The 141,630-nt window shown below is 37.6% G+C and overlaps 11 protein-coding genes and 1 long non-coding RNA gene across 17 annotated transcripts in view; 5 read left to right on the forward strand and 7 right to left on the reverse strand.

Moving 5' to 3' along the window:
- The first annotated feature begins 16,284 nt into the window (after nt 1-16,284).
- LOC107836581 (uncharacterized) lies at nt 16,285-29,720 on the forward strand. The gene is made up of 3 exons (XR_001662496.1): nt 16,285-16,295; nt 18,387-18,390; nt 29,559-29,720. It is a non-coding gene; the product is annotated as an uncharacterized LOC107836581 (long non-coding RNA).
- On the forward strand, nt 18,770-23,954 carry gpr101 (G protein-coupled receptor 101). Its single transcript, XM_007555132.2, has one exon. It carries the CDS (start codon nt 19,510-19,512, stop codon nt 20,851-20,853), a length of 1,344 nt encoding a protein of 447 aa, XP_007555194.1. The 5' UTR covers nt 18,770-19,509; the 3' UTR covers nt 20,854-23,954.
- On the reverse strand, nt 24,367-36,737 carry tm9sf5 (transmembrane 9 superfamily protein member 5). Of its 2 annotated transcripts, XM_007555133.2 has the most exons (18): nt 36,442-36,737; nt 35,984-36,051; nt 35,803-35,896; nt 35,534-35,661; nt 35,295-35,424; nt 34,505-34,632; nt 33,769-33,883; nt 33,577-33,656; nt 33,375-33,480; nt 31,370-31,420; nt 30,908-31,040; nt 29,733-29,852; nt 29,445-29,502; nt 29,152-29,311; nt 28,894-29,045; nt 28,697-28,808; nt 28,435-28,606; nt 24,367-25,339 (listed from the first exon to the last, which is right to left on the reverse strand). In XM_007555133.2, the coding sequence occupies exons 1-18, from the start codon at nt 36,565-36,567 to the stop codon at nt 25,272-25,274; spliced, it is 2,001 nt and encodes a 666-aa protein (XP_007555195.1). In that variant the 5' UTR covers nt 36,568-36,737; the 3' UTR covers nt 24,367-25,271. The 2 variants fall into 2 exon arrangements, with proteins under 2 accessions (XP_007555195.1, XP_007555197.1); XM_007555135.2 differs by lacking the exon at nt 31,370-31,420.
- Nucleotides 36,738-38,774: 2,037 nt separating this feature from the next.
- On the forward strand, nt 38,775-45,251 carry rbmx (RNA binding motif protein X-linked). 2 transcript variants are annotated; one of them, XM_016672983.1, is made up of 11 exons: nt 38,775-38,899; nt 38,978-39,077; nt 39,187-39,296; nt 40,432-40,538; nt 40,623-40,776; nt 40,957-41,094; nt 41,193-41,304; nt 41,499-41,624; nt 42,366-42,457; nt 43,198-44,767; nt 45,113-45,250. In XM_016672983.1, exons 3-10 carry the CDS (start codon nt 39,188-39,190, stop codon nt 43,509-43,511), a joined length of 1,152 nt encoding a protein of 383 aa, XP_016528469.1. In that variant the 5' UTR covers nt 38,775-38,899; nt 38,978-39,077; nt 39,187; the 3' UTR covers nt 43,512-44,767; nt 45,113-45,250. The 2 variants fall into 2 exon arrangements, with proteins under 2 accessions (XP_016528469.1, XP_016528470.1); XM_016672984.1 differs by having other exon boundaries at nt 38,776-39,077; nt 44,677-44,767; nt 45,113-45,251.
- Nucleotides 45,252-46,471: 1,220 nt separating this feature from the next.
- Nucleotides 46,472-87,359, forward strand: arhgef6 (Rac/Cdc42 guanine nucleotide exchange factor (GEF) 6). 2 transcript variants are annotated; one of them, XM_007555140.2, is made up of 22 exons: nt 46,472-46,760; nt 49,036-49,119; nt 52,686-52,770; nt 55,940-56,058; nt 57,905-58,109; nt 58,402-58,454; nt 59,377-59,471; nt 61,027-61,122; nt 61,727-61,849; nt 71,367-71,505; nt 72,156-72,215; nt 73,242-73,388; nt 75,258-75,344; nt 76,042-76,123; nt 76,600-76,715; nt 76,863-77,042; nt 81,419-81,439; nt 83,611-83,707; nt 84,487-84,573; nt 84,672-84,771; nt 84,994-85,048; nt 86,917-87,359. In XM_007555140.2, the coding sequence occupies exons 1-22, from the start codon at nt 46,596-46,598 to the stop codon at nt 87,037-87,039; spliced, it is 2,319 nt and encodes a 772-aa protein (XP_007555202.1). In that variant the 5' UTR covers nt 46,472-46,595; the 3' UTR covers nt 87,040-87,359. The 2 variants fall into 2 exon arrangements, with proteins under 2 accessions (XP_007555202.1, XP_007555203.1); XM_007555141.2 differs by lacking the exon at nt 81,419-81,439.
- LOC103140152 (sodium/potassium-transporting ATPase subunit beta-233-like) lies at nt 62,805-64,483 on the forward strand. The gene has a single exon (XM_007555139.2). The coding sequence runs from the start codon at nt 63,029-63,031 to the stop codon at nt 63,929-63,931; it is 903 nt and encodes a 300-aa protein (XP_007555201.1). The 5' UTR covers nt 62,805-63,028; the 3' UTR covers nt 63,932-64,483.
- Nucleotides 67,545-69,314, reverse strand: LOC103140151 (sodium/potassium-transporting ATPase subunit beta-1-like). Its single transcript, XM_007555137.2, has one exon. The coding sequence runs from the start codon at nt 69,080-69,082 to the stop codon at nt 68,180-68,182; it is 903 nt and encodes a 300-aa protein (XP_007555199.1). The 5' UTR covers nt 69,083-69,314; the 3' UTR covers nt 67,545-68,179.
- Nucleotides 87,360-88,587: 1,228 nt separating the features above from the next.
- cd40lg (CD40 ligand) lies at nt 88,588-93,417 on the reverse strand. Its single transcript, XM_007555142.2, has 4 exons — nt 91,667-93,417; nt 91,331-91,358; nt 91,139-91,231; nt 88,588-91,050 (listed from the first exon to the last, which is right to left on the reverse strand). The coding sequence occupies exons 1-4, from the start codon at nt 91,886-91,888 to the stop codon at nt 90,680-90,682; spliced, it is 714 nt and encodes a 237-aa protein (XP_007555204.1). The 5' UTR covers nt 91,889-93,417; the 3' UTR covers nt 88,588-90,679.
- Nucleotides 93,418-93,426: 9 nt separating this feature from the next.
- tmtops3a (teleost multiple tissue opsin 3a) lies at nt 93,427-106,297 on the reverse strand. The gene is made up of 4 exons (XM_007555144.2): nt 105,622-106,297; nt 102,114-102,433; nt 96,919-97,152; nt 93,427-94,941 (listed from the first exon to the last, which is right to left on the reverse strand). The coding sequence occupies exons 1-4, from the start codon at nt 105,992-105,994 to the stop codon at nt 94,720-94,722; spliced, it is 1,149 nt and encodes a 382-aa protein (XP_007555206.1). The 5' UTR covers nt 105,995-106,297; the 3' UTR covers nt 93,427-94,719.
- A 5,952-nt stretch (nt 106,298-112,249) lies between these two features.
- On the reverse strand, nt 112,250-117,716 carry vgll1 (vestigial like family member 1). 3 transcript variants are annotated; one of them, XM_007555146.2, is made up of 4 exons: nt 117,525-117,716; nt 116,278-116,477; nt 114,826-115,179; nt 112,250-114,263 (listed from the first exon to the last, which is right to left on the reverse strand). In XM_007555146.2, the coding sequence occupies exons 2-4, from the start codon at nt 116,465-116,467 to the stop codon at nt 114,226-114,228; spliced, it is 582 nt and encodes a 193-aa protein (XP_007555208.1). In that variant the 5' UTR covers nt 116,468-116,477; nt 117,525-117,716; the 3' UTR covers nt 112,250-114,225. The 3 variants fall into 3 exon arrangements, with proteins under 3 accessions (XP_007555208.1, XP_007555207.1, XP_016528419.1); XM_007555145.2 differs by having other exon boundaries at nt 116,278-116,480; XM_016672933.1 differs by having other exon boundaries at nt 116,278-116,480; nt 117,516-117,716.
- Nucleotides 117,717-118,979: 1,263 nt separating this feature from the next.
- Nucleotides 118,980-128,786, reverse strand: LOC103140168 (G-protein coupled receptor 126). The gene is made up of 19 exons (XM_007555170.2): nt 128,706-128,786; nt 128,561-128,631; nt 128,441-128,468; nt 128,308-128,330; nt 128,067-128,209; nt 127,692-127,821; nt 126,969-127,075; nt 126,665-126,881; nt 126,418-126,580; nt 124,990-125,142; nt 123,913-124,050; nt 123,791-123,824; nt 123,502-123,605; nt 122,530-122,651; nt 121,859-122,127; nt 120,346-120,451; nt 119,958-120,238; nt 119,768-119,869; nt 118,980-119,681 (listed from the first exon to the last, which is right to left on the reverse strand). The coding sequence occupies exons 2-19, from the start codon at nt 128,599-128,601 to the stop codon at nt 119,533-119,535; spliced, it is 2,310 nt and encodes a 769-aa protein (XP_007555232.1). The 5' UTR covers nt 128,602-128,631; nt 128,706-128,786; the 3' UTR covers nt 118,980-119,532.
- Nucleotides 128,787-131,967: 3,181 nt separating this feature from the next.
- Nucleotides 131,968-141,630, reverse strand: part of LOC103140169 (adhesion G-protein coupled receptor G4-like) — a 20,067-nt gene continuing 10,404 nt past the window's right edge. The window contains exons 12-29 of the mRNA XM_007555171.2: nt 141,548-141,618; nt 141,428-141,455; nt 141,295-141,317; nt 141,054-141,196; nt 140,679-140,808; nt 139,957-140,063; nt 139,653-139,869; nt 139,406-139,568; nt 137,978-138,130; nt 136,901-137,038; nt 136,779-136,812; nt 136,490-136,593; nt 135,518-135,639; nt 134,847-135,115; nt 133,334-133,439; nt 132,946-133,226; nt 132,756-132,857; nt 131,968-132,669 (exon numbers count right to left, since the gene is read on the reverse strand). Coding sequence (XP_007555233.2) covers nt 132,521-132,669; nt 132,756-132,857; nt 132,946-133,226; nt 133,334-133,439; nt 134,847-135,115; nt 135,518-135,639; nt 136,490-136,593; nt 136,779-136,812; nt 136,901-137,038; nt 137,978-138,130; nt 139,406-139,568; nt 139,653-139,869; nt 139,957-140,063; nt 140,679-140,808; nt 141,054-141,196; nt 141,295-141,317; nt 141,428-141,455; nt 141,548-141,618 — 2,340 coding nt within the window. The 3' untranslated portion in view covers nt 131,968-132,520. The remainder of the gene's footprint in view (nt 132,670-132,755; nt 132,858-132,945; nt 133,227-133,333; nt 133,440-134,846; nt 135,116-135,517; nt 135,640-136,489; nt 136,594-136,778; nt 136,813-136,900; nt 137,039-137,977; nt 138,131-139,405; nt 139,569-139,652; nt 139,870-139,956; nt 140,064-140,678; nt 140,809-141,053; nt 141,197-141,294; nt 141,318-141,427; nt 141,456-141,547; nt 141,619-141,630) is intronic.

Raw genomic sequence — 141,630 nt, forward strand, 5'->3', positions numbered from 1 at the left:
TTTCTACACACACTGTAAAAAAACATTCTTACAATTTACAGTAAAATACCAGCAGCAGTGGTTGCCTGAAGTTTACCATATTTTACCACAGCTGCCTCACTGTAAATTAGAAACTTTTTTTTTAACAGTGCACCATGTTAATTTGATACTAACCTAGATGATTTTTGATATTAGGGATTAGATGCTAGCATTTGAAAACCTTGTTACACACAGAGCCAGCACATACTTGCAGACTCAAATGTGTACATACACTATCTAATGAGAAACATAATATATTTCTTGAACTTTGGAACAATTTTTTGTAGGACTTCGAAGAATTGAAGTCCTACAAAGACTTCAATTTTGGGGGGAAATGTTTCCTGTGTGTTTAGTGTGGCGTCTCTCCAGGTACGTCTGTCTACAATGTAAAAACTTACATGTTAGGTCAACTGATGACTCTAAAATTGTACGTCATCCCACCCTGTGAGTGTTGCTGCAGGAGGGAGTGGTGCTCCTCATTAAATAGATGCCATCAACATGAAATAATATAGTGTGGAAACATTAAGGCAAAATCTAATGACATAAGCAGAAACCTAAAGTTTGGGCACAAAATAGAGAGTAAACTCGGCCATCATGCCAAATTACTCTCACCAAAAGTTGAAGTTTTGGAGTGGCCATCTCAAAGCCTGATCTTAGTCCAGTACTAAATGAGTTGGCAAAGCAAAACCAAAGTTTGTCACAAAGATTTTGTGGTTGGGATTCAGTTTGCTAAGAGCCAGGAAACCATATAATTATAAAACATGAAGCGTTTTCACCCTTTGTAAATTCTTGTTGTTGATCCTGTTGGTTATATAATAAATGGAGCCTGGGAAGCAAACAGCTCAGTTAAAGTGCCAAAATCAACATGTTACATTCACGCCCACAATGAGACTCAGCAAACCTTTTACCAACACTGATGTGGTTAAGTCATTTTTAGTGGCGCAGAATGCTTCTTTATTACTGTGTAAAGTGTGTTCTTGCACAGGTGGGAAGACAATTAATAGTGAGAGCTCAGTTATACATATTACCTTGAAAAAACAACTCCTATAGATATATCAAATAAAACCAATCCCAGTCAAACATATGAACACTTTAGCTGTCAATCTACATCTCCCCACGTGTAACTTATACGCCTGCACTGCATATATTACCTCTCCGAGCCGCGTGTCGGTATGCTGACAGCACACAGATATGAATCTTGATTTGATTAGGAGTCAGAGCTGGGCTCTGAGCGCCAGAGCCAACACCGGTTCAGGCGGGTGGGCCAGGCAACTGTTGCAAAGAAGAGAAGGTGAGGAGAAAGGGGCAAAGTGTGATGGGGGTGGGGTGGGGTTACCTGCGGCCCTGTCTCCAACTGGGAGTAATTTGGAACAGACTGCTCCCAATGTGTTCATTAGGTTATGATTGGGCTGAACACAGGTGGGGAGGGCCTGCCCAGCCTGACGCTGAATAGTCCTGATTGTGCCCGGCATAAAACGCCATCTGTTTCGATGTGGCAGCGCAGGGGAGAGAGCGAAGCAGGAGGAAGGAGGAGGGTGCTACTGGTGAAAAGTCGCCTGTTATGATACGTGGACACTTTTTGTTCACCGACGAAGTAAAATGATGAGGAAGAAAATGTAATTTACGATCGCATTGTTGTGAATTCACAAGTTTACTTTTTTTTTTTATCGTGTTGCGAAACTATATTCATTTCTCACTGTGAACTAATCTGAGTGGCATCTCCCAAGCTAAATGTCTGACTGTGAGTATAAGCAGCTGCTAGACTTTATTTATGGGCTGCTTCAAAGCTGAGATGTTTTTTGGTTAATCCTCGGCTCAAACAAGCAGACATACAAAATGTTAATCTAGGTGTTTACATGCACATTTACTCTGTTCACCCAGCTGTAGACACAACAGTGCTTAAAAATATAAAATTACATTCATAGGTCTCCTGTGGGTAAAAGCAGAAAAGACAAAAATATCTTTTTACTCAGTCTGCCTAATTTTTTTTAACATATTTTTCTCTCCTAATGCAAGGCCCTGGGTGAGGGGAGGAAAACGGGGAGTGGGGGAAGAAGGCCAGCGTTTGCTCGACTTTTGAAGCGTCTTTATCGGGCTTGGCAGCGTGGTCTTGCGTGTCCAAGCCTCGTCGTGCTTTTCATCCTTTGTGCCATCCAAGGTGTGTCCAATGCAGTGAGGCTTTGTGTGGTGAGGAGAGACAACACATCACATTCTGTCCTCTGTCTCAAGCTGGGGGGATGGGGGAGATTGAAGGGGGGAGAGGCTGTACAACGGAGGGGTGGAGGGGGACAAAACGCAAACTTATAGAAGGCAGCGGCTCTTCAAAGCCGGGATGCACAAAGGTTTATAAAGCGTTACTTCATGCAGAGTTGTGCCAGATGTAATTGTGGGGTTTTCTGGAGATAGAGAATCACATGAAATTCTCTGCCCCACCCCTGAAACGATGAAAGGGCTGCCACAAGGAAGCTGCAACTGCTAAACTGTGAGAGCAGAAAGGTTTGCTTCACTTTTATGTGCCATAAATAAGAAAGGACAAATGCCAACCAGGGTTGATGCTGCATGATGAGGCAGGCCTGGCTGCTCTCCATTTTAGGCACAAAGTTTCGCTTCCTGCTGAAACTGAGGTACAAGAACCACTACACGACAGTGGAAATGGATTTAGTGGTATTTTGATGAAATACCACTAAATATAAATGTGCATATATCTAAATAAAGTGACAAAGGAGCTCATTATTCCAAAAGTTAGAACCAAACACGCTGAAGCAGCTTTCAGTTTTTATGAAGCAACTTTCTGTAATAAGCTTTTTGCTTGTTTATATAAAACAAGGCAAAAAAAAAAGAATAAATTTTTAACTTTTTGCCTATTCTTAGAATTTGTATTTTTAATTAATTTACTTATTTTAAAAAACTTTTTAAATTTAACTTGTCTAATTTTATTCGGTTTGATGTGTTTTTTCTTGTTGCATGTTGTTTTTAACTTCTTTGTATAAGAAGTGCAAAGTGCTAAGCAAATTAGCACTTTGAATTGTCTCTGGCTGAACGATGCTATATAAATACAGCTGCCTGGCTTTGCCTATTGGAAGTAAAACCAAAGTTTTGCAGTGGCCTAGTCAGACTCCAGAACTTAATTCAGTTCAATTGAAAGCCACTGTAACAATGATGCAGACCTAATATGCCAAAAAGCCCCACAAAAAAAATGTTGCTAAAGTACAAATAAGATCTTTGATTTACTCAGAAGCAACTTCAGAAACTCAAAGTTTAAGCTGAAGCTGACAATGAAGAAACAATAACAAAGTTCTTGAACATTTTCACCAGCAGAGGTTGTTCAGCATTGTCCATGAAAGCCATCATAAATTGCACAGCAGCCATATTGGATTTTGAGGTTGGTGTTAAGTGAAGTGATGTTTTTTTTTTTTTAAATGGTTGCACTCCGAAACTTTAGGAGTTATTGGAGTTATTAGTTGTTATAAAAAGTTTGAGAGACTCTGGTATTGGTTCTTTTAAGTCTGTGTCTCTGCCTTCAACAACAACAACAAAAAACAATGTTGATTAACTCTTAATAAGCCCAGAGGTGGGTAGATTCTGCAGAGCACATGCTACGTGTAGGCAGGCAGTAGTTTTCCTCATCAACCTGACTAGTTCTCATCTGTTTCCTTTGGTCTCCTGCTGAGATTGGATGGTTGTCGAGTGTGCATTGTTAAGTATCTTCTCAGGCACAAATGCTGCCACTGTCAGGCACATTTGCACAAGCTTTCTTTCCCCTTGTTGTGTGTTTACGTGTCTGCGAGCAGGTGAGTACGTGCATGGGTGTGTGTGCGTGCTGCTGACAGCGAACAGTGAAAGGTAAGGAGGAAAGGGTGGCGCCATCACTTTAAGCCTGTCAATGGGACTCCCTTAGGAGGGGCACGCCCCGGCTTTTTTTTTTTTTTTTTTTTTTCCCAGACAGACGACGAAGGCAAGTGAGGCAACAGATCCGTCTTTGCATCTTAAAGGTTCAGCAAAGGCTTCTGTAGCCGTAGAACAGAAACTTCTTGTTCTCTCTTCATGTTTTATGACCAAAGGCCTCCTGCTTAAGATTCAGGAAAATATGGTGTCTGTATTGGCAAGGTCAAGGCTTAGATGTCTTGCAAAAAAAAGACTTTACGAGTGACAAAGGAAGTTAAAATCACTGAGAGCCTCATCAAGGTGACATGGTGTGGGGACATCACCGGCATGTAAATGCACCCCAGTGGCTCTTATCTTTGCAGGATGGTTATACTTGGGGACCCTTGTTTGTGTAACCTCAGTTTCACCCTATGTAAATATGAACTAAACTTACTTTATGCGCATCCCAAAAGCTGATGGCATACAATAGCTCTGCTGAAGCACGCTCACAATGGCTGATCACAGCAGACACAAAAGAGATCTCGAGGAAGTTCCAGTGATTTTACAGTTTTCTCAGGTCACTGTTAACATTTTCACAACGGTTATTTAATCTCTCAAAGCAACTGGTGCAAACTGCAAAACCTAATCGATTACCTACAAAAGTGTGACACTTCCTCAAAAGTAATGAAAGCGTCATGAAAAGTCCTGTCACGTTTATAAGCAAATGTTCACTCTGGAACTGTTTTCTAATGCAAAAATGTCAAATCTTGTTGAAGATTCTCAACACAGTATCTGCTCAGTCACTTGAAATCTACATCCTTTTATTTACTGAGGTAAAATAGCACAAGACACTGAATACAAATGCTTAACATATTTACTGCATATAGTTTTTGCAACTCTAATTTGTTCACAGCTTTCTACAAAAGCAAAGTTCAAATCTATTTGTAGCGAAACACCTTTTGGTCAAAGCTCTGCATAAACAAAATCCTCGCTGAAAGCTAATCTTCACCTGAGAGAAATTATGCAAATTGGAACACATAATGAAAAAAGAATAGCAGGACAATAAATAAAGTTGATAGGGTATGACATCTTTTTGTTTGTAATGAAACAAAGAAGTAATGAGCAATGAAACGAGAACAACTGGTTTTATAGGGAACATCTATGACATAAGCAAGGGAAAATTTAATAAAACAGCAGAGAGTTGTTTTGTAGCAAATGAAGCGTGTTCACAGGAGGGAATGAGAAACTCTTACTATGATGTGGGCAAAAGACTAAACGTGGAGACTGAATCTGCAGGGAGGAGAATTTTAGTTCTGATCAGGAAAATCCACAAAACCAACTGGAAACAAACTACAAGCAACACCAGAAGGAACCAGCCAAATGAAGCCTCACCAAATATTGCCACCATTGGTCTAGATGTGCACGAACACCTGAAAATAAGCGGTTGCCATGGAGATTTGTTAGCCCAAGATCCCTCTCTTTTTCTGCATCTCTCTCACAGCAACATGTTGAGAAGGTTTTTATCTGACCATTTCATGACAGTTCCATTTATTTTAAATGTCTTAATTATTGTTCTGACTACATATGAGCAAGTTTAGGAAAGTGACTACCAACACATATTGGCCTTATTTTAACAGCATGTGTGCTTGTTTTTCCCATTTTGAAGAGAACCTAAGGCAGATTGTCTCACATGATATTTGTTCTTTGAGTAAACAGGAAGTCATGGGTTACCATTTAAATGTTACTTGACACTTAAGACAGTAAAATAAATCTTCAGCTAAATTTATTTTACAAAAAAACTAAAGGCTTTAAATAATACTCATAATTTTAAATTATTATTATCATTATTATTAACCTAGATTTCCCCAGGAAAATGTCATTGAGATTAGAAATCTCTTTTTCAAGAGACTCCTGGTCAAAACTGGCAGCAGAAGATATTTTGTTGATAGAGAAGTGTTGGCCCGGTGCTTAGATTGTAGACATATTTATTTCTGGGCAGGAAACTTTTTTGCATCTATCTTAGGATCTAGGAAGATCAACACACCTTTTAGGAAGGCATGCTTTCTTGTTTTCCCATTTTAAAACGTGGCAATATGAATTTGCCCTCTGTGTCACATTATAAATATACCAAGTCAAACAAAACGTCAGTTTACTAATCAAAATTTATTGAGTTCAAGAAGGGCTAGAGTAAATTCTGGAAAAGGTTTTGAGTTACAGCCATTTTAATATGTTTTTATTTATTTAAATTGAAAACAGATGTTGCATTCACTTTAAAATTTTGTCAATCGACTTTTGACTTTATATCAGGGATTTTTTTTTCACATCTGCACCAGAGCTTCTGACATTTTGCACAAAACAGCACAATTTGGTTGATTGTTTAAAAATTTATTAATTTTTAAATAAAATAAAAAATTAAATCTCAATGTATAAATTATGAATGTTGCGATTAGCAAACTGTAAGTATAAGAACCAAAGTTTGTGCAAATAATTTAGCGCGCTGGCCCAAGAAAGTGTGAAACTTTTGGATTAGTTCTGACACCCTATCTCTCCACATGTATGCACCGTTCTCAGGTCATACAACAAAGCACAGGGGTCAGTGAGCAGGTGTCAGGGATCATGATATCCCAAGGGTTCTCCGAGTCTCATCCTGAAACCTTTAACATTTTTCAAAGGCCTCCCGTTGTCCAGGCCCTCATCAGCACGTGGCCTCAATGGCCTCATACACATATGCACTAACCCACAGTCCTCTCCAGTGGGTGAAGGGAACCAGCATGCATCACCTGGAGCTCCCTGCTACTTGCCAAGTAGGCTTGGCGTGTCCAAAACCAGCCTGAAACGCAGCAGGGGGAGCGGTAATGATGGCAAAGGGGTACAAACGTGAACCGAGGGCAGACTTCATTCCAGAATTCATTAAGGATTTATCACACATTTATGTGGGAGCACACGTACTCAAATGTTTCATCAGCTCAAGTTTAGAAGAACATTATCTCAACAAAAAAATAAAGATTGTAATACTCTCAAAAAGTTTGAACAGTTTAGCGAGCAGAGAGCGTAAAGATTGGTGGTTTAAAACAAAAAGAATGCAGCCTTCAGAAGTCCAAAGTGTATCTGATATCTGGAAGTGTCCACTGGGCCTTCACAAAGTGATGTGGTTAGAGCCGCTGATGCAGCAAATCTAAACCCCAATCTTCTTGTCTGTTCAATCAAGCATCAATAAGCTCAGCCCTCCTCACTACTTTTGGCAATCGCAGCTCAAGTCCCAACTTACAGAGAGGTCCAGAGCGTCGTGCGGCGGGCTGGGATGAATGCAGGTGAACACACTTCGCACAGGTTTGAGTGGCTGAAAAAGAACGAGTAGCTCAGTCAAACTAGCTAAACGGGTGAGAATTAAGATGTTGCAGCGTGGGATGAGGCAGTTATGCATACATAACGTGTTGAGGCTGGGACCCCCTACTGCGGCGAGGCACGACAAAGCCTCTCTAACAGCAATACCTCTGGGACGGCTAATGATTAATTAGCTTGTGTCATTAAGTGAGGCAAATGTCACCCGAGCTTCCTGGGGAAGCTGTCACACCATGTGTAGGCCACTCACAAGTTTATCCCTCAGGTGCCGGTGGAGGGGAGGTGGGCGGAGGAGCGCCGTTACTGGTCGAGCCCTGACATCTAGTGGCCAAATATGAAACTGCAGCGCTCTGCAGCCTAAATACTAACTGGTGACATTTAAATATTCTATCGAGATTGGCTAACTCCCGTCTCCTGCTTATGAAAACCAGCCCCACAGCATTATAATGCCACCACCATGCTTCACCGGAGAGATGTGAATGTGACATCACAGGGTGACGCACAGCTCATGAAGTCCAAAATGTTTATTATTTGACAAGAGCACCTTCTTTTACAGTTTTGAATGCTGAAGAAAATTCACCACTGACTTAATATATCTTTAAATTCTTTTCAACAGTTTCCACAAAATTATATTTTGTTAGTTGAAAGCAAAAAAAGATAAAATAATCCAGCTCCATGACCTTATGTTTAAGATAAAATAACAAATTAATTTTACTACTTCAAATTTCTTCAGGTTGACGACAGAGAAGCTAGCTGAACTTGCTATATTTCTTTGTGTCAGTTTAACGCAGTATGCTACGCATTTTGCATTTTTTCACTCAACATATACAAATTATGTTACTTTACCCACAAAAATGTTGTTTTCTAGTTAAGTTTCTAGTTTATCTAGTTAACTAAATTAACATTTGTCACACAAGTTAGACACAAATGAATGAAATAGGTCTAATATAATCTCATTATCTTCTTTCACACCATGGCTTGTGGAAAACAATACAAAAAGGCTGCTTATGACTTTCTTTTAATAAGGAAGTCTTCTTGCCATATTTATAAAAAGTCTAAATAAATAGTTTGATTCAGATTTCTGCTGCTCCTCCAGAGCACATGACCTTTCACCTCAGCTGACAAGCCAATCACGGAGAGCATTATTCAGAGAAGTTGTCAAGACTAAGTTTGCAGTTGTGTCTTTGTTTTTCTGTCTTCAAAAGCTCCTGTCTTTGGTGGCTCTCAGAAGAAACTTGGTGTCAGACATTTACGAGGTAAATGCAAAGCTAATTAATGTTGTGGAGATAATAAACACATATAAGAGTCATCATCAACCTGTGCTTCAAACAGAAACTACACACAACAGGAATGCAAAGGAGAATATTTGCTAGTACCTCGACCTGGAAAAGACATCAAACCCAACTTAGTTTGGAAAACTACAGGGACATGCTAACTGATGTGCTCAGCTGTTACCCGCAATAAAAGCCACAACAGAGTATTTCTCTAACATCATTATATTTATAGACTTACTGGACATTTTCACTCACAGAGGCTGTAAAGTACCATGTTAGAAAAAGAGCAAGAGAGAAGGAGAAATGCTTTAAAAAGTATTACTGCAGCCATTGCTGTGTTTGAAATGTGCAGCGGCAGCCATATTGGATTGTGAGGTTGTAGTTGGTGAGAAATCTCTGGCTTTCCCATTTTGAATTCCAGCTGCAGGGGAATTTATTTTTCCACCTTTTGAATGATTGTTTTAACTTCTGACTTCAACTCAACATGGAGTAAAAATAAAAGTTTTCATGTAAAGGATTTTTCCTTTTTTTGTTTTATATAAAATAAACTAATGGGAAAAAAGTTTAAATCCTGTTGTATCACCTGTCAATATGGCAGTACTTAGATTTATTGGTATTAAATTAGGTGGTACTCAGTATAAAAAGTTAAAGAAGGTTTAGTCTAAAGCAAAGTGTCTGAATGACGTATTTTTAGGAAGCAAATGTGCAAATATCACATTTTCCATGCTTTTTATCAAAATAAGTGAAGCTGTTTAGATTTAGCTTTCATTCACTTGTCTTTGATCATTGAAACAGCTGAGATGACCTCTGACCTTTAATGTCACTCAACTCACTGACCCTGGCGTTCTCTGTGGTAAAGTAAAACATCCACTTTAAAGATTTAAATTAGGAGGATATAAGTAGGAGATGATCAAACTGAACTTGCAGACTTGTTAACATTCATTGACTTTAAGAATAAAAGATGCTGATTTAAATATTCTTACCACAGAGCCGAGGGGAACGCTGGATCCTGCAAGATTTTGAGCGAATCCAAGAACAAATTGCAGTTGAACTCAATTAAGGTGCTCTCCTCTCCATCAGCTGGCAGCGGATTTTTTTTTTTTCCTCCACACATTCTCTCTCCTGCTTGGTCGCTCTCTTCCTCCATCACATCATCAGCATTAACCGAGCTGCTTTTTGTGCTGGTCAGCTCTCAGTCCGGGCCTTCACTACGACCAGACCAGGAAGAAGAGTGAGAAGGCCCGTCTCTGCACCAGGGAGTGGCGGCACAACGTGGAAAACGCTTAACACACCCACAAACCCACGCACACACATATGCACCTTGTGTCTGTGTGTGCTCACGTCCACATCACACACACTCACACAATCTGCCTCACCCTTACATAGACATACGCATACAAAAGCACACCTGTCAGGGCCTTTCCACTGTGTGAGCAAAAAGCAAAGAAGTCTGGCCCCCCCTCCGACTCTCTGTATGTGGTATCCCATGTCTGTTATATTAAAGCAAATCCATTCAGTTCCCACTTTCTCATCTGAAATAATGGCATGAGCAATTTTCACATTTAGGCAAGCAAGGACTCATGCAGTCTGCCTCTCTCTCTCTGCTTAATGAATGGAATCAGGACTGGGCCCCCGTGGCTGTGGTCTAATCTGCCTTTGAAGATTTCCACAATTTACAGAGCAAGGAGAGAGAGAGAGAGAAAAAAAATAAACCTCAACCTCTCTTACACAGCCCTCTTCCTCTACAAAAACACACACAGTGAATAAGTCATTTGCTTATGTCTATTTCTACATTTACTTATATATTGTCAAGTGTGCCCAATTTACGTGCTGTTGACCGCGGCCAAAAAAGGGGGCCCCGGCAGGACTCACTAGGAGCCTCCTGATTGTGCCAGTCAACTGGTGTGTGACGTCCATGTGAAGGGGAATCTGTCAAATAGAGAGGTTGAATTAAAACGCTCTTTGCTCCGGAGTACTCTCTCATTGCCACTTTGCACCATAACATGTCTTGTCCTAAAATAATTAGATTGAGGCTTTGGGTGATGGAGTGGCCGGATCCTCAATGGTCAAAAGAAGGAATGGTCTGGGCATTGAATGGAAACCTCGGATCTTAAAAAACACTTTATTTCTTTACACTTGAGGTTTGTTGTCTTTTGTGACTATTATCCCCATTCACCAATTGCTTTCATGCAGCTGTGCCCCTCTTAAAACGTCTTTGTGCCAGCACTATGAATACAGGGAATGTGTCCGTGGCAGGTAGCCCTTATTGCAAGTTAATCTCCTGAAAGAGCTGCATACAAGTACTTTTAAATTCTCCCCAAAACCACAGAAGGCTCATCATCAATCGAGCACTTCTCCCCCTTTTGTGGGGCTGATGAGTGTGGTGCACGGACGGTGACAATGGCTGCCAAGTGTGGCAAAGTAATCACCTTCTGGGGAAAACACTGGTAATTACTTCTAAACTGTTTGGGCTTCGGAGACAACTGCTATTGTGCCATAAAATGAAAGGCTTTCTTTAGAGAACAGCGCTGTGATGGTTGCTCTCAATCTGTTTGTCATCTGTTTGTTTACAGAGGTTTTTGCCTTGTGCAGCTGACCACCACAGCCATGCGTTTCTCATTCATGTGTGTGGATGTGGTTCAGTTTGACGCCGTCCGCTGGGGATAGGGACGTGCCACATTCCAGAGACAAGAAGGGACGCATTCACACACCAAACATGTTGCACTGCATAAAGAAGGGAAAGAAGTTTTGATGTTACAAAATGCATCAAACATGAGATCGGTTGTCCCTGCTTTTAATTTTTGTGAACATGTACCATTGTTTTTCCAAACTTTATTGCAGATTTAAAGTACTTCACAGGCCAAAGTTATTTTTAATTCAAAACGCAAAAATAAATTGTGATTTTTGTTTATACCTGTTCAATTATAAACTATGCATGATGAAGTAATCTGACTTTTATAGAAGCAGGATCTGTAAATGATGGTAGATAAAAGAATCATGCAATAGTTGCCTTAAGAAATGCAAATCTTTCCTGTTATTTTTTGAGTTAACCGCTTTCTGGATCTCGAAAAGAAACTTCTAGAATGTTCTCCACAACAACAACTAGCTAACTAACTATCAAAGATAGGCAACTATCTTTAAAAATGTTTGCTGTATTTAGTCAAGATCAATGAACTGGAATGCTTAAAAAAAAAAGTTTATTGATTTTATGCAGTTAAAATTGAACCAAACAGATTTTTTTCTGCTTTACCTAACATTTTTTATTATTATTTTAATGAATGAATGTTTTAATTTATCAGTGAAAATCTTCCTGTGAAAAGTAAATATATATTCACAAAGTCATCTGCATATTGCTTTACTGCACTACCACTACCGAGATCAAGTCAAAGTATTACAGAAAGACTCCAGGATTTGAAGCTCAGTACCTTCTTGCTGTAAGAAACCAGAGCTCCCAGCTGCTCAACTGCATAACCTCCATTCACACATAAACATGTTTGATCTAAACCAGTGATGTCCACAGTCAGTCTCCAAGCGCCAGCATCTTGAATGTTTCAATTCTTTCCCTGGATCAACACACCTGAATCTAGTGATGGTTCATTGGAAAACCTCTGGAGAAATTTGACATGCTGAGGAGTAATTCTGAACCATTTGAATCAGCTGCGCAGAAACACAGCTAAAGCTGGCAGGACTGGAGCCGGACACCCACGATCTAAACCAGGGGTGAGCCAAATAATGAGGTTATTAGCAGGCCTCTGGAGAACCCGACTGCATATTGAAGAGGTAATTCAGCCGTTTGGTTGAGCCGTGTTGGAGCAGAGACACATTTAAAACTGGCAGGACTCTGGCCCTGGAGGCCTGGATATGAGGACCCCCACGTCTGAACCAGTGTTTTCTAAATGAAGGCCACCAGGGGGCGTTAGGGGAGCCTCATAAAACTGGAGGGAAGATGAGGGGGGGAAATGCGAAAGTTAAATTTTAAAAAATCCACTGAAATTTTTTTTAATCACATATTTTAAATTATTTATTTTGTACAAAATCTAATCTGTTTTTCAATAATTACTATAAAAAAGAGAGGATTGTGGTGGAACATTTTTTATCAGGTTTTATATTATGACATAAACATCAGGTTGATACAGCCATAATATTTCACTTGATAAAATATTTCCTCTACAGAATTAATGGTGAACTGAAATCAGAAGCTATGAGGCAACATTTATACTAAACAAATGTAATAATTATTGAATAGTGAGCAATAGTGAGGAAAAACATTTGAAAAGTTGACATTTCTTTGCATATTTTGTAACTTCCGGCCAGAAGTTAATACTGTTTGGGGGGATGAAAAAGTTTGGGAACTCCTGATCTGAACCATCCTGTTGCGATTCTGGGTGTATGTTTAGGTTTATTGTCCAACATAAAACATCTCCCTAATCTCACATGTTTTCTTTCCGGATCTGTCTGTATTTCGCTCCGTCCATCTTCCCATCCACTCTGACAAGTTTCCCTGTCCATGCATCAAAATGAAAGCATCCAGATAGAATAATGTGGAGTGAATTTTGTGGATCAAATATACTAGATGGTCAAAAAGCTTTGATTTGGTCTCATCTGACCAGAGCGCCTTCTTTCACATGATTGCTGGGTCCTGTGGCTTGTGGCAAACTGCAAATATTATGTCTCATAACATAACTTTAACAATAGCTATTCTGTAAAGCCCAGATTTGTGAAGCGTTGCATTGTTTTAAAACCTAACCCTGTTTTAAACTTCTGCACAGCTTTATCTTCAAAGACAAGCAGTATTTGTATCGACTTTGAAAACAGGCAGGCTCTATTTACCAATTAGATGATATTTTTGGAGAGGAGTCAAAGTCCAGGAGCCAAACACAAATCACACTTTTCAGATTGTTCTTTGTAGAAAGGTTTGGAAAATGAGTACCATATTTCCCCCATTTCACAATTATAAGCATTGCTGTGATGTTACTGTTACATTCAGTCTCAATAAAACACTTTGAAGCTTGAGGAAGTAACATGACAAAACCACATGTGATACCATCTTTGTTTACCCTTAGCCCCAATTTAAGTCTGCTTTATCGACAAACCTTCCCAAATACATACAATAATCATAAATAGATCACATTAGATGTTTTTCTGCATGTAATTTGTACATTAATGCATGAAAACATTCATTTTTGGTTACTTGATCTCTATCAGCTTTAACTGTATGCATGTGTGGGTACCAGTCCTATGTTGACCTGTGATGGACTGGCGACCCAGCAGCCAATGGCAGCCGTAGGTAGAGACTGTACAAGAATGGGCGCGATTAGAAAATGGCTGCACTGGCCACAACTTGCTGGTCCTCGATGGCCAGTTCATCATCGTTCTTCATGTCTAGCTCTCCATCTTCTGACCTCTAACTCAGCACACAAAAGTCAGAGAGTTTAGATTTTCCCAAATAGCAGTTTGGGAAAATTTAACAGTTTCTACTCATTTGTTTACTTTTCAAAGAGGGAAACTAAAAAAAAATATTAAGAGTCCTTGAAAACTTCTAAGCACAGGGAAAAGACAATGTTGCATTCTGTTAGCTGAGTTTTGAACATTAGCAAGAGAAAATTAGTGCTTTCTAATGTGCACTCCTTTAAAATTCCCTAAATGTGTTTTTTCTAAGAACTTGCATCATAACAGCTCTATAATCATAACATGTTTCATCTCAAGCGCACAGACTGTGAAATAAAACATTATTTAATTCAATGTAATGTGGCCTGAAGACTCTCTCAGCAGTCTAGGTCAGAATGGTGGAGTGTTTACATTTGTGTGTCCATAAGCCTGCCCAAGGTCAGTTTAATGCTTCAAAAATAAATCAGTCCAAACATTTCACTTCAATGTTAATGTGTGTTTACAGCATGTTTGTTAGCATAGCCTAGGACGGTGTTTACCACTGCATTGCATCACCTTCGCTCTCAGCACCAATGTGGAGGAACTGGATGACTGAAAAGTCCTTCACTTTGCCTCAGTCCGTCTTAAATAAGCTTAAAGTTAGATTAGGCAAGGTTTCTGGATTTTGATTATATGTGCTTTGTGCATGGTGGAGTTTCAACTTGCCTCTATAAAAGCAGCAAGAACCTGTTTTACTCACAGAAGAGTTGCTGAGCCAATTTTCTTTAGACTTGAGCTTGTTTGCATTTCAAAGACGTGAATGTTCTTGGTAATTTTACAGTGGGGAATTATTTTTGTACTGCTGACCCATATGTGTATTTTATTCATATCTGAGCTCCTTCCCATCACACTTTAATAAAGAGCTTTTTTTTCAGAATAAATACATTGTGGTGTTTTCTTTCTTTTAAACATCACAAATGTTTAAAAACTATTGTTGTATTATTTTTTGTTCAAATATGTTTTCTCTTTTCTCCTTTTTTTAAATCATTCTCCTGTTCTGCATGTGCTCACACATTACTCTAAATCTTCATGTGCATTGCCAAAGTAGCACAGTATTTATTGTTTGTTTCTCTGTTTCTGCTCTCCAAGGTACCAATTTCCTGATTTATTTTAGGAGTATTTTGACATGTATTTACCTCTGCTCTGTTTTCAAATCACTCAATTTCTCAAATAAGCTACACAAGTGCATTGAATTCTGATACACTTTGAAGTATAACCAAACATGGATCATCTAAGCCTCTTTTAGTCCTGCATAAACACCAAATATTGGGTTTGTATTGATATACAATACAATGAAATCTATAGGCTATTGACTGAAACATTCTGATAAATGATTATAAAAATATGAAAATTATTGATATAATGGTCAAAACTGGAATAAGACTTGTTAACAGATTGGCTCAATATTGTGGGACAGTGTATTGACTATAACTGCACGTTACATAAAGGTAATCATAGTTTGCACACATGCAGAAGTGAAATGCAGACCTTGTTACAAAACCTGAGCTGATTCCAACTTTTTCACCCTCCGTTGAGTTAAAATCACAGATTTTAACATGTAGCCTATAATAGGATTTCATGCGATTAACACAAAGCATTGCATAATTGTGAAGTTGAAATAAAAGGACTTAGATGTGCACATTTGTTCAATCAATACATTGAAGAACTTCTCATGTCAATTACAGCTGTATGTCTCTACCAGTGTTACTTTTTCTTCTCTGTGAAATAACTCGAGGTCAGTAAGGTGAACGGGCCATTCTGCCACACAACCACGATTTCATCCAAGTGTTTTCCATCCCTGGTCCTCAAGGCACGCTGTGCCACATGTTTTAGGTCAGAGGTTTGGAACCTCAGCTAAATCAATGCATGCAGTCAAGTTCTCCAGTATGTTGCCAACAACCTTATCACTTGACTCCGATGTGCTGAAGCGGAGAAACATGTAAAAGTTGTTGGACACCATTTTAAACGGGACTTGTTTTCTCTCTATTATTTGGGGGGTTTTGCCATAAAGAACAGACTAATGAAGTGCAAAAAAAAAATAATAAATAAAATACTTGAACGGAGAAGCCTTGCTAGATTTTTGCAGTTGTTAATTACTTATTTAATCTTCAGACGATGGAACATTGGTCTGTGAGTTGGTCAAAACGTGGGATGTCGTTTTATAACCTAACTTTGCTTAATCTTTACTAAAGTTATCCCTGACCCATCTGTGTTGCTTGGTCTTCATGATGCTGTGAGCTCCTTAATATTCCTCTAAGATCTAAGGCAGTTTTTATTATTATTGAGATTAAATCAAGTTCAGTTAGGTTCTATTTACAAATATGGTAATCTCTGAATGTAGTTGGTTGCAGAGAATTTATTTGAGTTTGAGTTTATTGAACATGAAGTTCCATAAAGTATTTTTGTTTTAATAAGACATCAAAACAAAAAAAAAAAACAATAAAAAAAAAAAAAAAAAAAAAAAAAAAAAAAGAAGAAAAAAAAAAAAGATCAGTAGTAAAGTATATTTACACATTCAATTATACTTTACTACTATTCTTCTTTGAGGAAATGGAGGCTGAACTCAGATCTTTGCCACACTTTTCAGATTAGTAATTTTTCAAAAGGTCGTGTAAAATTTACTCCTACAGCAAAGTTTGTAATTGTAATGCAAAAGAATGTCACAAAAAGGAAGCCAAGTATTTAATATATTGTTGCGTTAAAAATTTGATGGCCAGGGGTAAGTTGCAGTCTTGTCAGCAGTAGGCTCTTTGTGACGTGAACTGAACATTGCATACTAGATGTTTTGTTGCTTTTTCTGCCCCCTGCTGGTCAAATATTTATTTTAGATCATATTAAATTAACATTTCTATAAAAATCACCTTGAATTCATTATTTTTTTTCCAGCAGAAGCAAACCAGTACATTCTTTGATTTATACATTTTTGTCCTTTCAGAAAAAGACATGAAATAATTGAAGATTCTCATGTTGTTACATGTGGAAATTCAAAAAAAAAACAAAAAAAACGGGGGGGTGGGGGGATGTAATGTCCTACCAACCAAGCTGCAATGCTGATCCCTCCTTTCAATCGTCTGTTCAACTTCGTTAGCTCATAGCTGTTGGTGAAAATGACCTGGAGGCAGTGGCATCAGTTCTTGGGGACACTGTGAGCATTCATAGAGGCTAATAATCCCACGAGACAGAAGGCCTCTGGGTCTCCCTTTGAACCGCAGGCCATTCAACATGGGAACAGGGAAACATCTCCCCACCGCTTTATGGTCACCAGCATTTCATTTGCAATCTAAATCTACAACACAGGGTGTTCGAGAGACACATCAAAGGGCTTTTTGATAGCTGGGATAGAGCACAGACTTGAAATAAAATGGCTAATTACTAGTGTTGATTAGTAGGCCATGTAAGCCACAGACTAATTGGATTGCACAATGAGGAACGGCTTTTGTTTTCTGCGCATTTTAATGAAGCCTCTCTTTTTCAACCAACAAAGACTGAAATGTTGAAGCAAATTTTTTTTTGTTGTTGTTTACCTCAGTAAAAATAGAGACACACATAAATATGCACCCAGATTCAAATACAAACTTGAATGTTTTGGTTTTTGGATCTGAACTAAGTTATGTGTAACCCAACACACCACCAGTCACTCCCTCAACGTCTCAGAGAATTTATTTTATTTTCAGTCTGTGAGGCTAAAACCTCAGTATAGGTACATATCAAGCTTGACAAATTAGGTTACATTTTTATTATGATGCCAAGTTAAAGAGCACAAAGGTAAACAAAGTCTTCAGAGGGAAGATTTAAGGTTTTCCATTTCTTCTTCAAACACTGGTGTAGCTCAAAGAATTGGAACAACAGTTAAGTTTGTTTGTTGTAATTTCATTCAAAAAGTAAAAGTAGCTTCAGTATTTTAATTATTTATTTAAGCAAATTTTGATGATTGCAGCTCATAGCTAATAAAAATCCAAAATGCAGCTTCTCAGAAAAAAATTGAAAGCTACATACAGTGTAAGACCAAATCGGTTTTTACAAATACAAAACTGTTAGCTACTGAAAAATACTTATACAGCGCAATAAAATCTCAATGCCTTCTGAATTATGCTTCCTGGATCCTATGATGGATCATAAGAGCAAAAAAATAAATGAAAACTGAAATAGACGATGGTTTAGATCAGCCCCTCATCAACAGAACAATCAATAATTTCTTGATAATTTCTCAATTTATAGCTGATAAAATTAGAAATTCAATATTTATAAGTCTAATTTTCTCTTCAAGCTTTTGTGCATCACAATTAATTAGAATATTGTTGAAAGTGATAGAAGATTTTAATATAGAAATTGTCAGCCTACTTTAAGTTGGCCATGTTCTGTACCACAGCTCTTGGTCAGGGCTCCTTTGGCATCAATTTCTGCATCAGTGCAACGAGCTTGGTGGTTCAGAAAGTACATGCAGCCATTTTGTTGACCAAGGGGGGTTGACTACAAGTGCATGCCACACTTTTCAGATTTGTAACTGTATTATACACATTTTAAAAACGTGTGTATGTTGTCTTCCCTGTGCACCTCATCTCAATAAAACACAGTTGTATTTGTGACGTGAAAACTGAAGTCCTGTTTTTTGTTGGGACTTTTTTTAGCCATAACAGGTACTATATTTTATTTCATAAAATGTTCCTTTTCATTATAAAAACGGACATGAATTCTTGAGGATAGCACAATTAACTCTTGTGCTTCTATGATGTATAAAATACGCCTTGCAGATGCTGAAATGCGCTCACATTCATGACAACAGTGGGGGGGGAGAAGAGGAGGAAGGCGGTTGGTGTCGAGCTCCAGCAGCGGCGGTGGGGGAGAGATTTCTGTACAGGTGTCCTGTTTTTTTCTTCTTCTTCTTCATTCTGACACCTCGGAGACAAGATCCGACTATAAGCAGCCTAACACTGCTAAGGAGGAATCGAAGCAGATAAAAATAATAAACGATCCGCCTTGAAAAGAGCCGCGGCGGAGAAGATCTGCCCGTCTGGATGAGAGACCCCCGCTGGGTGAAGACACGCCGCCGATGACTGGAGCCGAGGCAGGGATGGAAACCGAGCGCAGCGCAGAGGAGGCGGCATCATCAGGCAAATTATCGCCTCGCTGATCATCTCAACGCGTTTTATGCATCAGTAACAGATTAGCGGCTGGTGATATTTTCTGTCCGCTGGAGGCTGGGACGGTGGCATCTGCTGTCGCCAAATTCCATTTTTCATTCTGCAGATGTCGGCTGCGGGAAGGAGGAGAAGGAGAAGAAAATGAAGAAGAAGCGGCCTGTTTTTGTCGGGTGAAGCCTTCGGGGATTAATCACTGATCGCCATGAACGGCGAATCAGTGTGGGTTATCTTCATCTGCTCGTGGATAACTCGCGTGGGCAGCTTTCACGCCTTGCGGGTGATGTTGTCACTTTGGATGAAATACGTTTAAAAACAATGTGAGATGTGTATTGAAACCCACTGAAAAAGGAATACCACAGCAGCAGATGGGCTGGTGTTAGGTGATGATCAGTATGGGACTGACCTGACTTTGTGTCAACACTCTGCTGGGTGCCAGCTGGAAGATGTCATCCTCCCAGGCACCTGGTTTGGGCTCCAATTTCACTGATGATCCCCTGGAGTATGGCTTCACACTGTCCAGTCAGGACTCAGTCTGGTCCTCCTTGGCTGACAGTGTGGTGAGGGTGGTGCTCATATCTGTGATTGTGTGCCTCTCTTTGTTTGGGAACGTGGTCGTTCTCCTGGTTTTCCAAAGGAAGCCTCAGCTCCTTCACGTCGCCAACCGCTTTGTCCTCAACCTGCTCCTGGCAGACCTCCTCCAGACTGTCTTAGTCATGCCGTTTGCCATTGCGGCCGCCTTGCCGGGTGTGTGGCCGCTGGATGCTCGGCTGTGCCAGGCTCTGGTGGTGCTCATGCACCTTTTTGCATTCGCTGGAGTCAACACCATCATTGTTGTCTCAGTAGATCGCTACCTGGCCATTATCCACCCTCTATCTTATCCGACCCGCATGACCCCACACTTAGGCACCAACCTGATCATTGCCACCTGGGTGCTGAGCGTCTTGCAGAGCACACCCCCTCTCTACGGCTGGGGCTCCATAGATTTTGACCGTCGTTACAAGGTCTGCACAGTGGTGTGGTCCTCCAGCTTGTCCTACTCTGCTGTGGTGTTCACCTTTTCCTTTTGGCTTCCGGTGCTAATCATGCTTGGATGCTACTGGATGGTGTTTAGAGCTGCTAGGAGACAGAATGCGTTAGTGCATCCCATTCAGACGCAATCATACTCCCAGCCGTGCCAGCAGGAATTTCAGGGCCCCACCAGTCCGCAGCAGCTTTCTTTACCCCAGCAGGCAAGTTCACCTGAGGGCCCCTACACAGCCCGAAGACACCCTGTTCGAGTTAAACACAGACGGTTCCACTACCACTGCAAGGCAGCTCGTGTAGTGTTTGTCATCATGGCTTCATATATCTTCAGCATGGGTCCCTACAGCATTCTCAATACCATTTCAGTGAACACCAGAGCCAATGTGCCCCCGTGGTTGTCCTCCACTGCCCTTGTGCTCTTCTTCTTGCAGTGCTGCCTTCATCCGTACATTTATGGCTACATGCATCGCAGCGTGAGAAAAGAGTTCCTGGCTTTGCTTTACGGGATGCTCTGCAAGCAGGGTCGTCCACGTCACAGCTCCACGGTGGAGGGCTGCTTCACCGCGACGGAGGGACAGCCCAACGCTCACCCTCACCTCCCCAGTCTGGCTGCTCGAGTTTTCCCCATGCAGACTTGGGAAGAGTGCACAACGTCCTCCTCTCCTACTTGTGAGAGGAAGTCAAGAGACAGCCGCAGAGAGACCACCTCTACCAGTTTCAGCTCAGAGAGAGAGCTTCCTGTTCACGGCCAGCAAAGCTCATGATCTGCACTGCAATCATCAACAAGGAAATCTTTATTCCTATGTGAGGAGTTTCTGTGGATGGGAGGCGATAAATGTGGATCTAGCCTGCTGAGCTTGTAAGCGGTGGTACTGAATACATCGATCGTTTGATGGTTTGTCTTAAACGGAAAGTGCAGGATTTTTGAAATTAGGTTTCCTTAAAATAAGAAGATAATATTTTAATAGCAGTAGGTAACTCTCTAAACTGCAGCAGACTCCTACCGTCTTTAAACAGCAAAAACATTTATGTAAACAGTTTTATGAACCTTTAAATTGCTCTAATGTTGGTATTGGGTGGTTACTTTCACAGAAACTGGTGCTTACAGTCTGTTTGATTTGTATAGGAAGTTGAAGCTCTGATCTGGGTGAAGGCATCACATCCAAGTGTTTTCTTGTTGTAATTTGGAAAACAACTGGATTATTTAGAGTATTTAGTTAATGGTAACTAACTAAAAACTGTATTTTCTTCTATTTTATGTGTACAAATTCTAAAGAAACATTGTCACCATTAAATAACATGAAACATATAGGAGATACTATACATTTTATGTTATCAGTACAAGAAAATAACTGGTGGTGCACTCCCTCCTCCCTTCATTTTCTCTGTTTCCTGTGTAACTAATCAACAGCTCATGTGTTAATAGTGTAGATGACAATGGCTTAAAGATTTATAAAATGGTGCTCCAAAAAACTGCTTTCAGATTTTGAGCCTGGAGTTATTTTAAGATGGCAGAAGACCACTTTTGGCAGCCATTATCTTTAAGCCAACTAATCTGGATTTAAATTAAATAAAGTGAGTTATCTACTGCAGTTAAGATATTATCAGAACCTAACCTCAGAAATCCCAAACTGTCCCTTTAAGCTTCTCCACTGGAGGAAAAGTTTTATCTAGTCAAGAGTATCAAAACCGGCTGAGGGGTTTTTAATATGTAAATGCAGTTATAAAAGTTACAACATAGATTGTATGTACAAGACTTGCTGTTGTCATCATGTTCTGTCTGTAAAACCATTATCACAAGTATCCAATATTGTAATTACTGATGTTTGAATTTCAAAATGGACCTTTAAAACATTTTTTAACTTTAACTAATCAATCCAGACCTTGCCCTAAAATGAAATATCATCTTTTTTCTGACACAAACCAATGATAGCTTGAATTAATTGTCAGCTTAGCAAGACCTCTCCTTTAGTGTGTTTTATGTGAAGCACGCTGGAGGGCACAGCTTTATTTCCACCGTATCAACTCAGGGTGCTACTCGCAGACTAAGAAAAATTATGTGCCCATATCAATTCAATTTTTAGCTTGTAAATATTTATTTTCTGCAACTCCTCTTAGTCTTGAAGCGCCTTTTTGGAGAATAGAAAGAATGATTCACTGTGCCTGTAAGCGAAAGAACACAGAAGGGTTATAATTCCCTTTAGTTAATAATATGGACAAACATACACACACATCAGTTTTTAGTTTATTCTGGCAAAACCTGAAGATTTTACTTCTTCAGTGTGTCAAATTTGGACTCAGTATTTGCTGCCTTTTTAGCATCAGCCTTTCTTTAGAGAGACAGAGTATTTTCTTTGACACCACACAACACAGGGAGCAACGTGTGATAAAAATATAACAATGTACCAGTTGTTTTAAACAAGCAGCACGCCAGGAGAGCTTATGTAACAGATGTCTTACATTCCATTAAGCACATGTAAAGGTGTAAGATACCTCTTTAAGAAAAATTAGAAAGAATTTTTAAAGCCGCAAATAGAAGTACCTCGGGTCAGAAATTTACATACACTCATTTGGGGATGAATGCTATGTTAATTCGAGCTTTGCAGTGATGCCTTTCAGCTTTTTTTTAGGATGTCATAATCATCACATTAAATATTTTTAAAAATCAGGTGCATATATTGAATTTATTGTGGATTTTCTCCAATTTACACAGGAATTTAAATACAGGTTAAAATATCCACATACATCTCCCTGAAATTAAGCTAATTGCTCCTTTAGCGAGATGTACACATGTATCCACCAAACACCTTTAGAAATAATGACAGTTGAATGATTGACTTCCCAGCATAGTAGTTAAATCTTAAGTAAACTTGAGGGCAAGGATTTCAAAAAGCCAAATTTAAGATTAGCTTGCTTTATGCAGTCTACAACTAGTTTTGAGGTGCACTTGGGATTATTTAACTGTTGGATGTTATTGTGTCCAGATTTAAACTGCCTGGTTGTTCATTTGGGATGAAGTTGAAGAATTCAGCAGTAATCCTAAAAGGGGGTATCAACATCATGCGTTATACGTGGTGTAGTGTTTTGAAGGTTCGGACGCCTCAGCATGACTCTTCAAAACATCTTTGTTTCATTTAAACATAAATTAAATTCCAGAAGAAGGCGTCCATTTTGGCAAACGTTCTTCTTTCTCCTCACAGTCTGTGGAAATGTGATCAGAGGTCCAGCAATTTCCATTTCATGGCAGACCTTAGTATTGGTGGTTCCTTAAAATTTTAACCAATTTCTTTTCACATAAAAGTGAATGTTTGGTTCCAGAAGATGGCATATCTTAACAAATTGCACTTAGGTACAGTTATTTGAATCGATAATCTTAAAATCTTTGGTTGTTCCGAGGATCTAGAATCTTTCCTTTGGACTTTCCCGTTGATCTGAGTGTTGATCGGTTTGTTGAAGTTATGTAATTATTCCATTCTGGACAGACAGTAAAGCATATTATTTTAAACCCCTGAATGCGTTCATGGTTATGCTGAGTGTATGTAAATGTCTGACTGCAACCAACAGTTGCATATTTAGGAAGCCGCAAGCTTGACTAGGGCTCATTTTAACAGCAGGTTTTGCCTTTGTTTTGTTATTTCTATAATTATTTGTTAAATGAAAAATTGTTTTGCCCCTAGTGTGTTATTTTTCATACTATATTGTGATAGATTTGTATGTTTTTTTTTTCTTTCTGAGACCTGCCTTTGTTATAAACCTGTATTTATCCAGCAGGTCAGTAGAGAAAACATATTTGACAATCAAACTTGTCAGTCTTTCAATAGAACAGTTTGCATTGCAGCAAATAGAGAACATGTTTAGACTTTAAAAAAACAACATATTTTGTGCATTTGTATTAATTTGGTTGGAATAATAAATGCTGTTTGTTGTTTAATAATAAACTGTATGTAATGTATAAGAAAAACAATGTGTCATTTTACATTGATGTTTGCCCAAGAAATATTTAAAATCAGGCATTTTTCTGTCTCCAGTTAAAGTCACACTTAGTTTTAATTTGATGGATAAATTATGCCTATTAATTTATCACCAGTATATTACAATATACTTATTCGAATTTCTGCATCAAGTTTGAAATGCATCTCAATCTGCTTTCTGTGTAGTTTTTAAATAGAAAAAGCTGCATGAGATCATTACTGAATGGGAGCTTCTAGTCTAAAGTCCAGAGATAAGTAGAAATAAGTGACATTTTATAGTAACTCAAACACAATACCACCATGTTCCCTTTAAATTAATTACATTTATTTGTAAAGTTTCCACCTCTGATGAAGACTCTCCACTGCCAGAAGCACACAGCAGTGGTGCTTATGCAATTAACAGCTCAACAAACCACTTTAGATCATCAAGGGATGCATCTCAATGGAGCACATAGTAAGTAACTTCATGGTCTGCATTGCAATTAAAGTTGGATTTTTTTTTTCTGTGAGCAAACACATTGAAATATTCTTAATATGTAACACACTGGAGTCACTCTAACACAGGCGTGCCTTCAGTACCTGCATCATCCTTCTACTCTACAGACTCTTAATTTGAAGAAAATGGACATCATCATACCAGTGTCAGTGTTTTATGTTTAAACTACATTACTGCCTGATATTTAAAGAATTTAAGCCCAATTCACACCTACAAATCAAAAATATGCAGAAAATGAAAAAGCCCCACAAGAGGCTCTCATAATGGTGACAGAAGCATTCTCACTCTCCCTCTTTATACAACGTATGTACACATTTTGTTTTCCAAATCATTACAGAACAGAAAAAAGGAGCATTTAGCTACGAAAGAATAGAAAAAGCAAAACACTAAAATATTTCACTTTCTTTAGAAAATTAAAGTAAAACAAATGGTTCATGGTGCCAACTTAATCACTGGAACCCTCACTGATTCTCAAGGCGCCACTCAGAAGATAACGGATCAACAGTGAAACAATATGATATACATATATATTTATATTTAAAATGGAAAAAAAAGCAACAGAGGTTTAAAGCACAAAAAAGGACGGGCTCTGCTCTGTGAGTTTTTCTATCACGTGATGGTTTCAGTTCGGGTCCGTTTAGACCACTTCATGACAAAGGCAGCACTGAGGAGCCCAGCGCTGTGGCAGCAAGATGTTAGTCCATGCTTCAGTCCTCTAGTCCACTTTCACCACACTGTAGATCTTATTTACAAACCAGAAGCAGGCGAAGAAGCCAATTGTACCTAAAGGCAGGAGACAGGAAAAGCACATTTGTTAAAAATAAATAAATAAATCATGAGATTAACAAGGCAGGATCCGCATAAACCAGCACCCCTGGTAAAATGGGTTAAAAACCTCAATTATACTATTATTTCAGTTGTATGAGGCACACAAATTTAATAAAAAATATAAACAAGAAATAATTATTTTTAACAGAATCACCAATTTCACTTACTGGAATCTAATAACTCCAATAGAGGAATGTATATTATCCTATGAACTGATCCGTTTTTAGAGACTTTGTGATCTATGATGTCATATGAAGAAGATTTTATTCAACACAAGGTAGTAAAAGGTACATAAAGAACACTAAAATAGTTTGTACTTGTTACCACATTACTTCTGAAACGCCTTCGCATGTAATACCACAATTTAAGCTTTTTCCATATCATCTTCAAAAGTAAATGAATTAATATAAAGCTTCAACATTGTAGCTTATTTCCTTCCTTTATTTGTGGAAAAAATACTCTAACTGCAGATATTTTCCTCCCAAATTGTAAGTTATTATCTAGACCAAAGACCTGCAATCATTACAACCGTCTGTCCAGCTAAAGAAAACTCATTTAGAGCCATGAATGCTACAAGAGAATATATAGATACAGAAATATTACTGATACTGGTCATTTTGTTATGGAAATTCAATAAGAAAAGAAAGGGGAAAAAAAGAGCCTGAATTAATTTTTCTTATTATTATTAAATTGTTATTTAAAAATAGTTGGGTCTTTATTGTGGAAGGTCCAAAAAGGAACTTTTCTGGAGTCACAGTTTGCAAAAAACATAAATATATTGCCAGAGTCAAAGTCAAAATCTTTTTAAGTCCTATTACTCATTATGAATGCCAATACGAAAAAAATCAAATTGGGTTTGGAATACAAATATTCTCAGTAAAGAGTATTTGGATAAATGTTCTAGTTAGCCATGTGCAGGGTATATTCAATGTAATGTCGAGGTTATTCTGCGACGTGGATCCTGATCAATCTAGATTAGACAACTGTAATCGATTTGGTAATTAAGATGGAATCGAGAGATTATAAAAAATAAAAATATATATACATATATTGTGACAAAAACACAGCGATCTCGGATGCATACGTTCGTTCCTTTAGTTAAAATCCCGAATCACTTCGTCTGGGTGACTCACTGCTGAATGGGGGCCACACAAAGCCCCCAGCAGAAATAAGTTGTGATCAAAGTTGGGATGAGATGGAAAAGAGACAACAGAATAAAAAGTGAAAAGAGGAAATGACACGGATTAGGAGTATTTAAATCAAAACCCGCAGAAAGGAGGGAAACTAATCATCTTTTTCCTGAACTGCAGAACTACTTTGGAGCGATAATCTTCTGACATCTTGTCCGCTTGCTACTTATAGCTCTGACCCAAGACAGTGTCAACCAGAACAGGCGTGACGAGCGTTGCTATGGACTAAATTTTCATCTTGCCTAATGACAGAATAATACCAGGACATATGTCATCATCAACATCATGGCGAGCCAAATGATCTTGTGCAACACACAGACTGGGCGGGTATGTGCTCATTATTCCCTACTTTATATTATCCTCCTTCTGCTGACAACCTGAATCTCATTTGAGTAGGCAAGAAAGCTCAACAGCGCCACATAGGTCTGCAACTGGAAAAATCTAGACTATTAATGTGGTTTGTAAGAAACAGTCCTGCAGGAAAATTAAATCTAAATTTCAAAGTTTTTCAGCAAAAGGAAGCAGGAAGTGCTCTGAAACTTCCTGGTAGATTGTTTTGTGAACTTTGGACTTGATAAAGACCAGCCTGAGATCTGGGTGTAATGATGGACTCAGACCTGAACCTTAAGAGTCACATAAAGGCAGTTACAAAATCAGCCTTCTATCACCTGAGGAACATTTCTAGGATTAAATAACTAATGTCCTAGCAAGATCTAGAAAAACTCATTCATGTGCTTATTGTTAGTCGCATTGATTACAGCAACAGTGTCTTCATAGGCCTGATTATATATACAGAGAGAGAGAGAGCTACAGCTGACCCAGAACACTGCTGCTTGCATTCTCACTAAAATCAGGAAGATAATGTTCATCAACCCAGTTGGAAAAATCCTTATACTGGCTGCCTGTAGCTCAGAGAACAGACATTACAATATTTCTATTAGTTTATAAATCACAGAACGATAAACTTCCAGATCACTCAGGTCTTCTGGTTCTGGTTCTGCTCTGTATCCCCAGAACCAGAACCAAACATGGAGAAGCTGCATTCAGCTTCTATGAACCATAAAATCTATAACAAACTTCCAGAAAACTGCAAAATGGCTGAAACACTGAGTTCATTTAAATCGAGACTAAAACCCCACCTGCTTAGAGCTGCTTTGGATTAACACATACAAATAAACTTGATTGATTGATTGAATCATCTCGGGACTGCCATCATACCAATTGGGTATGATTTTTTTTTTACTACATTATTCTTTCCACTCAACTTTACGTTAAGCCAGCCTCTTTATCAACAGTCTTTGATAAAGACCAGATGAAGACGCTGTCGATGACAACTGTCTGTCAGCAGTCTTCCCCATAATTGTGCAGTCCATAGAATAACATTAAATATGATTTTTAATTGGTCTTAAATTATATTTAAATTTTCTGAACTTAATTTTGGATGGTCATTAGATGTAAGCCATTGTCATCTGAATGAACAGAATCAAACACTTTTGAGTGTAACAACTATTAGCTTAAATTTGGCAACTTAAGTATTGAAATGCATTCCTTTTTCATTGCATTACTTTGTAGGTACTTTTTCTTATCTGTGCAAGTACAAAAGGCCACTAAAATGAGAGCAAACAAATGTTGAGGAATTTCCTCATGTCTATTCTTAGAACAGGATCTTGAATGCTCCTCCTACTGGTAACCTGACTGTCCACTGGATTCAAATTACCTTTGAATAGACAGCACAACCCAAGCTCTTCACTGACCTTAAACTGCCATTGAATTTAATGAGACACGGAACAAAGTCATGTCTGCAATACACACCAACAAGGATAAAACAAAACGATTTTCATTAAAAAGTAAAATTCCTACCTGTAAAGAGGAAGAAGATGAGAACCATAATCATAGTGTATCCAAAGTACAGTATAGTGCTTGCCGCGCCAATTATTTGCAGCTTTGAGAAGAAGTAGTGCACAGCATAGATGAAGAGATAGACTGCTGTGAAGCCGCTGGTCAGGAATGAACGCCACCACCAATGGTAGTCCTGGATGAATCAGACAAAAGATGGCGAGTCAGGGTCCGCTAAAACAATTTTAAAAAAAAAATAAAAAATCTATGCTAAACTTTCAGGTACCTCAGCACACAGGTGGAAGTAGCACAGCAGAATTGTGGCCTCAGAGCAGGTGATCAGGAGAATAATGAAAACCAGGAACAAGAACCCAAACATGTAGTACATCTGATGAGACCTAAATCAAAAATCTTAATTCATTCACCCTGTAAACATGTTTAAGTATCTAATATCAGATCTGAAGATTTGTTTCACATTTGTACCAAATGCTGTTGAGGATGAAGAACAGCTGGATGAAGATGCAACCAAAGGGAAGGATGCCACCCATCACTATCCCAGGGATGGGTTTAGTGAAGAAGGACTGCTCAGGAATTTGACGGGGGATTTGATTTGTCCGCACCGGTTGCTCAATTGCCTGCGCCAAACAGAAAAAAAAAAAAGAAAAAAAAGATGAAGACTTACAAGAAGGCAAAGTTAAAAACATTTGTATATGTTTTGTGAACTCTGAAGATCTAACTCACAGGTTTCTTGAATCCAAAGTAGGCACCGATGAAGGTGAGAGGAACAGAGATTCCAAACCACATGGCCAAAATGGCCACCAAAGTACCAAAGGGGATTGCAGCTGAGGAACCCTCCACCCAAAGGATCAGGTTCATCAGGAAAAAGTCCGCAAATACAATCCTAAAGAAAAAAATAAACAGCGACTCAATACAAAGGTAAATCATATGCTGGAAAACATCAGTATGTAAAGCCTCCAGACCTGCTGAAACAGAAGCACATGAAATATGAGCATTTGCTAAGCTAAATAACGAACCCTGGGCACAGGAGAGCTGTCAGCAACACGTTGGTCTTCCACTTTTCACCTCCAAAAGCTGATAAGAAGAAGAGACAAGAATTAATTATTGTGAAAGGAACAATGAGAAAGAAGTTTGGTTACGAGGAAATTATTATCTAAGTTGGTTTAGCTCTGAGATATCCTACATTATCTAAACTGAGAGGGTGACAATCACAAAACAACTTATTTATTTATTTATTTATTTATTTATTTTTTAAAAAAAGCTACTTTGTAAAACTGTAACTTTTATACAAAGTGGAGAATTACTTTTGTAAAGACGTGCAGACACGTAGCCAGCAGGAGTTCCCAGCAGGACCCAGAGAACCACAGCGCAGGTCATCAGAGCCCCTCTGTTGGCAGGAGACAGGAATCCAAGACAGGCCAGGACTAAAGTGGACAGAAAGTCATAAATGCATCATTTCAAACATTATGTGTGTAGAATGTAAAAGACAAAACATTTTAACAGACTGCCTGGCTAACTTAAGAATGTAAAATGTGTATGGTATGTGTTACCATATACTGTAATTTAAGTTGAAAGCTCTGTGCTTAGTACAGATTTGGAATATCTGTTTCCATTTAGCTCCCAAAACAATATTTACGATAAAAGTCATGTGATCAGAATTAGGTGTTAACTTAAAGAAGCTTTCTCATTTTATTTTGAACATGGGGAAAGCAGAGAATCATGCTCCAATGTTACTTGAAACCTTGAACACCCTGTATGGGTTGAATTTATTCACAACCATACAAAATAACCTGGACAATGTGGTTGAAAAACTTATGATACAGGTATTTCATATCAGTCGATAGATAATTATTGATTAGTTTTTTTGTTTTAAATATCTGAAATACTGCCAAACTGGTTGCATCCAGTTTTCACTTCACTGTTAATTTTTAAGCAGTTATGAGAGACCTGAACAACTATGTGATTTATCCACCATGTTACTGCTAGGCAACCAGTGAGTTGCTAGGTAACCAAAGAGTAAGTTAGTTGATGCCACACACCTTGCTCAGCTATCAATGAGAGGTTCGGATCAGAGTTCAATTAATATTCTATGTATTGAATATGCTATCAGATGTGTTATCTACTGACATTGATCACATGTCAATCATTTCATATACTGTTATTGATTTATTGTCCAGCCCTATGATAAGCAGATGCTAAATTAAATAGAGTTTCTTTATTTGAATGTAGTACATAAAGCAGATGCAAATGTAGGCATCAAGTATCCAAATAAACTAACTAAGCATGACTGTAGACATGTCGAGCCCCAAGACAGCAGCAAAGTGATTTTTTAAACCATCCTTTACATGTGGAATAGACATCAACCTAGACCAGAGCAGCTGGAGGAGAGTTTGTGTAAACAACCTACAGGAAATTAAGAGCAAAACATCTGGACAAAAGTGAAGCTCTGTGCGTTTGGCAGAAAGTGAGAAATCCTTACAGAGCGTGATGAAGGTCATGATGAAGATCTGGGTGCCCTGTCCAAGGAACACAGACAGCAGCATCCCCTTCCTGGGAGGACGGAAAACGTCGCCATGCACTTGCTTCCATCCCGACTCCTCCTGTGCGTCCTCCTGGGGGACAAAGGTCAACACAAGGGTAAAAGGAGAGACTCGAATTTAAACAGGTTTAAAGTTTAAAAGGTTGCCAACCACCAGACACTCATTCCTGCTAGACAAACACATATATGTGAAGACAGATTTTAAAAAGGTGTAAAATTTGGTGTGAACAAACTAATTTCAAGGAAGAAATGCATTTTTTCCCCCTTTTTCTGACAAATTTAACTCCTAGTTTAAAGATCCACACCACATTTTACATTCCATGTGTTCTCTGTTTGCCAGAATCATACACACCCAAGCACCTGATTTAGTTCAATCTTTAGAGTGGATTTCATTAAGCTTACATAGGGTAGAGAAGATTTTTCCTTGGCCGGTGTAAGCTTTATCAAGTCTCCCTGTGAAATGTAACAGAATATTTGTAATTTTGGATGCAATGCACTCGTGCTGGGTGGTATTTTACACTGCAGATTTAAAGCATAAGCCACACAAATAAGCACAAGCAGGCCAGTGAATGGCGTTACTAAGAAAATAAACTCCAGTCTCCAATGTGTTAGAATAATTTCTTCAGTTAATCCTTTAAGTTCCTCATGAAAATCCTTATGTAGAGTGATATGGATCCACCTGCCCTGCCTTCATTCACGCATACGAGAGGTTTCTATCTGATTAGTCTCAGCAACAAAAGCATTCAATAGACACATATTCAATGAATGAGAATAATATTGACAACTTTATTTCATTCATTCAAAAAGTGGCACTCAATATTTTCTAATTGGTCCGTATTGAAATCTGCACTGCAGAACACAAAATCTTACCAGGTATTCTGGTCTAGTTTCTAGTTCAAGTATGTTAGTACACTTGAAACAAGAAAAACTAACTTACGAATAACTTAAGCAAGATTTAGGAACTTGTTCTAAGTCACTAATACCTTGACATCAACAAAAAAGTACTAGTTTTATGGGCAGATTATTTCACTTGTAACATGGGAAAATGTATTATAAGTGAAATAATCTGCCGATGGAACTAGTTTCTGATTCCCAAAACAAGCTCTTATGTCTTGATTAAAAGTTACTTTTAAGTTAGTTTTGTCTTATTTTAAGTGCACCAAGACATTTACACTAAAACTAAACCAAAATTACTTGGTAAGATTTTGTATTTTTGACCTATATATATAATATCTGTTTCCTTTTTTCAGTTAAATTACTCAAATAAATTCACATAACTTTTGGATGCTGTTCTAAATCATTTAGATACATCTGTAGATAGTACAAGACGACACTTGGCCCACTGTCCTAAGCATGTAAACATCAGACTACCAATTAGTCATTATGAAAACCCATCCTTGTTGAATTAATCATTAATTTTATCAGACAGTAATAACAGTCTGTTTGTAATAATTTCCAGAAAGGAAAATGCTGAAACATTTTTTTAGTACGAGTGGCATCTGAAAATAAATGGAGATTACTTCTAATATCCTGGTTTCATAACGCCAACAGGAAGTGGACGGGCTTGTCTTGAGTGAGTAAGTGATAGTAAAAATGATTATGCAATCCTGCACTCAAGAACTCATCACCATAAGAAAGCTAGCTGGAGATCAATGGCCTGAGCCACCAACACATACAGACCTGTTCTATTGAATAAACACTTAATGATAATTACTGGGAAGTTGTATAGCTTAAGCAAGTCGATCATATACCACTGTCAGTGTGGCTAAAGGTTTGCTTAAATCAACATTTCCTTGTTATGACGGCGTTTTTAGTGAGAGCTCTTTGTTAAAACATTCATTTAATCAACAGTGCAACAGCATTTCACACAAAAACCAGCAGCATTTGCATAAGATGACTGAAAAGTGATTGATAAACCACCTCATTTGTTTATTCGCCTCTACACTGGATGTGGTTATTAGGGCAAATTCCTAATGCTGCTTCGTCAGGGTAAACTCAATGTACTCCATTCTCTTGTCTCATGTGATGCTGATGGCCTGACGGTCGTGTCCAAGCCCTCAGGCAAATACATTTTTTGCATTTTCTGTGAATGTTTTACTCAAACTAAAATGTTCACTGTTCATGGAAGAAGAAATCCTTTGAAAAATTAGAATATCAAGACCAATTTAAGCTCTTTTAATATCGCATGCATGATTCTGAAAAAATTGAAATGTGGTTAAAAAAAATGATGAATGTAAAAGTATGTTTCTTCATAGAACTAAATCTAAAGGAGCTTGCTTCATAGGAGATTTTCCATCAGAAATGCAGCTGCTTTCATTCACAATGTGCAAACATGATGTCCTGCAATGTATTTGTAGTAGGAATTTTTTGTACACATCAGAACAGGAAAGTCAAACAGCGCCTTTACCTGATCCACCTGATTGTATCTGGCGATGTCCTTGTGGAGGGTTCTCAGCATGATCATGGCAACCATGCCAGACAGAAAAAGCACAATGACCAAGGAATTCATGATGCTGTTGAACAAACAAGACACACCTTAATGCAAATACCATGAATAATGAGCTTGTGAATACTAGTGGCAGTTTTCTGAAGTGAAAAAGCATTCGGACCTAAACCACTGGATGTTGGTATGAGGCATCGAGACCAGGATGTAGTCCCACCTAGAGGCCCATTTGATGGTATTATTTTCCTGTAAAATAAATTTTCAAAAATGCAATAATCAGGTAACAGTTTTCTTCTCCTTACAGACCATGAGCAGGTAACACATTACTAAAAAGCATAGTCACACATAAAAGGCTTACCTCAAATGTTACAGCATAGGTGTAAACGATTGTTACATCCTCTTTAAACTCCGCTGGCACTTCCATTGGGTTTCCTGATTCACATTTTGGATCGTTTTCATCTACTTGTTTGATGCTGTTTGCACAAAATACAAAAAGTCAACTTATGTTAAAATGTAATTGTTAAGAACAAAAGCCAATTGTCATTTAGATCATAACCTTAACTACGTGCGGAGCGTCTCAGTGCATGACAACCACTGTATGTTTGAACATGTTTTTGTGTACTTTAGGATAAAAACAGGAAAAACAAGCCAGATTTTAACTGCAGCAAAAATGATAGAACATATGGATATTGACAGTTAATAAAGTCAACTATAGCCATTTATTGTTAATTTCATTTTGATATAGTAACAGTTTCCAAATTGTCAGTATGTCAACCAAGCTCATTATTCCTTACTAGAAAAACTTCCAGTCAAATATGTCTACATTGTAAGCAAAAGAAAACCATAGTAGCCTTCCAACCAGCTGACTGGCAGTGAGCAGCAACAGAGAGAGACAGTGGAGCACTGTGTTGCACTCTGGTAGCTCTTTAGTCAGTAAAAAGGGTATGAATAAAAATTTTTGCGGTTTTTAAATCTGAAACTATTGAAAACCTCTGCATACATTCATGCTGAAAGGTGATGCATGCCTAAATGAGATGCATAAAAAAAATTTAAATAAATAAATAGCAGCTGATTATCCATCCACGTCCAATCACCTCTTTGGTTCAAGAGTGGCAGCAACCAGGCGAGAGCCTTGCCAACCTTCAGGTTCTCCTTTGTGGTAAGTGATCTTTATATCCACATGGTTGAAAACATAAAATGTGTTTTTCTTGTTGAACTCAGACTGAAAAAAGATGAAAATGTATCTGATTAGTCAACATCCATTCCAGCTTTAACTTCACTTGAACATATTAAACTCATGCTATTCTGTGTAACAGGTGAAAGTCATCAGATTCATTTAGTTCTTTCATCCTACTAATGTCTTTCCTTGGTCCTCCAAAATAAGATAAAAAAAAACAACATGAAAGCACAAGCAAAATTATAAGTACAATCACCAAAACAAAAAAACTAAAGTGTTTTTAGGTAAATTAATCAGATCTGAAGGTTCATTCCTTTATTAAAAAAAATTGTATTTAATAGTTACCAACTAAAACATAAACTAAATGAGAGTGCATTTAAAGACAATAAAATCAGTTAGATAAAAATGCATTCTTTTTTGCTGCTGACGTACACTGTCACACTGCTCCAACAGGTATCACTGGTTGGTAAAGCCAAACTGGTTACATTGATTGTCAGCATAGCTTAATCCAACCAGTTTTACAGTCACTAATGCTGTTCATACAAATTTACTTTAAATACACAATGTCATCTCTGTTGGTATTCCTTCTGAGGAAAAAAGTTACTTTAAAGAAAATAGTTATTAGCTGCTGTTTATTTAATTAACATTTTTATAATAACACCACTTAAAAATCCAGAAATTTAAAAAAACAAGAAACCACAACTCACATTAATTACACAGGCATCTTTCGCTCGACCATCTGATGTGACAAGGCAGCCAATGGGGAAGCCAGGGTTGCAATACTTTTGACCGTCTTCAACGTCATAGCACCATGTCACTGGCATGTTGTCGATAATCCTTAAAATACATTTACACTTATAAAGGTTTGCTTAAATACTTTCCTTTGTTCATTTATTAAATTTCTCTAAATTAGCACTATTTGTTAAGGAGAAACTCTGCCACTAACCAGTGATGCTGGTAATTCAGCTGCATTCCCATCTTGAGAAAATCCAATTTCGGAGCATCATCTTTGTTCGCTGTCTTGTAAGTCTTGGTGCAAACTCTCTTGCATTTTACATCTTCTTTAAACTTGAACTGCAGGAAAAAAAAGAAAAGGCAAAAATGTTTGTTTTTTAGTTGCAACATAGATAAAGATTTGGTCGAATGAATGGTGCATCTCTGCAAACATAGAATGAATGAAACAAAAAACGCATTTGCCATCATCCAGGCTCTCACCTTGTAAGGGGAAGACTCAATTCGCTCACCAAATAGCACCTGTCCCAGGTTCTCAGATGGCCTCTTCTCATGGTCATCTTTGCAGAAGTCAAACCTTTAGCAAATATTTAAATGGTCATCCACAGAAAAATGATGATACTGTTCAAGAAATTTAGTTAATCTAAAATATCAAATTACTTACATATCATACTCGTAAGGCAGAACAGACTCCACTGAGTCCAAGCGATTAACAAACAGCTCAACCTGCGTCTGTAAAGAAAATACTTTAAAATTTAACTTTTATAGAACATTTTTAAAAAAAAAAACATAAACTAATGAGCCTGAAATTATCGAGTCCCAAACGGAAAATAATCACGCACAGAAACTTTTTTTTAATGGCATTAGAGCCAAAACCACGAGACAATGGCTTTAAATCAATTACAAGAGAGACGAAAACAATACAAAGTGCCTAAACATCATCACGATGTGCCAGTATCCTGTTCCAGAAATTAGCCGGGGCCTAGAGGACAAGTGGCTAGCTACTGCTATTTCTCCCAGTTGGAAAAAAAGATGTCAAAAACACACGGAAAAATATAGAAACTCCTACTGATGAACATGTACAGAACTTATTAAGAATTGCTCCACTGAAAGAAATCATACCTGGCATTCTTCGGTCTCTTTATCACAAAAACTCACGGGAGCTAAACCCGGAAGATAAAAAGCCGAGCATGAACTGAAATATACGACTAGCAAAAAGACCAATCCAACTGACTGTCGCGTCTTCATTTTAACGCGGGTTAAGCTCTCCAAGGCTGCGATATCTTGCTGTTAAAGGCGGCGTATCCCCTAGTTTATAAAGGCCTACTGTTCACCGGGTATCTACAACTGGCTAAAAGCCGTCTTGCTAACTACGGACACCGATCCAGGCTGACAACGTCCCACCTCTGTCAAGCTATGCGGATGTCACGGGGTTTCCCCTTCAAAGTAAAGGTACGAAGGATTCGTTCTGCTCCAAACGTTTGATTTCTGTGTTTTAAGATTATGCAAAACTGCGTGTAATACAATTTGTATTAAAATGTTTTTAATATGTTTTACTTATATTATAATGGAATTATATGAAGGCTTAAAATGAGCCGATATATTTGCTACTTGAATTATTTTGACAGGCATCATATTTTGACACCGTGGAACTTTACGTTGCTTGTCAGCCACCATCAACACCCTTGTTTTCCTCGTTTTTATATCTGAACTGACTTACAGGGAAAACATAAAGTACAATTGTGAAAATGTGCTAGAGAAATCTGAATTTTTGTAGAAGAGAGCAGACATCGTTTTAAAAAAATTGAAGAGGGATATTCATTCGTAAATTTGGGAAATAATGTAAATGCAGGTTGACTAGAAAAACCTGAATGATACGTAGCGCTTGTAGAAGGAAACGGAAGTTCACAACTTTGCATGGCCTGTGGTGAAAGTTTTTACTGAAATAACTAAAATTTATTTGCTGGTATTATAGTGCTATTCTGTGTCTAAATAATCTGCCTATCACCTCAAATGATATACATTTTTCAACTTTATTTAGTTAAGCTTTAGTTCTGTATCAACAACTGTAACTCAAAATTTAAGTAAACAAAATGTACTCACAATCTGATCCTGGGATACAAATATCCTAAATTACAAAGAACAGTCAGCCACTGTTCTTTGTAATTTAGCCTATTTTCTAAGGAGTCATTCATAACATAGATAGATAGATAGATAGATAGATAGATAGATAGATAGATAGATAGATAGATAGATAGATAGATAGATAGATAGATAGATAGATAGATAGATAGATAGATAGATAGCTTTTGTAGTTGGTCAGCAGGAGGCAGTTTTCCATCCTCTAGTTACTGAATCCCCTTGATTGCCAAGTCCTAGTACTCCATTCCATTTCATTCCTGATATACGCTGCAATAGAAATATTAGCAGAGTACTTCTGAATGTGGCAGAACTCAGACCTGTCTGTGGTGTCCAGCATAAATAGGAACAAAACCAGAACTGTTCTGTGAAACCCCAGTGTTGCTCTCCACCATCACAGAAACACAGTTCCATCTGGAGATAATATGGAATAACAGCAACATTTCAAAACCTGGACATACAATTCAGTCTTTCTCATTTACTGAAAACTAATAATGAAAGTGGCCAAAATGTAGAAAGTTCCTAATTTAGAAATATTTGTTTTTACCCCCAAACCTTCAGGTTTTTGCTCAAAAAGCAGATTAAGAAGACACATCCCAACTGTAGAAACAATCTCAGTGTAATAGTACATTTAAATCAACAAAAGAAAGGCTTTACCTGAAATTAAATTAAGTTTTGGGTTTCCCAGCCAGAGTCCAACTAAATTTACCCATCACCTATTTTCAGTGCAATGTTCAGTCCCTTTCAGTGGAAAGTTTTATTTATAACTTTTAACACTGATTAGTCCTCGAGGTAAGTCCTCGAGGTTCATAAATTGCACAGATGTCACAAAGTGCTTCACAAAATGAGTAACCCACAAAATCCACATAAAGTTACAGAGCAGAATAGAGAACACAATGCAATCATAAAGGACTAAATCTAATTAACAGCTTCCTTGAATTAAAGTGTATTTATTTGTCTGTAGCAGTGCAGAATGACCCAGTCAAAATCCAGATCCAAATCCAGTAAGCTGATGTCCACAATCGTTCTCCATTCAGTTTAACAGAGCTTGAGCTACTTAGCAAAGATAGACAATTTTTATAACCTCACAAATTGTGAAGTGATGTTCATTCAGTCTCTTAAGAGAGTGAAAAAAATGGTATGAGTGGTTGCATGACTAAAATATCAAGGGATTAAAAAAATAGTATTTCATAAGAACCAATAATGAAAACGATGAAACATTAAACCTAAACAGAAAATGAGTGCGATACTAGAGCGGTTGCAGATGTGCAGTGCCTTGGAGTGCCACTAGGGGGCAGGCATATGTATTTCAGCCGGAAGAAGGTAAACAGAGGAAGAAGAGCAACCGTTGTTCACCATCATTGTATCCTCCTAAAGCCTGATAATTTTCGTAGTTCCTCGTTATATCACGTTGTTAGCCTGCATGCTTTGAGCAGACTAGGTCCGTGTTGTTTTAAATATTTCACACTTGGCGCCTTTGTGCTTTTAAACCGCAGTGTTTAAGTGTTTTTTTTTCTAGCTCGTGGGGAAAGTCGTCTAACGTGAATAACTGTTTCGCTGATATTGGTGGCGCGTTTATCGCCATTTTGCGCGTTGAGCGACTCGAAACCAGCAAAAAGGTATTCATTTAGCAAATTATTCGTTTTTAAGAGCGGTTTTATCGTTCGTGTGCAATATTTTATTTTCCGTGTGATAGTTGACCCGAACGGCATTTTCTTTGTTTTGTAGAATGGCCGAAGCAGACCGACCGGGGAAGCTCTTCATCGGTGGACTCAACACAGAGACCACCGACAAGGCCTTGGAGCAGTACTTCAGCAAATATGGCAGAATCGTCGAAGGTGGGATTGACCCCTCCACAAGTAGAACTCCATTTTAATTTTCTACTGATTTGGCACCGCGTACAAAGCTTATGTGTTGCTGTAATTAATACACACTTGAAATTTTATATTTTTAGTTGTAATATTACAGTTTAAATTGCATCTTTTTCTTTTGTTTAACAGTTTTACCAATATTTAAAATGAATACTGCAGACTTTGTATGAACTCCGATTGTTTCGTTTTCACTTTCCATAGATATGAGTGTTTTTTTTGTTGTTGTTTTGTTTGTTTATTTTCAAAATACTTTGAGGGCCCTTTTGAAAAGCTAAATAGTTTATGGATGTATAATTAAATGCTGAAATATTAAACTATTTTATTTCCTTTGCCCAATTACATTAAAGATGAGTAGTGTTGAATGCCTGCTAAGCCCCAAAAGTTGCTTAAAATAGGAGCACAGCATCTAGTTATATCAGTGAATTGTTCAAATAAATGACATAATCCAGGCAAAGGATCACATTTGTCACTACATAATCTTTTCAGAATTAGTCATGGGTTAAATATTCTGGCTTGGTTTAATTGACATAGGATGTTTTTATTTGTATTTTTTTAATAAGAGTTTAATCTTGAGATTAAGTCACAATTTGTCCATTTTTTTCTCCCCAAGAGGCTCTGGACATTGCACATACTAAATCGAGGCTAATTGATCAAATATTTTAATTTATTTTTTTAGTACAGGTACTGGAAAATGGCTGATTTAAAAAAGATAATAATAATAATAAAATCCTAATTCAGCCAAACAAATCAAGGTTTTATCAGACCTAAACATTGATAAGTCCTGACTGTGTGAACACGATACTTGGTATTTGGCAACATATAGATTTTGAATGTTATCAATGGTTTTAGTAAGTCATTTCAGCACAAACTATATCTGCAGACTTCCAGATGGTGACACATCAACTCTCAAATTAGTAGTTTATACTAAACTTTCAATCAAAGTGTTTTATTGTTTTTTTTGGTTATTATTGCAATTCACAGGATGCAATAAAATATAAAGTAGTAACAAACTGTTATGCCTTAAATCTGAAAGTATTTAAAAAAATTTTTTTATTTTTTTAAGTCCACTTCTGGTCTCACCTTTTTTGTTTTTATGTTTCAGTACTTCTAATGAAGGACCGTGAAACAAACAAATCAAGGGGCTTTGCTTTTGTAACCTTTGAAAGTCCGGCTGATGCAAAAGATGCCGCCCGGGAAATGAATGGAAAGGTGGGTCTTTGTTTTTCTTCAAGATATTATTTTTTTATAAAATTTTGAAGTTCCGATTGTAATTGTAACTTTTTTTTGAACCAGTCTTTGGATGGGAAGCCTATTAAAGTGGAGCAAGCGACAAAGCCTCAGTTTGAGAGTTCTGGAAGACGAGGGCCGCCTATGCATTCTCGAAGCCGGGGTCCTCCCAGAGGGCCCCGCGGGTCAAGGGGAGGAATGAGGGGGCCCCCATCCAGAGGTAAGATGTTAATCAGAATCAGATGTTTTTTGGCAAAGTTTGCACACAAACTAGGAATTGGACTTTGGTTTCCTCTCGATAACACAGGCATTTTTAAATATAGATACCTATTGGGGAAATTTAAAAAGGTGGGTTTTTAATTAACTTGGATAAATGCTGAAAATATGTCCATCTTTTAAGACTACTATGATTCAGAAGATGGAGATGGCTACTATAGTCGGATGTCATCCAGAGGTCCGCCAATGAAACGAGGTCCACCAGTTCGCAATGGGGGTCCTCCACCCAAGAGATCGGCTCTATCTGGTCCCATGAGCAGACGTGAGAATTTAAAACAGTCTCAGAATATGCATTTCTTTTTTTTTTTTATTGTCTCCCAACGGTTTGAGGATATAACTGTTAACTTATTGTCATTTCAGCTCCCATGTCCAGAGACAGGGATCCCTATGGCCCTCCACCCCGCAGAGACTCCATGTCCAGGAGAGATGATTATCCATCCCCAAGAGATGACCATTACAACCCTAAAGATGGGTAGGAAATATCAGAACCAGGGTCTATTGTGAATTATTTCTGAGCATAAACAGGAAAATTTACATAAGATTAAAAAAAAGATTTACTAAAATATAATATGTTAAAGTTGTTGAATAAACACTCCATAAACACTTTTATTGTACCTTGTTGTTGTGATGAACCTAAATAGATCGGTCCTGTTTAATGGTTTTTAGATACTCCAGCCGGGATTACAGTTCAAGAGACCGGGACTATGGACCTCCTCCCAGAGATTACTCCTACAGAGAATATTCTAGTTCTGGCTCCAGAGATGACTATGGCTCAATGTCAAGAGGATACAGGTATGCCTGTCACTGTAACATATTTTGCTTGACGATAAATTGCCCAGAAATGATTGTGATGAATAATATTGTATTTTTTTGATAAAATTTGAAAGTAATGTAGTGATAAAGAAGTACATCAAAGCTCAAAACTGTAATTTCTAAGTAACGGTTAACACTGGAACTGAAAGAGATTTTAAACATCCAAAAGAACTAAACAAAACAACCAAAAACACTAAATGAAATTAAAATAAAAACCTATACACATCCAAAACCATAAATAAAATAGATTATGAAGTTTCTGTATGTAAAATTGTCCTTCAAAGATATCGATCAGTCTTTGGTCTCATACCAGGAAAACTTCCAGATAGGACCTTTATAAACAAAAGTGCAAACTAACAACAAAAACACTCCATTTGAATAATTCCACTTGCGTTTTCTGGCTTGTGTCCACAATACCCTGTGCCTGGCAAGCAACTGACACCAGAGTTCACTCCTCGTTCAGCTAAGGCAACAAGAAGAGAGGGGGTCAGTCAGGTCAATGCTCTGGAGTGAAGCCTTTTGTTATCCAGTCTGGTAGAAACAGAAACAGGAAGAAAACAAACAAACAAATGAAAATGATTGGGTTTATTTTAATAATTGATGTGCTTAATATGACAGGCGGAGATACAGGTTTGCTTTAGTTCCTAAGGTTTTAAGACATTCTTAAAATCACACCTGCTCGTCTAAACATAATGGGGTTATGTTATGTTTTTTACTAAGCGACCGTGATGGTTATGGAGGTGGCAGAGAGCCGAGAGGCTACATGGATCGTCCCAGTGGTGGCTCCTACCGAGATTCCTATGATGGTTACGGTAAGATACAGCTCCATGAGCTCAACAAATTATTACCGTCACACAGGGAAAAGCTGCAAAAATAAGTCATGGCACAGGCTGCAACAGAAAGCTCAAGTTCACTACCTCCCAACAGAAGAACGTTCACCCTGAACAAACCTCCAACTCGCACATTTGTATGTAATTCAGACATTGGCTTCTAGGATAAAAGCAGAAATTTGTCTAAAAGCTCAGTCCACACTGTCCAATTCCTATATTTATCAAAAGTGTGACAATTTCAGGCAAAGACACAATTTGATTTGACTTGACACAGAGTATGCAACTGTAAGGATCCCTCAGAAACCTTGGAAATGTCCATTAAGTGTTGCCTAGCAAAGCACTCGCTCAAGGAGTAAACTTCACAAACCTTCAAGACAAGTCAGAAAACCTCGTCTCTTTTCTTCACCTGGACCTCTTAAAGGAAAAATGGCTTCCCGAGTAAATGGCATGCAGAAATGGAGTAACACTACCCACTTATTCAATGTAGAAGATATTAATTTTATATCAACTGCAACTGCTCATCAACTAAAACATCCACATTAAATGTAGAACTCAAACAAATGGAAGATGAAAACAAAAACAAAACAAACAAAAAAACACACAACCCATGAAATTTGTCACAGGATGAGTTCTATTGGCAGAAAGTGCGCACTTAACGCTGCAAGTAATTTATTGAAGTTGAACCATTACCTGAACCATTACCTGAACCATTGACCCTGCAGGTAACTCTCGCAGCGCCCCACCCTCACGGGGCCCCCCACCATCCTATGGTGGAAGCGGTGGAAGCAGTCGTTACGATGACTATGGCAGCAGCTCCAGGGACGGCTATGGCAGTCGTGACAGTTACCCCAGCAGCCGGAGTGACCCGTACCCTCCGAGCCGTGGAGAGAGAATGGGTAGGCAGGAAAGGGGCCCCGCCCCCCCTGGCGAGAGAGGCTACCCTCCTCGTGACTCGTATGGCTCAAGTCGTGGAGGGCCTCGCGGTGGCCGTGGTGGCAGTCGGCCTGATAGAGGAATGGCTCGCAACAGATACTAAAATGGACTTGGAAGTCTCATTAATGCAAACTTTGATCTTCATACATACTTGACACATGTTTTGGAAGAAATCTGATGAATACAAACAGACAAAATGTGTCTTAAATCTGTGACTTAGGAAGCTTAGCTTTGTATCTTTTACTTTCCCCGTTTAATGTGTATTTTTTTTTCCCTTTTTTAATATATAGTATTTCTTTACCTATGTCACAGTGTAGTTAAGTGTTTTTGTCAGTTCAGTGTGAGTTGAATCTGCAATGCCCTAAATATGGCTTTCATACGCTAATAAAGCTTTTAGTTGAAACTCTACATCTGCTCATCGATTTTTCACCTCAAGATTTCTGACAAATGTGGGGAAAAAGTGACGACACCGTCTCCTTTACAAAGTTCTGTAATCATAGGTGAGTCTGTTCGCACATGTGATGGAGTGGAATGAAATATTAAACAAAATGTGCTTCCAACTGGACACTACTGTTTGCCAGATGGGGAAATGTTACTGTCAAAATGTTCCAATGTAGTTCCCCTTGGAAATGGATCCATCACCCTAGAGCAATTTGATGACATGCAACGACAAAACCAAAGGCAACAAGCAAACACAACTCGACCGATAGTCATCAGCTGGTAAGCAAAGCAAACCTTTGTTTCTCACCTGTAAATGAGTTTCTCATTGTCCTGTATTACAATCTTCACTCCAGACAACTTTTGCCTCAGGAAACGCTGCAATAAGGAGGTCAACTGAAATAAGCGCTTTTAATTGTTTTATTTGGTAATTTTTTTAAGAGCAACAAACCATGAGGATTCCTTCCTTTTGATCAACAAGATTGACAATCTGAGCCCTCGAAACAACTTTTTGCTCAACGAGTTGTGCAGTTTCAAAGAATTGGCATCAGTATTTTTTTTTGACATTAAGCGACATCTAGTGAAAAACGTTTTGTCTTAGTAAAAACCAAGCAGGCATAAATTCTGTTCAGTAACCAAACCTCTTCTACAAGCATGCCCAAAAAAACTGGAGACCCGTGGAGAAACGCCATCAACCCAGCAGCCAAACTGGAAAAAAAAAATCATACGGAGAAACTTCAAGTTGGATTGAGAACTACAATATCTTTATATTTTATTTTTCAATACACACTTAAGACAAGGACAATGTTAATTGTTTTTCTGTGTTGCAGGATGAACATCAAAGCAATGGCTGCTGAAATATACCAGTTATATCCTCCAGTTGTTGGACTGATTTAACCAGATCATCTTTAATCAACCTAGGTATGTCCAGCACATATGACAGCTGCTTGGTCAAATATTACATTAGCATGTAAAATTGAAGCATGTAACATGTGGAATATATATATTGGCCAACATTTTTTGCACCCAGTTCTATGCAATCTCAATGTTGTACACTAATATTGAAACAATATGTTGTGCTGCCTTACTCCCTCTTAAGCACAGACTGTAAAGCCAGACCTAAACTAACAACAAGTCCTCCTTTAACTGAGAATAAACTCATTTATACACATTTTAAATTGTTTCTGATTTGTAAGATTAGCTGAAACTTGCTATCATTCTATAGATCTGTCGGCTTGATTTAATTGTTCGTTCATTGCTTTTCAGGTGCCGTTGCAGCCCACCGTTGCAGGGGTTGACTGAAACCATTCGACTGGAAGAACCTGTTGGAAGTGGGAAGAGTCCAGACTGAGGACTTGGTTAAATTTGATATTTGTTGTGTTTTAAATAAAGTCTTTAAAATCAGTTTTCCCTTTTTGTCTCGATACAACAGTGAAACTGGGAAAGATAATTCAGTAAAGCAGTTGTAATATTTCTAAAAGTAGCAAATCAGAATTTTTCTTCTCCCCAGACTTTTTGCAGCGATGCTAACCTTCGACATAGAAATACTTGATGAGATCGATTTAAATATTAGTCTGTGCTCTAAAAGTTTAACCCAGTTACACCAGTGATACCTTGAAAATGTATTCACACTCAAACTTTTCCCTTTTCTGTCACAAACATTAAAGTGCTTTGAGGCTTTGTGTGTTAGACCAACACAAAGTAACATAATTCTGAAGTTGGCGGAAACTTCACCACTACCATGGCCTGCATTTATGTTCAGGAGTCATTTGGAGAATTATCTATCTTTGCGCTTACTGCTGCAGGTTTTTGGGCCTTGTCTGTACCAGATTGGCATGACTAGACTGAAATATTTGCCCATCCCTGAATTCCAAAGTCTTGACACAAATTCCAAATAAATTTAGGTCTGGACTTTAACTGGACCATTTTATTTTTACTAAATTACTTTCTCAGTCTGCTGTGTTCTGCAGGAGGCTGCTAATAAATATTTTATATAATTAGGTGAAGCTGTAGTTTAATGTTTTAAAGTTATTTTTTTCTTCCACTTTATTATGTTTTGTTTTGCTCTATTCTTGTACTATACAGCACTTTGGTTAAGCAGAGTTTTAAATGTGTTTTTCAGATAAATTGGATTTGGGAATAAACATCAAAAACATAACTGAGAAATTACATGCAGGTGAGATAAATATACAAGTTAGCTTATTCCTGAAAGCAACTGGACTTTATTTAGGCCCATTAGTGTAAAAATTAATCTTCCAATCCAAACTCAAATGATTAAACTTTAAAGAACAGTGAGAGAATGTGAATTTCACATTTGCAAGTTTCCTAAATCAGTTGCAAAACACCCCGTCAGGCTTGTTGCAGACCTGCTGGTTTTTCCCCTTCATGCAAAAATATGCTGATGCCTCTAAGATATCAGTTACTTTCCTTATTTTCTGAGCCTTGGCTCATTTGTACTTGATGAGACCATCTGCTCTCTCTCACAGCATGTGCTGCTTTGCAGGGGGAAATCCAGCACCCTGTGTATTGTTGAGGTGCCTATTTGCCAGTAGGGGTGATCATCAGTTTTGCGTGTAGTAACTGCGTCGTCCAACCCCCCCCCCCTCGCCGCCTCGTTTTTTTTTTTTTTTTTTTTTTTTTTTTTAACTTCTAGCAGAAGTGCGGATGTGAGTTGCATATTGATACGGAACAGGCCGCCACTTTTCTGTTTTAGCTATGCGGGCTTAGGCGATGATCATTTTGTGGAGCTATGAATCCCGAGGAGCAGACGGTAACGTGGTTGATATCGTTAGGAGTGCTCAGCTCGCCCAAAAAGAACATAGCGGACCCGGAGGAGTTTCTGAAAACATCACTCAAGGATGGGGTCGTTCTGTGCAAGCTCACGGAGAGACTCATACCTGGCTTCACGCCCAAGGTAAGCTGCTGATTTATTAAGTAAACAAATGTCAAACGATCGACTGATCTCGGTGAAAAGAAGGGAGGGGTTTGATGAAAGTGATACCGACAGGAACTTCTGTCTGCAGCCCTGGCCTTGCATTCTCTACCCGTGCTGTAAGTTTTGACAGCTGAACGCTTTTCTGTTACTTCTACAGGGAGTGCTGCGTCGGATTAAAGTAGGTTTTCTGCGAGTTTACAGACTACAGATTTCAATAAGTGATTTCCTGTGGGGGAAAAAAAATGTTCCGCATTCTTGATATGACTGAGTAGGTCAGTGTGAACACCTACTAAAACAAGACTAATTTTGCCATAGGAGTGCACCAAATAGTTCACACTTTCAATAGTTATTCCTGGAGAATTCACCAGAGCAAGAACATCTTGACTTTTTAATGCGATTAAAGTGATTTTGTATGTTAAATGTGGAGGTAACAAAGTTGATCATGATAACAGTTGCAAATTCAGGTCGTCACTTCCTCTTGAGCGGCTGCTCTTCCCGGTGTTGCGTCGAGATGCGTTTCCCCACCACTTCTGCCCTTCTGTCAAGCTATTGCGCGTCTTTACTGGGTTTTATGGTGGAGATTTGGCGCGTTCAAGTACACTTTGCACACTAGATTATCTATGGTGAAGAAACTGTGAAATTAAATCTTCAAATCATATTTAAATGTTTACTAACGCCTCCCCTCTCAACACTTAGCATTTTTAAGAAGTTGTACCTTTAAACAATAATTTCATTAAATTATCTCAATAAAGCTGGACTCCTTTGATTTATGAAATGCAATAAAAATTAAAATTCTAAAATTTTAACATGATCTTGATTAAAAACAAGTAAGTCATTTGTTTAAATTGTTAGAATATTTTAATACAGAATATTTAATTAATATAATCTGTAGGGGAATTTCAGAGTAGATTGGAAAACTGCTTATGCTCATTTTGTACAGTAAGGCTCTGGTTGCCTCACTGTATTTAAATATAAGACTATACCTATAGTAATTTTTTTCCAGACATGCAGGATGCTGTACAAGCCAGTTGTAGCCCTTGAAGTTTGTTTTGATACTGTAATAAAGCATAAAAATCACTTCTATTTTTTCCACATTATATAGTACCTGGAAAAAAAATAAAGTTCACAATTAAAAACTACAAATAATTATTTGAAGAATAGCTTCTTTTTCATAAAGCTCATTCATTGGAATATCTGGCTTCAACTGCATTCTTCAGTTGCATCAAAAGACATGAATGTTGAGAGTAAATCAAAGTTATAAAGGCATGACAATATCTTCATCTTGGATTCTTCAAATTGTTTAAACCTGTAGTAATCTTGGTTTATTTTTTTATTATTCTGGCTTTTAGCATCTATATAAAATTTTTCATATGAGACACAGAAATATAGTGTACTTGACCAGAATGAAATACCTAACATGCTAAATATGTGAAAGTCATTTGGTTACTTATGTTATTTTTATTCATTTTTTTTAAATATATTCATATGTCCAATAAATAAGCTAATGACTGAAATCATAATATTCTAAAAATGCCTTTGGAGTTTTACTGAAACTTTCAGAAACTGTGAAACTGTCAAAGACGTTATTTATTAAGTGTTTAATAAAACCACTGTGATATTTGAGCTTTAAATAATCATTATCATTATCAGTACCTACATCTTTTATTGCGGTGTTAATACTGTAGCCGACAACTACACCTGAATGCACCATGTCGGCCGTAAAACGCTATTTAAAAGCGTAGCTGGTGGGGGAGCGCAACTCGACGGCTTGATGAAACACTGCTGCGACCTGCTGTACGAAACAAAATGCAACCGGAAGTTGCAGCTTCTCTTTTCTTCCGAGCTATTTTGGTTTATCTTCATGTTATTACTCCTAGATCCACAGCGTTTACGTAATAAGTATGTTCTAGCATTGGTTAAAAGGTGAAAAGCTATGCCTTTCTTTCATACGTACTTTGTACTCGTTGTTAAGACAGACCTTTATTTTGAAAGTCTTCAAAGTGAGCGGATGTTTTGCTTAAATGTGGCTTCTTTGGCGTTTCTGTGGCTTATGACGGCAAGGAGGAGATTCATTAGCCATTCAGTAATGTTTGAAATTATTAGGCGCAACATTTGATTGGGTTTACAATCTTGTGGGGTTTTGTTCCTTCAAAGTGACACTAAAACTAAAGCTCTGACGGGCCAATGTGTGTCATATGCCTGCTTGGATTACTAAACCGAGGTGTGGGTTGATACATTTATTTTTTGTGCTCAGTATTCCCAGGATCCAAGAACAGACGCTGACTGTATCTCCAACATCAAAGAGTTTTTAAGAGGATGCTCGTCGTTGAAAGTGGAGGTAAGTTGCCTCAGTGTCTTTTTATGATCATTTTCTGTCGGCATAGCTTTATTCTGCTGCAGTCCAAAGGGAAAGCTTTGATCACACTCTTTCTTGTGTTGTGATCTGCTCATTAGGTTAGACTTCATGTTTACTATGGACTAGGGAAGATGGGAATTTTTAAATTATTTTTACTCTCACCACCTGATTCATTCACTTCAAATGGCAATAATTCACTTCCTTCTAAGTTTACTTTCTCTTTTACATTCCTATGTAAATTAACAAATAAAAAAAAACTTGTTTAATGTTGTCACAGACATCTATTCCAGGATTTTCTTTTAGAGAAAGGGAAGTAATTATGCTCCGTGGTGTAACCTTGACATTATTATTCCATTAATATGTACAAATATATGACATGACCTAAATGTCATGTCATTTAGGTCATGTGGCAGAAAAAGTTATTTTTACTGCCACTAAAATATTTATATTTATTTACTGATTCTTACAGTCATAACAATATTGTTCTATATCTAAAATTATTTTGGTTTAAACAATTAGTTCAGTGGTATTTTTCAATTACAGAAAGAATAACACAAATAGCACCGGATTGCTATGAGATATGTTAGCCTATGATTACAATCTAACAGTCATATCTACTCCTGCTGAAATTGCGTCACTTACTGATTTATGATTATTGAAACAATGTTAGGGATAATATTTAATGTTTTTTATTATTATTTTTATTTAAAGAGTTCAGCAAATCCCTTGTCAGTTTAATAGTAATTTAAAATAAACATTCTTGTTACAAAGTTGGCGTATAATATACTGTGATTATGTAGGCATGCTATTTGTCCTGTAGGCCATTTTAATGTACAGCTGTAGACTTTAACAGTGTTAAGTTAATAGATTGATTAGTGGTGCTCCTCCAATCTCCACAAAATCACCATGTTTTTCAGAACCAGAAGTATTTTAAAACTGATTTTATTTTTTGGTAAGCAAATAAAAGCATAGTTGTAGTCTTGTTGACTAGAAGTGCTCAGCAACGGGTGGGGGAGGGGAATGGTGCACTACTCTATGCTCCATACAGCGGGTAGAAAAGGTCTCTAAACCTTTTACTTGCGGGATTTAAATCATAAGAACGTATGATGGACTTTCAATTTAATTTTGGAGAATAACTTTTTAAAAAACTCTAATAAACCTTGATAACAGTAACTCACCCATGCTGAAACAGGAATATAGTGTGTTGATATTTGCTTATTTATTTCTTGGTTTGTATGTTCAGTTGTAATATGAACCGTTTCATCTTCATAAGAGTGATTTGTGCTGCTACTTTAGTTTCTGTGATCATGACCTTACCATGTTTTATTACAACTGGAAATGTTTTTTTAACAACAACAACAAAAAAATGCATATCAACAAGTGAGGTAGCATTAAACACCAAGACGTGTGTGATGGTAACTTTTAGAAACTTTATTAGACTTTGATGGGACAACTAAGCACAAACCAGCTGGGAATTTTTCCTTTATGCAAGAGAGTCTTTCTCAATTCCAGCCAGTTCTACACCGTACCAGAACAGCGAACATTAATGTCTCTCCCAGTCTGTTATAAATAATCTGTTGTGGTTTTGAAACACATCACTCGCTCTGTTTAAGCAGCGATTTGAGTCAGCAAGCTTGGCTCACTTTAGTGGTTCAGTAGTCCTGCCCAGCTGGCTTGTTATGTCTGGGAGGTCCTCTTTGCTTTTTATCCACCAACTCTGGTTTAGCCCATAATTAGACGTTCTGCGAGCAGCCACTAGGTCACTGGCAGAAGGTTTCTGAGAGGTGCTGTCAAACGTATCAGCCTGGGGATGACTATGTGGCTACTTCTAACCCTGCCCTTCCCTCAGCGATTATGGTATTTTCTTTTTGCCTTTTGCTCTGATAAATAAATAATGCCTGGCTGTCCAGTGCCTATATGAAGAAAGCTGGGTAACTGCTTTCACTTCTGCTTGCAGATGACAAGGAGGAAGAACCGATTACCGTTCATGGCCTGTGATTTTTTTTTAATCACTGTTGTGAAATGTGAAAGATGCATTTGCCCTTTGTTCATACATTGCAACTGTCATTTAGTGCAACAACTATTGCAACTCAGGTCAACATCTCATAACTAGCACAGTTAAATCCATGTTAAAAATCTACATGACTGACCCATCTACTGCAATAACTCCATCGTTACCAGAAACAAAGCACACAGCCTCTATTGTTGCTTCTTTTCATTTTATTCAAAACAATCATACACAAGTTTTTCTCTCTGTTGATTTCATACCTGAACACGTCACACACACAAAAACGCAACTAAAACACAACTCCTGAATCTGCTGTTACAGTGCTCAGCCTCTATATTTAAGATGTTTTATTTAAAATGTGAAACTTTATCCACTGGAGGAAAGACGATAGCTGTCTGAGTTGGGCTAACCTGGCACTGTGAGTGCAGGGAAGTGGAAAGAGAATTGCAAATGAGTGTTTCTCTGTTTGTTTTGTTGCAAAAAAGGGGGTCAGGTTCAAAATATCTGTTATCTTTGCCTTATAATCACTTTATGTATGCTGCATCGGTATAGGTCTCCTTCTTTTGTTTGTGTTGCATGGAAGAATAAGAGTCTTGTTAGTGTGAATCACGAAAGCAACAAAACTCACTCTTCCCCTGTAAAGGAGCTAATTTTGACCTACTCCTTAGCCATGTTTCTGCCACAGAACCTTTTCCAGGAACCTATGGTTGGCTTTCAGGGCCATAATTACCTACCCCCGGTTTCCACCAGATCTACCAGGGTAAAAACAAGATTTTCATATGAAAATGTACTCTGAAAAGCATCCCTGGTTAGGGAGGGGTATTACGCAAAACTGACTTCTTAGCACTTTATACCATGATGCATGTTATTCCCTCATCAAACATACCTGGAGTGTTTGTGGTTTGCATGAAACATTCACGCTTGTCTGACAATCCTTGAATCTCCCGTGGCAACCATTAGGCGTTGGGCGCCATCTTTTGTTTCCAGTTCTAGTTAGCATTCCAATAGTTGGCTTATTGCTACTAATTTTCCTACTTCCATCTGGAAGACATGACACTGAGATGTGACGCCATATCTGGATCTAAACTCTGATTGCAGAGATAAATCAAATGCACTATAAATCTTAATATTTTACATTTGAATTAGGCCACATAGTTATAAGGAAATATAAACTGGGAGATAATTGAAACAAAATGCTGGTATTATTCAACCAGTAGATGATGCTTAGCTCCTCCCACCTGAAAACCTCACCTGTGGTCTGGTGTAGATCCAAAGGCACTAACTCTCTCCCTGTTATGGCTGTTTTCTGGGCTAGAGCTCTATGGTAACGTTACAAATTAAAATTCAACTCGACGGAGTTGAATTTTAACTCGTTGCAACACCGTGTTGTGATCCCAGTTGGTAGAAATCTGGAAGCTATGGGTTAACCTGATTGAAACATGCTTTATGCTGAGGTTTAAATGTTCCCAGTTTGTATGAACAGATGGTTTCAGTTTTATTTTTTGTCTGACTGTGTTTTCTCTGTTTCTTTTCCATCCAGGGGTTTGAACCAGAGTGGTTGTACACTGGAGAGAATTTTGGCAAGGTCCTGAATACGCTGCTGGCATTCAACTTTGCCACGCAAGGTAACAGTGCTCATCTTTTTCTTTGCTGCAGTTCAATTTGCTTGTCCAAGTGAAAGCTCAACACTCTTAGATTTTTGGCTCTAATGGCAGCAAAAAGAGAAACAAAACATTATGCATAGCGACATTTACTTTGTTTTTATCCAATAGCGAATGATTTATTGGACCTTTACTGCACCCAATTGTTTTAAGGAATGAGAAGCTGTTCACACTATTGAATAGCTTCATGTCAGCTGTTTGAATGGGATTCTTCTGTCTGTAAGAGTAATAAAGTCCCTATGGTATTTTTAGATTTATGCTAAGAAGTCTCCATTTCTCTCCAGGAGTAGTAGGCTTCCTAATTTTGTCTGTTTTGTCATTAGAGGTCTAGATCACTTTTATTTAATGCACATAAACAAAACTTATTGATACTAATCCTTTAAGGATTCAACATTGTGATCATGACAGTTATGATAATGTTTATTCAGTATATTCATTGTATTTTTGAGACAATGTATGAAAGTCTAAACATAAACTTTCGCTAAATTTAGTTGTTTTCAAGCGCTTAAGCCACTGTTATAATTTTTTTTCGTTGCTCTCTTTACAGAGTAACATTGTCAGTATACCAAGCTCTTGTTTGTTGGTTAATTAGGTGAGCTGTCAGCTAATTTAGGTAGTCAGTCTGTATTTTGGGGTTTCCCTAATGGGAGTGATGGGTTGTCCATGCAGTTCATGTCTAGATTTTCAAAAACTGAACTTTTATGTATTTTAAAGGAAAAAAACAGCAACAGTAGAATCCTTCTTTCAGTAATCTGACTGGGAGTGTGCAGAAACAGGTGTGGGAGGGGCAGCGGTGTTTGACTGTGTGTTTGAAAACGGGTCATTCTGATACAAACTCTTCAACAATCTTTGAAACCGTAAATTTTACATACTTCAGCATACCTTGATGCATTAATTAGCCCATGCTTGACATACGTACAACAAATTAAGGAATTATTATTATTATTATTATTATTATTATTATTATTATTATTATTATGATCTGGAAATTGCGAAATAAGATTTTTTTTTGGTCGATGAGCAAAAAAGAACATTAGTAAATGAGTTGACACTACACTGAGGGTTTTGGCTGCATGTCTCTCTGGGTTACAGATGGGCAGCTTGCATGGCAGTGTGTGCTTGTGTCACGCTGTGTGCCATTTTTATTCATGCTTTAATGCACCTCAGACAGTATCCTGTGACCTCATGTGTGTGTAATATTGTAATAAATGTGGTACGAAGGTGAAAATACTGTTGGAATTTGAAACGCCATACAAATCCTGGACTAGCTGCTTCACTGAGGAGTCTTTGTTTGGAGTCTGTCAGATAAAAGTAATACATTAAAGTGATTCAAACACACCACCAACTGTTTAGGTTGTAGATGTTTAGATATCATCAGTTTTTTTTTTTTTTTTTTTTTGTACAATTCATTTCTTAAAAAACTCCAATCATTTTCATTAAATAAATACATCAACCATCCATACAGCATTTCGATTTTTGTAAAAAGTAATTATAATAAAATAATGATTAAGCTTGTAATAACATATGTGTGCAGTATTTTTTAAAGTTGATTCACATGTTGTTTGCCCTTGATGAATTGATGAATTGAATGAAAAAATGACTGTGCCGCAATGTGAGGAGCTGAAACTTCATTTTACTCTGATCGCTGGGGAATAAAAAGATTTGCAGTCGATTTGCCAGTGTTTGAAGACGGTTGGTCGGGAGGTTTACCAATCAGACTTTTTCATGTGATATCGATTATTTTTATATATATTTTTTTAAGTCTGACCAGTTCTGACCAATTCTGGTCACTGTTTTTTCTAAAAATGAAAAGAAGCGTCTAACCCTTAACCTTTTATGTGATTTTTATTGAACTGAAACAAGTGCATTTGTAGACCAAAAATGTTGGTAGCTATAAATTTTGATGCAATTAATCAATTGGGGGAAAATAATCAGATATTAAGTGTTTGTGATTAATTCTGAATCAAATCTATGGCTGACTGATTGGTGCATCTTGTAATTGATCAAATATTAATTATTGCAATCTAATGTGAGATCATTGCTATGTAGTATCCTTACATGTTTCTTGCTTTGTTTGTTTCCTGAAATGTATGTAAAAAAGTGGTGACCACTAAACAGACGGGGTTGTTGGGCTTCGCTGTGCAGACGGGTTCACATATGGGATTTATGAGTTCCACCTGTCACTGCCTTCAGCGTCTGATAACAATCATTTTTAAGTATGATGTATGCCGGCATATGGAAAGCAGAGGCTCTCCTGCTTTTTCCCATCTAAATCATATCAGAGTCTCATGAATTCAAAATGATGTGCTGATGAAACAAGATTACACAAAATATATTGCTGTTTTACTGTCAGTAAGAGAAAGTTCCCCTGAGGTTTATATCCTCGCACCTTTAATGTTTATTTGATCCAATTTTAGGTTTGAAAGGTTAATTGTGCATCACATTCCTTTCTCATCCCTTGTAATTTGAAAAAGCATCAAACAACAAACTTGGGTGGCTTCCAGTTGGCATGAAATGAGTTTCCTTCTGCGAGTGCTTCTGCTTGCTCGCCTGTGTCTGTTTTATTCCAAATAAAGGAAGGTTACTGCTCAGTGCACTGGCAGAACTGCTCTCATACTGCAGGGCAGCTGATATCTACTGACTTTAAATCAAAGATCCTCTGCAGCAGTGGGTGACTTATGACACAGAGCTAGAGCTGACATAAATCTGATTTTGATTTTTTTTTTTTTCCCCTCCATTGGCTCTGCCTGTGCAATAAAATTGCTATCAGACAAGAGCAGCTTTGGAGAAAATATGATCCGAGAGCAACATGGATGCTGCACAAGCACAATCTCTGATGTTGTTTATTTGAAGGCTGCTCTTTGTTTCGCTGCTTGTTTATTCCAGGCTTGTAATGTCAGTTTTGGTTAAATCCGATTATCCTGTGAGTAATCATAAATTCGTAGGCTTTGTTTGCTCGCTGCCTTGGAGCGGGGCAGAGCAACAGAGCGTTATTAACATGAATTATCTTCAGGTTGTCATCCTCCACTGTGGCTGTGCACCTGCGTGACGTGTTTGTGAACCTTTTCCAGGTGAGAGCACTGAAATGTAACCTTAATTTGAGGCTTCCTGTTTCGTCCGTGTCTGTGCGTAGATTGTGCTGTGGAGCGATGTCCTCAGTCCGGTTCGTCCTCTCCTAATCAGACGACGTCTTCACACGCGCTGTCCTCCACCAGATCCAAAGGGTCTCTGCGCAGACAATCTAAATCAGTGGTATGATTTCTCTTTATTTTCAGCTATATTTAATATTTTTAAGATGAAACAAGATGAAAGTCTTTCACCAAGGAGCTTGCATGTTCTCCCTATACATATATGGGTTTTCTCCAGGTACTCCTAGCTCCTCTCAAAGTCCAAAAACATGACTGCTGGGTCAATTATCGTAAATCGTCCATGTGTATGATGGGATGCTTAAATATGTTTTAGAGGTTTTTCTTAAGCCAATTTGTTGAAAATGCTAAAATATATTCTGAGATGGCTTTGCAATTCCTTTATATGAAGAAATAATTTCCTAAATAAAGTTCTGGGGGAAAGGCAGTAATAAGTAGAAAATGTAGATGAAGTACATATTTTATGTATCAACCAATATCTGCTTCTTCAGGTTGGTAAGAGACTAAATAAATGTAACCTACTAACCTTGATGATCATGACTCATTTTATTTTGAGAAATTTTAAATAACAAGTTGAGCTGCCGTAATATCACTTAAATTAATGAAAAGAGTTTTAGTGTTGCATTCAAGACAACTTAGCCTGCTTTATGTTCAATAAACTTACTAACTTTTTGACCTTTCTGTTCCAGTCTGATTCATTTTCTCTGTTTAAGCTTTTAAGTCGGTGTAGTTGCTCTACTGGACGACTTTATTTTTCTCAGATGTTATAGTCAAATCAAGGCATTGTTTGTTGACTGTCTTTAGTCATCACTAATTACTGGATTGGTCTCAACTTGCTTTGATGAACTTTTTAAGCACAACACCCAATAACACCTTTACACATCTATGATTAACTGCATTGAGACAGACTATGCTTAGCTTTGTTCTGCGTTTTCTAAATCAAATGTGGTCTTTGGATTTAGTTTATTGCAAGCCCAACTCAGACTTGGCGCGGCCATTATTTATCCTGGCTGTCTGTGCAAAGTAAACAGCTTTAAATATGACCAGCATTAAAGTTTATGACTGTTTTAAATCCTTAATCAACTCTACATGCAAAGCATGTGACAGGGAGGTGTTGACAAGTAGCAGACTGTCACCTCACAGTGTTTCAGGAAAATCACTAACAAATTCAGAATATTAACACCGTTGATAGATTAAAATCAACCGGAGCTCGGTGTGGATGTGAAGACACCAGAGGAAAACATTTTACCGTCTGACAATCAGCTGTTTAATATATAAGTTCACTAGAAAAATAATAGGTTGTTTAATTTGGGAAGCACATACCTTTATATGTAAAGCTCAAATTCTGCTATAGTGCATGTAATCAAAAAGTAATTGGGACAAAAAAATTAAACTACAGAGAAAGCTCATCAGGAGTGAAGCTTATTTACCTATTTATTTAATTGCACTTAGTTTTTAAACTTTTATTAAGAAAATATGATGATTATTTTATTTATTTATTTTTTTTTTCATTTTCAAACAACGTGGAATTTGTTGTTACATAATTTATGTTTACTGAATGATACTAATCTGAATCACTTTTGGGATTCAGATTAGAAAGTAACCAGTCAGTCCACAAGAGGTCAGAATCTGCAAAGTTTCCTTTGGTATCAACCAGGAAAAACGTGAGCACCGCGTTTCTAGTTTAGATCGCCTAACTAATCGAGGTGGGAAATTATCTGCAATCAGTCTCGACTGGATTCACATCCGTCCAAATAGATTATAGAGGACAGATGTTGGTGAAAGCTCTACATCACTTTTTTTTATCTAGTAAATGTCTAATTGTGAAAATATAGGCATTATTACCGGTAATATCTCACCAGTATGTTACCATGTGCAGACATAAATCTTTACTGAAACTGTGGAAACACTAGTTTTGCTGGTGACTGGACCTGACCCAGCTGTTCAAACAGGAAATGTCTGAAAACGGCGGCGGCGGGCAGGTGATGGTGAAGGCCCGCTTCAACTTCAAGCAGAACAACGAGGACGAGCTGTCCTTCAGCAAAGGTGAAGTGATCATCGTCACGCGGCAGGAGGACGGCGGGTGGTGGGAGGGGACGCTCAACGGCAAGACGGGCTGGTTCCCTAGCAACTACGTTCGAGAGATCAAACCATGCGGTGAGTTTAGTTTCCCTTCTCTGACAATAATCCCGTCTTTCAGCTTTGATAGCATTGGTCTGAAAATGTTGAATTTTATGCATTTAATGGACTCAGTCAATTAAGTGGTCCATTTAATGGACTCCTAGTGCATTAAACTCTCCAATACAATTGGAGAGTTTTCACTTTTGCTTATAATGCTCATATATAGCTTGACTGAGAATAATTTAATGACATAATTGAAGTTAGAAATGGTGATGATGTAGCTTGTTTGGTAAATATATTCTGTTATTGTCTCTGAATTCCTCCTCAGAAAAACCACTATCTCCTAAAGGAATTCCTCTGACCAAGAACTATTTCAGTGTGGTGAGTTTCCATCAAATGTTATTAAAAATACACATTCAGGTGTAAAATAGATGATCTATTCCTACTTAAATTGGCTAAAATCAAACAAAGGTGTATCAGCCCTGTTTTAAATTCAGACATTTGATTTAGTGTCCTGCTTGCTGTTGAAGGGAGAGTAAACATCATGGTGAAATCAAAACCTGCAAATAGAAGATTGTAGCAGCTTATCCCACTGGTTAAGAACTTAAAGAGGCCTCAGAAGAATTTCAAATCAGTTGTTATGCTGTACAAAAACTAATCTATGAGTGGGAAGCAATCAAAATAACTGCCAACTTGCCCAAATCGGGCCATTCAAGCGAGTTTACCTCGACAGTGGACGGCAAGATGCTAAAAGAAACATCTGAAAACCCTAAAATTTCATTATGGGACCTACAACAAACTGTACATATTTAACTTCCATGAGAGCTGTGCAAGGAGGAACCATAATTTGCTCTTAAAAACATGATGGCCTGACTCAAGTTTGCCCAAGCAAGTGTAGACAAGGACTTGGGCTTCTGGAAAGTTTGTTCTTGGACATATGAGTCTGTAATTCAATTATTTGGACTCTTGAACAAAGTAAATGCAACTTTTTAGAAAAAGAACATTGTGGTAGAAATCTCATGGTTTGGGCCTGGACCTACTGCAGGTGCCCGTAATACATTTCTTAAATTTATTTTTTGTTTAATGAGTAAAACAGGATTAACCTTTGATTTTTAGTGGGGCTGGGAGTTCAGAAAAAAATAATTAATTAAATTAACGTACTAACGAAATAAATGGCACATAAATGGATAAATAACTCTTAATTTGCCACAGGTTGGCCATTTTTATAAGTTATTTTCAGAACATGGAAGGTTTTTATAAGATCAGATTATTTTAAATATTCTCTCTGTTTTGTTTTTCACAGGTGGTTCAGGACATCTTGGATCATGAGCGGGAGTTTGTTAAAGAGTTACAAACTGTGCTCACTTGTTACCTCCGACCCCTGCAAGCTAGCGACAAGTAAGAACAAAACAATGACATGGGTCCATTACTGGCTCTTACACTAGAAGTCTGAATTTTGACCTATCCTTTTGGGTAATTGAAAAAAATAAAAAAATAATATTGGTAGCAATATATTTATCACAAGTAAAGTCATGGTGAAGGTTTGTACACCATCTTTCACTTTCAGTTTTTAAGTATGAAGATTAGTGAAGTGCAACTTTGGATAAATAACAGATCATTTCTGTTATTTAACTAAGTTGTTGGTTCTGAGGAAATTTAGAGTATAAATAGCAGTCAGGAGCTGCACAATTAAATCTATTTAGCAAGAGTTGGCTCCTCTGTGAAAGCAGAAGTTGTGCCAGTTTTTTGGTCTGAGTTTTGAGGTGTGTTTTAATATATTGCCATGAAACAAAGACCTCAGCTATGACTTTGGAGAAGCAATAAAATAATTTGTTGCCCATCAATCTAAGAAGGAGTGTAAAGCAATATTTGTCAACTAAAATCCATCATCTTATAGTGAGAAAAATTATTTACAAATGGAAACGTTCTAGTTGGCTCCCAATCTTACAGAAGTGATGTTTCAACTTGAAGTTACGCAGTGCAAGGCTAAGAGGGACTGGAACAAACCCAAAGACCAAAGACTAGACCCTTAAAGACATAAGTTAGAGTTGGTGAACAGCCTCTTTTCTTTAAAATATTAATGGCAACAATGCTCAGTTCTGCTAATTTAGCAAACCAACAGTTTAGCAAAAAAGCTACATTTGATGTTAGTGGGATCGTTGGAGACTTTGTCATGAAAAAACATTTCATTGAGGGAAATTTTATTTATTTGCAATTGATTTCATTGGTTCAATATTCACCAAAAATATCACAAGGCAATGCTTTCCAAATATCTTGCAGCAGCAAACTAAATGTATCCAAATGAAGCATATTTTACTGTCAGGCACAGAGGTGAAAGGCAGAGAAACTGGGTCATGAACCAGGACGATGACCTGAAGCACAAGACAATCTCATGTCAAAAAGGAAAAAAAACAAGACTGAAGATAGAACTTTTTTAACCAATATCAGTCTGATTAAAATACTGTGGTGTGACCTAAATGCATTTGTGTAAAAATAATCTACTGCTCACAGATATGTATAGTGAGCAAAGCTTGTCCATAATGATGTGAGAGGTTACAGAAAAACTGAAGTTGTTGCTCTTAAAGGTGTTTTTATAAGCTGCTGAATCATTGCATGCCATTTTTTCACACACCACTTCTCCATTTTGCTTCAGTAAAAAAATAAAAATAAAAAAACAGGGTATGATATGTTACACGTTGTTATTCCTCTGAGGTTGAATCAATCTAATTTTATTCCCAGAGAAAAACGAGTCTTTTTTTTCTCCACCATGTTCTAAAATATAAAACTTTAGAAGTGATTTAAAAGTTACTACAATGATGGCAAAAGTTACCATAGTTTAGAACAGTCTGGATTAATTTTCACATTGTTTTCTAATATTTAACTTTCATTAATAAGTCACATTTTAGAAAAGGCTGACTGTTGTCCGTGTTCATGCTCACTCCTGCGTGTTCAGGTTAAGTAGTGGAGACAGCGCCACCTTGTGTGGGAACCTGGAGGAGATCCTCACCTTCCAGCAGGGACTGTGTTCAGCTTTGGAGGACTGCACCAAGTAAGTCTAATCACTGATTTATCTCTTCAAACTGTGTTTGTGGAGTTTAATAGACCAGAAGACGACAAATACGTGTGATCATTTCCTTTTATGTACATTTAACACTGTAGAGTTCTGCAAAGCTTCTCACATGTGCATTTTTGCAATCACTTCCTTCCGTCTAGACGCCTCTGGTTGTGCTTCTTTGTACAAGTGCCACCTTGCAAAGTGTGTGAATGTGTAATATCACAGTTACTGTAATGTTAGACAAGTTTATATGAACAATGTGTCAGCTCTTGGAGCATTTATTCACAGCTGAGAAAATTCCCCTTCACTGTTACTTACAAACTGGTGCCAGAATAAGCTCTTAAAGTTTTGCTGTTACATGACAAATGTGTATTTTTAACACAGAATATTTCATTTCTAATTTTTGTGTTAAATATTAATATTTAAATATGAAATGAACATTTAAAAAAACAGTTTAATGTTAAACTTTGAAACGGACGTCATGAATAATGACAAGAGGGAAATTATTTTAAATGTTCACGGCTTTCCAGGTTTACTTCTTGAACCGGTCCTGTGTTTCTTCCTCTTCATATTTTTAACTCTTCCTCTGAATTTCCAGAGTCGCAGAGGGGCAACAGAGAGTGGCAGGATGCTATTTAAATCTCATGAGTCAGATCAAGAGTCTGTACCTGAATTACTGTTCGAGCCATCCATCAGCCGTCTGCATCCTCACTGATCACAGGTCAGCCCCTGCACACAAAAACAGCACAAAAATCAGCAATTTACAATCAAAGCAGAACTTCTGTATGAAGGTTACTATGGTGTCATATGAAAGGTTAAATATGTCCAGATTTTCAATATCAGGCTATAAATTAAGTCAAATGTTTTTTTTTAATTGTTCATGCATGCTACTTTTTTTAAAAAATGTGAAATGTGTTTGCAACAGTTATTTTTTCCACAATTTTTAGCTCTGACTGAGGAGAATAAGTTTTGTTTTGATGTACTTAGGGAAGTATACATGCAATAATCCTAATTTTATCCAAGGCATTCTGCCATCCCCACAAAACTGCAATAAAATCCTACTCCTGCAAATGGCTTGTTGTATATTTCAGCAATAATAACAACCACCTTGTTACATTATTTCTTACCAGTTCATTAGGTTTTCGAAATTAAAGCTTTGTTTAAAACCTTCACTGTTTTTAATTGTTAGTTAAACCTTGGTGTTAGTAAATATTTTTGCAGCTTATTATCTTACAGTAATAGTAGCAGTATAAGCAATAAAATTAGGTCTCCTTGCAGAGGTTGCACTAGATATTCTCATTATCCATCATTTTTACTGACAGCGCCCCAAAATCCCACCATATTATACTTTTACCTGTCACTTTAAAAAAAGATATTAACAATGACGTATTCAGCTGCATTTAATTTTTTCATCCACTTTAATAGTTTAATAATTTTATAGTATGCCACCGACATAAATCTGAATTAACTTCTATATACACATTAAATTGAACTCCACATACTGAAAACCTGAAAAAAAAAAAAACTAGTGAAAACATTTACCTCTCATAGAACCTAAAAATCTCCCATAGTGTTCAGATAAACTGGTAAAAAGCTCTATCCATTAACTTGTCAAATATTTTCTAATTTCAGTGGGAAAGAAATATATTTCATTCAAACAGGAAGACGTTTCATTAGACCGGAAGTTGTAATTTTTAAACTGAACTCGTTCTGGTTAGCTTCACGCGAACGCGGATGAATCGGGTATAAAACTGTACGTTCGTGTTTCTGGTGAAGGACACTTAACGGTCTCAGCTTTGAAAACGGTTGGTTAAAAAAACAGAAAAAAACCATCTAGCCTGTTAACGGTCTAACTGTTTTTTAACCGTCAAGCCGGGGACGATATTTCTGTGGAGCTAACATGTCTGGAAAACAGCAGAGTCGCGGCGGATGGAGGAAAACTTTATGGAATCCAGAAACGAGAAAGTTTTTCGGGCGAACAGGGGAGAGTTGGCTTAAAATCTCCGCGTACTACGTGATTTTCTACGCATTCCTCGGTGGGATTTTCATCGGGACCATTCTGGTTTTGCTAATGACGTTAAGTGCGTACAAACCCAAATACCAGGACAGAATTGTTCCCTCAGGTCTGTCATTCTCACCCTACGCCGCCAACTTTGACATCATTTTCAAGAAGGACGACCCGTCTTCATATGAGAAGTATGTCAACAGCTTGAAGAAGTTTATTGAGCAATATAATGATGAGAAGCAGACTGACGACATGAAATTCGAGGATTGTGGAGCCATCCCGAAGTCATACACTGAACGCGGCGAACTGGACAGTAAAGCAGGACAGAGGAAAAGTTGCCGTTTCAGCAGAAGGGAGCTGCAAGACTGCTCCGGGCAAAACGACACCACCTTTGGCTTTAAGGAGGGAAAGCCGTGCCTCATTCTCAAGCTCAACAGGATGATCAATTTCAGACCTACACCTCCTTCCAGCAACGATTCGCTTCCAGATGCTCTGAAAGGCAAATCCTTTGATAACTTAATGCCCGTTCACTGCACGAATAGGTTTGAGGTAGACAAAGGCAAGATCGGAGAGATCAAGTACTTTGGCTTCGCGGGGCGCGGAGGTTTCCCTCTCCAGTACTACCCTTACTACGGCAAAATGCTGCATCCCAATTACCTGCAGCCTCTGGTGGGCGTCAAGTTCACCAACCTCACCATGAACAAGGAGCTCAAGATCGAGTGCAGAGTGTACGGGGGCGGCTACGAGAAGGGCAGCCTTGATGGATTATTTTACGTTCACCTCACTGTGAAACAGTGACCCCAGACACGACATGGTGGCAAAATAAAAAAGAAAAAAAAAAAACGTAGAAAGATATTCAAGAGTTCAGATAACTTATATTTGATTTTTCGTGTTTTCTTACCAGAATTAAAATAGAATCTAAAATACAGGGCGGTAGCAATAGCAAATACTCTTTCTACACTTAATGATTGGGGTGGCGGGGGATGACTGGGATGTTCATCGATTATTGTAAAAACTTGCAGTTTCACTACTGATATGTAGCCAGCTGTGTCTCTGTCGCCATGGTGTTTCATCCTTATGTGGTTTATATATTGAAGTGTCCAGGCTTTGTAGGGTCCTCTGTTTTATTTTTACTTTAGTGCTCCATGCCTGGGCAGCTGTTCATTTATGTGAGTGCGTAGAGGTTTTGTCAGTGTGTTTAGACTCTGTTGTACCTTTAAGGTGTTAAGATGTTTGTGTTATGTTTTGTTTTCATAAATTTTCCTTATTCAAGTTTGCCATAGAAGAATGTTTGTTCACGTTTTGTTCAGCTTCACAATAAAATTGGTTTTGGATAGGATTTTACTTCAATAACATTTGTTCTTTCTACTGGTATAAGTTTCATATCAATAAGACAATAGACAGGGATACATATATTGGCAGGCTATTGATTAGAATAATTAATAATACATGTTTTGGCTCCCACTGCTAAATAAAGAGTAAAGAATGAAATAACTTTTTGCACATAACCACACTTCTCTTAACTGCTGGTATGAGTTAGAATAATATTTGGGGAAAATAGATGGGGCATGCAGATATTGGCAGGCACAAAATCCAACACATGCAACCCCTGGCTAACATGGAGAAATAGAGTTAAGAGTGAAATAACCTTTTCTACATAATCGCACTTGTTCTATGAACTGATGGTATGAGTTTCACATCAATAGGATAATATTAGATAGACAGGGGATGCAAATATTGGCAGGCTAATAATTTACTTTGCCAAAAAATGCATCCCCCTGCTAACTTGGAGAAATAATGAGTTAGGAGAGATTTCACTTTTTCTACATAATCATACTTGTTCTCTGAGCTACTGGTATAAGTTTAATATCAGTGGGACAATAGACAGGGGATGCAGATATTGGCAGGGTCATAAAATATGTCCCCTCCTACATTAATAGACAACAGTTAAGGGTGATGTAAAATTTTATACATAATGGGCCTCTGTTTTGTCATGCATTAAATTATTACGGTGTTACAAGAAGAAGCAGGGAATTGCAAACCATTAGCAGAGAACACATTCCTCAGATACTGACTGTAAAACATTCAACTCATATGTCTCAATAAAGGTGTCAAAAGCGTATTTATTTCAATTAATCTTAACACGCATTTTGTAGCAGCAATCTCTGACCCATATTTTCCCAATCAAAATATCGGTGTCTGCTCAGCTACCCGCTGAACGCCTTACATAAGCAGTGGTATTATTGACCAATATTTGGCTTCAACAGGATCAACAACGCTTTCTGTCCACCAGCTTAGCATACCACTGGCAGCTTCAGTCTGCGGTGAAGAGAGCCAACGTTAGCTCCTCTTAAAGATAGCTTCGCGGATACCTGGTGCATTACGATAATAGAGTAGTGGACGACCTTGCAGGTGAAAATTAAAAAAAACAAAAAACTAATGAAGGGAAATGAGGGGCATAACTGTCAGGAGTGAGTACTAATTACAGACCTTCCATCTCCATACTCTATATCCAGAATAAATATTTTATTATTTTACTGCAGGGTTTTGGTTAAGGATTCAAAGTTCCTCACAATGCAAATCCAGGATATGCGTTTGTCATTTTCAAAAGTGTTTTTCTTCAAAATCCTAAGAGGTGACAGGAAAAACTCTTAACGTTATGTTAAAGGATAATTTCTAGTATAACCAGAATGAATATTTAATAACTGCACTGTAGAATTTTGGAGATAGACGCATAGCATCTCATAATGGCATTCGAGACCATGCATTTTTCCCATTTCATTTTTTTTCTTCTTCCAAATCCTCAGAGGTGACAACAAACTCTCTTTGGATTATATCGAAGGGTTACCAGAATTAGTATTTCATAATTTTACTGTACACTTATTGAGATAGATCCAGGTGTAGACTATCATAATAATTATTCAGACCATGCTCATATAATTTTTCCTATAAGTATAGCTTGTTGTCAAAACAAGATGAAATTATAAACATCTTTCCTCTACACATATTTTTAATGTAAGTACCTTGCAAATGCATTTTCTTTTTTTTTTTTTTACAAGATAAAATAAATGGAAAAACATGACAAAGAAATGATTAACAGCTGTCTAACAAATGCAACTTCTTCACTTCTAAATAATCATGCATCATACTTAAACCTAAACTACTAAATCAGTCTAACATTGACACACCAGGCAATCCCAGTCCTTTCTCTTTGGGTCTGTCAGTTTAGCTGGATCCATGTGCAGGCCTTGCAAATGTTACGTCTGTTTGCTGCCGTCACATTGAATCTGTAGACTTTCCCCACGTCTAGGTCTATCTCCGAAAGTGTAAAGGAAAATTATGAGATACTGTGACTTAGTGCAGGTGATTCTGTAATAAAATCCAAAGTGAGTTTGTTGTCACCTCTGAGGAAATTGAGAGAAATCAAATCCTGAAAATCACACAGCTGACTTTGGGTGCATCTCCAAAAAATCTTCAATAAAATTATGAATGATGGGGGTGTGTTGTGATGGTGCAGGGGTTGGGCGCGGCCCACATGTCCTCGGTGCGGTCGTCGCAGGTTCGGTTACTAGCCTGGTGGTGCCTTTGCCGCGTGTCTTCCCCTTCTCTCGTGGGTTTCCCGACAGGAAACCCACTTTCCTGTCGGTTAACTGCCAAATGAAGGCCACTAGAGCCAATAAAACACAAGAAAAGTAATTACATTATGAATGACTTATTTTGCTTTTAGAATGTGATCCTTTAATGTATTCTAAAGAAAGTTAATCACCTTGTTGGATTTGAAATTAATTCCTGAAAATGAGTTATATTCATATCCCGTATAAGCATTGTGAGGCACTTTGACATGGTATTTCTCCAAAGTCATACAGTAAAATTATGAAATATGTATTCTGGTTTTAGTATAGGCCATCTACCAAAAATAATTCAAAAAGTTTGTTGTCACCTCTTCAAAAGATTTGAGAAATACATTCCTGGAAATGAGACTGTGTATGCTGCATCGGTATTATGAGCTACATTGTATTTCTCCAAAACCGTACAGTTAAATTGTGAATTTTAAGTAAAATTATTCTGATCATAGTAGAGGCGACTCTTTTAGCATAATCTTACCTCTGATTTCTTAGAATTAGTTTCTTTCCCCTCCCCCCTTGTCTTCATGTGCAACTACTTCTCGTAATTCACCATGTATACATGGGATACTACATTGCCTCTGATTTTCTCTAACTTTTATACCAGAGACTTTAGCATTGGATTCATAAACGTCATACGTTGAAAAAAAAAATGCATGACATTTTTCCATTATAAAAATGGATAAATGAAGTTGCATCAAGGAGTGACATCTCCACTAAAACAGATTTTCAGTCTACTTAGCCTGATCATAAGCTTTACAATATGAATTAAGAATGAGCAGATGTTAAGAGTATCAACAATACATTTTATTTATAATGCACTTTACATTTATAAAAATCTAAGTGCTACAATCAATAAGACAAGTAAACATTTTATTGAACAGAATTTCATCTAAAACCTATTTAATTATGAAGCTGAACAAACTATGAACAAAATATTCTTCTACGGCGAACTTGAATAAGAAAATGCATGAAAACAAGACATATAGCACAGTCAACCTAACACCTTAGAGTACCAGGCTAATATTTCAATTTAGTCTGAGCACATTGACAAACACTCTACGAACAAACACACCTGCAGGGACACATTGGACTCTGAAAGCAGACATGAAACAGAATATCATGACACAGCTGGCCTACTAACTCTGGATCCTTCAAAAATATATAGAAACTAGTAAGGATGAAACAAAGACAACTCTATACATCAGTAGTAAAAATGCAGTTTTAAAATAATCAATGAACATCCCAATAACCCCCACCACCACCCTGCCACAATCGACCATTGACTGCAGAAAGAATATTTGCTATTGTGTATTTTACATTCTATTTTAATTCTGGACAGAAAAGAGAGATACAGTCAAAAAACGGTATCTGAACTCTTGAATATCTTTGTACGTTTTTTCCCCCACCATCGTGTCTGGGGTCACTGTTTCACAGTGAAGTGAACGTAAAATACTCCATGACGGCTGTCCTTCTCGTAGCCGCCTCCGTACACTCTGCACTCGACCTTGAGCTCCTTGTTCATGGTGAGGTTGGTGAACTTGACGCCCACCAGAGGCTGCAGGTAATTGGGATGCAGCATTTTGCCGTAGTAAGGGTAGTACTGGAGAGGGAAACCTCCGCGCCCCGCGAAGCCAAAGTACTTGATCTCTCCGATCTTACCTTTGTCTTCCTCCCTCTTATAAGTGCAGAAAACGGGCATTAAGTTAGCAAAGGTTGTGACTTTCAAAGCGTCTGGAAGCGAATTGCTCCTAAAAGGAGGTTGTGGTCTGAAATTGACAATCCTGTTGAGCTTGACAATGAGGCACGGCTTTCCCTCCTTAAAGCCAAAGGTGGTGTCGATTTCCCCGGAGCAGCCTTGAAGCTCGCTTCTGCTGAAACGGCAACTTTTCCTCTGTCCTACATTACTGTCCAGTTCGCCGCGTTCAGTGTATGACTTCGGGATGGCTCCACAATCCTCGAACTTCCTGTCGTCAGTCTGCTTCTCATCATTATATTGCTCAATAAACTTCTTCAAGCTCTCGACGTACGCCTCATATGAAGACGGGTCGTCCTTCTTGAAAATGATGTCAAAGTTGGCGGCGTAGGGTAAGAATGACAGACCTGAGGGAACAATTCTGTCCTGGTATTTGGGTTTGTACGCACTTAACGTCATTAGCAAAACCTGAATGGTCCCGATTAAAATCCCACTCAGGAATGTGTAGAAAATCACATAGAACACGGAGATTTTAAGCCACCTCTCCCTTGTTCGCCCTATAAACTCTCTCGTTTCTGGATCCCATAAAGTTTTCCTCCATCCGCCGTCACTCTCCTGTTTTGCAGACATGTTAGCTCCACAGAAATATCCTCCCCGGTTTACGTTCTGAAACGGTTTGACGGTTGGACCACGGTTCGACCGTTGACAGGCTCTTGTTGTTTTATCTTTATTTTACCAACAGTCTTAAAAGCTTAGACTATTTTAAGTCCTTCACAGGAAACACGAACGGTCAGTTTTGTACCCGACTCCTCCGGGTACTCGTGAAGCTAACCAGAACTAGCTCCGTTTAAAAAGTACCACTTCCGGTCGAACGAAACGTTTTCCCGTTTGACGAAGATTCTTTCCCGTTGAAATGAAACGCCATAATTTTCAGTTGAAACAATAAGAAAATATTTGACTACTTTATATAGAAGGTTTTCAGTAGTTTATATGAAACTTAATCATTAATTTTACAAAAGCTTTTAAACATTTTCACAGTTCTTACCATCAATCAATCAAGTTTATTTGTATGGCACATTTCAGCTGCAAGGCACTTCAAGGTACTAAAAGCACAAAATTTCAAAGTTATAAAGAAAACGCCTTACAATAATTGATCAAGTAGGTTGGTCAGTATTTCATTTATTATGGCTCAGAAGCAATTCTTAACAGGTGGGTTTTTAGTCTTGATTTACTACTTTGTATGAGAGCTTTTCAGTAGGTTATATGAGAGGTAGGCTACATGTTTTCTCTAGTTTAAATGAGAACTTTTCACTGATCTTTGTGCAAAGTTCCCAGCATAGTATATGGAAGAGCTTAATTTTATATGTGTATCAGTAAGAGTCATTAAATTTTGATGAGTGCCATCACCAAAATCAATACACATCAAATATGTTGGTCAATGTTTCATTTATTGTGGTTCAAAAGAAACTCCAAACAGGTGGATTTATAGTCTTGATTTAAAGGAACTCTGTGTTTCAGTTGTTTTGCAGTTTTCTGGAAGTTTGTTCCAGATTTGTGGTGCTTCTCCATGTTTGGTTCTGGGGATGTAGAGCAGGCCAGAACCAGAAGACCTGACTGGTCTGGAAGGTTGATACAATAACTACAGATCTTTAATGTATTGTGCTGTTAAGCTGTTCAGTTTATACATGGAAGTTCATTCTGATCAGCATTCCAGGTGGTAACCCATAAAGAATGGTGCACTCTGTAAAATATATGACATCATTATGAAAGAACATTATACACCAGTTCTGTCAGAAGAAATGGGCCAGAACTTCAGTAAACTATTATGGGAAACTTGTGGAAGGCCACCCAAAACGTCTGAGCGAAGTCGTACAGTTTCAAAACTAAAACCACCAAATATTAAGGAAATCTGTGTAAACGTCTGAATTTAAAGGGGAAAAAAGCTGATGTGAAAAATAACCATTGTCTTGAAGGTTGAAAAACCTAATAATATTTTTGAAAAATACATGGAATTTAAATGATTACATATATATAATATTTTTCAAATTTCTGGAATTTCGCTTGCTTTTGGTTTGCTGTAGTTCTGCTTTTATCCAGAAGGTGTCAGTCTTTCCATCTTTAAATTCAAATGTCTCTTAAGTTCCTCTGAGACGTTACAAAACAGCTTTCTGTGTAAACGTCTCCTTCTCTTCCCCTCATGGCAAAACGCTGTATTTCGATTTATTGTGTGTATTTCAGTAAATGCCTCATAAAGGCAACGTGTTAAACGAAATATGCTATGGTCCAGCCTTGATGAAATAGTTAACATGGATGTGCCATATGAAGTTCTGCTTTGTGCGCACACGCACACACAAACACTTGCTTACAATATGTTGAGTTACACACAGGAAGTTGACTGTTGACAGGATATATAGAGTTGTGGTTATATTGAAAACCAGGCAGGCAGATTTTTTCACAGTAAACACATTTGCTTTTCCTCTGCAAGTGCCTTCTTGTTCTGTTTTACTCATTGGTTCAAATTGGTAGAGCTGCTGCAGGATTATGTGTGACTCTCTTCTTTGGATCATGGAAACTCATTGAAGTTGTTCCATTTGAAACACATAGGGAAGATTGCAGGGAATTACACATAAGCCCCATGAAACAAATCCATGTTCTAATTTGCATCATGATTGTTCTTTTTTTTTTTTTTTTCCACTTGTTTAATGTCATAACAATGAAGCATAGGTGTTATATGGAAGTCTCACTTACAGGGAGAGCTAATTTTAATTTGAGAGGGAAAGAATGTTGCAGCATTTTGCTGAAGTGTTTCATCATTTCAACAGTTTGGATTGTATTTCTTGTTTATTTGTTGTTATTTATCACCACTTTGTAGTTGTTCGCAAACAACAAAATGGTGTTTTTGTGTGTTCAATAGTGATGAACTGGGTAAGTTCATTGAGAGCCAGGGAGCAAGCCCTTCAGGCATCCTGACCCTGACCACCAGCCTCAGTAAGCCCTTCATAAGGCTCGACAAATACCCAACACTGCTGCAGGAGCTGGAGAGACACGTGGAGGTACAGAAGAATGTATATCCAAATTATATGTCCATGTCCAGGATATTGGTGACTGAAAAAGAACCAAAAAATACAACTCACATCTTGAGTAACACTCTGCATTGGTTTGATGTTCTCTTAAAAGCTAACAGGATCAACCTGCCGTCTCAAAACTTTCTAAATTGCAATCAGTGTTTACTTAATTAGAAATAGTTTTACATATTGGGATTTATGTGAACATAAATTAAAGATAGAACAGTTTAAGCAGTCATTATGAATATACAAAGATTCTGTTTGATATTTCAACACCTTTGTGTGTTAATTTGCTGTTCAGACCAGATAATCTACATTTATGCTTTTTTTCCCCTATGATGACAAAAAAAAAATTCTAACTCCTGTCATTATTTGAAGTGAAATCATTTTCATTAAGATTAAATATAGAAACAGAGAAGAGAAACAGGCCTCTGTCACAGATCCTCCACTGTGCTACACAACAGTGAGTTTCGACTTTTCCACATTGTTGAGTTTTATTTGCAAGTTGTTAAAACCTCAATCCAATTCTCATAATGGTTCCAGTTAATAGGTTGGACTTTTCCTGGATTTCCTCTCAAAGAAATGCTTGCTGAATGACACCTTATGTTTATGCAGATGTTTGTTTCTTTACATCATAGGAAGCTCATCCAGACTATGGGGACATCATAAAAGCAACAGCTGCGTTTAAGAGTCTAGTGGTAAGTCATTGCTTAACCTTTTATTAACCGGCAGGTCTCACTTTCATATATCCACCTCAAACCTCAGGCAGTATCTCATTCTGTCATGGTGTGTTTCATTAATCACAATATTTACCCTCTTTCGATGTTGTGCTCTTAGTTCATAACATTGATATTTAGGAACATTTTTTGCTTGAAACTGAGCTGAAATAGTGAGACGTGGTTGGATAAATTCTGGTCCAGACATCATTGTGTTTTATATAATCTCAATAATAATAGTAATAATAATAGACTAAATTGCATAACTTCCTCTCAGCCTCCTCCTCCTTTTTTTTGTCACATTGTGAGTCAAATGACAGCAACGCCTCACAATGTACTCTAGAGGGAAAGATTTTTATGAAAGTGTCTGTTCCCTTCTTTTCTACCTTGTGTCGAGTGATTGCGTTGTTCCTACTGTAGGTGTGAATTGAAACGCCTTCATGAAAGAGCTGGATTAGAAACGAACGACCACATTGAACCTCAGTCAACAACGGTTTGAGGCACCGTTTCCCCGGTGCGGCTCTGAGTTCCTTGTAAGAACCGAAGTGACTCACTCGTCTTTTCAACAGAGCTTCACAGGAAACGGGACCAAAAAAATAAAAAAAATAAAAAATACATCAGACAACTCTGGCTTGTTTCATTTGCAAGTTTAATTTTTCTTTTGTGTCTTGAATGTGCGGTTGGGTGGGCAGGGACTCAAGAGCATCTATGTAGAGCAACGTTGGCAGAAATGATGGAAAGTCAAAGATGTTGCATTGTCATTTTTTCTGTCTGATGAGGGAGAGTCCCTGTGTAGCACCTGAAAAAGTTAGCTTCTTCATGCAGCTTACACATTTGGCAAATTAATAAAAAAAAACCCCAGTTGCATTGTTCTAATTGAAATTCAACGTCAAATCACTGCTGCTAATTTCTCAAGAAACTGTTAGTGATTCAATGGAAAATTCTTAGAAAATATCTAATCTTTTAAGAATATTATCACTTTTTTAATGCAGCTGTTTGTGTGTTTAGTCCCAGTGTCAAGACCTAAGGAAGCGCAAGAACCTGGAGCTGCAGATCCTGTCAGAACCAGTGCGGGGCTGGGAGGGAGACAGCATGAAGAGCCTGGGACAAGTGGCCTACACGTCACAGGTCCATGTGAGAAACGGGGCCAGTGAGGTGAGAGCAGAGCTTGGACTGGTGCAGCGCAGAATGGTCACTTGGATATTTTTTGCAAGAACTTTGTAATTTCTTTCATGCTCTTCTACTGTTGATATAAAATTTCTGTTCTATGTTAAAAGATGAAACTCCAGAAATGTATAACATGCATCCTGTAAAATTAACCTGGGAAAAGCAGATATGTTCAGTTAAAAATATAAATATATATAAATTAAAAAGGTTCCTTGATGCTGATGTGTGCACACCAACTATTTGTTAGCAAACCTTAAAATCCTACCCTATATTCCTTTCTTTGGTAGTACTCTATCAGCTATCTGTCACCTAACATTTGTCTACCCTAAAGTTAAGTCTCAAGAGCTATCAGAGTGTGAGGACAAACATTTTTAAACCACTTAAAAAATTATATTTTCCTCTCATAAAGTCAACCTTTATTGACTTTGGTATGCACCCCTAAAGAGACATTGGAGAAAGAAAGAGAGAGAAAAAAAAACTGTTCTTGTCCACACCGGAAATCAGAGTGCAGCAGATAGTATCTGGTGTGTTAGGGATAAGAAAGTTCATCTTTTGGCATCATTTTGTTTAGATCCACTTTATATTATATCCCTATCCAGATCCAGGAGATATTCACCAAAAGTGAATATTGCTGCCTCAGCAGGTTAATCTGTCTCCAGTGTCTGTGGATGCGATGCACGAAATGTGGTCCCCCTTTTGCTGCAACAGTAATTTATCCCACAAGTATCGCATAGAAACCTAAACAGGCCACGTGCAGAGGGTAAGGCAAGCGGTGCTTTCTTGTGGGGTTTCTGTGTAGGGTCGACATCCACGCCGTGGTTGGAAGGCAGCCCAATGTACACATTTAGTTTCAGCCTCTTTTAGTCATGCCCAACCACTTTCCAACCACATTTGCTGTCATTAATTGTTTTTGTTTTTTTGTACTTTACTCATCATGGTCGATTTCCCAAATGAGCAGCATTTAACCATTCTGCCAATCATGTACACGCTAACAGAGAATAAGGTTTGCTAATTTGAGCAAAAGTTGTGGTTTTGCATTGGCAGATGCAGCCTAAGTGTGCATGGCTCTGCCAAGCAGCACACTAAGCTCGTTAGACGTTTCCTATATGGTTCCGGGAAAGTCTGGAATAGTATTTGACCAATTTCCTGGTAAAAATTATGAATAACCAAAAACTTAATTGAACTGTTTCTAGTGTTTGTTTATAATGAAATTACAGTCTTAATCTTGGATTTGACCTTGATTGTGAAGTTTTGGTTTTTGATTTGCTGGTTGAATGTGTCAGACTCATCCAAGATTCACAAAAGAAAACTAGAGTTTTGTTGCTTTTTGAACTTTAGACAACTTCAAATTCAGATTGATTAGATCTGTGGTCAATAAACTGAATCTGGTTATAATACTGAACAATGCAGATAAAGATTTCATAAAAAATGAAAAAAGAAAACACTTTAAAAGTATTGTTTTGTTTAGAAATGTTTACAGATGAAATAAAGGTGCCAATGTTCAAGGGTTTAGCATTTAATAAGTAACTTTGAAATCTAAATAAAGCAAATGCAGAAACATCTGTAAAATGATGTCGGTCACCTTCTGAAAACTGGAAGCCAGTTTCTGACTGTGCTGGCTGGTGTTTTCTGGAACATACAAATAAAACTGCTTATAAAGCAGTTCAATGAAATTTGATTTTCTTATAAATGTCCAAAATTCTACAACTGGAGTAACACAGAAGCTTTGAGTTAAAAAAAGACTTGTAGAAAAGCTGTAGTTACATTTGAGACACTCTTGTCTCGGCAACAAGGAAAAAAACCAGCAGTTTTTCTTTCCTGCGTGACGTCAGTACGTCTTGTTTGTCTTCCTTTCAGGAAAAAGAGGAGCGCTACCTTATGCTTTTCCCAAACGTCCTACTTATGCTGTCTGCTAGTCCCCGGATGAGTGGCTTTATTTATCAGGTGAGACATAATGTACTTTGTATGTACTTTTATACCTATATTGAAAAAAGTCTAGCAATATTTGTAATAGAAATCAGAAAGCATTTTTTTAAATGGAGTGTTTTGGATTTAGTTACACATACTTTATCCGCCCACTGCTCTGAGAAGGGATCTCTTTAGGCAAGCTGGTGGTTTATTATACATATTTATGCATGTAGGTGCATTTTAATGCCATATTAATATACATATGAGGTTTGATGGGCAATTTATTGAAAGTGTACTTTTTTTCTCTCTCTGAGTTAGAAAACCTGCTAATCTCCCGTTAAATTATGCCATATTTGTATGAAAATGCACTTGTAGGCTGAACAGCAGAGTTAAGTACGTAAGTGTGGTGCATGTATTAAAAGTTTTGCCTTTTCTGCAAATGCCTATTGGCTGTGAGTGGAGGCAGTGTGATGGTGTGGGCGGACATCTTACCCACTGACAAAAAACATTGCTTGTCATTACTGACGGCCATCTCAATGCAGAAACCAATCAACTGAAATTCTATAACTAGTAGAAATCCCAAATTTCCACAGTCTGGGAATGAATTAGAAACAAATAACCTAACAACATAAAATGTATTTCCAAGAAGTATTCTAACAATCACAACTTTTCTTACTTTTGATGCAAAGTTCATATTTGTTTCCTTTTTCTCTGTGGCTTTTGTCCAATTCAGGGAAAGCTGTCGCTAACAGGCACCACGGTAACGAGACAAGTAGAAGATGGAGAAAACGCTCCTTATGCATTTGACATCACAGGTTTGCATCTGACATACTGGGGAAAAATTTCTTCCTACCATTCAGCTTCCAGCAACTAGTTGGACAAATATGGAGTTGTTCTTATGACCAGATTTAAATCCCACGCTAACGCTAAGCTAAATGGTGTCTGTGCTGTATTAGGAGCACAAAACAAAGCTTGCAAATGTGCAAATGTGCTTACTTTATCTGTAACCTTGCAGAGATCATGGACTCCTCAACAGTTTGCAGCACTTTTTTCTTTTTTTTGTTGCAAGATTTGACTTTGATGTTTAATTTTGAGACTGATAATGTAATTAGTTAGGAGGAAAAAATCCAAGCGAAAGAGAGATTTACTCCTACACTTCCTAAATCCTCAATTTCTTTTTTCGGTTGTGGTTGATTTTATCTGTCGGCCTAATTACTTGTTTGTGTCACCTCACACTGCCTCTGAAAGAACTCTGTTTTACATGCTGCTTTCTTTTGGGGTTTTGTTGTAGGAGGCATGGTTGATCGCTTTTCAGTGTTCTGCAGCAGTCCTCAAGAGTTGCAAGAGTGGCTGGAGCACCTGCAGCCTTACACCAAATCAGGAAGTCCTACAGGCATCATTTCAAAGGTCAGGACACCCACTCGCACCGGCAGACACATACACTGTATAAAGTCAAACAATACTCAGAATGAACCTTGCACCTTGCTAAAAGTGTGAAACGCCCAGAGTTATTCCAAAGATGACGAGCACCAGACCACTTTGATACTTCTGCAGACTGTAGACGGGAAGCCGCTGAGCTCAGTCGGGACTCCCACACACCTTCCCCACCTGGGTGGTCCGAGCGCCGTCAGCCGGGGTCCCCTGGAGCCGCCAAAGACCAGCAAGCCGTGGACGCTCAGCTGCCTGCGTCCCGCTCCGCCTCTTAAGCCTTCTGCTGCGCTGGGCTACAAAGAGGTAGGAACCTGCAGAACTGCACAAACAAACCCACACCAGTTTCTCATAATCAGTCATGCAATACTGTAGTAGTCAGAACCTGTAAGAAGTCCCCCTCCTCTACATGACCACCTTTCCAGCTTTTAAGTCGTCTCACATTTATTCACACTGTGGGGGTCCTGGGCTTTTTTATTGCTTTTACATTTCCAGCAAATGCACAATTAATCCCCACCTTTAATGAGTTTTTAACTGGTATCTAGACGATTTCAGTCAAGAAAAGGGTTGAACTTTTGAGGCAGTCCGTCATCCAGACCTAGATGTTCAGTCTATTTGTCACTGCGTAAATGGAAAAGCTTCGAAGCAAACATAGGTATCACTGAAATGTGGTAGAAGGTGATGCTCATTCCAGTAACGTCTGCCTGGTCATCAAAAGCGTGACTGGCATTCGAGAGCATTGAGTTCACTAGTGGTTATGAATTACTTGGTTTTTGATGTGAGATGATGCTTGATTTGTGGTCCACGTGGGCGGTGGAAGCTTTCATAGTCAGCACTTTCTGCTAAAACTTTCAGTTGTTACACATTCCTACCACAGAGTCAGACACTGAGCAGACAGCCTTCTGTTCCCTTATGTGTCTTTTTTTTCCCAAGAGTGTCCCCAACTTTTAAAATGCAAATTCTTTGTACTTCTGCACCTCCTCAACTTTTTTTGTTTTGTTTTGGAGTCGAAGCAAGCAGAAGCCTCAGTGTGTGTTTTTTTTTCTCTCCCACAAAGATTGTATCTGCAGTCTTCTGAATTCATATGACTTTTCACTTCCCATTTATATTCTCTGAATGCAGCTTCCACCACAACAAGTTAACGCTGTGCATAATATATCTAAAAGAAAAAGACAAACATTTGCAAATTGTTTAAACCGGTGTGTTTATAAAATAATGCTGGTTAATTAATCAGATTTACTGCTGATGTCCTAATTAAAACATTTGGATAAGAGCAGCTAATGACTTGGGAAGTTTGGTCTAACACTGATCTTTTAATTATATTGATGGAAAGACAATGGTAAAAAAAAAAGTGAAGTTTGCTTTTATTTAACTTCAGTCAGTGAGAAAAAATCTTTACACACACATTTGATATATGTAAGCTTCTGGTTTCAAATGTGGCTTATAACTAATGAAAACCCCAAATTAAGGTTCTCAGAATATTGCCTGACCCTCCAGACTCCAAATTATATCAATAAGTCCCTCCACTTTTTCCCAAATCTGCAAAATTTACACAGAATTCACACAAAATCAACAGTTCCCCTAATTTTTGTTATTTTACTGACATTTTCTCTGAAAATTGGCCAAAAACATTGGGCTTAAGTGACTGATGTCAAGTTAAATCTGTGATTAATATAAAGTCACATTTAACATAATACATTAGCTCAAATATTCTTGAAAAGTCCTTACAAATATTTCTAAATTAGAGCCACAAAATATGTGACTTTGAATTCATAAAAACACTAAAACAATCACAAACTCCTGGAGGGATTGATCAGTGTGTGAAAAGATGTTCAATGTTATTTAATTTATTGGATGCTGAAACAGCTTTTTATTGATATCTTAGCAATTTAATGGGTTTTATCAATGCATTCTGGCACTTTAAGAACATTCAGGTTTTTGATAAGGCCCAAAATGAGGAAGACGAGTTGCTGTCAAGCTTTATGGAGGTGCAGATTTTATTTGCCTGGAGGAAAATAACGATGCAGACAAACTGAGGGCTGAGCCACAGGATGATCATTTTAGTTCCTGCTACGTTAATACTGTCAATCTTGCAAAAGGAGCCCTGACCAAGTACTGTGTACTTTACAGTACATGGACACATTTTAGAATTCGCCAACATTTCTGCAGTGTAAGTTATGTTTTTTTTAAGATGATTGCTGCTTAGCTGTAAGCAGCAATCATCAAAATTAGCAGAAATAAACAGCTGATATATATTACTTTATGCATATTGATTATGTGTGATGTAATGGGTTTCACCTTTTGAAGTAAGTTACTCAAACTTTCATATGAACTCCTGACTTACTGTGCCAAAATAGCTGGCTCCATAAATGCATGCATTACTCTTATTTTTGTAAAACTGAGGTACTGTAAGTTTTGTGTGTCCAGATGAATACCAGCACAAGAATTTCTAGGGCACTTTGTGGTTCGGCCATCGTTTGAGGTCAACTAGAGCTAAATAGCAAAAGCACAGAAGACTCTGAGAGGATTGTTTCTGCACAGTCATCACTTTGTTGCTGCTGGTGTTTTCCGACATCAACCATCTACTGTGGAGGTCTCTTCTGTGCAGTCGTAACTCTTTGCGTCTTTTGCTTTTGCATTGACGGTAATTTTTAACTGAGAAGCCGCAGCAATTTGGACAGAGCAAACGCTCATCTGACAGCAAACACATCGAGTGTAGGAAGCGTGGGACTCACAGATGTGCTTGCACCAATTATGAAGCAGAAGAGGGGGGTTGGAAGTGCACTGATCAAAACCAAAAGCTTAATCTTATCTATGATTATCAAATGTGTTTCATGTTTACAAATTATATGCATCACAAATATCTCACTGTTAGCCACATAATCTGTCTTTTGGAGCCTTTAATGAACAGCAAAGACTTAACTATGAGTAATCAATACAAACTCCAATCATGCTATCACTACCTTCTCCCAGTGCTGCCAATGCTAACTAGAAGCAACCAATCAGAGCCAAGAGAAGGATCTCCTTGGTCGCTGCATCTGGCTGAACCTGTCACGAATGCTAAGGCGAGTTATAACGGCAGATAGACATTTTTTCTGTAACCGAGTTGTTTCTCTGCCATTAGCCCATTTAGCAGCGAGTACATGGGGATGATTGACAGCGCTAAGATCCTCCTCCGGGCTGTGATTGGTTGTTTTTGGCCGGGAGCGGTGCAATTCTTCAGCTCAGGGAGAAAGTGGAGGAGATCGATCTTTTCACAGATTATCTGTCTCATAACAAACTGTCATGACATGCCGACAGTTTTAGTAAATATAAAAAAAAATAAAAATACTCTTTATAAAAGTTACATACTGCGACTTTAAACAACATTTTAATTCATTTTTACTCACTAACAAATCAAATCGTGTAAACCTACTTATGCTCTTGACAAGCATTAGCACTTTTACTGAGGATGAGTTTGAAAACCTTTAAATAAATGGTTGCTATGGATACTTAGTGACCCTAAGCACTTTGTATTGCCGTGTTGCTGAAAATGTGCTATATAAATAAAATTATCTTTACCTTTTACCCAACATGTCACCCTGTAAGGTGCTTATGAAGCATTAAGCTTTTTTTTTCTATGGATGGTGGCAAGATAAACTTGGGTTTCCGTTCAACGTCTTTTATCACAGTTTCAGATGTTTTAGACGTTTTAAATATTGCTGTGACTGTAAATAGGTGGTAGTTTGGGTAAAGAGTAACATTTCCTGTAGCTGTATTTTTTTATCTACTGGAAAATATGCCTTGATTGAATGTCGTATTCGTTATAAGGAAAAATGACCTCATGCCATTTCAATTCTCCTAGGGAAACAGGAAAGTATTGATCTGTATTCAATAGTTGCTGACGAAGTTAGAAAACTTAAAAATAAATGCTTTTTCATAATTTTAGTTGGTTATTACTTTTGTTACAGGTTTCGTAAATAATTTGAGGCCAGTCGTCATTTCCTGACTTATAAAAATCCTCCCACATCTGCTTTACTTTTACTCATTTTGAGGAGTTGTGAATGAGACCAAGAAAAACTGAAAGTCGTTAATAAAGTTAATCACATCATGTGGGATCTATCAGCTACTAAAGATAAAAAAAAAAAGTGTACATTTTATTTCACAGGAACTGTTGGGGAGTGTGACCTAACTGTGACCTCGGTACATTTGTTTTACATAAATGTTTCCTAATGTTCTTTTTTCAGGATTAAAGCAGATTTTATATTTGAGTGCATTAATTCACTGAATAAATGTGATTAAAGGTCAGATTTGTTTATGGTGAGATTATGTTGCTGTGCTTGGCCTCATTATTACTGTTACCTTATGTTGCTTTTCTCAGCCTCTTCTGTTTTTATGCTATCTAATTGAATTGTTTCCCTTGTTGTGTATGAAAAGTGCTTTATAAATAAAAACTGACTTCAAAATACCTTGTTTTTAATAATATTCAGGTAAACATAGATAATTATTTTCTTTTTGCATTTTTTCTTTCGTCTTTACTCAAATGTTAAGTTTTTCATCCTGTTCTGCAAAGACAAACAGTAGGTTTGATCCATTAAGGGTGTTTTGAAATGTTCTCTCTCGTCGCACCCTTCACTCATTGTAACGTTTCATGCACATTTTTTCCCCTTTTTTCTCTTTTTTTTCCGTTCTGCCTTCTTTAGAGGATGTCTTATATCATGAAGGTAAGGTTAGACGTGTCTCTGTTTCTGTGTGTGTGTGCTTGTGGGTAAAAATGTGGGCAGGGGGAGGTGGGATGGGGGTTGCCTGTATGCGAGTGTGTAGAGCTGACATGCCATTGCTCTGTTTTGCTTCACTTCTTCTCTTTCATTGTCTCATCGTGTTGGTTTCCTGTTGTCTGTGGCCCCTGCAAGTTTTTTCTTCCCTCCATTCCCTGCAAGAAGTCAGCCAGCCACTAAGATACCTTTTTTTTTCCCTTCATCTTTTGAAATCAATTTCTGACGCACAGGAGCAATAAAATTCCACCTGAGAAGCTTCTTTTCTGGAAAGCTCAGTCGGGTCTGTCCCTCAGCAATGATTTCTTTTTTGACACAGGCAAATAAGTGCAATACCTATGTTGACATCATAGAATAAAGGATGAACATTTAGGTGGCTTTTGAAAGAAAGGAAAGAAAAAGCGGGAGCTGAGTTTTCCGTGTGCCATCTACACGCCATAATCATTCAAATCACTTACCAAGCAGCCTGAGGCACAATTTGTTAGACATATTAGTCATATTTTCTGCTTAAAGGTGACAAATGGGGTCATTTTTGCCCTTTTCGGCATCTTTAAGCTGCTCTTTACAAGAAGAAGAGTTGGGAAAGCACAAGAATGCTGTAGTTTTTAATTACATGTAGTTAAAACACATTATTCAGCTTAACTAGTTTTAACCCTCTGACTTCAATCACGATGAGTCTTCATGGCAAGACTGAAATCTCTGTGCATCTCAATATATTAAATTCCCCTAAATATGTTAATGTTTTCAGTAATTCAATTCAAAACTCACATGATATAGATTCAGTAGAAACAAGTGATATATTCCAGTTCTGTTTATTTTGATGATTATTCCTTTCAGCAAATTGAAACCTGAGATTCAGTATCTTAGAAAATTAGAATATTACAGAAAACCAACAAAACACAATTATTTTTAGGAAAAGTCATCATACAAATTAAATGAATGACATTCTTCACAAGGAAGATAAACCCAAAAACGAAGAGCTGCACCCAAACATTTTTATGGAAAGTTAAGTGTAAGGAAAAAATGCAGAAGAATTGTGGATAAATGCATCTTTTAGTTGGTATGAATTGAGTTCATCTGAAAGTCTGAGGGAGATTGAGTTGAGTTCTTAAAGAGACATCACTTACTGATGTATTCAGGACGTGTTACCAATTATTGGATTCCTCGTCTTAAGAAGCTCCTGAGCTAAGAGCATCAGAAGGAAAAGCCACATTATTAAAAATCTTTTCATCAACTTATCCTGTTGTGTTATCGGTTTTGTACAGCACTTTGGTTTTAACCAGCCACACCACATAAGTATATAAGTAACTTTGACATTGACAAAGCCGCAAGTCAAAAGCATCACATTCAGTGAAAATAAAAGTTTGTTGCAGATCAATCTGCGTTCAACGAATGTAAAACAGTGTCACGTTTTGAATCGAATTACTGAAATCACGTTCTAAGAATTGCTGTCCAGTTTGAGGTGTTTCTAAATAATGGGGCATGCCGTTACAGCATGGAGCAAATTACTAAATGTAAAGAGCTGTGACAGTAGGGTGAAGGTCTGCACTACTCTCCACTACTCACGAAGGAACAACACATCACACAATGACTAAACAGGTTGTCTGGTGAATTACTTCACACCTCTGGTGTTCATATGTTTCACAGAGGAAACTATTTTTATGAATGATTTCAAATTAAATGAAAGCTAATTAGAAAAGCAAAACCCTCATTCATGAAACCACATGTTTGTGGTCAGATTTTTTAAAATAAAAACACTGAATCTTAAGTTTTTACTTGAAATACTTTGGTAGTCAAGTTGCCTTCATTTTTCTGCAACTATATTTTTGAACGCACACGATGTAAGCTATAGAAATGATTAGCTCTTGTTTGAAACCCTTTCAAGCAGGCTGCATTTTACGTCAGAGACGTTTTCCTGCCAGTTTGGTCTCGGTTAGCTCGTGCTTGCTGCCTTGTTTGTTGATGGTTCTTTTGTTTCTTCACTGTTTGTACATTCGGGATGCAAATCCCCAAAAAGCTTGCATTGTGTTTTGAGCTGAAGCCTCATGTTTCAGCTGTGTGTAGAGCCGAGACGTTTGTGTTCCCAAAGATTCATCGAGTTTGTTGTTGTGCTCCTGCAGGACTCCAGTAAGAGCCCAAGGCCGATAAAAAAGTTCCTGCCAGGCAACAGGAAGAAAGACCGCAAGCCCTCTGATGACGAGTTTCAGATAAGGAAAAGTAAGAGTTTCACCCTGAACAAGATCTACCTCCAAATTTCACATAACTCATGTTTACGTTTCACTGCCTAAACTTTCTTGCACTGAATTCATCGTGAAGTTAAGTTATGGAGTAAAAAAATCTTTAAAAACTTAAAAATCGTAATGTCACGTAGCATTTTCAATCAGACTTTTTTGTTTTAGTTCTGAGAAAAGTAACATTTGTCTTAAATTGTTTTATAAAATTTCCACATCCGTTTAATCCCAATTTTTTCCTTGCAAAATAAGTGCATGCATTTCAAACCTTAGACCTCCCTACCATGTAATATTAGATAGTCATATTTTTTAGTTACCTAGCAACTCACTCACTCTGGTTGCCTAGCAACCAGAATGAGTCTGTTGAGCAACTTGAGCAGCAGCAGTTTAAGGTTCTGCCACAATAACTGCTTAAAAATAAAAGCAATGTCATGAAAACTGTGTGGTGTATAAAACAGAAAAAGGTCACACCACCAGTTTGGCAGAGTTTCAGATTTTTAGAACAAACAACAACAAAAAACGGTAATTATTGATATCGACTGATATGAAAAGCTTATATCGTGATGCGTTTTTCAGCCATATCGTCCAGCCCTGCTTCAGCTGTTGGATTAGCTATATTTTTGGTTAACAATACAGTGAAACCTTTCCTTACACGGTAAACTCGTGCCATGCACCCTGCTGATCGGCATTCTCTTTCTTGTTTTAAATTCACCAAAAGGCATCGCGCGTCTCTTTGATTGCTAAATAACAGTCATATTTCGACAGGCACAGCTGCTCTGGAGGAAGACGCTCAGATACTTCGAGTGATTGAGGCTTATTGCACCGGAGCCAGCCTGCACCAAACCACCACAGGTGTGTGTTGCCGCATCACAGACAGATGCATTAAAATGATTTTTGTGTCTTAAAGGGATCAACATCGCTCATGTGTTCATTTGTGTGTACATGCACAGCGGTACGGAAAGAGTGTGTCCCTCAGGTTCTCCTGCCTGAAGAAGAGAAAATAATCGTGGAGGAAATTAAGAGCAACGGACAGACAGTCACTGAGGAAAAGTAAGCATGCTGTTGCTTCTGAAGAATAAGCTTTGAGAATATTTCAGCATAAATCTTTGCTTGTATTTGGATTCGCCAATCAAATATGGATCCGTTACAGACAAAATCACCTTCATGTCCAAATAAACAGAATGAAATGTTTGGCTTGCTAAAACAAGATGTAAAATAGCACCTACTTCTTCTGGCATGAAATAAATGCTGCTTTTATATTTTAACTTGCAGGAGCCTGGTTGACGCAGTTTATGCTTTAAAGGACGAGGTGCATGAGTTAAAAAAGGTAAGTTAGAATACTTGTAATAAAATGCTAAATTATTTATTACAGGAACATGCTGAGTGGTAACTACCTGAAAGTTGCCAAAAACGCCAAACATATAAACTGTTAATAGAAATGATCACTTTAAACACTTCCTCAGTTTAATATACTTGTTTTGTTTTGGGTTTTTTTAGATCTGTACAGTAACCAGATTATCAAAAACTGAGTTCATGGAAGTTTGCAAATGTTAGTCAAGAAAGTACATCAGGTTTAGTTTTGACCCCTCTGCTTGGTGGGAGGGGCTTTAATGCAAAAACCTGTCAATGATGGAAAGTTTTTGAATTTTCACAATAATAAAAAAACATTTAAGCCAACTTTCTGCCACTTAATAAGGCAGCTGACAAGTTCCCTTATTAGCAGACTAGAAATAATACAGAAATAGATTTACTGTTTCTGTAATGCATAAATAGAAATGTATTACAAAACAGTCAAATGGTCAAAATGGTTTTCTCTCTTCATTGTTGGCATCTATTTTACTACATCATGTCATAAATTTATTTTAAATCTGTCACATAAATGATATTATGTTATCAAATCATGGTTTTTTTAATGATAATCATGTTTTGGGAATCTCATTCCAATCCATGCCTAGTTTAACTATGACATTAAATCTATTTTAAAATGGCTGAAATGTCCATTTTTTGTTGTCTCCGCTAAAGACAGTTATTTGGTACAGGTAAGATGTTTACCGGTCGTACGTTCTCAACAGAACCCCCATACAAACATTTGAGCTGTGGAGCTGAACGAAAAGTGAATGAAAATGATTCTTCTTGGTTTTAATTCTTTGCTGCTTTTCTTTTTTCACACACAATAATTTGCTTCATCTGAACTGTTTCATCAATGGAAATACCTCCACTATTACTACTAAATTTAACCGCCCATCACTTGTATTTGTTAACGCCTAACCAGAAGGAAGAAGACGGACAGTGAGCTCATTTCCCACTGTTTTGACTCCATACCAGTTTCGACCACCAGCTTCTCGGTAGTGTAGCCAACATGTTGGCAGTCGAAACAGCTGGTGGTAAACTGAGCTCCGACTCCAAACCAGCAATGAAACCACTTTTGTGGAAACCCCCCTGTGTGAAGACAACAGGATGCTGGTCGATCTCACATGTGTTTGGTCTCCCCTGTACAGAAAACGCTTTAAAGGTTTAAATGGAAATCAGACCTGTCAGTCGCTGAGGTCTGATTTAGGGAACCCTGGGTTCCCACAATGCAACATGGCAGCAACAGGGAATTCAGATCTCCACAGCCAATAAGAAAAATTTCTGAATCCAATAATTATGTTTTCATTTTGTTTAGTTTTTTTAGTCAAATTAGGTCAAAAGATCCAGCTTTTAAAGAGCATTTCACGTTTTTCTGTAGCATTTTATTTGAAGGATTGTGCATAAGACTGACCCTTATAATGGACTTTTAATGCAGCTTTTAGCACAACCTTGCATCTAAAGTGTCATTATTTACCGACGTTTTCCTGCAACGTCTGGGTGCAACTCTTCTCCAGCACAGAAATAAGGAGCCATGTTGTGATGGCTTCCTAAAGGCAGAGTCCCAAAAACAGCAGGAGTTTTTAACACACAGGCCCAGCTTTAAGGCGTTAAATTAAAGTTTCATTTCTTTTAAGTCGTATTTGATATCTACATCGTTTTTATGACAATTGAAAGTAACACAGTTACCTGATTATGCTGTGACATGACACCTTGTGCTTGGGAAATGCACCTTTAAAGAGGCGTGAATACCTTCGCCTCAGCATTATAAATGACCCAAATCAGCTACTGACTAGCATTAAAGAGCCTCCACTCTTTAATGCTGTTATTCCCCCCTATGTTTCACAGGAGAACAAGTGGATGAAGCAGTTTCTGGAGGAGGAGCAGAAGTCTCGCAAGGAGCTGGAAAGATTGGTGAGAAAGCTGAGCAAGCAGAAGAACGACTGCGGCTGGGAGGACAGCAGCCATTAGGACAGTGGACCGTCCTCACAGCTCACCTCTTCGGCCCAGAAGCTCCCGTTTGCAGGAGCGGACTCGCAGCGGGGCAGGTTTCTGTGTGCTTATGCGTTTATTTTTCTATGCGTGTCTTCCGTCTTCACATTTCAGTCGCACATAAACGTGGAGCTTCGTCGCCCGGAGCTCGGTTTGACAGCTCGACGGAGTCGGATCCGTCTCATCGGAAGACCCAAACGAGCATGCTTACTGCCGAACCGCTCGGCTAATCCTCTGTGTTTCAAGCAATCTCCCCCATTTGGACTGTAAGATACGACCTGCTAGTGGAAGAATTTTGGGGGGGAAAAAAGAAACAAGCTCTCTGTAGCTTCTTCTGCTGTTGTTGGAATAGAAAAGGAGTAAAAAGCCATCGAGTTCTTCTGCTTCCCCTGTCTGAACTTCTTTTAAAACCGGACTGATGATGATCTCTCCAAATCATGACTTTGTCACTGTTGTATTTTATTACCATAGGGCTCCTTGTTGGAAAAGAAAAATCTTCCTCTTGTGCTTTCATGATACACAGCATTTTTCAACATGACGAAGATTCAACCTAATTCATGTTCAGGGGGTTTTATAGGCATTTTAGCAAGTCACACAGGTGACTTTAACAAGCTCAATCTCCAAATGCAGCTGTATACCGTTTATTTAAAAACTGCATGGATGTACAGTGTTCCTACACTATAAATTCTGCATCAGAAATGCGATAATCAATATATATCCAGACATATATACTCCAAAGCAATGCATCTGCATAACGGAATAGGAAAGACTTAACTCTGTTCTATTTGCTATTATAAAAGTAGACAAAGAGGTAACCCTTACTAAAACATATATGGGAATCATTTTAACATGTTGAGTAGATAACCTTTCTTTGTTTTGAGTTTATAAGGATAGTCCGTATTTATTGCTAGCCCAGGCATTTAAAATGTGGTGTAAGCCTTATGGAGAACGTTTTGCAAGGAAAACCCTGTTTTATATTGCTAAAGAGGAAAAGGAGAAACTCGTTTTGCTTTGAGAATTTACAGACTTCTGTCTGGGAACAGAGGAAATGAACAGATGTTGGTGTTAAACATATTTAAGTGCCTCCCGAAGGGGTCCGAAAACCAAAAGAGAGTTCGAGACCGACTGGGACTAAACATGAAATATATTCAAAGTGTCAAGCTTAGTTTAATGATGTTATTGTGTATGTTGGGTCTGAAAACAAACAGCGCTTTGCTTCCTATTTATGGTCGTGGCCTCTTTCTGAAGACCAACCGCGGTACATTTCCTCATGGGGACGAGCGCACGCACTGTCAACGCTGTTATGTGGCGCACTGCACACAAACGGTGAATGTAGCTGAAATGCAATAAGTGACTGCTTTCCTGACAGACCTCTGGGTGAAAACCAGCAGCCATCAGTCAGATTCAAACAACCTGCAATAGTAAGGACTGAATTTAATTCATTAACAAAAAAAAATCCCTCCAGATGCTTTTTATTCGCCTTTCACTCAGTGAAGTTTCCTGATTAGAAACAATGAGGTCCTTTTCTTTGTCATCCACAAATGATCCAGATCGTTGAATTTGTGACACAGTTGCTGTGTGGGAAGTGTGTTATTTTTCTTTTGTAGTTTTTGCACGCACCTCTGTTCAGAAACTTCTCAGCGCTGTGTAGCGTTCGATGCAGCTGGTTCGTCTGCAAAGGTGCAAATTTCAGGCTCAAAGGCACAACTTGTCTCACCAGCCAGGCGAGGTGATCTAATAATGTTGCAGAGACGCATCCTCCCCTCAAAACGACTGTTTCCATTAAGCACCACACACTGTAATTCGAATTTCCCAAGAGCTTCTGTGAGCACTTACTGGTGGGAAGAAGTTTATCTGATTTCCACGCCACTGTGTTTGTTTTTTTTTTTGTTTGTTTTTTAAAGCTTGTTCTATGCAATTATTGTTGCAAGTATTTTACCCTTTTTTTCTAGACATTCTGTACTGTATGTTTGGTTTGATTGTTCTTTTATTAAAAGTTTAATATAACAAGTGGAGTTTTGGATTGAAAATCAGTTTGTAACCATGACAGAAATGGAAATAGGTTTTTCTACATTCTTGCTGGAAATCCACAGATGGCAGGCAGGCTTTTCCGCCCCATGTTCATCTCATGTGCAGCGCAGGAATTTGTAGGTTGCTCAGCTTCGCTCTCAGGAAACCCTTTGCACGGTGGAAGGAGTGACATGCTGTGCGAGTAGGCTGCATCTGCACACCTCCATAGAGATTCACACTTTCCATACTGTTACACTCCATGTAAAAAAGCACGTTTTATTTGCCAATCTATACGCTTGAATTACTCATCGAGTACTGCAGGTGTACTTACGAACTAAAAAGGAAACATTACAGTCATGAAGAAGCAGAGTGAAGCTATTTTAAGAAGACAAAAAGGCCCAGGCGAGCCTGGTATGAGTGTCACGGCTCAAGATGGATGGCATAGAGTTTTTTTTTTTTCTCCCTGGGCGAACCTGAAAAATTTTACGAGCTTTTGTGTGTTTTCACATGCAAGAATAGAAGAGCTTTTAAAAAAAATCTCTGCGCAGTGTAGAAAAAAATCAGTCCAGAAATAAATTCATTCTCCAGTTTTTTTTTTTTTAAATACAGTGAAAAATCTCTTTACTGCACCTTGCCAAATCGACATGGGGAAAAAGCAATAAAAACACGTTTCAAGCACTGATTGCATAACTTAAAAAAAAACTAAAAATAGATGTCAGATGCTCAGGTTTTCCCCAAAATCTGGGCCACCCTACCCAGAAAGCCCTGTGTTAAAAAAAGAAAGAAAAAACACCGCTCTGAGTAAGAGGTTAAACCTTTCAGGGTAACGATGCAACAAGGCAGCCCTGCAGAGGAAGGTGAGGGGAGCTGAAAGGGTCATTGGATTTGTCCAGTGATCCTCTGCTTCAGGCTCCTCACATCCTCCAACTGCTGCCATCTAGCAACCTGTAGCGCAACATAAAAAGCAAAAGCCATCAGCTTTTTTTTATATCTTCCATCAGAAATGGGCTTTTGTTCCATTCTGTGCTATTTTTGAATTCTGAAATTAGAAAAATTGATTTCCGAAAAGGATAACTGTGACGAGAGAAAAAGTTGACCTCATCAGATTTCTAAAGATAATTTACAGGTCGAGTTGCCTGTCTTTGTCACCGTGAGAAGGTGCATCTCTAGTTGCTGCTGCGTGCCCTAGAAAATTAAAACCACTGGTTCAGAGCAGTTTCTGTTCTTTATCACATTTAAAAAAGTGCTGTTTTTCTGAACTTTTGAGTTTTTTTTGTCAAATAATACCCACAAAAAGTTGCTGGATAATAAAAATGTAAGTGCTAATTCTTAAAATGTGTAATTCAGCTCGCCCAAAAAACAAAAAAAACCCAGATCATTCAGATTAAATATAAACGTTACTTTACAGATAGTCCAATTTATATAAATAAATACAAAGCAATCACTGACAATAACAAAGAAAAAGACAATGTTATTTAATAAATTATAGTTTGGAAATGTCTCTCAATTCCACAAGAGTTTGTTGATTAACTCCTGCAGAGTCTTCTTAGTATCGATATTCCATCCACAGTTGCAGATCCCTGTTTTGGAGTCCCAGTCCACGCGGCTCCTACAGCTTATACATCCCAAAACTCGTCGATTGCTTTCCGTAGTCCACAAGCGAGAGGTTTTCCACCCAGACGGAGAGCTGGTTCCCCCTGCTCAGCGTGATCACGTCCTGCAGCGTAACTGTGCACAGCTGAGGGTTCAGGCCGTCCTTGTCGCTCAGGCTGCAGTGGGCCTTGGCCACCTCCTTCTCCGCTCCCGTCTCCATGTTCTTCAGCTTGATGCAGCCGGTCAGCGGGGCGATGCTGTGCTTGGAGAAGGTCACCCTGGAGTAGACGAGGTAGTCACCGGGCTCCAGGACCGTCAGCCAGCTTTTGCCATAGTAATTGATGTTCTTGCGGACTGAGAGGTCCATTCTCCACTCAAGGTAACCAGCTAGAAAAAGCAGTAAAAGTTGTTATTTTATCTTTTAATTATAACTGAATTTCTGTGAAAAGAGAAAACAGATTTTCTTTTTTCTTACATTTTTTCTCGATTGTAGCATTTGGCTTTCCAATTAACATCCGTGCAAAGGCTCTGTAGGTTGTGTCTTGCTTTTCTACGGGGGGAAAACCAACTAAAAGGGGAAAAAAACACAAATGCGTGTCAGGTTTCTTTATCTGATTGACTTTTCTCTCAAAACTCAGAACAGCAATAATCAGTAAAATCAGTTTACCTCTTCCTTGTGGTGAGGAGTAGGTTGCCTGCAAGAACAAGAGAAAGTTAAACATCAGCAGAAGAATAGGCAAATAATTATTCTCTGCGCTGTATTAAATCTATTTTAGCAACATGCTAAATGAGGCCCAAAAAAAGCATGTAAGGTGTGACATGTTTGTTGCATTTACAGAGGAGGATTTCCTGTGCATCTCGCCCTGAATTCTAGTGAGACTTTAGATGGTGCAAAACCTGTGAATCTGCATCAGTCTCTGCCTCACCAGCGTGAGAAAACTCAAGTTTCCAGCTTTAGATTTAAAACAAAACGACTGTTGTTACAAACCACGGCGCTACTTACATGTGCAATTTGTCTTTCGTTGTAGTACAGGTATAGAAAACCTCCGACAGACAGAAACAAGTGCAGCGTCACCACGCAGACCAGAAATCGCAGAAGTGGCTTGCTGTAGCCCGCCGATGGGAGCTGGGTCGGGATGAGGATGGGCTCGGGCCTGCCGAGCCGCGGCGGCACCGGCGGAGGCACCTGCGGCAGCGCCATGCTGGTCTGGTAGGTGTTGATCATGATGCAGTGGAGCGGCCTGTCGCCCGTGGCATCCCATGCGCTTCTGAGCAGACGCTCCCCAAAGCAGATGAGTTTTTCTGCGTTTACTTCCTGGAAGCTTTGAGCCCTTCAGATCTGTGAGAGACGTGACCTTTGTGGAGGACGTAAGTGTGTCGTGTGAAATACATCATGCCGTCTCTTCCTTCCTATATGGCAGGTATGTTTCACTTGGTTCCATTTGTTGCAGTGTTTCTCTGCACCACTACGTAAAACCCAACACTTAAAAAGAAGCTCGTAAATAGATGGTGACGTGGTTTCTGGTGCAGACGGCACACTCAAACTGGATTCTTAAATTGTATTTAAGAGCTCAGGGTCTTTTTATGTACCCTAAGCTACATAGAAAGCTTAGGGTACATAAAAAGTGGAAGACTTTTTAAAGTCTTCTACTTTGAAGACTAAAAAACTATGACCTCCAGCATCCATTGCATCACACTAACTCTCACAATATGTTTAATCAACAAAGACATATGTGTCAAATCCAACACCTGGTTTGCATTTATGACACTGTTTCTGTTTGCAATTTAGTTTTTAATGTTAGACTGCTTGTTGTTTATTCTCTACAGAGCAAATATATGAACAAGCAGAAGATTTTTCAGATTTTCATCGTATTACTTGAGTTTTTCTAAAAATATTTATTTTGATACTTTGGTAAAAAGTAAAGAAAAAAAATTTTGTTCTTGAAGTTATGTTTTATAGTCATATCAGATTGTTTTTAATGCGTCAGAGTTAAACATCACCTCCCACAGAGTAACTCCTGGAATAGTGAACATCCAACCCTGAACATTAAGAAAGAATAGCTAATGGATTCACAGTGAGTCAAAATCTAAATCATTTTATCATCAACCCAGATTTTGGGTTTTAAAAAAGAGCTCTTCCAAATTTTTCTGAAATGCTTAAATAAAGTAAAAATAATGATTCGAGCACACAGCCCTGTGGTGCTCCATGCTGACTTGTGGTTTTGATTTATCTGTTTCAACAACAAACAGGCCCACAGCATGACATATCCTCCACCATTCTCATTAATATTTGTTAATCAAGACGGATGAGGTGAGACAACTCACAGAGATTCATGAAGAAGGCTTCTTATTTTAGATTCCCATACGCAGCAGGGTTATCCATCTGAAGGAGTTTCACTACTTCACCACAGCACTTTGGTTGTGGTAGCAAAAGTTGAGCTAAAGTGAAACATTTTAATGTAACACGGTTTCACAGCTGAATGCACGGAGAGCTGCATTCTCAGTTCGTGCAGCTGCGGTGTTGCTGCAGGATGATTCAGTCTGACTGGAGCTCCGTCTTTTCTTTTCGCCATAAAACTCTCTCCATATTACTAAAGCAAATTTAAGGATATTTCTCTCCGTTCTGACTTTGAAATGTATAAACAGTTTGAATAAGTTTGGTTGTAACATCTAAGCAGCAATTCTTTTTCAAAAATAAAATTAACTGCAATGTACTCTTGCCATTTTCTACATTTACATAGCAATATATACACTTCTTTGTATTTTTCTTTTAGGCGGATAATATTTGTTGTATATTTAATGAGATTTAATCACCTAACTGTCGTCAATTATTTTTAATACCTTGTTTTTTGCAATAACAGCTTCATAAAATGTCTTCGTCACAGAAAGCAAGCTGTGCGATAAACCTGCATCTCTGATCACATATAAAGTCAGTGTTAAAGTGAAAAAAGGAAACAAATGCGTATGGAAACGTTTGCACTCCAAGTTTTCTGCATGTGTTTAATTATAGCAACACATGAACCTTCGGCAGGTAGCTGCTGCTGAAGTCAGTGCTGACGAGTTTCACAGCTTCCCCTGGTGGTTCGAAGCGTTCTTAACTCCAGCTCTACACCTGCAGAGAACAAACTAAATATGAACCTTTGAAAATGTGTCAAACTGGAGGCCTGGGGGCCAAATCTGGCCCGCCACAGCTTTTTATAAGGCCCCATCGGGATGCATAAATATAGGCTTTAAGTTGTGTAAATATCATTTCTATCAATCGAAGCAAAGCTGTTTTCATCTGCACTCTGCTAAATTACATCAATGTGAAACAATGTTCAGTATTATTTAACATTAAGAAGGACTTATCAAATGCAGAGACATCGATTTATTAATATTTTAACAATTTGTTAATGAGTTTTATCAATCACAACCAGCCATTTGAGAACATGAGTTTGACACCCGACTTCATTAATCAACATTTATTCATTTATTTTTACCTTGTTTTTGTGAACCAGGATCATTTTGGTCCCTCTAACTTTGATACTTTGCAAAATCAGCTGAAGACACATTTATTCAGATTGGCTTTTAATTAGTTTTATTTTGTTTTATGCTCCATGTATTCTGTTTTATCTCTCCTTCTGTGGTTTTATGTCTCATATTTTGTAAAGCACTTTGTGGTTTCTGACCTGTAAAGTGTTCTATATAAATAATATTTAGTTATTTACTTTCTTGAACAAACATCAAGACAAACTACAAAAGGGATTAAACTGCCCTCTCTTCATTTGGGGGAAGACTTATGTGAAGCAAAATATATTTATGTAAAGTAAAATAAATATCTTTTTTAAAATAAGAAGCCAAAGTTTAATAGAAGGAAAGTTTGGAAAAATGAATTTATATCTTCAGTTTCCTATAAGAGCTTCTCATGTAGCAGAATCGCGGCGAAGCCTTTTTGTTCAAGAGAATCTTCAATGTAATAATTACCAGAAAATACATAAAATATTAATAACTGTCTAAAAACAACAAAAATGAAAACCCAAAAGGAAGCGCCCAGTGACGGATGTGATGATGAAGCTTTCATGGTGTGTAATGGACAAACAGGATGTTTCTGCCGCTGCGGCAGCTGCAGGGAGCGGCGGCTCTGCTGCACAGGAGCTGAGGCTGCGAAGGGCTGGAGGAGGCTGGTTTCCGACCATCAAAGGCGGCCGACTGATGGTTTCTTGGAGCTGGTTGTTCCTCTCCTTGAACAGAGTGTGGCTCCCCGCTGCACTTTACCAAGGCCACGACGCACCTGTAAAACTGTTTGAAATACAGAATGAGCCTCAAACGCCTAAACTGGAACTTTTACCTCACAGATGCTTTTCTTTTGCTTATTAACTAGATTTTGATATAAAGCAATATGCTAATTTATACAGTTTAAACCTGCACTTTATAGTTTGTCTTTAGGCAGCCAGACTTTACACTGAAATCATGCAAAGTGGTCTTAATGAACAGTTTTTCAGCCTTTCTGCAGTTTTCTTTTTCACTCATTTTCTGCATTAAAACTTGAAAGATTTGAAAGATGCATAATTCAGTTGGTCAGATTTTTCAGAAAAAAGTTTTGTAAAATACAATTATTACTCAAATCTATTGATATTTTTTACTGATTCAGTCAAATTACTTAATCAACTTAATTTGATTTTTAAAAAGGCTTTTGCTAAGTTTTCTGTTATGTATCAACACAGTACTTAAGTTTAGGAGCCTTTTAATCCCTACATGATAATATAGTTAATAAACAACAAATATTCCAGTGGAAATTATCAAGAACTTGACATCTCCAGTGAAGGTAGTTTTATTTATTTTGAATGACAGATGGAAAAATTAAAAAGTAAGCTGATATATTCTGGTATTTTTGGTAAAATAACCATGTTTTTTTTTTTTAGACCTTTTCCACATTTCATCATATTAGAATCGGAGGAAAATTATACATAATTTATGATTATTTCATACAAAAAAAATGTATATTTAAGGCATGTAGTCAGCATGCACTGAAATGTTTACCCTACAAATGCTACATGTAAAAATAACTATCCACCTCAACACACCTAATCAATCTCAGTCTGTTCTCTGATCAGAGCAAACTGAAAGATGGGCAGATCTTAACTCAGGATAAACTTGGAAGAAAATATTTTACAGACTGAAAAAAGACCGGGACGAAGGTTTAGTGGGATAACAACCCTGAACGTTGTAACGCTTGGGTTTACGGCTGTTACAACGTACAGCCAGAGCTACAACATAATGGTTCAGTCAAAGTCCAGACCTAAACCCAATTCAGATTCTGCAGCAAGACGTGAACACGGATGGTCAGGATTGCTCTCCATCCAAATGATCCTCAGTGAGTAAAGCTGTCAGCATGCGGAGGTGCTGGTAGAAACCAAAAACCTGTGGCTGTGATTTCAGCTAAAGGTAAATGGTTTGTTAGAATCTCACGCAGCTTGTTTTAAAATAATTTCCTTCTGGTTAACGACTACGTACAACTTTGCTTTGGTCGATCATAAAGTCCCAATAAAATGCAATAACTCGTGTTTGTAGCTCTACAAAATCTGAAAAGGAGCTTAAACATTAAACTATTGTATCTTTTTCTCTCTTTAAACTTTTGTCATAAACCTGGTGATAATTTTTGTTTTCCGTCTTGGAAGTCAGGTGAGTTATCTTATTGTTTTAAAGGAGCGGTATCATGTAAAATCAACTTATTTTATCCTTAAGTCACGTTATAATGTTATTCCCTCACTAAAAACATAACTTGGATGTTGCTTTGATTCATTCATGCATGTTTGAGAAATCATGTAATCTCCATGGCAACCATTCAGCTATTCAAAACACCTGGGTGGACCTAGCCCCGCCTTCAAGGCACAGCTCCTCCTCAGCCCTGAGGTTTCTGAGCTGCTGCCTCCCTCACAAGTCCCCCACTCAGCTCCTTCAGACTAGCCAGCAGCAATTAGCAAACATCTGGTGGAAATGCACATCTCCAGAGCTCATTATGTGAGCTATTTCTCAGCACAACGCTGGTTGTTGAAGTGTCATAGAAGAGACATGTTGTGATGACTTCCTGACGGCGGGCCTCAGAGAGTTTTTAAAGAGACAGAGACCCAATTTCAATTCACTGAAATAAGCTCATATAGCATTTTTATAACAACAACTGAAGTTAATATAGTTACTTGATTGTGCTATAACACATAATACCGCCCCTTTAAAGTTTTCCTCTCCAGAAAAATCACTGTGCTTCATTCTTCCTACCTGGTTGTTAAAGAACACGTAGATGATGGGGTTGACCACCGTGCTGAACTTGGCCAGGATGGACGGCACCACGCTGGCCAGCGGCGTGACCAGCCCCGACCGGCCGAAGGTGGCCATCAGCGCCGTGACTCCATAGGGCATCCAGCACACCATGTAGCAGGACACCATGGACAGCACCATGAGCAGAATGTGTTGCTCTCTGCGCTGCGCGGCCAGCAGGTTCACCTTACCCACCTGCAGAACAGAGTCACAGACAGAGAAGGCAAAAATGACCGAATGTCATCGTTTTAGAAGCATAATCTAGTATTCCTCTAACACAGGGGTCCCCAAGCTACGGCCAGCCCGCCTCCACATTTGGTCCGGCCCCCTTAACATTACCAGAGAGCATTCACATTTTTTTTCCGGTTTATATGTGGATTTTTCTTCAACCACCAGGGGGCTCTTTAGAGCAGGAAGTGTGTCCTGCAAACTGTGGGGCGCATTGCTGCCATCTGCTGGACTTTTAGGGAACTGCTTGACTTTTATGTTATTTAATCGGTACGGTTGTTTGCGAGCGGTAGAGCAGATGTACACGTGTCTGTTAGGAACACCGCATGCCTGTAAGTAGAAACTTACACTTCAAAACGAGCCTTTATGTTAACATATGAGAAATTAATATATTATAGTTATAGTCCCTCAATGGAATATATACTAGTCAGTGCCAGTGACCGTTTCACTCATGGGTTTTGCCCATGTGCTTTCTGGGTAAAAATCAATCGAGAAACGTGCACCCCCGTCAACAATCCCCCACCAGAGAAGGGAAAAGTTATGTGGCCCTCACAGGAAAAAGTTTGGGGACCACTGCTCTAACAGGTATAAGCTGAAATCATAAGAGTTTTGTTTTCACGGAGTACCGAAAGGGACATGAAAGGGAAAAAATAGAAAATACATTTTCTCATGAGCATGAGATAGTGCCTTGTTCACACAGTTTTGCATGTGGTGTGCACCAAGATTATTATAATTAATTTCATTAACAAGAATAAATAAAAACGGTAGTTAATGGGGAAAAATATAACTAACTGGAAGTATGTTGCATGTTTAATTAAATAGCTAAATTCTACTAAAATTAGAGAAATAATACCCTATATTTTTGTGTTTAAGTCATTAGAATCATAAAATTTAATAAATAAATAAACTCATTAATATTGTTTTTTCACACTAGCGGTTTCCATCAGCCTTCGGCCTCCCAGGTCCACAAAATGACCACAGCAAAAGTTGGGAGAAAACTCAGGTCAGTTTTCGTTTGTTCACCAATAACTGAATATATTTTTTAAAAGGTAAATTATGTTGAGTATTTAAGGTAAACATGATCGCAATAAAATACTTTGAACTTTTTGAAATCTCCACCTAAAAATTAACCATTAAGAAAAAACTCAAACATCTATAACAATAAAAACTATACTGAAACTAAGCAATACTTAACTAGTAATAACTAATATAACCAGCAAACTCACTCCTAAAAACTTACTAAAACTAACTGAATTAGCCATTAAAAAGTCACAACCAAACAAAATTAAACTACGATTTTAAAAAATACAAAACTATTATAAACTTTTTGTGCATGATAAAGTTTAATTTTTTATATTTTGACATTTCTTCTGGATTTTTTTTTATCAACAATTTGTCGTTTGATTAATAACATAATATACAACTTTAAAGCAACCCATCTGGAGATTCTATTCATTTACTGCCATCTAGTGGTAGAGTGAAGAATAACACTGCATCTTATTTGCACCTTTTAGTCAGGGCTTCTTTCAGCTGTCACTGGATTCCTGCAGAACAAAGGAAAACTCAAAGGCTCAAAACAAATTAAGATTAATTTGTTTTCTAGTCAATATTTAAACCTAAACTCATCATAATGCTTCATCATCCAGCCGTTGCACCATACACCTGTATCAGCCTTTCAGATTTCTTTCACAAATAACACATGTAACGAATATATGTTTATCTATACTGCATAATTAATATGTTTTAGAAATAACTTTAGAAAAAGCCACTGAATAAAACATCTCTACCAAACCTCCTCATTTCTGGGTATTTCAGAAAGTGAGACATCCTTTCAAATATTTTGCAGAGATCAATTTTCAGGTCAATCAGCAGGAGGTTGGAGGAGGCGGGAACTGGTCAAAATAAGATCCCACCTGATTGTTCTGCCACTTCTTGAAATCAAACGTCAAGATGAATGACAGCCTATGATCCTTCATTCATAAAATTAAGTAGGTTTTTAATTACTGTCCAACTAAAATCCAATAAGGACGTAAACGTTTAACTCTTGACTGCTGCACACACACATCAAGCTCTCCTCTTTTCGACATCTAGCTCTGACATTTTCTGATAATCAAATTGTAAGTCCCGACAAAAGAAATAAATCTGTGGATTGAAATATTGCCAGATTATTAAAATGACACACTTCCTTCCTTATTGTCCTTTTTCCTGGTCCAAGTGTTGTTAGTCTTCATCAGTCATTCTTCCAGTTGTTTTAGACATTTTGATTAGCAACTTTATGCTAGTAGTTATTTTCTTGTGAGTCCTCACTTTGAAAACTAACACAGACGTCTAACTTTAGACGTTATGCATCTTTCTAATTTTTATGAATGGCTTGGAGAAATTACTCTTTTTATCACCAGTCTTTAGAGTTTTTAGAAACTCCATTGGACTAAAAGTAAAGAAAATATTATTTTGCTTACATTTATTTTTTAAGGAAGGTTTTTGGTGCAAAAACTTTATTATTATTTTTTAAGGAAGAACAACTTTCTCCACTGAGCAAATGCACTCGAATTAAAGGAAGGCTTGTCCTGAAGTTTCTTTAAGTCTGAGATTATGCTTCTGCAATTAAAAAGTAGCTTCTACTTTGTACAAATTTGCTGATTTCTGTAGCTCAGAGTAAAGCCAATGGACATTTTATTGCTTTAGATCATGGGAGTCAAACTCACTTTTGTCAAGATCATGAATGTTCAGTGTCGGTTGTGTCACAATGTATTGATAAAACCCATAAACAAACGGGTACAAGACTAATAAACAAAAGTAAATAAGACTAAACATGAAAAGAAAATAATAAGGAACACCAGAAGAAAGTGATCAGTCCCTCCAAAACAAAATCACTTATTTGTCAAGCAAAATCAAAAATATGAGCAACAAATTTAGAAACATTTACGCTTATGTATGACGGAAAATATGACTTTTGCTTGCTAACGGACTTGACATCAAATAAAGCTGAGGAAGCAGCGTAGACTAAGAAATACTGCCACCTGCAGGTGGGAGTTAGCATCACATTAACACAACGTTTTTGACCAATTTGTTGGAACATTTTCAGTAAACTCACCATTAAGCATTATCACAAAACAGTGCAGGGATCCGATGATTTTCCATGGTAGTAAAATCTCAGAAAAACTAGAGAGACTAATGCAGTTTGGCATTAAACATTTGACACATGAACTTTAGATTATTTGCTTCAAGGTTTTTCATTCAGTGCTGATATTATAGATGCAATTAAACTTTCTCCCTCAGATGTGAGAATTGAAAACACCAGAGTGATTTCAATCTAAAGGAATCGTCTTTATTGCACTGAAACATCCTCATTCATCTGTTTCTAAGAAATGTTGCTGACGTGGTTCGCTGCCGAACATCAGGTGAAATTTTCAGGACACCTTCTCTGCTCCGACTCCTCTGGGAGCACGGACTTTCAAAAAAAAAAAAAAAAACCCACATGCTTATATAACGCTGGGTATCCAATGGTAACACACAGCTCACAGGCTCTAAAAATACCTTCTGGGTGATTCATTCATAGCAGTAGTGGAAGCAAAGAGCAACTGGGAGCCTTTAATTACCAATTTAGATATGATTGACAGGTTTATAGGAAACTCAATAAAGGCAGGCTTGAGTTAAGGGAATCTAAGAGGATCACTGCACAGAGCAAAGCCGCAGCCCCTAAATAAAACCTACTCCTGCTGGATGAATTGATTCATAGACTGTAAACACACTCCAGTGGATTCTGGGATGTTTTGGCTTGACAACGACGGCGGCTCTGACAGCTGCAGCTCAAACTCAGACACGCATTTCTGAATCTCAAAAGTACCCTGGCAGGAAAACACACCTGCAGAACCCGTCAGTGGAGCCTTTGGAGCTTTTAGGCTGAGTAGACGGACAACAATGAAAGCATTTTAACAAAATTATTCTCAAGAAAGGTGCAGCGCTGGTTTGTGCCATGTATGCTTTAGATGCATTTGCAAATGAGCATTTTTCAGTTCAAGAAATTGTTAAAGGCTTTTAGGCCTTAATATAATACACAATTATGCTCCTTACTGATATGCAGAAGGCATAATTGAAAAAGTTATGTTCAGACTATAATTAGGAAATGACATCTGAATGTAGAGAGTTGAAGTCTGCAACAAAACCCTGAGTGAAAGCTGCTCAGAGGTTTTCTATACTTCACATCCCAGTTTTTCTGCAGAGCACCAATTGAAAAACTGAGCAGACTGGTTGCTGGTTTAAGGTGTTATTATGGATTAAATAAATTCAATTACATTTAATATGAAAAATATGTTTCTGTGAGTCTGATGTTAACATATGAGACACCATTGTTTTTAACCTGCAAACTGTTTTCACAAAACTCAACATACTCAGAAATTTCCAAGTTTTTTTCCAGAAAATTTCTGAGATTAATCTCAATATTTCGGAGTCTTTTTAAAGTAAATTTTTTACTTTTCAGACTCACAAATTTCCTTGTTTTTTCTAGGAGATTTGTGTGGAAAAATCTAAAAATTTCAGAGTTTTTTGTAGCAGATTTTTGACTTTTCAAACTTAGACCCTTTTTAGCTTTTTCTAGAATATTTCTGAGATTCATTTCAAATTGTTTTTTCTAGTGAATTTCTGACTTTTCAAACTCAAAAACTTCCTAGTTTTTTCTAGAAGATTTCTGAGAATAACCTCAAAATTTCTGAGTTTTTTTCTTTTTTAGCAGATTTCTTAGTTTTCAAGCTTAGACATTTTCCAGCTTTTTTTTTTTCTAGAAAATTTCTGAGATAAAATTTTATTTTTGTTTTGCCGGAAATTTACTCCTCTTTGTTTTCTTTCTCTCCACAATTGCCCTAATACTCCATCATCTCACCCAAGCTACTCCCTGTTACCATAGAAACCTTGACTACTTTTGCACTCACCCTCCTTATAGCAAACAGGATTCGTCCATAAGAGTAAACCATGAGCATCAGTGGCAGCAGCAAGCAGAAGATGAAGAGACACAGCACATAGGACACGCTGGTGGGTGAGCGCAGGTGCCACTGGACAGAGCAAGTGGTTCCGGGACCGTAGCTGCTCCAACCCAGGAAGGGTGGCAGCGTCCAGAGGAGCGAGTAGACCCAGGTGCCTCCGATGAAGAGCCAGGCCTTCCTGAAGTCTGAGACGTCCACCTTAGAGGAACGCAGCACGGTGTTGTAGCGCTCGTAGGAAAGGACCGACAGGGACACCAGGGACACAATGCCTTATGGAGAGAGGAACAGTGAAATATAATCATCAATCATCCGTATATTTGTTATTTTAGTGCACAAATCACATATAATATTATAGGGCTGTGTAATAATATCGATTTTGCGATATATGCGATATATATATATCGATATATATATCGATATTTTCTTTCCTAGAAGAAAATCGATATTCATCCGCAAATATCGTAACATCCAACTGTCATCTTGCTCACTCATTGCTTGCTTTGCTGGGAGAGTGATTAGGACTTCAGGCTTAGAGTGATTCCTTGAGATGTTAAGTGTCAAGATTAAAAAGGTATCAAACTATTCAGAGCAGGGTACTTGGTGCACTTTATTTACTTTACAAATGCACATCAGCTACGGTTTGTACTGTTTCAATTAAAAGAAACATGTTTTCTCACCACTTCTTTGATTCATTTTGTCCAGCTGCCGACTTTAAGTCTGTCTCCATGTCCAACCAGAGCCAGGTATTGTGTAGTTGATGCTTTTAATCAGTTTTCAGTTAAATTAATTCAATCCAACTCTATAACAGTCACAAAATGTCACCAAAATCACTCTGTCCCTCTAAAATCTTTCAGAAAATCGCAAAAGTGTATTGAATTGTATCGTTTGCTGAATATCGCAATATATATCGTATTGTGAGCAGAATATTGTGCATCGTATCGTGAGATTATTGTATCACTACAGCCATATAATATTATAACTCATCAGTTTGGTGTACGTATACCTTAAACTTTTATAAAAATATACATATTTTTATACATATTTTTTAAAACTGTCACTAAATCATGACAGTACGTTATCAGATAATCTCCTCCTTTTGCTCTATGATACGCTGCTGTTAGCGTAGCCTGTTGTGAATGCTAAGGCTAGTTAGCATGGCCACCCATGATGACGGATAAACGATTTTTCTGTAGTAGTAAAATGTTTTTCCACCATTAGTAGATCTAAAAGCACGTTTATGAAATTGATTGACAGCGCTAAGCCCCTCCTCCTGGCTCTGATTGGTTGTTTTTGTTTTTGTTCGATCTTTTCACAGGTTATCTGTTTCATATTGTCATAATGTGGTGACACTTTTACAAATATAAAAATAAATATATTTCTATAAAAGTTACATACTGCACCTTTAATGGAAAGCTTTAAATCTTCCAACAAGTTCACCTCGCTGTGAGCTGGTGAACGTCAAAGTTCATTCAGACAAATAGAAAAAGGAAAATGTTAAGGTGCCAGGACAACGCATCATCTCTCAAAAAAGAAAATGGCTGCCTGAATTAACTCGGCAAAGATCTGAATAAACCGCAAGAAAAACCTCAATGTTTTTTTTTAGTGAGAGGAAAATGAATCCAAAGAGATGAATAAATCTACAGCAGACTGACCATTCGACCGTGCTGCAATGTGATAACGCATGACTAAAATGCTGGAACTGGACTTTAAAAGAGCCATAAAAATGAAAGGTGGTTCAACATGAATCTCAAGTTACATTCACTTTTTCACTTATCATTTTTACAACTTGGCTTCATCTTTATTTAATGAACCATTCTGATTTTTTGCAATTAAAATTAATTTTAATTTTTTAATTATAACTATATGCTGACCTGAATGTTCTCCTTTTTTTTCATGGGAGTTTTGTGGTTCGATTGGATAAATGGATGAAGGTCAGTTCATGAAATAGTTTTTTAATGTCTCAATCAATATAAAATTCCCCGGCTTGATCATAATTTGAAAGTGTTTAATGGGTTTATTACCAGAAACTCAATTAGCCGCTTAATTTTTCACTTTTTAAAGATGATTTATAGGAAACTAATGTCAGCTTGATGGAATGTAAGTTTTAATAATGTCTTCATAATTAAAGAATCATTTAAAGGTGAGATCACAGTGTTCTCAAACCCGACTCCAGGGGAATTTATCAGGAAGGACCCACAACCTTTTTATTTAATATAAACACATAAATATGTATGTAACCCTTCAAATAACAAAAAAGGCTTGAAAACATCCAGTTGTGTAATTAATATAAATAACGTGTTTTACTGAAATAAATTAACTTTTTAAAAATATTAAAAATATTCTAATTTATATGAAATATGACTGTTTTTTTTCCTCTTTTTTACTCAAGTAAGAGTAGCAATAATTGATAATGTTGTTCAAGAAAAGACAAAACGTTTTACAGTGCAGTAAAATTACTCATGAAAGTAACATGAACACGAGGTCATGTTGCGTTTAAAGGCGGCTCGGAATAACAAGTTATGACACGTTAACAACAGAGTTGGCTGGAAGAAAATGTGCGGGAACTGGGAGCAGAGACACAGGAGGTTTGGGAGGCCCTACTCTGTCAAATCTAGATGAATAATAGAAAGTTGGCCACTTTCAAAACAAAACAAAACAAAACAAAACAAAACAAACAGCTTCCAGTCCAGGGCGGGCGCCCATGACTAACAATGTGTTGTCCATTGTGACAAACATCATCAGGATTAAGACAATTGTCTTACAAACAGCTGCAGAATGAAAGTGTTATAACATATGTTTCATAATTTCATAATTATGAAAACTGTCGAGACAGATAATCTGTGAAAACAATTACGCTCCTCCAACTCCTCCCAGCGCAAAAATGCACATCCTGCTCAAAAACAGCCAATCAGAGCCAGCAGGAGAGTCTTAGCGCTGTCGATCATCCTCGTGTACACGCTGTTCAACGTGTTGATGGGTGAGACACAAATAATCATGACAGGAAAACCGTCATTCATGAACATGATAACTAGCCTTAGCATTCATGGCAGGTGAAGTACTATTTACAAAAAAAAATGCATGGGGAAGTGTGTTGTGCTTTTTATCGAAAGAATTTTAGTGGTGAAAAAAAAATATTTTGATGGGTAATATTTATACCCTCAAAATGTTGTTTTTAAAGTGTAAAATTGGTGATAATTCTTTAGTTTGGAACTTTTTATTTAGCAAACAAGTCCAGCAATATCAAACAACAATAACAACATAACTCACCAAAACATAATAATTTAACACCAAGATGGAATTAAATTATAACATTTAATATCCTCAAAATTGTTTCTAAAGTATAAAATTGGTGATATTTTTTTTAGTTAGGAACTTCTTAATAATAGTTAAACATTTAGCAAACAAACCTCGCAATGTCAAACAACAACAACAACAACGATAACAGTGTATAACTCACCAAAAAGCGAATTGGCGAACCCGTACCACTTACAGCCGAACTCTCCGATGAGCCACCTACCGCGCAGACTCGCGGCGAAGCTGAACGGCGTCCCGAAGACGCACACCAGAACGTCGCTCAGGCTGATGTTGAGCAGGATGAGGTTGATCGGTGTCCACAGGCAGCGGAACTTGGCGAAGACCAGCAGCGTCAGAGAGTTGTTGAGGATCCCGGCCACCAGAATGAAGCCGAGGCACACCGCCACCGCCGTGTGGCCGCTCCGGCTCAGCCCATCGCGGCTCTGGGGCGCCGTGGAGTCGCGCAGGGTCGCGTCGCTGCCTAGACTGGAGCTGTCTGTGGTGCTTAAATTAGAGCCGTGCAAGTAGAGGACCATAGCAGGTGGAGGGGAGGTAAACAGACAGAAGGAAAGTCTTGCACAGCGGCTCCAGACGCTGCAGGCTGGTGTAAGAGAGTTGAATATGACCAGAGCACTTCTTTATACCTGCACTCCTGAAATGCAAAAACACCCCCCCACCCCTTTTATTCTGCTGGGCACAAACACTAGTATTTTCCTTCTTTCTTTGAACCCTTTCATTTACTAGTTCTGGTCATTTTGATCACGACAGCTTGCATGAATAAATCCCCCCAAATTGGTGCCTTTCCAACCGGAAATGTTGCCTTTCAACGTGATGTGCTTATGTGAGTAAAAATTGCAAGTTCCATTGGTTTATCTTTTGCTTTTTCATGGCAGATGTGGGTCAGGTTCAGTGAATGTCCAAAATAAACTTTACATTTCAAAGTTAAAGTGGAGCCATTTACTCCTGCTGCGCCACATCACAAATACAAAGTTTGTTGCCTGATTTTTGCTAAGTTGTGCATTTCTCTTTTAGCTTTCTGTGCCAGACTGTGTTTAGCTGAATGAAGCAGATTCAATTTACTGCAAAGAATTCAGTTCTTTACACAACTCATCATGTTGTGTGTGTTTTTTAGCTTCTTCAAGTCTTTTCTCAGTGATGGAAAACTAGAAATGAGACTTGCTGAAGTGCATTCTGTATGTTTGGACAAACAAATGTGTTTGAGTTGCCAATGAATGGGCTTGATGTGAAAAGAAGAGGAAAGAGAGAAAACTAATGACATTTAAAAAAACAGTCTTGCATGTTTTTTTGTTCTCTTTTAAAAATTAGGGTCAAAACATGAGCAGACCGTTTGGTTTCGGTTTTCCTCTGGAGCCTTGTTACGGCGCCACTTTAGCTTCATTAGTGGACCATGCAACCTCCAGGTCTTCCTCTTGAGGAGTTCAGGTGATTCCTGCGACCTTTGGGTCAGTTTCTGGAGCTCCGTCAGTCAGTCCTGCTACCTCCTCCTTACTCTCATTTTCTGATTGGCTGCTGGTCAAATTCATCAGGTTGTTTGGCTCCTCAAGCTTTCGAACCGGACACTGCTGCAGAAAAACCATAAAGACTGCGAATAAAATAAAACTCGACGTGATTTATATGGGACATTGCATTATTTCTTACAATCAAAAGAGGTAATTGTGATGAAAATTTGTATCATCTGATAATATATTATGCCACAGAACTCATTATCATGTAAAATCAGAAGGTCAAAGGCAGCATTCATGCTTAGTGAATGTAATAATTAATGATTAATGAATTAAAACAGTTTAAAAGTTGATGTTTCCTTACTTATTTAGTAGTGTTTCCCAGAGGTTAATTCTCTAATGGATGGCTCTATACATCAAACCTGACATTAGGTTGACTTTCAAAACATCTAAATTCGGTCAATCTGGACTGAGAGAAAATCTACCCGCTAAATTTGTATTAATCATTTTGTACTGGATGTTTTCCTCTCTGAGCCCAACAGCAGCCTGAGTATTCCTAATGGATGTGAATAGGAAGGAAGATCATGTACCTCATGTCCACCTCCTGCAGAGACGAGGATTGGCTGCTGTTTCTTCTTTACACCTCCCCTAATGAGATTCCCTCCCAGTTCCCCCATACAGACACTTCTGAGCCGGATCAACCAAATTCCCCATGAAGGTTTGAGTTTCTCATTACCATATAACCCATGCATGGTATTATGAAACAGTAAATAATCATAATAGAGTGCAATCTTGCCAAATTGTGCCTCTTCTTCCGGTGTATTTAGCAAAGTTTAGTTGAAAATGTAAAACTAATACATCATTAAGTGCATGAAAAACATTCCAGTAAAATAAGTTGAAGCTTCTAGTTTTAACATGATGAAAACGTGAAAATGTTTCATAGACGTGAATGTTTTTTTTGCGAGGCAACACAGTTATTAGATGTTTCTGATCAACTGCAGGTGGTTTAGAAAGTTACAAACACATTGTTACAATTTTCTGGCGTGAAATATTGAGATATAATCAAGTCGCCCCTGAATCTGGGAGGATTCATAAAGAAATTTTAGACATTTTAAAGTCCATCATCAGAGAAAACCAAAGATTAAAGATGGTGGCCAGTCTGTCAAAGACTGAAGGCTGTAGCAAGGTCTACAAATGAAAGTAAGTTCAAAACAAGATGATTAAAAATACTTTTGAAAAGTTAATTACAGTTAATCTTGATTGCATTTTTCTGCCTTATTAAAGCTGTGCATAAACAAATTTATAAACGTCTATTTTACCAAGGATTACAAATGAAAGTAAACTTAAAACAAGATAATTAAAAATACATCTGAAAAGTCTTCATCTTGGTTGCATTTTTCACCTTATTAAAGTTGTGCATAAACAGATGTGCAGACGTCTTCGCCAAAGTGTCTACAGAGAGCAGTTTAGTTAAAGGACTGGACACGAAAAAGAGGGAAAAGACAGATTAATCTTGGACTGTGTAAATTGAAATTTCTCTGCTAAATACCAAGGAAATACCAGTAAAGATTATTATTGTACAGGCAGCGAATGAGAGTTTTTCAGCTGGATTGTTTCTAAAGTGTCCTAAAGGGCATCAGTGTGAGACTTTCCAGAAAACCCAGTCGATTACCTGCTTGTTAATTATAGAGCTTAAATGGAAATGATAAATCAAAACTTTTCTTCCATTAACAAATGACAAATTACCATATGAAAGGTGAAAAAGCTCTGAAACTGCAGGTGTTACGTTTACTTGGTGCTTGTGGCTTTCATTCATGTCACATAATCAGATCTCAGGATAAAAGCTTTAAAAGGTTAAAGGTAAAGTATTTAAACTTACTTTTCTTCTTCTTTTACTGTTTTTAAATTCTCCACAACAAAATAAAAATTAGAATATTAAAATTAAATAAAAACAAATTAAAAATAAAAGTATCTATGCATCACAGGAATTACTTTATTGAATTAAATTTCCTGAGTGCGAATTTCGTACCGCAAACAAGCAAAGCTGGCATTACAATAAAAAAAATCCTTGAATCCTTGAAAATATTTACTAATTTTGATATTGTCTAAAAGGATAATGATACATTAGTTTACATCAAAATGATCAGCATAAAACCAAATATCACTCCACTATTTCATTTGCCTTAAAAAGTCAGAATTCAGATCTCAGAAATTATAGTATTATATAATTTCAAGTTGGAAAACCAGTAATATTTGCTAATTATAGTCTACAATGACCATTTTTAAATTTAATTTTTAATTCAGTCGCTCTATTTATCAACCTGTGTTTAATTATTAATCAAACCTTTAAAAAGACCTGAGGTTTAATCTGTTTGACACATAAACCCAAAACTATATAAATTTATCATTACTCCATGTTTATTGTGCTCATAAGAAATCCAGCTAGCAACAAATACATGGATAAACAAAAGAGAACAAACATCCAGTTGCACTGGCAGGTAAAAGAGCCAAAGCGATCTTATTGTTGAATGGATTAACAATGAAACCTTGTTTATTCGGATCCTGTCGTGTCTGTTCTGCTCCTGGGTTTCACGTTTTCTCTTCCATATTTTTTCTCATGCAGTTTCCAATTAGCAGCCTGACAGAGAATTTTGCTTCTGTGTGTCAATTGGAAGCAACACTTTTTGCTTCAGGAGTCTGGTTTCTGTTTTAAAAAAAAAAACTAGGATGATTGGATGAAATTAGTCTTGGAATATGAACCAGAACCAAATCCAAACGATCATAAATACGTTATAGATGTTTCACATAACTCTCTTCTTTTTGTTTATGTTGCGTTTACGTAACTCTCTTTTTACTGCCTCTTCCCCAAGTGGGCACTCTTGACCTAAATCACTTTTTTATTGACCCAGTAGAGCAGCTTTAAAAGCTGTGAAATCTTTAGTAGTCGACATCCTGTTGCTTGGAAGTTCAAATCACTTGGCAATGTAATCTGAGAGAAATGATGTAAACACTGTCGTTGCATTACTGAGAACTCTCTGGACTATAAGGTGACATTAGATTTAGATTTGCTGGAAGATAAAAGTCTGAGATGGTCAGCAGGACAATGAAATGAGGCCTGGGACAGGAAATAAGTAGCTACTTTCAAACATAAATAGCTTTTTTCTGCACGTTAAAACAAGATCAAGGTTGACATGAAATAAAATGGTTTAATTTGGACAAATGTAGTCAACAATGTGACTTATTTAAGGATGGCTGCTTTAGTGTGAACAGGACATTGAAATAAACATTTGGCTTAATAAAACACCAGAGTCAGATCAATGTAACGCACTTCTGTCAGCATACAGAAATGTGCCGCTAAGCATTCTGGGAAATACTCACCCACTCCTGTCTTTTTCTTCTTTCAGTTTTCCTAAGTGCGAACCTAAAACCTCTAGTTTATTCAACTCTTGAAGGTTTGACAAAATTAATAAAAAGTAAAATATAAGTTTATCTTTGACAAACTCACATTTAGGTTCAAAACCTAAAACTGGCTAAATTTATTTGACTTAAAGAGTAGAAGATTGTAGACTCAGCTAAATGCGGCTCAAATGCTTTACAGTGTAAGTGATTTCCTAAAACAATTCAATGATTTAATATTTCTTCGTTCTAATTGAAGTGTATTCCAACAATCAGAAGCCTGATAAAAATAAAAAAAAACGACATAATGTCCTCACAAAATAAGTTGAAAGATCCTCTGGTGTTTCTTTTGGTTGTATCATCGGTAAAGTTACATCACATGAATGTGACTCTTTAGCCGTCCGGTTCCAGCCGTAACCCTTCACTGCCAGCACACAGTTTAAAGTACAAAGCTTTGCTGAACGTCTCGGGCTGGTGATGAGACCCAGGATCTCAGACAACCAGAGCGCTCCTTACCCCCACAGCTGGCTCGGGGCCTGTAAGACTCTGGGATCGATGCCCACAGAGCGGCCATTTTGCAATCCATCTGTGGTTCGCACAGCAGCAGATGGATAGCAGCTAATAATAGCACAGCACCACCATTAATCCAGCCTCATCTTGTGGGGAAAGCTGCTCCTCCGTCTGCGACTATGAATAGCGCTTCGACAGTGAAATGATGGCATCTCTAAGCATGAGGGGAAAATAGCCGGAGAGCTGAGAATAAAGCTGGATGACGTCACATGTTGAGTGTAAACACTAACCTCTTCATTTTGGATGCACCTGATTTACTTTATGACTATTTTAGATTTGATCATCGTCCTTTTGTTGCAGAGAAATTCATAGTATTTGTTTTTATCTGGGTAAAGTCATTAAAAGTCAGACATGGTTGGAGTAACTGGTTACATTTATTCTTTCTGTGTCGATGTACAGATAAAGTTTGACTCACTGAAATGTCACTTTACTGGGATTTTAGGTGGCAGACCAACACAAAGTAAAGCATAATTATGATATAGGAGGAAGCTAATCAAAATTCAAAAATGTATGAGATGCATTTTTATGGATTTCACTCCACTGCTGCTAAATAAAGGAGCAGCTCCAGATGCTCAGGAGGGAAAATCTGTGGATGAACGCGTTGTTGTGCACTTCACATATTTGCTTTCTTGATGGCAGCAGGAAGAAGGCCGCTGTAAACAGAGAGCCTTGAGAAAGTCCTGCTCCACTTTGCCACAAGCCATGTGTCATAAACAACAGATTTGAGAAAGAAGGCATGTCGGTCACTGAGGCAACGTTTGAACTTTGTGACCCACATGCATCGTGGTGTGCGCTGCACATAATCCAATATTCAGAATCACACATGATTATCGTTGTGTATAATTGTTTCAGCAGATGAATGCAGCAACTACAAGCTTCTGGAAATACTTTCCCTGATATCTTGGAGGATTTATTTGAGCTTATCCAGTAAGAAAAAGAAACCAGTGTGGTCATAAAATATATCAACAGGTGTCAGTTAACCTATCAGAAGCTTCCAAAGCTCTGACATCATCATCTGGGCTTTCCATCACTGTTCAGTGCAGTAGAAATCACCCTGTATGTAAACTTACAAATCTGAAATCATTGATAAATACATTTCTGACATTTTTCTCTCATTATTGTCACTTTTATAAAAAAAAATAATAATTTTGTTAATTCTAACTCACTGAAAACAAGAGAAGTGTCGACAGGGAGAAAAAAGTGTGTAAATAAATTAAAACATGAGTAAGAAGTTTTAATTTGTTTCCTAATCTTAGCTGCTGAACCTCCAAAATAAAAAAGATTTATAAAACATCTAAAACGTGGAAGGAAATGTTGATCTAATTAAACATAAAACCATCAAAAGTAATTTAGACAACGATATTACACTTTTTTTCATAGGTTTTTAATTCATGACAGTCTTTGCATATTAAAAACAACAAAAACATGGCATTTGCATGTAAAATACCCAACTGATAATCCTTTTAGAAATTATACATTTTGCAACAAATTTTTAGTAAAAAGACAAAAAAAACTTAATGTCCTACATATTTAATAGTGGTGAAGCTGACAGAGCTCAGCCTACAGACTCTCACAAACAGTTAAATGGAAGAATACGAGTTTTACCAACAATATGTCTGAGTGTGTTAATAGATTAACTATCTTATTTACTACAGCTGATCATAAACTGATGATCAATATACAGGAAAAACTGAACAAAAAGGTAACAAGTTAACTAGTTTCTTCATATAATAAAACCAGATATTTACACACGATGTATAAAAACACATTTTCTTCACCATCTGACATTAAATCTGTCCTAACTCGTCCTCTTTTAGGTCGTTTAGGTTAATTATTTTCTTCAATTCAGATATTTATGTGCAATTAGATTTTAATGATTGTCTCAATAATTTAGGAAAACCCCAGTTGACAATGATCAATTAATTACATAAATGTGTCAGAGGTTTGTGTGTTTTGCTGTAAAATTTGCACATAGTCAAACGGCATGAAGATACAGACTGAAAGGGAAAATCAGTATCTGCCAAGACAAGCCAATCAGAGAGTTAGAAGAAGTCATTAATCCTAAAGCAACATATAATCTCCAGACTACAGATTACAGAGGAAGTCAAACTTTAATTTTTGGATATCTGTCCTCTGAAGCTAAAACAGTTTAAATCTGAAAACTAGTTCATTTCAATATATAAAGTAGATGACATCATGAGGAAGCAATATTCTTTGTCAACCAGGAAATTAAAGCAAAAACGAGTCTTTCAATTGGACAATTACTCAAAGCCTCTGACCCAATTAGTGACAAATTAGCTTAAGGTGTGTATGTTAACTTCTGACTGAAGAAAGTAGAACAATCTGAAGTTAACTTTCTCAGTTCTGTACATTTAGGAAACAGATCATTTTATACACCTAGAGGATATTCTGAAAAGTTCCTTCTGATTTGCTGTCAGACAGAAAAAAAAGGCGTTATGAATTTTTACAGTGCATGAAAATATCTGGTTTAACTGTAGATTTCCTCAAGTAGTCAACACAGAAATAATTTATTTACACACATCTATAGCTATAGTTAGCTAAACACCAGAACTTTTTAGAAACAAAGTTCAGTTATCTTTTCATCCAAATAAAGAGAAATAAAAAAGTACATTTAAAAAAATATCCCTGCAAAGAAACATTTTCTAACCTGGTATCCAACACTTCAGAGCATCTAGACACTGATTATGAGGCATCATGTACATTTCTTCATAAAGACTGTGGGTTCAAATCCACCAACAGGGGTCAGAAACACACTGCTTAACTAAAAGGCATCAATCTTCTATTATTTATTGGTAAGCAGTGGTGGCTGCCTCTGATTATTTTCAACTATTCTTTTTACAAAACCTAAAAGTACAAGGTATTATTTTTCCTAGATTGTTACTGACCAAGCAAAGCTTCCCCTCCCTGTTTGAGTATCTTCCAACAAACCCAACCAGGTGAACTAAAGGTAGATCAGGTTGTAGCTACATTAGTTTCTACACATCTAAGAGGCTCACAGTTTTCAGACTCCACACTGGCCCGTTGTAAAAGCCACAAAGAAAGTGCACTTCATCCAAGCTTCACCTCAAAACATGTGAAAACAGACGCACAGCTCTGATTCTTAAAAAAGGAATGTCAAAAGTTGAGGAACTGGTTTGTCACCGAGAGCTTCCTGCAGTAGAGGCTGTCCCAGTGCGCGCTCAGGTGCTGAGGTCATCTCAGCAAACAATAGAGAGAGAACATCGTCAGGAAATCAAAATGCTGCTCTGCTGAAACGAACAGAACGACGCTGCGCTGGCTAAAGCTGTCCTCTGTTCCTCTGCACTCCGCGTTTCTCCTCAGTACCAGTACAAGTCCTTTTTATCCCCATGTCGCCCTGAAAACAAGAGGAAAAGATCATCAAGCAGAGTTAAACGGCTCTTAAAGGTGCAGCTACTCTTGCAAAAGTAGCACCACTTCGACATGCTTTTACTCTAGTAAAAACAAAAAGTATCCAAAAATTACCATGTGTAAAAGTAAAAAAGTATTTGGTAAAAAAAAGTCTAGGATGATCATCTCATCTGATTTAATATTCAGAAATGGACAGCATTTCTGTTTAAGAGTACAGCTCTTAAAGGTGCAGGCACCCAGAATCTGTACTCAAGCAAAAGTACTTCAACATATTTTTTCTCAAGTAAAAGAAAAAAGTAAACATCCAAAAAGTTACTATGGGTAAAAGTAAAAGAGTATTTGGTTAAAAAAATAATAATGGCTACTGAAGAAACTGAGTATCATCTGATTTAATATTGAGAAATAATATAAACACACAGCAAAAGATATAAACATCTAAAACTTAACACAAATATGCAGCATAAGTAGAAAATAGCATATTCAGGCCAGAAAAACACTTCCAAACACTTCCTTTAAGAATACAAAAGTCATATTAAATTAAAACTTACCAGGTTCGAAGCCTATCGGAGGGTCCACAGACTCTCTGTAGCCCGCAGGCACCGCCCAGCCTGGAAGTGGGTCCGGCTTGGAGCTGGAGGCGATGCCAGCTCCCATCTCGCCCCGGTCGCCGTGCAGCAGGTTGAGCAGGGATGTGGAGTACTGCTGTCCGGCGAGACTCAACGCGTCTGAGGACAGGGTGCACATGAGGTTGGGCAGCGCCGGACCTTCTCTTGACCTGAACGTGTTCCAGGATCCTGGCATCTCCTCCGCCGGGTTCAGGGCCAGGATGTGTCCCGTTAACGGGGGCACCTGGGACTCGGAGTAAGGGCCGGACATGTTCCCATGACAGTTGTTTGTGCTCTCTGAGGGAAAATAATGATACTCTGAGAATGAGTCATGTTTGATTTTATGTGTTTCCCAGCCACATAAGATCATCGAATAACTACGTTACCCTCAGATGTGTAACTTACACTCTAAAAACTGTAGTCAGGCTGTAGTTCATTTTATGGGCTTATTCACATTAACCTCACTTAATTCGTTTGGTTTAGTGATGACAACTTGCTGGTTGGTGTTGAATTAGCTTAAAAGTTACACATTTTAACCTAAAGGAACTTTTTACTTTGACTTTACTTGAAACAATTTATTTCAACGCCCCGTTTGAATCCTACATTTGACGTCATGATGCATGAAGCTTCACCAGGGACAGATCCGGTACCGACCAGGCGCTGTGGTGGCGCAGGAGCAGAACTCACATAAGGAAACGTTAGTCCTCAACGTGACCGTCGCAGGTTCCAGTCCCAGCCTGATCACCTTTACCACATGTCATCCCTCTCTGTCTTGTCTAACTAGTCTCAAATAAAGACCAAAAAAATGTCTTTATTTATTTTAAGTAAACTAAATGATTTGACTTAAATTTATCAAGTTTATTCAACTTAATAAATTAAGTTGGATAAACTTAATTTAATTACTTGTTACTAATTGAAGCAACTCCATTAGTAACAAGTTGGTTCAACTATTTCCTTTTTTCAGGGTAAAAGAAATTTTACTTTGCAATTTCAAATTCTGTCTCTTTAAGAAACTCCTTATCTTTCTGAAGCTCCGCCTTCAGGAAGTCATCACAACATGGCTCCTCTATGAACAAACTTTTTACCAGCGTTGCACTGAGATGTACCTCCTATGATGAGCTCAGCTGATGCGCAGCTCCACCCGGTGTTTGCTAACTGCTGCAGGCTAGTCTGAAGGAGCTGAGTGTTGGGGTGGAGCTCGGTAATGTGGAAGCTCAGAAACGTGGAGGAGCTACGTCCCCACAAGCGTTTTAAAAACCTAAATGGTTGCCAAGGGAGATTAAAGGATTTCTTAAATGTGCATGAAAGAATCAAAGCAACACCCCAGATGAGAGAAAGTCACTTTTATAAAGTACTGTGTCTTTAAGTAATGCAGTGACTCTTTTACATGCTCACCTTGTTTTACAGTTTTGCGTATTTTCTTTGACCTTGGAACCAACTCGCTGGCCTTGCTGGCTTTGCCGAGAGCTCTTGAGAAGTGTTCGTCCACCATGCTGTTAATGTCTCCATGGAAGTACAGCAGGGTGAAGCCGGAAGCGTTCTCCTCCACCTTCACCGGTATCAGACTGTCTGCTCGCTCCTCCATGGGTCACCTGCTACTGGAGATTCAAAAGTGGACAATCAGAAAGAGCTTTTTGCATTTAATGAAACAAGAGCTCAAACTATTTTTAACTATGAAAAATCACAATAAAACAATAATGTGTTTATGTCATATCTGCTTTAACCTGGTTTCTCTGGAATGCAAACCTGAAAAACGTTTTGCACTAAAACATGGAAAACAATTTGAACTATTGCACTTTAACACACACGCACACACACACACACACACACACACACACACACACACACACACACACACATATACCTCTATGCTGATGTTGCACCTGAATTTCCTGACTATAATGGATATCTCTGTCTCTATTCTATCTTTATGTTTTGTGTTTAGTCATGTTGAAGAATCCTGTTAGCAAAAATTATTTTTATTGAGAAATTATTTTCTGGATGGAAATGAAACAAGCATCAATCAAAAGATAATTAGACAGCGTACAAGGAGTATCATCTCTGTTTTATTTATATTTGACCAAAAACAAAAGTATCAGGAATTTTAGCAGTTCAACAGTTAAACTCCTTTTTGGAGGCCTCCTTCCCATCATCCTCATTTTTAACTGCCTCTGCAGATTGTCTTTCATTTTCAATTCCACACCCTGAACCTGTTAAAATTACATCCAGTCCGAAGAAACTTGTCGGTGAAATTAAAAGATTATTTTAAATCTAAATCTGAGGGGTTTTAGCTCAACTGTAGATTTACATACATCCAGTCAAATCTGTAGCTGACTGCAGAGATCGAGTTTCTTTTGAAGGCTTGTGGGTCATGATGTTACTCTTTTATATTCCTGAGACTTAAAAGATTTTTACATTTTCCAGAGAAGGTTTGTATTTCAGGATAAATTTCAACTAAATCTGAGCTCACCACGAATGAAATCAAGTTGTGCAAGAACATATAATTTTGTTTTGTTTGTTAGAAATCCAGCTAATCTGCTTCTTCTCCCAACATGCTGCAAACTTGCTTTACATTTAAACTGAACTCTTGTGTATCAATCACCCCCATCATCAGTTAGCTTTAAGAAACGTACTTGTCTTACCCGTCTTGATGACTGACCAACGTTGAACAGGGAGCACAAGCTTGCATTGACTGGTTGACACCCTGCCCCCCGAAAAAGAAAACAAAAAAACAGCAGAACCAACAAGAAAACTGCAAAATCAGAGCATAGATTCAATGAGCTGCTGTCGTTTTCAGCGTCTACTCCGCAAAGAGAGCGTTTTACCCACGGAGCCTGCAGACTTACTGGATGATTTAGCTGGGGAGGGTTGCAGCTATGATCAGAATGCTATCCAGCAGGTTCCTCAGGAGCCCGAACCGCAACTCAATCAAAACATTCCTGGTTCAAACTGGCAGAAAGGTTTACGCAGTTTAACAGCCGCTCTGCTTAGATTTCAGCTGAATTACAACGTCAGATTCACAGAAACTGCTTCAAGCAGATTCTGAAGTTTCATTCATTCTTTTTTTTTTTTTTTTTTTTTTGTCTCTTTGATTGAAGATCCAAAGAGGATTGAATGTTCTGGTGTTGACCAGAAGTTCTTTTCCAGCCAAGTTGAAAACAGAACATAGCAACAAACTTCACAGCCCTTCAACTTTCTCACCACAAAGTTTCGTGTAATTTATTGGGATTTTATGGGGCTGACCATCACAAAGCAAAGCTGTAAAGTGAAAAGATTTTAGAAACAAGAATAAGTCAGATAACCTACCTCAAACTTGATCAGATCGTATTGACAGCATCCCTAATTAACAAGTTTCATATCATGAATGCTTAGCTGGTTTGAAGTTTGAACTGCAGTCACTCCAAAACACAGATTTGCTCTAAGCTAAACCGCTCCAGCTGCATGTTTAAGTTCTTTATACAGGCAGTAAATAAGGCAACATCAATCATACATAATTTAAAATGCCAAAAAATACAGAAGCTGAGAAACCTACAAAAACTGTAAAACCTACTTTAGTCGACTGATCTAACTAAATTATTTTAACTGGGATTTATTAGCTGCATTAGGTTTTATTGTTTTATTTAGGGATACATGAGTAGAGGACGAAAACTTACAAACAAGATATTTAACAATACAAACAAGATATTTAACATTTTTATTTTGAAATTATAAAAATTTAACAATTTCACAAATACTTCTGTAATGCAGTTCATGCCTGTGATGGCTCAAGTTTGTTCCCAATCTGTCTAAAGAGGTAAAAACTAATCTGAAACTGAAAAAAGAACAATAAGGAAAAGTACATCTCTGTTCAGAATGAGAAAAAATAAAATCTGAACACTGAAGAAAAACATCCAATTTAAGGTTTAGTTCCTAAAAATTAAAACAAAACAAATCCTTCTCAGTCAGCATAAGTATTTCAAAGTTGTACCTTTGCTGGAAATGTTATTTATTTATTTTTAAAAGATGAAAAAGCAGAAGGTGATCATGATTGCATTTTTATTTCAGCAATAAATTACAGAATATGTCTTACAAAAATAATCTTGCTTCAATTAAATTTTGGTATTCACATTAAATTACCCAAATTTATCTTGCTATCAAAAATTAAAAATACAGATAAAAAGATCTCTGATTCTCACAAGCTTATTAGTTCTCAAAAATACAATCAATTTAAAATAAATAGAGTTTATTTCAAAATTAAAATCAAGCATAGTTTACAGAATTGTCTTTAGTGGAAACACACAGAGATAAAGAACGAATGAGCAGCAGTTTCTGTAAAATACATGACAACGCTGATAGATGTAACAATATATAAAAACGTTTCTCTGTCTTGAAATCCTTCAAAGTGCCCTGCAGATTTCATACCTCTGGCATTGCCAACCTAACCTAAAAGATTTTCAGTTTCTATGAAATGAATTGATTAAATTTAGTTCATTTCAGTGTATATTTCTCACATGTGACAATACTTTAAGGTGAAATGTTCATAATAGTAAAAAAAATCCTGAGTAGCACTTCAGAAATGTGCTTTTTGTGATTTCCCCCTGCTCATTACAATTACTTGTACCCAAATTTATGACTGATTGATGAATCCTGTCTTGCTGATTCAGAAGCTCACTACTGCCACCTAGCGGCGTGAATGTTTTGGAGATTACGTGGAGGAGTCAGTGACCTGGTGGAGCAGGTTTTGTCAAAGTGAGCTGAGTCGGATTTGACAAGATTGCCCTTTTTGTTACGAACGTCCACTGTTACAGAGCGGCTCCAGTCTGAATGCAGGAACAACAGAGAATCGTTATTCACACTGAAAACACATGACTGTTGAGGGAATCAAATGCGGAACAGAGGAAAATACCTGAGGTTTCATTGACCCTGAAACGTCCACAGCACAAATGAGCTTTCCACTGTTTCCTCACATTTTCCTTCATCAAACAGTGGAACACAAAAACAAAAAATCCTGGACGAAAAAAACGTCAAAAAACCTGATTATTACGCAGAATGAAAAAAACTAATTGTGCAGTAAAGTCCAACAAACTTATATTTACCTTGAAAAGAGTTGCAGATCGCAAATAGGTACATCATGACCACTCGTACCGGTCCGAATGAAAAGAAGCCCAATGACCAGGTGAGGCCCAGCAGGACGGTGAGGCTGGCGACCGCTCTGAGGTCCTGCAGCGCGGTGCGGCTCTTGGCTAGCGGTTTGTTGGCCCTCATTTTTTTGATCTGGATCAGAACCACGATGAACACGCCCATGTTGCCCAAGAAGATGAGGAGAATAAATCCCACCACAGTGACGTAGTAGAAAATGTTATTCTGAATCCAACAGCTGTGGGAGTGGAGATGGAGAGAGAGAAAGTCATTTGGAATTTGCTGTAGTTGAAGCAACAGCTACATAATGCAGTGTTTGTGTTAGCTCCTTGCTGCTGGACTTACAATTGTTCAGTGGACTCGAGCGCCACTCCTACTCGATCAGGTACAGAGCTTCCATAAGCGTCTTTATCTATGGCGAGCACAAGGCCGACTATCACCAAAGGAATACCTGTAGAAGAACAAAAGATTCAAATTATGATGCTCTTGCAAGCAGAGTCTGAGACAAAAACAAAGAAGTAAGAATATTTTAAAGGGAGGTTATGTATGTTCCAGGTGTGTTACCTTCAGTTCTCTAACACAAATTAGAAGAAATTTGACTTTGCAATTTGATGCCTTGAAATTGGCCTCTGTCTCTTTAATGGTGCGTTCACACCGCGCATCCGAAGCCTCAGTTACAACTGTGTGCAAACTGAAGTCAGACGCTTGGCATTTTGCTCTAGATGCACAACGAACGTGTCAAAATTGCTCTTGGCGGGCATTAAGAGGACACGTGTCTTTCAAACTCTTCCTTCTTCTGCATATTTTGTCCAAATAAATACAATATTTATGTAACGCTTATTTAACGTGATTCAATGATTTTGCTGGACAGATTTGGATAGCCCAAATACGGGGAAATACTTTCAAATAGTAAAAGTTATAACTTACTAGACATTCCAGCTTCCTCACTGATCCTCTTCCGAGCAAAGTCCTTTATATTCCTGTCTCTGTAGTCATAACTTGATTGGTCGTAGATTATAGTACGAGAGCAAAGAGCGACAATTAGTTTATCCTGCATAGTTTTTGTTTCTGAGATCATGTCGGAAAATGCAAAACGACGAGCAGCAAAAGCTCAGATTTTCCAAATCCAGCATCGGACACGTTGGACGCCCTTGACGTGAGTCAAACACTCAAAACACTTCAAATCGCACAACGCATGACACGCAAAATGCGGCACGACGCACCCTCGACGTGCCTCCACATAGACTTTGAATGTAAACCAGAGTCTCCTGACACTCAAAATGCGTTTGGTGTGAACGCACCATAAGAATCATCTACTCTTTTGGACAATCCTGCTTCAGCCCATCATCACAACACTGCCACGTTTCAATCTGTCCTTTAGGAGCGTTGCACTAAGAAGTAGTTCATATGATGATCTCCACAGAAATGCTGCTGCCGCTAGTCTAGAGGGGCGCTCTGTGAGGCGGAAGCTTGATTTAGGTTTTAGGCACCCCTGAATCGCTGCCACTGCAGTTTAAAAGATTTCTCAAACATGCATGAAAGAAACAAAGCAACACTTCTGGTATATTTCTAATGAGGGAATAAGATTATAATACAATTTCAGTCTGAAAAAGTCACTTTTGCGTAATATTCCTCCCTTTAAAATTAGTTTTTAATCCTCTTGCACAAACTTGCACATATGTAAATTGCAGAATTTCTTACTACAATTTAAATTTCTGATTGATTTGGGCATTTTACAAAATAGAACTGAAACATAACTAAATTCGAAAGAGAATAAACTAGAACTTCCTGACATGGTTGTTCAGCAAATTCCACTTTGCAAACTGTTATTGAAAGTTTAAATTAAGTTTTTTCTTACCCCATCCAACAGCGCAGAATTTCAGTAAATAGGCGGGCACATAGGTGTTGAAAACCTTCACCAGTACAAAGTACATGTGAAAGGCCTCCAAGCCCATCCAGGTGCAGGAAGCCAAGAGGAAGTAGTGGAGGAAAGCAGCTGTTGTGATGCACAATGGGTGGTTGGAGAAGGATGCGAGCCACGAGTTGATAAGAAAGAGCAAAGTCAAACCCAGCAGTGCAGTGGACAAGTTGATGAGTATTTTAGATGGATAGTCCTGACGCAGCTTCCTGCAGGAGAAAAAAAAATGTTTTCTGTAAAATTCAGACATGGGTGATTTTGTTAGGCAAGGTGAACACTATGCAAAAAGTTTCCTTTTGTTTTTATTGTAATAAAATCACACCGAAAGATAAAAAAAAACAACCTATAATTTAAGTAATAAAGTGAGGAAAACCATGAAGAAATAAAAGCTTTTAACAAAGCTGTCAGTAGTATCATTATTAACAAGAACAAGCTTTTATTTATTTATTTACACCAGTTTAATCTGATGAGAGTATCCGAGAAGAAAAGATAAATCCTTTCAGATTGAGCTTTTTTAAAGCACCTTGTCACTTTAAATCCAAATAAACTGCTGCTGGCCTCAAAGGTAAAAGTGAAAATTTATGTCACAATGTGTGTTGGTGGTTACTTACTCAAAAATAAGGTAGGTGAGCAAAGTGATTCCTAGAAAGATGGAGGAAATGCCACACCCCAGGTGAGAGATCACTGTGAGAATCCGGACGTCTTCGGGGTCCAGTGGGTCTCGGCTTACATCCTGAAAGAAACGAACAGAACCAAAAATTTTATTTCACTCACCACACATTAAATCACACTTTAGCAAAATCATTTGCATTTCTAAACGTAGTGATAGCCGTTGTTGCCAAACACTTTAATTTAGATTTCATCAGCCCATATTACATTACAAATGTTAAACATTCTTAAAGTTATTTCTTTATTTCCATTGATTTAAGACTTTCCATGATAATTACACAAGTAAGCTATGAGTTTGAAGTGTTGTCCTAAAGTGCGTTACATTGATCTGACTCCTGTGTTTTAAGGCAAATGTTTAACTTAAAGATTGAGGATAATGTCCTGATCACATCAAACGTTTCTGAGCTGAATTCATTGTGATGTTTAATAAAATTCATTATCAGATCAGAAATTCTGTTCATGCAATTTGAAACAAGAATTTAAATTATTCCAAAATGTGGATCTTTAACTAAATGAGGACAGTTTTCTCTGGCATATTGTGAAATAATTATTTGGTTTAAATTGCGGCAGGAAGTTAAAACTCGCAATTCAAGATTATTGAGCTTAAAAAACAATGTTTAGACTCTTGTTTCTTGTTAAGTGAACTTCGTGAACTGTAATTTCTGAGTTAAAACCAAAACTATTTTCTTGTTGACTTAAATTGCATTTTCAAGGCAGCAGCTGGACTTTCATTTTCAAATGTTTTACAGTGTTGGGCCTTCAAAAGGAATAAGCAGTCTTTGTCTTAGTCTATGCAAATGTTTAAACATAAAGAAATAAAATAGAGATGGATATCATCTCTATTGTTTTCATAGTTTGGGTGCAGGAGGGTTTTTTTCGTTGGGTTTATTTATGAATGCTCAGTAATGTCTCACCAGCAGGACACCAAAATGTGTGAGGTGATCACACAGACAGCTGGTCTGATGAGGGGAAATGTTCCAGGTTTCACAGCCGCTGCTGCTCCAACCACCAAGGCTACCTGAAAGTACACACACACACACACACCAGCATGAACACACACACACACACATACACGTCCTCTTTATCAAACCTTCTTATCAACTCAGTAAAAACCCTTTATAAATCCCAGTTGTTCCCTAACAAGGCTCGATTACAGTAAATCCAACTGTACACACAGAAGATAATAAGCAAAGATCAACTCACTGTACTTTTGGAAATCCCAGAACACACACTTTGACTGTAAACAGAGGGGAATGTTGGTCATGTCAGAGCAAACAGAGAAAATCTTTGATATAGCTGACAAAACGAAAAAGTAATGTGTATACCCGTCTGGTTTCTTCATGTTTGAGGGTCACCACCACTCGTTCCTTCAGGTTGAGAACCTGACTGTTATTAACGCTGGCAGAAACTACAAAGGAGTGTAGCGTCCAATTTCCATCAACTTCATTGATTAAGTAGGGGTCCTGTTAATAAAAACACAACACTGGTTACTATAGTAATCAGTAGAAAATATCCTTCACCGATATATTTTTTTGCAATATGTAGATTTTATATAGTAAGATAAAAGTTTACTTAAATCAAAATGTTTTTTATGTTTCATACATAATTTCTTTTTTCTTTTTAGCGATACTGTGACTATTCTCATGCGTGTGTGCCTAGCACAGACTGAAACAAGAAGACATTTCCGTCTCTGTCCAAAGATAGCAATGGCAAGATAGCACTTGCTTATTAGATCTGTAAGCCAGAGATGTAAAACGAAAAGGTTGCTCAGCAACTTCAGAAAGTCAATACACTTTGCTAAAAAAAGCACCGTAGACTTCAAGAAAAAGCCCTGCGGAGCAGTTTAAATGTCTACAAAATGTTTTATCTTTAATGTGATTTTAGTACATTTGGATGTGACATGAGATTAATCATTTTTTATTGTCTTCTGTTTTACATTCCCTTTATTTATTTTTTAATATATATATATATATATACACCTCTGGAAAAAATTAAGAGACACCTTAAAATTATCAGTTTCTCTGATTTTACTTTTTATAGGTATATGTTTGAGTAAAATGAACATTATTCTTTTATTCTATGAACTACTGACAACATGTCTCTGAAATTCCAAGCAAAAATTTTGTATTTATTTGCAGAAAATGAGAAATGGTCAAAATAAGGAAAAAGATGCAGCGCTTTCAGACCTCACATAATGCAAAGAAAACAAGCTCACATTCATTTAGAATCAACAATACTAATGTTTTAACTCAGGAAGAGTTCAGAAATCAGTATTTGGTGAAATAACCAGGAGGTTATCAATGGGGTTCAGTGCAGTGGGCTCTTCATTTGTCCCAGAGTTGTATTTATGGTTTGTTTAAAACTTCTTTTTAAAAAGAGAATCAAAATAGGTAATAAATTACCTGGAAAAGGTCGGGCGTTCCATAAAAATGAAATTGCACTCGTGTTGTGTTTCTGACTCCAGGTGGAAAAAAGTTGTTGATCTCAGCGGGCAAGGAAATAGTCACGTTTGTTTCTGCAAGTGGTTTGCTGACAAAGCTCTGGTTAACAAATATCTAGAAAGAAAAGTAAGAAAGACCATTAAAACCATGTTAGCCTAGAAAACCTGTTTGTGTTGTGCACCTGTGCTTGTATAAAGAATGTAAAATGTTGCACTACTGAGTCAGGAAAGAGTAGGCAACTTGTTTGTTGCTATGCCTTTTATCATCTTTGACCTCTAGGGGTTTCCTCTGCTCTTTGTTTCAGATCTGCCTTGCTGCCACACCTGAGATGTGTTGCAGCTTGTCAGCCACTCCATAAAGAGTGTTGTCTCAAAGTGTCACGCCTCTTCTTCCCCTGGGCTTGAACTGCAGTGAACTTGCCTGTAGCTGTCATAAACTTATACAGCTTTGAGTGATTCCTTAAACGAAAATGTACATTTAAAAGGCAGAAGTGTATTGGTTCACGTTGGAAGCCGATATCAGTTATCTGGCGTTGTGGTTAACATCTCCTTCACTCCTGTTTTGTGGCTAGAAAGGGAGCTTTTGTTTATTTGTAGGTAGAGTTATCCACTACCTTTCTCTTGTACTATACTTTTTACAAACTGTAACTATTCAGAAATTATTAGTTTTTACTGCTATGTCACACGTAGTGCCAGATTATGTTGTTGTTGTTAAAGGGGCTGTAACAATGCTTCATTTATTTTATTTTTCTACATTTAATGAGCTTAAATGTGTGCACACATGCTCACAAAAAATATTAGCTGCATTAATTTAAAATTGAGTTGATCTTCCTTCCTGTTTGAGCCATGTCAAGCATTCAGCATGCTGATGTGAGTTAATCTTCATTGGTGCAGACAGAATGTCTGCGTGATGCATCATGAGATCAAACAGTGTTATTTTTTCCATTACTATGAGTAGATAAATTTCTTGGCATGCAGGCACATAAAGCTCTGGAAAAAATTAAGAGACCACTTAAAATGATCAGTTTCTCAGATTTTCCTCTTGAGTAAAATAAATATTGTTCCTTTATTCTATGAACTACTGACAGCATGTCTCCGAAATTCATAGCAAAAAATGTAGTATTTATTAGCAGAAAATGAGAAATGGTCATAAAAAGGAAAAAGTTGCAGAGCTTTCAGACCTCCAATAATGCAAAGAAAACAAGTTCACATTCATTTAGAAACAACAACACTAATGTTTTAACTCGGGAAGAGTTCAGAAATCAATATTTGGTGGAATAACCAGGAGGTTTTCAATGGGGTTCAGTGCGGTGGGCTCTTAATTTTTTCCAGAGCTGAAGATCATTGAAGTATATTGAGTGACAGTCTTATTACAATCATACCAGCTTACCTCAGGGTTCAATGTAGATGACACAGACACACCAAAGGTGAGGCCACTGAACTCATCTGGATCAACATTAATCATGGAAAGGACAAGCGCAGGAGATTTGATGTCTATAGATTCCCCTTGAAATTCCATACTGTTCCCCATCTGGTCTGTAAGATCAAGAACACTTTCCCAAAGAATGAAAGAGGGAAAAAATTAAAAAGTCACAGAAAAGTAATATAGAAAATTGAGCATTACACTTTCTCCTTACATGTCAGCGACTGGTGTGACGTCCGTTTCAGAAAGCAGGATGTTGGCCACGATGTTGACAATGTTAACACCAAGTTTAGGCTCGATGATGCTTACGCCAAACACTTCACTTAGCTTCTTCATCACCAATCCCAGCTCAGAGGAAGACAGCTGGGAGTTATTACTGAGCTGAACATCTACGAGGTCCTGAATTATGTCCACAACCTCTGCTGCATTATCTAAAAATCATTTGTATTTGTGTTATTTGTGACCATGTTGTTTTACCTATAGGAATAAATGAAAGTGTGTGTGGTTGATTCTCTTACCAGGTGTGACTGTAATGTTGCTGATGTCTGATACTGTTGCAAACTTGTCACAGTTTTTCATATTAGGATAATCCCAGCTGGTCGTATCAGTTTCAATGTCTAGTTTACTATAAAAAAAAGAAGAAAATTTGCAATGTGCTTTGCATTTTTATATGTTTTGACTGAAGGTTGTAAAGAACAGTAGCATTAATAATAATAAAACTGTCTTCTGCTGATTATGAGCTCAATAGGCATCTACCCAACGTTTATTGACAGACCATAAAAATCATCATTACGCAGTAATATTGTTAGATAGTGCATGACACTGAAGCCTTTAATTACAGTAATGATTCATGTGCTTTAAAATGATTTCCTGTTCAAGCTTCAGGATGGCAGAGATGGAGCTGTAATGGCTGAGGGAATAGTTTGGATCATGCTGTGCTTTAATTAACAGGTTGTTGTGGTATTTGCTGTAGGGTCTCAGTTTAAAAGATAGCAAATGCAAAATATTATCAGCTTTTGCACAAGAGTGCAAAATAAATATTTGTAATGACTGAAACGCTGATCACAGCTTAGTCAAAAATATATTGTATGCAATTATAAAACATTTGCTTTCCATTCTAGGAAAAGAGCGTTTTGCAGAGCATGTCAACATCTTAGTATGTTTCATTTGCACCGAAATACTGGTACAAATCAGATTAAACAATGATTTTCCCCTGCAAACCAAGACTGGCCATGTCTTACCAAAGTCTGTAGGCTCGATTTGATACTGGTTTCCTGCATCCCATCTCTGCAGTGACTTGTGGAAATGTTTCTGGCCAAACGTATCGCCCATATAATGATGAGATATCTTCTTCTAAACAGCTTTTTGGCTCTGAAAGAGAAGAAATGAAAGGATTAGACTGCATAAGGCCAACGTGTCACTTTCAATTAGATTCTTTTAATATATAAAAAAATAAATTTTATAAAATTACAACCTGAAGCTACATTGTTTTAAGTGTCTGTCACATAAAATCGAAATGAAATGCATTAAATTTTGCTACCATAATGCAATAAAAATAAACTTGAAATGGCATGTTATTGTTGCACAGTACTGTTTATTTTAGAAACACAGCTTACCTATGTGTTTGATTGATATATTTGTTGTCTGAATTGCAAAAGAGATGTTTTCGTATCCTGATGTCAAGGCAGAATAAATTAATTGCTCAACATTAGCCACATTGTCTTTGTGATACACCTGAACATGGAAGGTGCAGTTGTATCTATAGATAAAATAAAGGATTAGCATGAAGGCCACAGACATATAAATCTAAAGGATAAGAATATGTTAAAAACAGCAGATTGTCTTTTATTCACATACTGATTCTGTTTGCTGACGGGAGTCTGGAAAACAAGAAAGCAGAGATTTTACTTAATTTAGATGAAACAGACTGATAAAAATTTCCATCTGAAGATGTGATTTGTCTTGTTTCTATAGTGCAATGCATACTTACCAGTAAGCCAGTGTACTCTCCCGTGCTCCTGTAAAATATGTATCAGTTAAAGAGAAAGCCAAATTTAAAGTATTAAAAACTGTAACACTGATTGTGCACAAAGACTGAAGGAAAACCCACCTGATATAACCTTCTTTTATGACAAGATTCACCACACTCATAGTGTTATTGGTCTCAAGCTTTTGTTGCAGCTTTAAGAAAAAAGGGATAATGTAAATGTTTTTACGTATATAATTTTTCTCAGTGATTATATTAATGTTCTTACCCATTTCTTAATGATGTCTGTAGGCTTTGACAGGATTCCTCTTATGAGTAAGATCAAATTAACTCGAAAAAACTGATCTGGCATGACTGCAAATGGAGAAAAATGTAAGAGGTTACATTATACACTCTATAATGTAACATGTGTCAAACTCATGGCCCGCCATGTCATTTTATGTGCCCCCCCAGCATTTTATAGGCTGATGATTGACTTAAAATNGCTCCGCCTTCAGGAAGTCATCACAACATGGCTCCTCTATGAACAAACTTTTTACCAGCGTTGCACTGAGATGTACCTCCTATGATGAGCTCAGCTGATGCGCAGCTCCACCCGGTGTTTGCTAATTGCTGCAGGCTAGTCTGAAGGAGCTGAGTGTTGGGGTGGAGCTCGGTAATGTGGAAGCTCAGAAACGTGGAGGAGCTACGTCCCCACAAGCGTTTTAAAAACCTAAATGGTTGCCAAGGGAGATTAAAGGATTTCTTAAATGTGCATGAAAGAATCAAAGCAACACCCCAGATGAGAGAAAGTCACTTTTATAAAGTACTGTGTCTTTAAGTAATGCAGTGACTCTTTTACATGCTCACCTTGTTTTACAGTTTTGCGTATTTTCTTTGACCTTGGAACCAACTCGCTGGCCTTGCTGGCTTTGCCGAGAGCTCTTGAGAAGTGTTCGTCCACCATGCTGTTAATGTCTCCATGGAAGTACAGCAGGGTGAAGCCGGAAGCGTTCTCCTCCACCTTCACCGGTATCAGACTGTCTGCTCGCTCCTCCATGGGTCACCTGCTACTGGAGATTCAAAAGTGGACAATCAGAAAGAGCTTTTTGCATTTAATGAAACAAGAGCTCAAACTATTTTTAACTATGAAAAATCACAATAAAACAATAATGTGTTTATGTCATATCTGCTTTAACCTGGTTTCTCTGGAATGCAAACCTGAAAAACGTTTTGCACTAAAACATGGAAAACAATTTGAACTATTGCACTTTAACACACACGCACACACACACACACACACACACACACACACACACACACACACACACACATATACCTCTATGCTGATGTTGCACCTGAATTTCCTGACTATAATGGATATCTCTGTCTCTATTCTATCTTTATGTTTTGTGTTTAGTCATGTTGAAGAATCCTGTTAGCAAAAATTATTTTTATTGAGAAATTATTTTCTGGATGGAAATGAAACAAGCATCAATCAAAAGATAATTAGACAGCGTACAAGGAGTATCATCTCTGTTTTATTTATATTTGACCAAAAACAAAAGTATCAGGAATTTTAGCAGTTCAACAGTTAAACTCCTTTTTGGAGGCCTCCTTCCCATCATCCTCATTTTTAACTGCCTCTGCAGATTGTCTTTCATTTTCAATTCCACACCCTGAACCTGTTAAAATTACATCCAGTCCGAAGAAACTTGTCGGTGAAATTAAAAGATTATTTTAAATCTAAATCTGAGGGGTTTTAGCTCAACTGTAGATTTACATACATCCAGTCAAATCTGTAGCTGACTGCAGAGATCGAGTTTCTTTTGAAGGCTTGTGGGTCATGATGTTACTCTTTTATATTCCTGAGACTTAAAAGATTTTTACATTTTCCAGAGAAGGTTTGTATTTCAGGATAAATTTCAACTAAATCTGAGCTCACCACGAATGAAATCAAGTTGTGCAAGAACATATAATTTTGTTTTGTTTGTTAGAAATCCAGCTAATCTGCTTCTTCTCCCAACATGCTGCAAACTTGCTTTACATTTAAACTGAACTCTTGTGTATCAATCACCCCCATCATCAGTTAGCTTTAAGAAACGTACTTGTCTTACCCGTCTTGATGACTGACCAACGTTGAACAGGGAGCACAAGCTTGCATTGACTGGTTGACCCCCTGCCCCCCAAAAAAGAAAACAAAAAACAAAACAACAGCAGAACCAACAAGAAAACTGCAAAATCAGAGCATAGATTCAATGAGCTGCTGTCGTTTTCAGCGTCTACTCCGCAAAGAGAGCGTTTTACCCACGGAGCCTGCAGACTTACTGGATGATTTAGCTGGGGAGGGTTGCAGCTATGATCAGAATGCTATCCAGCAGGTTCCTCAGGAGCCCGAACCGCAAAAACATTCCTGGTTCAAACTGGCAGAAAGGTTTACGCAGTTTAACAGCCGCTCTGCTTAGATTCCAGCTGAATTACAACGTCAGATTCACAGAAACTGCTTCAAGCAGATTCTGAAGTTTCATTTTTTTTTTTGTCTCTGATTGAAGATCCAAAGAGGATTGAATGTTCTGGTGTTGACCAGAAGTTCTTTTCCAGCCAAGTTGAAAACAGAACATAGCAACAAACTTCACAGCCCTTCAACTTTCTCACCACAAAGTTTCGTGTAATTTATTGGGATTTTATGGGGCTGACCATCACAAAGCAAAGCTGTAAAGTGAAAAGATTTTAGAAACAAGAATAAGTCAGATAACCTACCTCAAACTTGATCAGATCGTATTGACAGCATCCCTAATTAACAAGTTTCATATCATGAATGCTTAGCTGGTTTGAAGTTTGAACTGCAGTCACTCCAAAACACAGATTTGCTCTAAGCTAAACCGCTCCAGCTGCATGTTTAAGTTCTTTATACAGGCAGTAAATAAGGCAACATCAATCATACATAATTTAAAATGCCAAAAAATACAGAAGCTGAGAAACCTACAAAAACTGTAAAACCTACTTTAGTCGACTGATCTAACTAAATTATTTTAACTGGGATTTATTAGCTGCATTAGGTTTTATTGTTTTATTTAGGGATACATGAGTAGAGGACGAAAACTTACAAACAAGATATTTAACAATACAAACAAGATATTTAACATTTTTATTTTGAAATTATAAAAATTTAACAATTTCACAAATACTTCTGTAATGCAGTTCATGCCTGTGATGGCTCAAGTTTGTTCCCAATCTGTCTAAAGAGGTAAAAACTAATCTGAAACTGAAAAAAGAACAATAAGGAAAAGTACATCTCTGTTCAGAATGAGAAAAAATAAAATCTGAACACTGAAGAAAAACATCCAATTTAAGGTTTAGTTCCTAAAAATTAAAACAAAACAAATCCTTCTCAGTCAGCATAAGTATTTCAAAGTTGTACCTTTGCTGGAAATGTTATTTATTTATTTTTAAAAGATGAAAAAGCAGAAGGTGATCATGATTGCATTTTTATTTCAGCAATAAATTACAGAATATGTCTTACAAAAATAATCTTGCTTCAATTAAATTTTGGTATTCACATTAAATTACCCAAATTTATCTTGCTATCAAAAATTAAAAATACAGATAAAAAGATCTCTGATTCTCACAAGCTTATTAGTTCTCAAAAATACAATCAATTTAAAATAAATAGAGTTTATTTCAAAATTAAAATCAAGCATAGTTTACAGAATTGTCTTTAGTGGAAACACACAGAGATAAAGAACGAATGAGCAGCAGTTTCTGTAAAATACATGACAACGCTGATAGATGTAACAATATATAAAAACGTTTCTCTGTCTTGAAATCCTTCAAAGTGCCCTGCAGATTTCATACCTCTGGCATTGCCAACCTAACCTAAAAGATTTTCAGTTTCTATGAAATGAATTGATTAAATTTAGTTCATTTCAGTGTATATTTCTCACATGTGACAATACTTTAAGGTGAAATGTTCATAATAGTAAAAAAAATCCTGAGTAGCACTTCAGAAATGTGCTTTTTGTGATTTCCCCCTGCTCATTACAATTACTTGTACCCAAATTTATGACTGATTGATGAATCCTGTCTTGCTGATTCAGAAGCTCACTACTGCCACCTAGCGGCGTGAATGTTTTGGAGATTACGTGGAGGAGTCAGTGACCTGGTGGAGCAGGTTTTGTCAAAGTGAGCTGAGTCGGATTTGACAAGATTGCCCTTTTTGTTACGAACGTCCACTGTTACAGAGCGGCTCCAGTCTGAATGCAGGAACAACAGAGAATCGTTATTCACACTGAAAACACATGACTGTTGAGGGAATCAAATGCGGAACAGAGGAAAATACCTGAGGTTTCATTGACCCTGAAACGTCCACAGCACAAATGAGCTTTCCACTGTTTCCTCACATTTTCCTTCATCAAACAGTGGAACACAAAAACAAAAAATCCTGGACGAAAAAAACGTCAAAAAACCTGATTATTACGCAGAATGAAAAAAACTAATTGTGCAGTAAAGTCCAACAAACTTATATTTACCTTGAAAAGAGTTGCAGATCGCAAATAGGTACATCATGACCACTCGTACCGGTCCGAATGAAAAGAAGCCCAATGACCAGGTGAGGCCCAGCAGGACGGTGAGGCTGGCGACCGCTCTGAGGTCCTGCAGCGCGGTGCGGCTCTTGGCTAGCGGTTTGTTGGCCCTCATTTTTTTGATCTGGATCAGAACCACGATGAACACGCCCATGTTGCCCAAGAAGATGAGGAGAATAAATCCCACCACAGTGACGTAGTAGAAAATGTTATTCTGAATCCAACAGCTGTGGGAGTGGAGATGGAGAGAGAGAAAGTCATTTGGAATTTGCTGTAGTTGAAGCAACAGCTACATAATGCAGTGTTTGTGTTAGCTCCTTGCTGCTGGACTTACAATTGTTCAGTGGACTCGAGCGCCACTCCTACTCGATCAGGTACAGAGCTTCCATAAGCGTCTTTATCTATGGCGAGCACAAGGCCGACTATCACCAAAGGAATACCTGTAGAAGAACAAAAGATTCAAATTATGATGCTCTTGCAAGCAGAGTCTGAGACAAAAACAAAGAAGTAAGAATATTTTAAAGGGAGGTTATGTATGTTCCAGGTGTGTTACCTTCAGTTCTCTAACACAAATTAGAAGAAATTTGACTTTGCAATTTGATGCCTTGAAATTGGCCTCTGTCTCTTTAATGGTGCGTTCACACCGCGCATCCGAAGCCTCAGTTACAACTGTGTGCAAACTGAAGTCAGACGCTTGGCATTTTGCTCTAGATGCACAACGAACGTGTCAAAATTGCTCTTGGCGGGCATTAAGAGGACACGTGTCTTTCAAACTCTTCCTTCTTCTGCATATTTTGTCCAAATAAATACAATATTTATGTAACGCTTATTTAACGTGATTCAATGATTTTGCTGGACAGATTTGGATAGCCCAAATACGGGGAAATACTTTCAAATAGTAAAAGTTATAACTTACTAGACATTCCAGCTTCCTCACTGATCCTCTTCCGAGCAAAGTCCTTTATATTCCTGTCTCTGTAGTCATAACTTGATTGGTCGTAGATTATAGTACGAGAGCAAAGAGCGACAATTAGTTTATCCTGCATAGTTTTTGTTTCTGAGATCATGTCGGAAAATGCAAAACGACGAGCAGCAAAAGCTCAGATTTTCCAAATCCAGCATCGGACACGTTGGACGCCCTTGACGTGAGTCAAACACTCAAAACACTTCAAATCGCACAACGCATGACACGCAAAATGCGGCACGACGCACCCTCGACGTGCCTCCACATAGACTTTGAATGTAAACCAGAGTCTCCTGACATTCAAAATGCGTTTGGTGTGAACGCACCATAAGAATCATCTACTCTTTTGGACAATCCTGCTTCAGCCCATCATCACAACACTGCCACGTCTCAATCTGTCCTTTAGGAGCGTTGCACTAAGAAGTAGTTCATATGATGATCTCTACAGAAATGCTGCTGCCGCTAGTCTAGAGGGGTGCTCTGTGAGGCGGAAGCTTGATTTAGGTTTGAGGCAACCCTGAATCGCTGCCACTGCAGTTTAAAAGATTTCTCAAACATTCATGAAAGAATCAAAGCAACACTTCTGGTATGTTTCTAATGAGGGAATAAGATTATAATACAATTTCAGTCTGAAAAAGTCACTTTTGCGTAATATTCCTCCCTTTAAAATTAGTTTTTAATCCTCTTGCACAAACTTGCACATATGTAAATTGCAGAATTTCTTACTACAATTTAAATTTCTGATTGATTTGGGCATTTTACAAAATAGAACTGAAACATAACTAAATTCGAAAGAGAATAAACTAGAACTTCCTGACATGGTTGTTCAGCAAATTCCACTTTGCAAACTGTTATTGAAAGTTTAAATTAAGTTTTTTCTTACCCCATCCAACAGCGCAGAATTTCAGTAAATAGGCGGGCACATAGGTGTTGAAAACCTTCACCAGTACAAAGTACATGTGAAAGGCCTCCAAGCCCATCCAGGTGCAGGAAGCCAAGAGGAAGTAGTGGAGGAAAGCAGCTGTTGTGATGCACAATGGGTGGTTGGAGAAGGATGCGAGCCACGAGTTGATAAGAAAGAGCAAAGTCAAACCCAGCAGTGCAGTGGACAAGTTGATGAGTATTTTAGATGGATAGTCCTGACGCAGCTTCCTGCAGGAGAAAAAAAAATGTTTTCTGTAAAATTCAGACATGGGTGATTTTGTTAGGCAAGGTGAACACTATGCAAAAAGTTTCCTTTTGTTTTTATTGTAATAAAATCACACCGAAAGATAAAAAAAAACAACCTATAATTTAAGTAATAAAGTGAGGAAAACCATGAAGAAATAAAAGCTTTTAACAAAGCTGTCAGTAGTATCATTATTAACAAGAACAAGCTTTTATTTATTTATTTACACCAGTTTAATCTGATGAGAGTATCCGAGAAGAAAAGATAAATCCTTTCAGATTGAGCTTTTTTAAAGCACCTTGTCACTTTAAATCCAAATAAACTGCTGCTGGCCTCAAAGGTAAAAGTGAAAATTTATGTCACAATGTGTGTTGGTGGTTACTTACTCAAAAATAAGGTAGGTGAGCAAAGTGATTCCTAGAAAGATGGAGGAAATGCCACACCCCAGGTGAGAGATCACTGTGAGAATCCGGACGTCTTCGGGGTCCAGTGGGTCTCGGCTTACATCCTGAAAGAAACGAACAGAACCAAAAATTTTATTTCACTCACCACACATTAAATCACACTTTAGCAAAATCATTTGCATTTCTAAACGTAGTGATAGCCGTTGTTGCCAAACACTTTAATTTAGATTTCATCAGCCCATATTACATTACAAATGTTAAACATTCTTAAAGTTATTTCTTTATTTCCATTGATTTAAGACTTTCCATGATAATTACACAAGTAAGCTATGAGTTTGAAGTGTTGTCCTAAAGTGCGTTACATTGATCTGACTCCTGTGTTTTAAGGCAAATGTTTAATTTAAAGATTGAGGATAATGTCCTGATCACATTAAACGTTTCTGAGCTGAATTCATTGTGATGTTTAATAAAATTCATTATCAGGTCAGAAATTCTGTTCATGCAATTTGAAACAAGAATTTAAATTATTCCAAAATGTGGCTCATTAACTAGATGAGGACGGTTTTCTCTGGCATATTGTGAAATAATTATTTGGTTTAAATTGCGGCATGAAGTTAAAACTCGCAATTCAAGATTATTGAGCTTAAAAAACAATGTTTAGACTCTTGTTTCTTGTTAAGTGAACTTCGTGAACTGTAATTTCTGAGTTAAAACCAAAACTATTTTCTTGTTGACTTAAATTGTGTTTTCAAGGCAGCAGCTGGACTTTCATTTTCAAATGTTTTACAGTGTTGGGCCTTCAAAAGGAATAAGCAGTCTTTGTCTTAGTCTATGCAAATGTTTAAACATAAAGAAATAAAATAGAGATGGATATCATCTCTATTGTTTTCATAGTTTGGGTGCAGGAGGGTTTTTTTCGTTGGGTTTATTTATGAATGCTCAGTAATGTCTCACCAGCAGGACACCAAAATGTGTGAGGTGATCACACAGACAGCTGGTCTGATGAGGGGAAATGTTCCAGGTTTCACAGCCGCTGCTGCTCCAACCACCAAGGCTACCTGAAAGTACACACACACACACACACCAGCATGAACACACACACACACACATACACGTCCTCTTTATCAAACCTTCTTATCAACTCAGTAAAAACCCTTTATAAATCCCAGTTGTTCCCTAACAAGGCTCGATTACAGTAAATCCAACTGTACACACAGAAGATAATAAGCAAAGATCAACTCACTGTACTTTTGGAAATCCCAGAACACACACTTTGACTGTAAACAGAGGGGAATGTTGGTCATGTCAGAGCAAACAGAGAAAATCTTTGATATAGCTGACAAAACGAAAAAGTAATGTGTATACCCGTCTGGTTTCTTCATGTTTGAGGGTCACCACCACTCGTTCCTTCAGGTTGAGAACCTGACTGTTATTAACGCTGGCAGAAACTACAAAGGAGTGTAGCGTCCAATTTCCATCAACTTCATTGATTAAGTAGGGGTCCTGTTAATAAAAACACAACACTGGTTACTATAGTAATCAGTAGAAAATATCCTTCACCGATATATTTTTTTGCAATATGTAGATTTTATATAGTAAGATAAAAGTTTACTTAAATCAAAATGTTTTTTATGTTTCATACATAATTTCTTTTTTCTTTTTAGCGATACTGTGACTATTCTCATGCGTGTGTGCCTAGCACAGACTGAAACAAGAAGACATTTCCGTCTCTGTCCAAAGATAGCAATGGCAAGATAGCACTTGCTTATTAGATCTGTAAGCCAGAGATGTAAAACGAAAAGGTTGCTCAGCAACTTCAGAAAGTCAATACACTTTGCTAAAAAAAGCACCGTAGACTTCAAGAAAAAGCCCTGCGGAGCAGTTTAAATGTCTACAAAATGTTTTATCTTTAATGTGATTTTAGTACATTTGGATGTGACATGAGATTAATCATTTTTTATTGTCTTCTGTTTTACATTCCCTTTATTTATTTTTTAATATATATATATATATATACACCTCTGGAAAAAATTAAGAGACACCTTAAAATTATCAGTTTCTCTGATTTTACTTTTTATAGGTATATGTTTGAGTAAAATGAACATTATTCTTTTATTCTATGAACTACTGACAACATGTCTCTGAAATTCCAAGCAAAAATTTTGTATTTATTTGCAGAAAATGAGAAATGGTCAAAATAAGGAAAAAGATGCAGCGCTTTCAGACCTCACATAATGCAAAGAAAACAAGCTCACATTCATTTAGAATCAACAATACTAATGTTTTAACTCAGGAAGAGTTCAGAAATCAGTATTTGGTGAAATAACCAGGAGGTTATCAATGGGGTTCAGTGCAGTGGGCTCTTCATTTGTCCCAGAGTTGTATTTATGGTTTGTTTAAAACTTCTTTTTAAAAAGAGAATCAAAATAGGTAATAAATTACCTGGAAAAGGTCGGGCGTTCCATAAAAATGAAATTGCACTCGTGTTGTGTTTCTGACTCCAGGTGGAAAAAAGTTGTTGATCTCAGCGGGCAAGGAAATAGTCACGTTTGTTTCTGCAAGTGGTTTGCTGACAAAGCTCTGGTTAACAAATATCTAGAAAGAAAAGTAAGAAAGACCATTAAAACCATGTTAGCCTAGAAAACCTGTTTGTGTTGTGCACCTGTGCTTGTATAAAGAATGTAAAATGTTGCACTACTGAGTCAGGAAAGAGTAGGCAACTTGTTTGTTGCTATGCCTTTTATCATCTTTGACCTCTAGGGGTTTCCTCTGCTCTTTGTTTCAGATCTGCCTTGCTGCCACACCTGAGATGTGTTGCAGCTTGTCAGCCACTCCATAAAGAGTGTTGTCTCAAAGTGTCACGCCTCTTCTTCCCCTGGGCTTGAACTGCAGTGAACTTGCCTGTAGCTGTCATAAACTTATACAGCTTTGAGTGATTCCTTAAACGAAAATGTACATTTAAAAGGCAGAAGTGTATTGGTTCACGTTGGAAGCCGATATCAGTTATCTGGCGTTGTGGTTAACATCTCCTTCACTCCTGTTTTGTGGCTAGAAAGGGAGCTTTTGTTTATTTGTAGGTAGAGTTATCCACTACCTTTCTCTTGTACTATACTTTTTACAAACTGTAACTATTCAGAAATTATTAGTTTTTACTGCTATGTCACACGTAGTGCCAGATTATGTTGTTGTTGTTAAAGGGGCTGTAACAATGCTTCATTTATTTTATTTTTCTACATTTAATGAGCTTAAATGTGTGCACACATGCTCACAAAAAATATTAGCTGCATTAATTTAAAATTGAGTTGATCTTCCTTCCTGTTTGAGCCATGTCAAGCATTCAGCATGCTGATGTGAGTTAATCTTTATTGGTGCAGACAGAATGTCTGCATGATGCATCATGAGATCAAACAGTGTTATTTTTTCCATTACTATGAGTAGATAAATTTCTTGGCATGCAGGCACATACAGCTCTGGAAAAAATTAAGAGACCACTTAAAATGATCAGTTTCTCAGATTTTCCTCTTGAGTAAAATAAATATTGTTCCTTTATTCTATGAACTACTGACAGCATGTCTCCGAAATTCATAGCAAAAAATGTAGTATTTATTAGCAGAAAATGAGAAATGGTCATAAAAAGGAAAAAGTTGCAGAGCTTTCAGACCTCCAATAATGCAAAGAAAACAAGTTCACATTCATTTAGAAACAACAACACTAATGTTTTAACTCGGGAAGAGTTCAGAAATCAATATTTGGTGGAATAACCAGGAGGTTTTCAATGGGGTTCAGTGCGGTGGGCTCTTAATTTTTTCCAGAGCTGAAGATCATTGAAGTATATTGAGTGACAGTCTTATTACAATCATACCAGCTTACCTCAGGGTTCAATGTAGATGACACAGACACACCAAAGGTGAGGCCACTGAACTCATCTGGATCAACATTAATCATGGAAAGGACAAGCGCAGGAGATTTGATGTCTATAGATTCCCCTTGAAATTCCATACTGTTCCCCATCTGGTCTGTAAGATCAAGAACACTTTCCCAAAGAATGAAAGAGGGAAAAAATTAAAAAGTCACAGAAAAGTAATATAGAAAATTGAGCATTACACTTTCTCCTTACATGTCAGCGACTGGTGTGACGTCCGTTTCAGAAAGCAGGATGTTGGCCACGATGTTGACAATGTTAACACCAAGTTTAGGCTCGATGATGCTTACGCCAAACACTTCACTTAGCTTCTTCATCACCAATCCCAGCTCAGAGGAAGACAGCTGGGAGTTATTACTGAGCTGAACATCTACGAGGTCCTGAATTATGTCCACAACCTCTGCTGCATTATCTAAAAATCATTTGTATTTGTGTTATTTGTGACCATGTTGTTTTACCTATAGGAATAAATGAAAGTGTGTGTGGTTGATTCTCTTACCAGGTGTGACTGTAATGTTGCTGATGTCTGATACTGTTGCAAACTTGTCACAGTTTTTCATATTAGGATAATCCCAGCTGGTCGTATCAGTTTCAATGTCTAGTTTACTATAAAAAAAAGAAGAAAATTTGCAATGTGCTTTGCATTTTTATATGTTTTGACTGAAGGTTGTAAAGAACAGTAGCATTAATAATAATAAAACTGTCTTCTGCTGATTATGAGCTCAATAGGCATCTACCCAACGTTTATTGACAGACCATAAAAATCATCATTACGCAGTAATATTGTTAGATAGTGCATGACACTGAAGCCTTTAATTACAGTAATGATTCATGTGCTTTAAAATGATTTCCTGTTCAAGCTTCAGGATGGCAGAGATGGAGCTGTAATGGCTGAGGGAATAGTTTGGATCATGCTGTGCTTTAATTAACAGATTGTTATGGTATTTGCTGTAGGGTCTCAGTTTAAAGATAGCAAATGCAAAATATTATCAGCTTTTGCACAAGAGTGCAAAATAAATATTTGTAATGACTGAAACGCTGATCACAGCTTAGTCAAAAATATATTGTATGCAATTATAAAACATTTGCTTTCCATTCTAGGAAAAGAGCGTTTTGCAGAGCATGTCAACATCTTAGTATGTTTCATTTGCACCGAAATACTGGTACAAATCAGATTAAACAATGATTTTCCCCTGCAAACCAAGACTGGCCATGTCTTACCAAAGTCTGTAGGCTCGATTTGATACTGGTTTCCTGCATCCCATCTCTGCAGTGACTTGTGGAAATGTTTCTGGCCAAACGTATCGCCCATATAATGATGAGATATCTTCTTCTAAACAGCTTTTTGGCTCTGAAAGAGAAGAAATGAAAGGATTAGACTGCATAAGGCCAACGTGTCACTTTCAATTAGATTCTTTTAATATATAAAAAAATAAATTTTATAAAATTACAACCTGAAGCTACATTGTTTTAAGTGTCTGTCACATAAAATCGAAATGAAATGCATTAAATTTTGCTACCATAATGCAATAAAAATAAACTTGAAATGGCATGTTATTGTTGCACAGTACTGTTTATTTTAGAAACACAGCTTACCTATGTGTTTGATTGATATATTTGTTGCCTGAATTGCAAAAGAGATGTTTTCGTATCCTGATGTCAAGGCAGAATGAATTAATTGCTCAACTTTAGCCACATTGTCTTTGTGATACTCCTGAACATGGAAGGTGCAGTTGTATCTATAGATAAAATAAAGGATTAGCATGAAGGCCACAGACATATAAATCTAAAGGATAAGAATATGTTAAAAACAGCAGATTGTCTTTTATTCACATACTGATTCTGTTTGCTGACGGGAGTCTGGAAAACAAGAAAGCAGAGATTTTACTTAATTTAGATGAAACAGACTGATAAAAATTTCCATCTGAAGATGTGATTTGTCTTGTTTCTATAGTGCAATGCATACTTACCAGTAAGCCAGTGTACTCTCCCGTGCTCCTGTAAAATATGTATCAGTTAAAGAGAAAGCCAAATTTAAAGTATTAAAAACTGTAACACTGATTGTGCACAAAGACTGAAGGAAAACCCACCTGATATAACCTTCTTTTATGACAAGATTCACCACACTCATAGTGTTATTGGTCTCAAGCTTTTGTTGCAGCTTTAAGAAAAA

The sequence above is a fragment of the Poecilia formosa genome, unplaced genomic scaffold, assembly GCF_000485575.1.
Source record: "Poecilia formosa unplaced genomic scaffold, Poecilia_formosa-5.1.2 Scaffold68, whole genome shotgun sequence".
Taxonomy (NCBI): domain Eukaryota; kingdom Metazoa; phylum Chordata; class Actinopteri; order Cyprinodontiformes; family Poeciliidae; genus Poecilia; species Poecilia formosa.

Bases quoted from the DNA above. Each gene is read 5' to 3' on its own strand.
- LOC103140152 (XM_007555139.2), top strand. From the start codon at position 63,029: ATGTCTGGAAAACAGCAGAGTCGCGGCGGATGGAGGAAAACTTTATGG.
- LOC103140168 (XM_007555170.2), bottom strand. From the start codon at position 128,601: ATGAGTGTGGTGAATCTTGTCATAAAAGAAGGTTATATCAG. The intron at 126,581-126,664 runs GTAAGGAGAAAG...TCTTTGGGAAAG, and splicing joins GTCACACCAGTCGCTGACAT to TGTTCTTGATCTTACAGACC. The intron at 120,239-120,345 runs GTAAGTCCAGCA...CCACTCCCACAG, and splicing joins CTCGAGTCCACTGAACAATT to CTGTTGGATTCAGAATAACA.
- rbmx (XM_016672983.1), top strand. From the start codon at position 39,188: ATGGCCGAAGCAGACCGACCGGGGAAGCTCTTCATCGGTGGACTCAAC. The intron at 39,297-40,431 runs GTGGGATTGACC...TTTATGTTTCAG, and splicing joins ATATGGCAGAATCGTCGAAG to TACTTCTAATGAAGGACCGT. The intron at 41,095-41,192 runs GTGAGAATTTAA...TTGTCATTTCAG, and splicing joins ATCTGGTCCCATGAGCAGAC to CTCCCATGTCCAGAGACAGG.
- vgll1 (XM_007555146.2), bottom strand. From the start codon at position 116,467: ATGGAGGAGCGAGCAGACAGTCTGATACCGGTGAAGGTGGAGGAGAAC. The intron at 115,180-116,277 runs GTGAGCATGTAA...ATTTTCCCTCAG, and splicing joins ACGCAAAACTGTAAAACAAG to AGAGCACAAACAACTGTCAT. The intron at 114,264-114,825 runs GTAAGTTTTAAT...TCTTGTTTTCAG, and splicing joins TCCGATAGGCTTCGAACCTG to GGCGACATGGGGATAAAAAG.
- LOC103140151 (XM_007555137.2), bottom strand. From the start codon at position 69,082: ATGTCTGCAAAACAGGAGAGTGACGGCGGATGGAGGAAAACTTTATGG.
- cd40lg (XM_007555142.2), bottom strand. From the start codon at position 91,888: ATGATCAACACCTACCAGACCAGCATGGCGCTGCCGCAGGTGCCTCCG. The intron at 91,232-91,330 runs GTAAACTGATTT...TTCCCCTTTTAG, and splicing joins CTCCTCACCACAAGGAAGAG to TTGGTTTTCCCCCCGTAGAA. The intron at 91,051-91,138 runs GTAAGAAAAAAG...TGCTTTTTCTAG, and splicing joins TGCTACAATCGAGAAAAAAT to CTGGTTACCTTGAGTGGAGA.
- gpr101 (XM_007555132.2), top strand. From the start codon at position 19,510: ATGTCATCCTCCCAGGCACCTGGTTTGGGCTCCAATTTCACTGATGAT.
- tm9sf5 (XM_007555133.2), bottom strand. From the start codon at position 36,567: ATGAAGACGCGACAGTCAGTTGGATTGGTCTTTTTGCTAGTCGTATAT. The intron at 36,052-36,441 runs GTATGATTTCTT...TTTTCTTTACAG, and splicing joins AAGAGACCGAAGAATGCCAG to ACGCAGGTTGAGCTGTTTGT. The intron at 33,481-33,576 runs GTCCGAATGCTT...TTTGTTCAACAG, and splicing joins ACCAACATCCAGTGGTTTAG to CATCATGAATTCCTTGGTCA.
- tmtops3a (XM_007555144.2), bottom strand. From the start codon at position 105,994: ATGGTCCTCTACTTGCACGGCTCTAATTTAAGCACCACAGACAGCTCC. The intron at 102,434-105,621 runs GTGAGTTATACA...TCTCTCCATAAG, and splicing joins GTTCGCCAATTCGCTTTTTG to GCATTGTGTCCCTGGTGTCC. The intron at 94,942-96,918 runs GTAGGAAGAATG...TATTTCAAACAG, and splicing joins ACGTGTTCTTTAACAACCAG to TTTTACAGGTGCGTCGTGGC.
- arhgef6 (XM_007555140.2), top strand. From the start codon at position 46,596: ATGAATCCCGAGGAGCAGACGGTAACGTGGTTGATATCGTTAGGAGTG. The intron at 61,850-71,366 runs GTCAGCCCCTGC...TGTGTTCAATAG, and splicing joins TGCATCCTCACTGATCACAG to TGATGAACTGGGTAAGTTCA. The intron at 76,716-76,862 runs GTCAGGACACCC...ATACTTCTGCAG, and splicing joins CTACAGGCATCATTTCAAAG to ACTGTAGACGGGAAGCCGCT.